Below are 144,179 nucleotides of genomic sequence, written 5' to 3'. Positions count from 1 at the left end.
CCAGGCAGCCTATAAGGCCTGGCGCCAAATAAAGAGGCAGCTAAATATGGGTAAAGTAAACTATTATACACCCACGGATGCAGCGGCACTACTTCCATCTATCTTCTTAGATGGTATTATGAATAAATGGAGAAGAAAAGGTATTACAACTTTGGGCAAGCTGGTAGACAGTAATGGTGTTAAAACTTATGCTACATTGATGACTAACTATGATCTTCCTAAAGCGGATTTTTTTAAATATTTGCAGATCCGGGACTTCCGGTGCAGAAAGAGGGATATCTCATGCTTAGCTGAGAAAAATAATCTTTTAGAAATTGTGATGGCCCGGGGTAAAATTGGGGATATATATCAGGCACTTATCGACACACAAAAGGACGATGTTGAGGCACAGAGTGATAAATGGAAATTGAGAGTGGTCGCAGAAGGGAATATTTTGCAAGAATCTATTTATCTAGCTGAACAACTCCTAATATCCTCAAATCTGAAAACCCAACAGTACAAAACTATGTTTAATCTATATTATACACTAGCTAAAATGGCACGCTGGGGTGGAGTAAATGAGGACAAATGCACTCGATGTGGGGGGGAACAGGCAGACATAGTTCATGTTTTCTACATGTCCAGAGTTGAAATTATTGATAAATAGGATACAGATATTTTTAACTGAAGTCACAGGAGTACATATTGAGATAACTCCATTAGTTATGATGCTGGGGGTTATAGAATATAAAACACCTACACATGGAATGTATATATATAGATATGTTATACATATTGCAGTTGCAGTAGCAAGGTTATGTATAGCTTCATTGTGGCGTCAGAAAGAACCCCCCTCCTTTGAGATGTGGAGAGGCAGATTATTTGCTATCTGCAAATTTGAGACAAGTTTATATGCCATAAAAAGTCCACGTAAACGTAAACTTGGTGAGGAGATTTGTGGGGCTCTAACGGAATATCTTTCACCGACAACATAAGATCGCAGTTAAGCCCAGTTGGGTTGGTAGAGATTCTATCCTCTCTCTCTAATTTAAAAATAGTCACTCTTTATAGTTTTATAGGAGGCCTATTGGATAATCAGTATGTATAGATGTAGATGAAATTCATTTCATAAAGCTTTATTCGGTGCATGAAAAATGACCATAAAAGCACAACCATAAAAATAAAACAAATGCAGTACAATATCAGATACAGCAAAATAACAATTCAAAAGTTACAAATAACAAATGATACAAGCTTAACCCCTTGTGTGCCCCGCCCTTTCCCCGCCGTGTGCCGGGCGTTGAATTAGCGGGCGGGGTTCATGACGAGATAGTCTCGTCATGGGCACAGCGCAACCGCGGCCCATGACGAGACTATCTCGTCATGGGCACTCAAGGGGTTAAAAACACATACTTTTCCTGGCCTTGATTGAATGAATTAAGAACATAGCAGTAAAAAAACAGATATCGGCGTTTTGTAAGTTAAAAACTAAACTCATTGCTTGATTAAATGTACGTATACCATATTTACAAAACATAGGTTTTAAATAGGCAATACGAAAAATCATATACAGTTTGCAGATAAGAAGAAAGTGCACAGTGCTCTGTTTAGAGACGCCATCACACTTACAAGGCCCTTGTGGATATTTCTTTAGTGTTGGCAATGCCACCAAATGATGAGCAATACCAAACCTCAGTCTGGTTAACACAAACTTATGGGATGGCCTCGTTACACATACTAAATAAATGGGTAAACCCTCAACAAAGTTATACTTATTATAAAACAAAACAGTAGATAGAGAACCGTTAGCAATGGCCCGTTTTCTTGCAGTAAATGCCCAAAAAATAGTTTTCAACTCTTTTTTCGTAATTAAAGATGTTGCGTTAGGGTCCACCAAGATGTTTAAATTAAAAATCTCAGAAAAACATCTAACTACATATTTTAACCAGGGTATATTTAAGAATTTATCCAGCGAGACAGTCCTCAATGACCAATCTATTAAAAAAAAAATCTTCTTTTAGCCAGATAGAACGCCAAATCATAAGTGGCCTCAGAGATAGTTGGTCAGTAAGAAAATTAATATCAAGCTCTCGATGGATGAGGTCAGTACAAGCAGTGGGTGGTAAAGATAAGAGTTTTTTGAAAAAAGCATTTTCCTCTAACTGCAAAAAATGGGCAGGAAAATGTCTCCAAACACCCGCCCCATACAGAGCTATACTGACACACCTGGCTTGATAAATCTTAAGCATATCCCCGGTACGTCGGTCCCCAACCTTCGCAGCGAATCTAAAAACGCCATGGGCATTTTTAGCCATTTTGATACGAAGATTTTTAAATTCATTTAACCATTTTCTATCATTAGAGAAGGTAATACCAAGATAACAAAATGTATCCACCTGAAGCACCTTATCCTTATCTATAAAAAAGGAAAAATTAGCAGATTTACTTTTCTTTACGCTTTTGGCCCCAAAGGTCATAATATACGTTTTCTTCTTGTTGATATCCTTAATGAAGGAAGAAAATCTATCAATCAGACGCTGCAATCCTAATGGAGTTCTAGAAAGTAGGACAGCGTCATCAGCGTATAATAACAGAGGCACGGGGGAACCTTTGATCAGGGGGGCATCTGCTGGGGTTGTTTTTAAAATTGCGTCGATTCCGTTGATAAATAAAATAAAAAAGAAGGGGGGCCAATACGCAGCCCTGTCTAATGCCACTTTTTACACTGAATTTGGGAGAACATTCACCTTTGGTCCCAAAGCGCACACATGTTTTTAGATTCCCATACAGCCTGGCCAGAAAATAAATTATTCCCTCTGGCGCCCCTAACCGTAACAAGGTTGAATTGAATGGTCAACCAAATCAAATGCGCTGCTAAGGTCCGCAAAACAAACATAGAGTGAGCCTAGCTTAGCATCTATATATTTCCCGATCAGAAGGTCAAGATTTAAACACTGATCAAGTGTACCCCTGCCCTTTCTAAATCCGTACTGACTATCAGCTAGGATACCCTCTTTCTCGGCCCATTCCTCTAACCTCACGGGCATAATTCTGCTCATGATCTTAACAGACGAGTCTAAAAGAGAGATGGGTCGATAATTTTTGACATCGGACCTACTACCTTTTTCATGTATAGGAATATTAATAGATTCCCCCCATGTTTCGGGGCGCACAGTACATATAGCAGCGTTAAAAACTATAGCCAAGAGAGGGCTCCATATATTGGGGGCCGTTTTATACACATCAATAGGGACCCCGTCTGGGCCCTGGGCTTTACCCCCCTTGCTAGCACAAATACCGGCTTCAACCTCACTAACAGTAATGTTTAGAGGTAAGACAGGCCAACTATTATGGCAAGTGCCAGTACAACTGTTAGAATCAAAGATATTTGAAAATTGGGTAACCCAGCCGTCACTCGAAACATTGGAGGTTTGCATTGGGGTATTCTCATCCCTAATAAAGGGAGAATTGACAGTAGCCCAAAACAAAGTACTGTTAGATAATTCCGCTGCCTGATTGAGTGAGTCCCATGCCAGCTGCTGTAACTCTCTCTTCCTTCGCCTTAGAGCAAGCTTATAATCCAGCCTTAATTTTACAATAGACTGAGTATCCCTAGGTTTTTTAGCAAGCGCAATTTTTAATTCAATTAATGAACGAGTGCACACATGGTCAAACCATCTTGGAACATTGCTACATTGGCCCCCCTTAGATTTTGTAAATCTGGCCTCAATAGTTAAATTAATGTCCATAAAAGCATTTAAAACCTGTAATTCGTCTGTAAAATTTTCAAAAATAATACTAATACTGGGTAAGCAGTCCCTCACAATAAGGCCAGTTAAATCGCTAGCTTTATCCGCAACCCATCTCAAACGAACACCATTTGGTCTGTATGATTCAATATTAGAGACGACAATGCCCGTTTCAACACGGCTATCGGCCCAAAAAGTTGTTTCCAAAATAATACAGTTGTGGTCACCTAGGGTAGTTACTTCAATCCTAGGTGAAGCACAACAGGAAGCGATATTAGAGGAAACAATCACGTGGTCAATAACTGAGCAAGAATGATGACCCTTGAAAGTAGGGATGGTTTGTCCCGAATCCTCTCTCGGGAAACCAAGAATTTCTAGATCATAGTAACCCAAAAAATAATTTAATGAATCACCATAGTTGTTATGACGAAAGTGTAGATGTTCCACTCCCACATCGTTGGTAAATCCACAAACATTTTCAGTTGACAGTTCACATAACGGGATATTGAAGTCACCAACCCAGATGAAATCAAAAGAAACATTAGCTTCTGGGTTTAGATTTTCAATGGCACTAGCCAAATCGCGGACGACTACATCCCTGGAACTATCAAAAATATTATTATAATAATTAATCAGTAGGATATTATGGGCGTGTTCCTCTAACAACCAGAGAATCTGGGCATGTTCACCCACTGTTATATACCTTTTTACTATGATTGGGCGATGGATTGACACTAATATTAACAGACCCCCCTTTGCTCTGCCAGGCCCAGTACCCTTTGCCACCAGATTATATGACGCAAACCCCTCATAATTAATTTCATCCTTACACCATGTCTCCTGGAAGAATGCGATATCAAAGAAATTAATGAAATTCTGCCAGCCCAGAAACTTCCCCATAGATTTTAACCCTGCAACATTCCAACTGGCTATAATTATTCCATTACCCCTTGCATTGACCCTAACTGGTGTAGTAAATACAGTTGGAGGATTTCCTTCCATTAGATTTTCATTGACTGACCCCCTACAGTTATTATCAGTAAAAACTTCCACCATTGGCGGCTCCGGAACCAGTTTAACATTGATAGTTTCAGAGCCCCCCTTATACATAGCCTTATATGGGGAAATCGGACTCTCCGGGTTAAGTCAGTCATTAGAATCCAAACTGTTGAGGGCATAAAATCGATTATGCAAGGGAATGGCTAAACCCCGCTGCTGTATCGGCGGTGGTAGCCAGGAAGAGTTATGATCATTAGGGGGCATATTAATAAGGTGGCTATAGAAAAAGCCGAGGGGGCGTACACAAATACCATGATCGGGCAATGATAGGGAGGCTGATCTAAGCAGAACTGTAGTGACGTGTTGAGGATATTTAAAATTAACAATAACACAATCACCTTTACAGGTCTTTCTAGAATTACCAACCCAATTGACCCTTCTGGTAGTTAAGATATCATTAGAGAGGGCCGTCGGAAATCCACATTGCTTATGCAACCAAGCAACAGTTTTGTTTTTCAGGGAATCATGAGATTCATACTGAGACTAGGGCATAATTGAATCAACCCATGGTACGTTAGTTAAAACCACTACATAAGGGGCACAATCAGGGGGAAGGTTAACAAAACCCTTTCTCCTTACCTCAGTCCAACCCACATTGGTTTCAGTTACCAAGGTAACCTGATTTTCTTGACTCGCAGTGTGCAGTTGGGCAGGAACAACTATTTGGTTAACCTTGGTCCCCTCCACAGATGGTACTTCTAATTGATTAACCTTGGACCCCTCCACAGATGAAATTACTACCTCTTTCCTTACGTTGTGACTTACATCGGTAGTCATTGGAATACCTACCCGGGAGGTGTAGGTATCCAAGAGATTGGCCAATCTAGTTACTTCTACCGAGATATGATCTAGTTTAGCCACCAACGGTAAAATAATCTTATCCAGCTTGGAGTCAATATAGCTACACAGCAAATGAAATTGCTCAGGATTCAACTGGGCATAACACTCTTTTTCTTGAGTCTCGTCCCCCCCAACTATACTTGTAGAAGGTAATTGGACTCTTTTAGCCTTTTTGCTCCCCCCTCGTTTTACAGGTATTTTCCGGCATTCCCTAACTGCTCTACACACCTGGACAGGATCTCCAGGATAGTCAGAGGAGTCATTTACCACCAGCTGACTAGAAGTCATTAACACTAGATCATCACTGTTAATCGGCTGGGGATTGTGATCGGGACTAACATCTAGCACTGGTACGCCTGGGGAAATTGACAAGGTAGGCGGAGAAGCTGGAGGGCTACCCTGGCTGAGGGAGAGTCGACGTTCGTAGTTAATTTTATTAACAACTTTCACTAGATAGTTATCTAGTGTAGTAGGGACTGCAGTGGTTTTAATAGATTTTTGTTTGGACATGCTTACAGCTACAAACGCACCCTATTGCACAAATGGTAAAAAATCACGCACCCAAGCTATCATAAATAGCACAACAAACAAAATACAAAACAATAAATCGCCAATGAGACTAGTTTAGTGCCCCAAACACAATGTGAAATGGCATTGGTGTGATAAAGGGAGACTCATAACCATGCGTCAACCCTGACAACAAACGCCAAAGTCCGTGGCCCTGCCCTGCCACGCCACAGACGGCCCGCCCTTTGCCCGGGCTTCGCCCAGCTCGTCCCGCGAAGCGGGGCTCAGCGCTGCTTAAATGCGCCTCCTGGCGCTGGCGCAGCGTGGATAGAGCGCGCCGCCGCTGAGGCTGCCGGGAATTGAAGTCCCGTGATGGCGGCAGTGCTGCTTGTGGCTGCAAATGACTCCTGGCAGTGGCGGTGCTGCTTACGGCTTCGAATGACTCCTGGCGGCGGCGGCGTTATCAGCGTGGTAAGTCCCCCCACTCCGCCGGGCTCAGCGCTGCTTAAATGCACCTCCTGGCGCTGGCGCAGCGTGGATAGAGCGCGCCGCCGCTGAGGCTGCCGGGAATTGAAGTCCCGTGATGGCGGTGGCGCTGCTTGCGGCTGCAAATGCCTCCTGGCAGTGGCGGCGCTGCTTACGGCTTCGAATGACTCCTGGCGGTGGCGGCGTTATCAGCGTGGTAAGTCCCCCCACTCCTCCGGGCTCAGCGCTGCTTAAATGCACCTCCTGGTGCTGGCGCAGCGTGGATAGAGCGTGCCGCCGCTGAGGCTGCCAGGAATTGAAGTCCCGTGATGGCGTCGGCGCTGCTTGCGGCTGCAAATGACTCCTGGCAGTGGCGGCGCTGCTTACGGCTTCGAATGACTCCTGGCGGTGGCGGCGTTATCAGCGTGGTAAGTCCCCCACTCCACCGGGCTCAGCGCTGCTTAAATGCACCTCCTGGCGCTGGCGCTGGTGCAGCGTGGATAGAGCGCGCCGCCGCTGAGGCTGCCGGGAATTGAAGTCCTGTGATGGCAGCGGCGCTGCTTGCGGCTGCAAATGACTCCTGGCAGTGGCGGTGCTGCTTACGGCTTCGAATGACTCCTGGCGGTGGCGGCGTTATCAGCGTGGTAAGTCCCCCCACTCCGCTGGGCTCACCGCTGCTTAAATGCGCCTCCTGGCGGTGGCGCAGCGTGGATAGAGCGCGCCGCCGCTGAGGCTGCCGGGAATTGAAGTCCCGTGATGGCGGCGGCGCTGCTTGCGGCTGCAAATGACTCCTGGCAGTGGCGGCGCTGCTTACGGCTTCGAATGACTCCTGGCGGTGGCGGCGTTATCAGCGTGGTAAGTAGATGAAATTAGGAAGTAAACAATGTATAGGAGGTTGGGCTCCCGGCGAGGATGTCAAACAGATAGATATATATTTGGGCTTTTGCATTAGCACTGCACTCAGCAGTACTTTCTTTTATGATGTGGTATATGTACATTTCTTTTGCACTATGTGTTCCTTTTTTGTTTTCTGTTGATCCTATATGATTTTACAATGTCTTTATTTTCTGTCATGTTGAACATGCTGTGTGCTTTCTTATGATATGTCTTATTTTCTGTATCGGTTTACTGGCTTAATAAAAAAAAAAAATGATAAAAAAATAGCTAGAAATTAACTGTCCAGAGCAGTTAGGTTATCGTCCCAAACCAACACAGGCCTTAAAAACCTGGGATTCTGGATTGTTTGACAGACTTAATCTGGAAACCCAGGCAGGCAAACTGTCATGAGTTTGCTTTGGCATCCTTAGATCTTTGAAGTCATGTCTTCAATGGCTTCCTCCACCTATGAAGATAGTGGTGGTGAAGAGTCCGGTTTGTTCTAGGCTAAACTATGGTAACACCCTGTACATTGGAAGTCCTAAGTATGTTATTAAAAGATTGCTGGTAGTTCAGAATGCCGCAGCTAGAATGTTATGAAAAATACCCGAATGTCAGTCAGCAGGCTCAGCGCTGGCAGCCCTACATTGGCTGCCCGTACAAAAGAGGAAACAATTCAAAGCCCTGTGTAGCCCACAAGATTTTTAATGGCAATAGCCCTTTGTTTATCTCAAAATTGATCTTGTCTCATGCTCTTACGCGAACACTTCGTTCACTTTCTCACAGACTGCTGAAAGTCCCTGTGATCAGAAGAGCAACATACGGGGAGCGTTCTTTTTCTTGTTGTGGACCTAAAGTGTGGAATGGCCTCCTTATAACCCTGAAATTTGAACAGTCAGAAGTTCAGGAAACTATTGAAAACATATTTGCTCTAGATAGGTCGCTTGTGCTGTCTTGGTCCGAGTAGGGGAGATAGCGCTGGGAAATCTTGATAAGGTAGCAATGTGCTCTATAAAAACCAAATAGAATAGAATGGGTATCTGGTCATGCTAGAGTGTGCCAAACTCAGGCAACGAAGGAGCAGTGGGTCAGATAAAGGGTGCAGATTAGTCCCGATGAAATGTTTACCTTCTGACTTATAAACTTTCATTGAGAAAAAGTGATCATAGACCCGTCCTCAGTGGAGCAAGCTGCAAACTAGATCTGAAGCAGGGTTCGACGATGACTGGTCGGTGAGGAGTGGGATCCCAGTGTGATCACTGACATATGCAGGAAAGCTGCAAGTAGGCGAAGTCCAAAATTGGTGCCCAGAAAGGTCTCAAAATTGATCGAATGCTGCTCAGAGTCAGTCCTAGTGAAGGCGTCTATGTTTGGACATAGAAACTGTTCTCGAAGTCAGATCTCCTTCAGTGAAGCAAACTGGCACATTGAGGCCAACATGCAATTCGACAGCTGCAGCTTTGATGGTAACCCCAGTCTTCTTCGGTTCTCTAGTCAGAAATTTGGGAACACATTTCTCAGCTCTATGGTTTGCAGGTTGGGTGACAGGAGGAGAAGGCCAAGGGTCCAGGGCCTGGGGAGCATCATTTGGGCATTAGGACTCACTCTAACAGAGCCATGCCAGTAGGGTCCAAGGCATGCTGGATAGTTTACAGGGAGAGAGGCATCTGGAAGTCTGTGTCCCTGTTGCTCAAACAGCAGGTAAACCAACTGTCCCTTAGAGTTCCATCTGGGGTCCTGGTTTCAAGGCGAGCAGATGCAGTCTTCCTCCAGGTTTTTCCGGCAGCAGGAGAGTCTTTCTTCTAATTCTCATGGGTCCAGGAATGTTCTGAGGAGAGATCTGTGTGGACTACTTTTATGACTAGTACCAGCCTGCGGGTGGAGGGCAAGCTGTTGTCCACCCCTTAAACCAATTCTGGTTGGTTCTTCCTCTCTCACTGGATTTGTAGTCAGCCTGACCAGAAAAACAGAAGGGAGGCAGGCCTAGGTGTGAGCTTAATCTTCCATAACAATGTAGGAATATTTTGAAACTCAGGAAGTGACTGGGCACAGTCCCCAGGCAATCCTGTCCAGGGAGCAGATCTCCTACCTTCACCCAGAGCCCTTGGACCACTGTGTGGGAGCAATTCATAGCTCACCACCGGGTGTTCCATCAGGGGTGACTGACAACTGGACACTGGCAGGAAAGCCTTTTGGCTTTAGCTAGAAAAATGACAACTTAGGAAAAGTGTAATTACCAAAACAGTAATATAAAATCTAGCATGACCCTTAGATTGGATTATAAATTACTATTAAAATGAGTCCTTGACCCATTTTTCTATCTATTATCAAACTGAGTTTAGCACTTATTAAAGGTGATAGTGTGACCCAGTGTTAAGCTATTGGAGAGCCAGCCTTACCACCTTGAAAAACGACTTTAGAGGTTTTTGATTGCCAGGACATGTAAAACATTAAATATAGATGTCCTACTTTTTAAATATAGTGCACTTTGCCTTATGACCTTTAAAGGCACTCCTTATGGATGACACAGTATTAAAAAGAAAGGTTTAGGTCTGGCAAAAGGTTTATTTTGCTCGGTTGAAAGTATAATGCTGCGCTGCCAGGTTGCATTGGCAGGCCAGGAGATGTGTTTTACAGGGCTACTGCTGTGGGTGGCGCAATAACTGTTGCTGCCCACTGGTAGCTTTAATTTATAGGCCTTGGGTACATGTAATACCATATACTACGGGCTTATAAGTAAATAAATATGCCAACCAGTGGTATACCAATTTTACCATGTCTAAAGAGGGGAGCACAAGCATTTTACCGCTGTTTAGCAGGAGTAAAGTGCACAGAATTCTACAACCAAGTAAAATAGGGTTCAATAAAAAGACAAAAAAAGTCATGGGTGATCCTGCACGATTGGGCCAATTTGCAACAGTGTGGATTACTCTTTTAATATGGTAAGCTTATCCTTGGAATTCTATAATAAGAAAGAATAGGAAAAAGAAGTTGTCCTGTCAACAGTAAGTAAAGCGTACTACAAATGTATGTTAAACCTATTCACAGCCAAACCTTTGTGAATCAGGCCCACAATGTTTAAGCCAGCATCTGGACAAAAAACAAAATCAGCCTCTTTTTTTATATCTTAATTTTATAATGTTTTAGTATTTATGTAAAGAGTAAAATTAATGTAATACAGTACGACAGTCATACCCATTCTTGATATGGAAATAGTACACATATTTAAAAGAATGCATAGAAAGAAATGATCTTCTTTCATTTTCATCCTTTAAAATCCTGCCAATGCATCAATTATGAAGAAGCATGCGATGCAACCCACTTACCTGCCAGCGATGTCTAGGTGTGGAGAAGCAACTACATGCCTCAACAGGGGCCAAGCTTTCTGCCTTCCCCTAATGTTTTTCTCTCCTTTCTACTACTATCGGTGGACAAGGCAAATCCAGTCACCTTAGTGATACTTGATTTGGCTGCCGCATTCAGTACAGTGTCCCATGGCATTGTTTTAGCCAGACTGGCTGAAGCCAGATTCAGTGGGACAGCATGCCTGTGGTGTAAATGAAACTTAGAGGACAGGTGTCAAGCAGTCTACTGACAAATAAGCTCTTGGACTGCCTTGATATTCCTCAGCCTTCACCGCTTTAGATTGGTCTCGTGGCTCCCAGTGACAAAGATGATTGTTTTTAAATTCCTTTGTCATGTGCGTAGAGCCACCCCTCCAATTGTTCCTTCTTACTTTCATGATCTATATCCCTGGTCTTACACTCCGTAGAAATGAAGAACTCCTTCTTACAAACCCTAGATTAAATCTAGATTAAATAGAGTTCGGTAGGCAGCTGCCGCTAAACTCTGGAAAACTCTTCCTATGCTGCTGTGTAAAACACATGAGCATCTGCACTTTAGAAAGGCCTTGAAGACCTGTCTGTACTGACAGTCACAGAAGTGTCCTTGTAACTATTCTGGCCCCAATGGAGAGTGTTTATAAAGAGACCAGAGCAACTTGAAGAAGAATTATGACATAACATGATTGTTGAAGAAGTGGAGCTGCAAGTATTTCCATCAAGGCCCTGGGTATCTGAAAATGTAAAAATCCAACTGAGGTAAAAAGCATGTAGGAGTGCAGTTTAAAATGCTTCATGGGGGTGTTTTTGAGAGGCAAACCAATTCCAAACTACAACACAATCAAGAAATTGAGCATGTAGAACCACTGTCAAAATTCTTCTACTATGGGCTTTTTGGAGGTAAACAGATAATATTCAAGACTCTCTGTAAGAGAATCCTATAATATGGAATTCCAGGCAGTACCTGTGCAGAGGGAGAGAAGGTATGAGGTAGTGATACACTAAACTCCCATCTGTCGTGGGACTTTTGCTACCTCTCTATCTCCCTATCAACCCAGCCACTCCTACAAATATTCAAATAGAAAAACTATGCCTTATATTATGCAACCTTTCCCTACCACCTCCTCCCCAGCCTGTCCAAATATGTAAAACCTGTCCTCCTGCCAGACTGCCCCCACCAGCCTCAGCAGTATTACCACACCTGGTGAAGCTCTGGCCCACATTGTCCAAATATTTGTTATGATCAAATTCCTGGCATCCTGCAACCATCCCTCTCCAAGTTGTGTTGAATCTCCGCATTGGCAACTAAGTGCCCTTGCTCTCATGCTAAATTAGTAAGCCTGGAGCAAGCAAGAAGTTTAGCTCTCATTGAACCCCTTGAGACCAGATTTTAAATTTCAAGTCAGACTTGGTCCTGTGCAGACCCATAGCTGATGTAAAAGCGGGAATGGCTTCCAGAGTGCCAACTCCCCAGTATCTCTTGAGACAGGAGGAAGGGGGATGGTGGTCCATCTTAAAACCTTTGGGAAATTTGCATAATTTTCTTTGAAGAAATTAGGAGCAATACCAAAAAATGTATGTAAAATTATGCGCTGTTATGCAAAATGTTAGTCTGGCACCTGGCTTCCAAATTGGACACGACACAGCATTTTGCCTAAACAAACAGCACAAAATTGCACGTTACCCAAACAGTCACCCACATTCAGGTTCTTTGCACTGTTCACGTTCTCCTACAATAGGAATTTTACTCAAACAAATTCTTGTTTATGTTACATGGCATTGTGGCATAATATCGGACTTTTTTTGCTGTTGTCAATTTCAAATGGCATTCATGCTAATGTATTTCTTATTATGCATACACAAAATAGTGATATTTTTGATTGCCTCCTAATAAGAAGCCTGAGTGGATATTTGAATAATAGTTATTACAGAGAAAGTTTTGTGGTAAGATATTGGTTGGTATTTTCAAGTGATGTTCATCGGGGTTTGAAGTGCAATTGACCAAGTTATGTTAAAGGATTATGGTGGAAGGGGGAAGCTCAACTCGCAAAACACAAACTTATAAAAGTACCTTTCAGTGTAAGAGATGAGCTATCCATAATGAAGGTATGTACATTTATGGTGTTAAAGAGACTAACACGTCTTGTCTGTGGCTTTCCCACATAGTTATTGCTCAGAAACTGAGCCATAAGAATCTGTATTAACTTGCACCGTTCTAATTTAGACTACTTGAATGGACAACCACCTTTTACTATATTTTGATAATTTATATCTACTCTGGGGGATGTGTTTGTTTTTTTCTTTTAAATTGTATTTAAGCTCCTTGTTCCTTCAGATAGAATTGGAACTGGCATCACATCATCTCACAGCTTTTGCTAATCTTGATGGAAACCTCTCAGTTCCGGCATGTGTCATTTGGACTGGCATTGGTAATGTCTGTACTTTCAGTGCATAATGCACAATCAATTTAAAGGAAACAGTCGTCATCATATTTTAAAGGTGGCATCCTGCTCTTTTGTGAAAGGCAGGAATAGGCATGGTGTTACTCTTGTTAAAAACTGTGGTATTACTTTAAGAGGGTGAAATAAATGTTTTGACAATTAGAATGTGAGTATCTTGGTCCTATCTTGGACATATAACTCTAGATGGTGGGTTGGCTAAATCCAAAGTATATGCTTCACACCAGCAGTTGTTTCAATTGTGAAAATAACTTTGAGGAATCTCAAGAGTATTATATACATTTTCAGAATTGTATATTGTAATGATTTGCTCTTGTGCTAAAATTAAGTGTTACAGTACTGATATAATGTTAAAACAAAACTCATATTTGAGATACCTTTTAATGTGTCGGAAACGGACCGCCATTGAATGCTTTTGCTGTTCCTTTGTGTATCTTGCTTCCATTCCCTGGAAAGGTTTAAAGAAATGGATGATTTTAGCAATGCGTTTTTCTAAAATGGCAACTTTAGCTTGATATATGGAAGTTGCAAAAAGGTTATATGTGGACATTGGTGTTTACATGGGGAATACCGAAACAAAATATCATTTGGATTTGATGATCAGATTTCATATTTGTTTATTATTGACAGCCTGATAAAGACATCATTTGGCATGAAGAATGCCTGCTAGCTGGGTCTTGTTATTATTTGGAAACAGTATTAGCACATTATAAGATGATTCATGTCACGTCCACCCCAGCTCTGGAGCACACAAATGTATTCAACTAATACACCAGAGCACACCTTATCGTAACTGTTATCCAAAACATGAAAAACCAGTCTATAGAAAAAATTAAGGTTTAATCCTTCAGTGTATCCCTTCTTTTTTTTCCGGTATAAGGACTCTTGAATCAGATTCTTCTTGATAACTTTATTCCATTTCACAATCAATAGTGAACAGCAGCAGCCGACGTACGTTTCGCCCCCTCTGGGCTTTCTCAAGGATTTATAAGAATAGATGTCGAATGTTCTTTAGGCTTCAGAATATAATTGCTTCACTTCCATGATCAAAGGTTCTGTACATATGTACAGGTTGTTCTGTCACTTCAATTATTCATGAATTTGAACCGCTTTAGAGGTGCGAGTGATTCTTATCCAATGCGTGCTTTACAGAGTCACCTTTTCGGTTTAGACCTTGATAAGTCGTATCTCCGTTATGTCGTGGTAACCGCTTCCTGTGAACGCCACCACAAATGACCACGCCACATACAGAGCCCTCTAATACACATCTTTACTCTACGACATGCAATCATTAACGGAATGCACTACGTCAAAAACCTTATTGTCCACATCCAGACACATCCAAATACCTCCCAACCGATTCAGTAACTTTGTAAGGAGTCAGTCAAGGACCACAAAGGTCCTGCTGCACATGATCACACAATCTTACAATTAATATTTGTAATACAAAAGAAAATTATTTTTAAGAATTAAAGTGAATACTCTGATTCAGGGGCAACCACATACATGTTCAAGTACCTATTTGGATGCTACAGGCTCTCAGTATAGGACACAAAACTAAACAATATACAAATCTACAAATAATAGTTAGAAATCCGAGTCAATACACCATCGGCATGGGCTCACTGTTATGGTCTGGCTTGACAGCACAGCAATCTCCAGACACTGCAATGCTATTAAAGTATCTTAGATGAATAGAAAATGTATAGTATTTTTCTCTGGTAGCAGCGCACTTGGGAGGAAGGCAGTCAATAACCTATGTGGATTTTTAGCTTGACAGTACAACTGTTAACTGACCTTATGCGATCAACAAAAAGGAAACCTAGGGAAAGGAGGGGCTTAGGCTGAGTTGGTTTTACCAGTAAGCCAAAGATGATGGTATTAGGACATATTTATTGAGAAAAGCATGAGTTGATATTTGAGCATGGATTGCTATTACTCTATATCAAAGCCTACAGATATGCATTTTGTTAAATGGAATCTCACAGATTACCAAAGTAGGCCAGGGGTTCGACTTTGGCCACTCTGACAAACCCTGGGATTTCACTGTGATGATTCTTGTAGGCACTTTTGATAGGAGTTATATATTGTTCTGCAATATGTAATTATCTAAATATTTATAATTTCATAACTGTGTGCATGATGGTTCCCACTTTAAGCGCACCTGATTAGGCCAGTGTTGAGTAAAGTGTAAAGCCAATGTTAAAGGGTAAAGGGTTCATCAATCCATCGGGAAAAGCATTCCAGATTTCATGATTGTGATCTCTTTGTTATGAAAAATTATGGCAAAGCCAGTAGGCCTATAGTCTTTTATGGGTGGGTTGTTATTAGCTGTGCTAAATTTTGTAGGCAAGTAAGTTGTCACATGGAATTTTATCGATTACTGTAGTAGGCAAGGGTTTTAGTGTTGGTGATCTACCCGAACAAACTATGATACATACTTCAAAAATTCTTATCATGTTCTCTTAGGAGGGATGGTATTTCACTTTACAAACTGTAATATTGGGTATATGTGTACTTTTATGGCTGTATGCCATATGGTTGCCTTGTGGAAAGCCGATGCTCAGTGCAATAGGCTTAACGGTATTATGGTTACAAACAATAATAAAGGTTATATGCCTGACTGTTTATTATGACAAATTATTCTAAAGGCAGTAGGTCTGACACATTGATTGTGAAAAGCATATGTTAAAGTCAATAGGCATTTAAGGGTGGATAGTTATTACTCTGAATAGTTAGATAGGTCTACTACTACATGGAATCTCATAGAATACTTTAGTAAGCAAGGGTTTTGGTGTTGATTACCCTCTCTGACAAACCATAAGAATAGGCTATTTGCCCTATGAGAATCTTTGGTAAACATTGGTAGGAGAGATACTATTTTGCTTTGGCAAATGTGATTTTGTGCATATTTGCAATGTTATGAGTGTATGCCTGATGATTTCCTTGTGAGAAAGCTTATGCTCAGTACTGTAGGCCTGAATTCATTATGGTGACAAGCCAATAATAAAAGCTATAGGCTTGATCGGTGTGCAGGGAAATATTATGCCTGATGCAATAGGTTCGTTCGTTAATTACGAAAAGGTATTACACATCCAGTAAATATGTCTTATTTATTGTGGAAAGCATTTGATGAAGCAAGTAGTCCTCTAACAGTGGATTGTTATCTCATTATATTACAGGCTGTAGAAAGGTATTTGGTTGCATGTAATCCCACAGATTACCCCAGTAGGCAAGGTTTATGGGGCTGGTCACCCACTCGACAAACTTTGGGAGTAGTATTTCACTGGGCTAATTCTTGTTATGACCTATTGAGAGGGGCTGGATATTGTTTTGCCAACTGTAATTTTGTATACAGCTTTAATTTAATAAATGGATGCCTGATGGTTGCCAGCATCTGAACACTTTCGTATGCCTGGGTTGTATACAGTGACAAGCCATTAGTAAAGGGTATAGGCTTTATCAGTTCACCAGGAAGCATTTTGTCAGATTCCTTAAGTGTGATCTTTTTATAATGAAACTTCATGACAAAGCAAGTAGGCTTTACTTATTTACTGTGAAAATAAGCATTCAAAGCAAACAGCTTTTAAGGGCGGGTTGTTACTATGCTGTGCTAAAGCTGTAGGCAGGAATTTTGTTACGTGAAATCTCACAGATTACTGTAGTAGGCATGGGATTTGGTGCTGGTGGCCCACCTGAACAAATCATGGAGATGGACGATTTGCCTTATGGTAATACTAACTATCCTCTTTAAGTAGGGATTTTGAATTGTTCTGACAACTGTATTTTGTATATATTTATAATCTTATTATGGCATACCTTATGGGAAAGCTTATGAACTAACATAGTGGGCCTGCGTTGCTTTTGGCAATAATCCAATGAGAAAGATTTTAGCCTTGATCGTTGATGATGGAAAGTCATGCTAAAAGGAGGAGGGCTGACATATTGATTGCGAAAAGCATATGTTATTGTTAATAGGCATTGAAGGATAGATTGGTTTTACTCTGTATTAAAGCCTTCAAATAGGTGTTTTGTTACACGTAATCTTACATATTACCATAGTACCACATGTTTTAGTGTTAGCTAACCACTCTCACAAACTGTGGCCACAGAAGATGTGTACTGACTAAATATTTGTTACACTCTCCGCTGCTTTGCCAGATATGATTTTGTATACTATATAGTTTTCTAACTGGATGGCTATTGGTTGCCTTGTGAGAAAGCTTATCCTCAGTGCAGGAGGCATCAATAGGTTATGGTGATAAGGCATTGACAATAGCTTCAGGCCTGATTGGTTCACTAGCAAAAATATTTCTGTTGCCATAGCTCTGATCTGTTAATTATGAAACGTTATCACAAAGACATAAAGCTTGACATATTGGTTGTGAAAAGCACATGTTAAAATCAATAGATATTCAAAGATAAATTGTTATTTTTCTGTATTAAGGTCTACAGATAAGAATTTTGTTACCATAAGTATCGAATTACCTTTCTAGGGAATGATGTAGTATTAGTTATGGCCTCTGACAATCCCTAGGGGCAGATGATTTGCCTTGTAATGATTTTTGCTAGAATCTCTGATTAGATGCCTGCCATTATCTTGTAGTAAAACCCATTCCATAAATCATTATAAAATACATCCATCCTCCAAATTTGTATATATTCACTGGAAATACCAAAGGTTACAGTTACATTATAGTTAGGCTGGCATTTCACTCATACAAAATCAGAAAATCAGCAGTTATAGTTAGCTCAGCTAAATTAAACTCACACCCTCACAATGTACTGCTTAATTACCTCACATATTACATCACTCAGGACATGGACAGTAACATCATGTATGACATCTCAAATGACATCACTGATGACATCATCCAGTGTCTGTGAGTGTTTCTAAAATGTTTATGAGTGTTAAATATATACCAAAATGAACTGATGAATTAGTGGGTTTTTGAGTGCCTCTATGGATGATTCAGTGGGCGCGTGACTGATTGTTTAAGTGAGTGATTAGGTGTCTCAGTGAATGTATGGGTGAGTGACTAGGTCGTGAGAAAGTCTGTATCAGTCTGTCAGTTGGTGTCTAAGTGGCTGTATGTCTTGGTGAGTGGGTACGTTAGTAGCTGTATGGGTTATTACTTGGTTGTATGAGTACCTGTATGGGTGTATGAGTGTCTGTGTGGGTTAGTGAGAGAGTGTGTGACTGCCTGCATGGATCAGTGAGTGGGTAAGTCAGTCGCTGTATGGGTTAGTGAGGGTGTAAGTGAGGGGCTGTATAGGTGATTAGGTGTTTGAATGGCTGTGTCGCTGAGTGAATGGATGTGTCAGTGGTAAATGGGTGAATAACTGCATATGTGAAAAAGGCAGTATAGGTGAGTGTTGGAGTATATGAGTGATTGCATGTGTTAGTGAGGGATTGTGATAGTGGCTGTATGGGTGAGTGTGTGCTTGTGTCAGTGACTGTGTAGATGAGTGAGTATGTGTTAGTATCTATATGAGTCAGTGATTGTGTATGTGTGTGTATATCTGTGTGGGTGAGTAAGTGGATGTGTGATGGATGGTATGGGTGAGTGAGTAGGTATCTGAGTAGCTCTATGAGTGACTAACAGTGTGTGAGTGGCTGTATGGGTGTATGAGTTAATATGTCAGTGGCTGTAATCGTGAGTGACTAGGTGTATGAGTGGCTGTATGGGTGAGTAAGTAGATGTGTGTGTAGGCCTATGAATCATTCAGTGGTACCCGTATGGGTGTGTCAATGGTTTTGACAATGGTAGTGTGAGTTGGAGTGGGTATATTAATGGTTATATTGGGGTGTGAGTGGGTGCGTCAGAGATTCTGTGGATGATGTCATCAGTGATGTCATTTGAGATGTCAACAGTGATATCATTAGTAATGTCCCTGACCATTTCATGAGTGATGTAATATGTGAGGTCATAAACAGTGCATTGTGGGGGTACGAGTTATAGTAAACTCGGCTAACTATAACTGCTGAATTTCTCTGGTTTTGTACGAGTAAAATTTCAGCCTAACTATAATGGCCTTGAAACCTTTGTTTTTTTCTGTGAATTTCTAATGGTTTTTTAATGCCTTTTGCTAACTATAACATCCCTGTAACCTTTGGCTTTCTCATTGAATTTCTATGGTTTTTTAAATGCTAATTCCTAACTATAACATCCCTGTAACCTTTGGTTTTTTTCAGTTAATTTCTAAGGCTTTTTAAATGCTAATTCCTAACTATAAAGTCCCTGTAACCTTTGTTTTTTTAAGTGAATTCCAGCTACCACCCCATTCAAAACGTATAACTGCAACATTTACTATCTAAATGGCTCTGTAAGAACATGTATAACTTCCTTAATATCTCTATAACACAGTGTATAACTCTTTCAGTGGAATCTGTGACTGCATGCATAACTGTATCAGTAAATCTCTCATTCACTGTATAAGTATTTGAGTGGATCTGTGAGACGGTGCATCAGTCTATCAATGGTTATGCAACAAACTGCGAGACTGTCTCAGTGCTTCTATGAGTGGGTACATGAGTGTATCAATGGGTCTGTGAAAGGTTGCGTGAGTCTGTCAGTCGATCCGTGAGTAGATGCATAAGTGCCTTTGTGAATTTATAAAGAAGTATATGACTGTCTGACTGGATTTGTGAGTGGATACATGAGTGTTTAAGTAGGTGTCTGAGGGGGTGGGTTCATGAGTGTCTGAGTGGTTCTGTGAGTGAGTGCATGAGTCTCCCAGTGGGTCTATGACTAGTAGTGTGAGTGTCTGAGTGGGTCTGTAAATGGGTATGTGGGTCTTTGACTGCAACTGTGAGTGGGTGTGTGAGTCTCTGAGTGTATGAGTGACTGGGTGCATAAGTCTCTGGGTGGGTCTGTGAGTGGGTGTGTGAGTGCCTGTATGAGTGTGTGATTGAGTTGGTATGTGAGTGGGTGTATAAGTGTAACTGTGAGTGAGGGTACGACTGTCTCGATAGGTTTGTGAGTGAGAGCATGTCTCTGAGTGGGTGAGTGAATGGATACATGCATGAGTATCTGAGAGGGTCTATGACTGTGAGGGCGAGTGTCTGAGTGGGTCAGTGAGTAGATGCATAAGTCTTTGAGTGGGTGTGTGTATATCTGAGTGAGTCCATGAGTGGACGTGTGAGTCTCTGAGTGTATGAGTGAGCAACTGAGAGGATCTGTGACAGAGTTTCTGAGTGGATCTATGAGTGGGTGTATGAGTGTCTCAGTGGGAATGTCAGTGGGCGTGTGTGTCTCAGTGGGTCTGTGAGTGCATAAGTGCATTTGTTAGATGACCTTTAAGTAGGTGCATGAGTCTCTGAGTGGGTCTGTACATGGGTGTGTGACTCTCCTAGTGAATCTGTAAGTGGGTGCATAAGTATCTGAGTGGGTCTGTGAGTGAGTACATTACTGTGCAGGTGGGTCCGTGAGTGGGTGTAAGAGTCTCTAAGTGGGTATGAGACTGTCCGCATGAGTCTATGCGTCACTCTCTGAGTGAGTCTGTAAGTGGGTACATGAGTACCTGAATGCGTATGTGAGTAGGTGCATGAGTATCTGAGTGGGACGTGACTTGGTGTCTAAGTGTCTGCGTGAGTGCATACATGAGTCTGTGACAGTGACCGGTGAGTGTGTATGAATATATGTATATATTTGTATTATATTTGCGTCAATATTTGCAGCGCGCCACGATATGTGCAATTACCCCGCAATGGTATACAGGGGCCACACTGGTGGTCAGTGCGTCATCGCAAATATCGTGCACGATTAAAAAAATCTATTTTGTACACATAACTTGTGGCACTAAAACACCCATTTCTCTAACATGGGATTAGAGTATCTCCACCCTGACCCCTTATGTAAGCTTTCACACAAATCTTCTGCCTCTAGAACATTACCGAATGATAAATGGCAACCAATCTCTGTTCAGGTTGTGTCCAGCCAATCAGAGAACTCCTGATGGTGCGCACATCCACGATTGATACCGAAACCAAGGTGAAATGTCTGCGGCCAGAGATATATCTATAATTTTTGGCTTAACTTTCTCAAAAACTACTGGAGTGATTTGCACCAAATAAAAAAATCACAATCTGGGTAACAACAACTTTACTGCTCCCCCTAAGCCATTGCAAACTGTGCTCCTCTCTGAGCAAGAGAGAGCATTTTGCTCTTGCTTGCTCAAAGCGGAGAAAGATTGCTTTGACAGCGAGGGAGCTGCATTTTAGTATAACTGCTGAATTCCATACAGGTTTACAACTGAGCCTAACTATAACGTCCCTGTAACCTTTGTTTTTTTTCAGTGATATATATATACATAAATGTATATCTATATAGATACATAGAGGACCTTTGGGTCCACTCTTTTCTGCCATTGGCATGTCTGAGTGTCATTTACTAGCTACTTCCATCCATGGCAGTAAAGTACATGGGGTAATAGTTACATGTGCATCAGTCATTGGCTCTTTTTCCCTGTAAATGATGGAATTTTCTGATTTCATATGGACATCCATCTAAAAATGAGTGCACTTCATTATTGGATGTTCTGCTTTTTTATTTCCTCTTTCATTTTCTTTGCATCTCCTCTTCCTATTCTAATGTTACTTAAGAGGATGCTTCCTCCATCTACAGTTAGACACATTCCACATGAGCATTTCCTCTAAACCAAGAGATCATTATGGAATGCTGCTTTCCAGTGCCTATCATTGTTTTATTATTCCAAGATGGCCAACATGCTGGTTTTAAGTGCAGTGGTCATGCTTGAACTTTTAAACAATTATAGACTATTCACAACACCTTTGCAAGACAGACAATATATGCTGTTTTGCTATTGGAAACATATGCCCAATGTGTTTAGAAGACAGCATGTTTTCTTTTTCTACTTTTATTCTTTTAATTTAACTTGAATATGTTGTTGAGTATGTGCATGTTTTAGTGCGGTTATATTGAAGGATGAATCAGTGGATTGATGAATGGACGCATAAGTGCAAAGATGAGTGATAGGGTGTGTGTATGATGATGTATGTAAGAGAAAACTCATAACTCAGAACTTTAATTCATTAAGACAGACTTTTTGTTTTGCCAGTGTTTTTTTATTGAGATCAACAGATCCAAAGTTGCAATAAAAACATTAAAATATTATATTCATACACTGGCAATATTGCATTTAATCACAAAATAAACCCATAAACAAAATTGCATTGAAACTCCATATTTTATTGATACAAACAACAAATCTAGACAGCTCCCTTTTCAAGTTAAGCATTCTACCTCTTCAACCTACCACGAGGCTTCTTCCATAAACTGCCCCCCTATTTTATCAAATTTCCTTGTGCCCACACAGAGTAGTGTGTACAGCCATTCCTCATTTCTTAAATGCTTAGTTTTTACCACTCATTCTCCCATTATGGGGATTAACTCTGTTCACCTCCTTTGAAGTAAGGAGGATCTGGCCACTGCCATTGCAACATATAGTAATTTTATTAATTCTGGGAGCTAATGGAATAGCAAGGTCATATCCCAAACCTATCCACCAAATACTAGGGACTAATTTAATCTGCCAGGCCCTCTTGAGGTACTGACATTTTTCTATCTAAAATTCTAGAATAGGGACACATAGGCCAATTACATGTGACCAGTTTGCAACAGTCCCTTAATGCATCGAAAGCAATGACCCGACTACCTGGGCGACAAATCGCCCAGCCATAGCTATTAAAAAAAACTGAAAGATTGAAGACCTTACATGTGCGAGGCGACTGGGTCCATCACACATACACTGTGGACCACTATTGTTGCTAGCTTTGAGGGCGATCTGCCCCAGCTCTCTAAAATAACTAAGATGTGCAAGGCAAAGTTTTTTACAGAATGATGTGCATTGGGTAAATGACCAGCTTGAGTCCTTACACAGGAAGCAAGGATAGCATTTAGAAAACCATGTGGTGCATCTTGGGTCTATAGGATAACTTCAGTAACACCAAGAGTCCCTTAAACATAGCTGTCTGAATTAAAACTGCAATAACACATTTCCTTTGAGGACAAAAGATGTGTATTAGTGCTCATTGTTCACTTATTTTTAAATTTTATGTGAAATAACAGACAAATAATTTCCTATACAGTGATGTATAGATGTTCAAACGTTCATCAAATTATCTAATCCGCTTATAGTCTAAGCCTAAAAATCTTCCTGGATAAACTGACTACTTGGATATGCTCTATCCCCTTGAAACTAAGCCCTACAACAACCAAGGGCCAGAATTAATAAAGTTTTGCATGGTGCTTGTGCAGCGTTGATCAATTTCCAAAGGCATTGATTATCTTGCCAAAAGTTGATATGGATGATGCTCCAAACTGCACCTAGCATGAAGTTCCTACTAAAACATACAAAGTGTGCATAGCAGGGAGGTAGAACTGGCAATATTTCTAGAATTCTCCCCCAAGCCAGATCAACTGGTTGCTCTAATCAGCCTGACCTGGCATAGAGTGAAATATCACGCCAAATTAAAACATGCACAAACAATGGGCATGAGGAATTTTCATGAAAGTTCCATATGTAATATGAGGAATTATCATGGAAACTACTCATATTACCCAGTTGATTCTTGCTTGGCCAGTTGTCTGTGCAAATACATTTGAATTGGAAGGTGTGCCTCGGGTGCAAATGCAATAAACAATATGTTGACAGATGGAATGCTTAAATTAATCTCAGCCACTTGTAATCCTCCAGAGCCACATTCCAGTCATCCAACATGCTACTCTACAAAAAAGGCCCCCCTTATGTAAGTACTGATATCCCCTCAAGAAGGGACCCCAGACCTGTTTTAGCTTATGTGAGCTTCATCAGTAGGGTGGAGCTTGATTCGTAAGGCACAGCGAACACAGGACACATGTCTGGGCATACTGATTTCTCTTCTGTATTCCTCAGTGTTATCTGTGTGCTCAGACATGGGCCTTGTGCTCACTGCGCTACTGAACCAAGCTGCACCTACTCACAAGTCCCATATATCCTGACACTGGGCTGGTGTTGCTTGTGTTTCGGTTCAAAGGAGACCTGGCCTGGCAGTTTCGACTGGCAGGCTCCTGTTGGAACAGGACAAAGACTGATTTGCATTTTGCTTGGGCCTGTCTGAGGAGGCATGGTGGACAAAAAAACAAGACATGTATAGTACAATGTTGCCTTAGTTTGGGCATCTTTCAAATCCTGGTTTTAGTTGGAAAGTAAATTGCACCCCAACACTTTGTGCAGGGTTTGCTTTCCTTGTATGACACAAACTAAGTGAAAACCTTAATAGATATGGGTCGGATTTTCCACTTCATTGTCAGTGTGCTGTATGTTACGTTATTGCATTTGAAATATTGACTGACAGATATATGGTGCTCATAATATCAACAGCCAAACTAGAATCAAGGTAAGTGTAGATTTACTATTATTAACAGAGCTGAGATGATATTTTATGAATCGCTATTGCAGAAACCATATGGCTGCAGGTCGATATATCCACTGCTATAATGTGGTACGACTTCCTGTAAATACGCATCTGTTCTTTCTCTGGCTGAAACACTTGCTACTTGTAGGAAAGTTTTTTAATATTAGGTAGAGGTAGTCACCCTCAACTAGTAATAATACGACAATAACTAAGTAGGTCTAATCAAGACTCAGTAAGTTAGTCCTTGCTCAACCTATAGTAGCTTGGCAAACGAGCAGTGAGGCTTAACTTAGAAGATAGGCACGTGTAAAGCATTTAATATAACCAAAATAGTAAATAAGTAAAATACACAACACAATAAACATCAAACAAAACTTTATAAAAATAGAGAATATTGTTATGTTTAAAATGACACCACAATTTGAAAAATCCAAAGTAGGGAACCAGAGATATGCATTTTTAACAATTAAATCAAAACCTCATGCATTCTCCCACCAAGAAGCATAAAGCACCACTCGCGGCAATCTGGTTGCGCTGAACCTGAACAAAGTCAAAGTTTTATGCTTCCCGCGATGGAGCACGGATAGGCTGAGGGCTAGTTCCTAGCAAAAAGTTAAACCTTCGGACTTAGTCTCTTTCTTGGAGCTTTTCTCTCAATGACGAGTCCTCTGCTTCTTTGGATCCAGAGTTCAATTCAATGACGTGTCCTGCTGCAGTGCTATGCCTTGGTGAGCCTCTGGAAGTCCTTGTCTTCAACAACAAGAACTCCAGATCTTTGAACAGGACAAAATAACATGGTCAGGCCCATTTGCGAGTCCACCACGGTGGCTTGACTCTCGACGTTGAGCCGATCTACTACTGGAGCCTTTCTGCAAAACTTTGTAGAAAGTTTTCAAAATTTGTGATCTTGCTTCGTGTTGTTTCCTTCGGGGAAAATGTGGGTCAGTAGCACCAGCTAAGGATTCGGAGACTCTGGATTGTCTCTTAAGGGCTAACACTCAATTTCCCACAATGCTGCCGGAAAATCCAGTTGCAACTGCTCAGCTGGGGTAGTCCTCCAACTTTGGCTGTTTTTCCCTACCAGCACAAATAAAACATATTTTATATTGTCCCTGCTTTTTATAACAATGCATCTTACCCTTAATGCACCTAAGGCAGACCTTAGGGGTGACATATAAGTAATAAAAAGGTAGTTTTAGACTTTAAAAATAGTTTTAATTCCAAAGTCGAATTTAGACACATTTTTCTTTCAAAACCAGTCTGCTAGGCACGCTTGGCTTTAAAATGACAGAAGACAGCACAGCAGTGCACACTTAAGTTCCTGAAGTCCACTGGGGTATCTAAACCTGCATGTCCTACCACATACTAGGGACTTACAGGTAGGATGTCTTTGCCAATTAGAATTACACCAATTAATATTTACTGTTAGAAGACAGAGCACTGGCTCTGGGCCTGGTTATCAGAGCCCAGTGCACTTTCAGGGTCAGTAATCATCAGCATCAGTCGAAAAATGGGGGTGAACAGGGCAAAAAGGAAGGTTTTCCTACACTACTCTTTCGTCAGTATGATATTATTGCATGCTTTTCTCCAAAGCTTCATTTCTTGTTTTTTCGGTTTCTGGAATTAAAATGAAAAGTTTCTATGTAGATTTTTTTCAGAGCAGTTTGAGGAAAATGAGTCATGATATTCGGTAATGTAAACGTAGCGCTATATAGAATGTGCTAGGTGAGAATGGAGGCTATTTTGCCCTGAACTTCTGATTGCAGCTGCCCAGCTTGATTTATTGTGAAACTTTTGCATCTCTAAAGGTTATTTTATTTTATATATTTACTTTTATTTTCTGATCAGTTTAAAGGAGGCATCACACATCTAATGCCCAGCAGCAGGGTGAAGAGTGGGTGGGACCACGAGGAAGAGGTCTTCGTGCCAGGAGTGGGCTTTGGTGGCCCCTGGTGGACAGATTGGGTGTTGCAGTCGTAATACGCTCTCTTTAGTCCTCGGTATTTCTGTTAACAGACTGAGCACCGTCGTCTGAGTGTCAGCTTTGGCTGCAATGCATCTGACGTTCTTTCAAGCAGGACTCCAGCTGCCTTGAAACGTGTGTCATGACTCAAATGGGAAGGTTCTGTTTTCCAATCTGTGTACTCTGACATTTTCAGTCTCAAACCATATCATGTCATGTAATGTATGACCTTTCCGCCAGGCATCTGACATTTATTGTTATTCATTGCTTGAGAGTGGTATTTTAAGCCCTTGTCTTCAATGGATTCTGAACTGAAACAACCAACTAAGAAAGATAATGTAATGGATGCGGTCATTTTACTAATCAGCAATTACTCGGATCAAGTCTTGAACTCCAGCGCCTCATTCCAGGCGCTCACTTCTCTGCTAGACACCATGCAAGAATAAAGAGTCAATATTGAAGATTTTTTTATTTCTGCCAAAATAATGCATGCTACTGTTTAATCCTGAATTCCTTCTCTGTTGAGATGATATAGAATAATAACAAGCAAACCCATTATATATTCTCAAACAAATTGCTCATTCCAGTCCTTACACTTTAAGAAGTATTTAAACGAGGAGGTTTGGGGATTAGAGGATTGAAGATTACCTATAAGTAATTGTGCCATTAGTTTTCTGAGTGGAAGGTCAGAGATTATTTAGAACACTCCTGCAAAGTGGTCATCATTCTGCGAGCAGGCTATGCTCTGAGGATGCAATTAAATGAAATTAAATTCCTTGATCACCTATTACCTTAATAACCGAACGCATAAGCGTGTCACATGGCAAAAGCATCTTATTAAAGAGCACCAGGTCATTATTTCTCACGTCTTTCAACAATGACCTTATTGAAAAAGCATAGATTTGAAAGGACCCTCTTGAAAAAAAAGTAGGGAAGAAAAGTCAGCCATGTGCTCCAATGGGATTCTGATTGCACTTGAAAGAGATTTCTGGATCTTTGGATATTCACAAACGTTCTCAGGAGGATGCACGTATTTGAAGGGCAAATATTTCCTTTTCACAATGTGGCCGAAATGTGAATGTTCACATAAAACGTTTTATGTGCAAATGCACTCAAAATTGTCCTATTCCCTGCACCTTCCTAATACTTAGGTGTTGGTGGAATATTTCAGCCTTGTTTCTGCACTTACAACTTCCTTTTTTGTGAGTACTTAAGTGTGCAAAGGTTGTGCAGATCTCTGTTGGAAATAATGTGAATGTTTTCATCATTTTCAATGGCCATGCCTCTGGCCCTCCCTGGCAGCACTGAGGTTACTGCCCCCAATACTGAACTATTTCAAGTCTTTTTATTTCGGATGCCAGATACATAAAACAAACACAAGATACAATCACGGTATTTGATATAAAAGCTAAGCAGTCATTAATTCACAGAATAACAAATTATAAAACGATTATGAAAACAATGATTTCTTCTGTGCCTTTCTATACAAAGTAGCCCATGCAGCACTAACTTCTCAAAGGCTGATTAAACGTGGTTTCATAACAGATTAAAATAACATGAACATGTTTTTAGAAATGATAAAACGCTTATTAAAGTGCATCATAAAAAAGGAAAACAAGAGAATAAGATGCATTCCTACTTCATGTGTGACTCTCACAACTTGTTTTGACACAAGCTGGCAAAAATATAAGGATGCCAACATTTCCTAATAAAAGGTCTCAATATCCAGCAAATTCTATTAATAGGATTAGATAAAGAACCCTCCAGGACTTTTTGTATATAAGCCAGGTAGCGTGTAAATATTTAGCCACTCTAATGACTACCACTTCACTTATGTCATACTTCAAAATTCTTAAAGCTACCTCATAATTCCTGACTCCTAATAGATGACACACAGGTATAATCCACTTCTTACGAGGGGCCCTATATGTGGTACAAAATAGAAAGAAGTGGTGCAAATTTTCGGGAACAAGTTTATATATGGGGCACACAATGCTCTACTCAATGGTATTTCCCAACTTGCAGTTAGCCCATAAATTGGAAGAGACCTGTATCTACATGTTAGACATAGGTGTCTTGGCAGAGAACCTTGAACTATGTCAAGCGAGGCTGCACAAGCTGGAGTGTTTTTGTGTTCCAGAAAATGCTACTTGGCATACAGTTCTTGACCTCGACACCCACAAGATGTTCCCTGTTCCTATTCTTAATTTGTTGCCTTGGGACTTGGATAGCTTCATCCGGAGCATCCCATTGGGAATGTAGGCCAAGTGTGAAAGACTTTTTCTTTATATAATCCAACCACGAGAAGCTTAAGTGACCCTTTGTGCTTAAAAGTTCCCTAGGAGGAAGTCTATAAGGTTCCAGTTCTTCGGTGGACCAGAGCCTGTGACAAAGCAGCAAAGGTCTTAATTGGATAGTAGAGAAAATAGGCTACAATCCCATATCTTGCAACAAGGGAAGGGGAGGCATACTTTGTGGAAGACTGATTAAATGCCAAAGAAATTTGTTTTCCACCCTTATAAGCTCATTTGCACCTTCATGGCCTCAAAGTAAGGCACCATAAAGGGCGAAGCTTTTTGCTTTCACATTATAAATTTCTATAGCTGGAGTTAGATATTTAGATTTCATATTTTTCCATCTTAAGAATCGCTCCTGTCTCCTGTTGTGATTTTAACACAATCTTATTTATCTGAGCCTTTTATTTAAATTTGTGTGTCGAATTCACCCCTAAATAAACACAATCTTGAACTTGCTCAAGAGGGGAGTTTTGGACTGGAATTTAGGTGTTTACTGCTCGATATGTGTTTAACACCATACATTTTGTTTTAATTATATTAATTTCTAGTCTTTTGTCTGCGCATATCAATAAAAGACGGTTGATATTAACCTGGAGGTCTGCAGGGGCTTTAGTTATGAGAAGGGCGACATCTGCAAGTAGTAGATTGGGGATTTTGAGAGAGCCTACTTTTGGTGCATCATTTTTAGGGAAATCAAGAAACTCAACAAAAATTATTAGTAAGAAGGAGAACAGTGTTGGGGTTCAAAATTTCAGCCCTGACCAACTCCCTTCTCGATTTGAAAGAGTCAGACTGTTTCCTCTTTTGCCCATATCTGACACATGCATCGGTGTCCTCATGAAGTCTAATGAGGACGTCTAGAATGTTCTGTGGACCCCCGGGCTGCCTAAGACTTCCCACAGCTTACTGCAGGGGACCAGGTTAAATGCGGACTTTAAATCTATGAATGCTACGTAGAGATGGCCTTTTCCAAGCACCACTGTTTGTAGTATATTATACTGAATCTAAATCCAATCTGCTGGTTTTGGCCGAAACAATGTCAGAGAAAATATGGTTATTTAGAGCCAATTTTGTTAATTTCCTCAGAAGTTACTGACATAACGTCTTCTGGAGCCCATCTATCAAGCTAGCAGGTCTGTAATTCCTGGGATCGTCCCTCCGGCCCTTCTTGTATACTGGGACTATCTTGGCGCCCCACCACAGTTTTGGTATGAGGCCTCTATTCATGATTGCCCTTAAAAGAACATTGAGGTAGGGGCCCCCAAATATTGGGCTCCAATGCATTGATATCTGCTGGTATACAATCTGGTCCAGGAGCCTTCTTAGGTACAGTGGACTCAAGGGCCTTATATGAGTCTGGGTTAGAAATCACAAGGAGTCCTAATTGCTTGAGATGGTATATTTGGTCCTGGCTAGTAGACACACAAGCTCCAGCACTTGAATACAAATTCTCAAAGTGTTCGACCTACTTGTGCTGTTGAACGTAAAAAGCCACTGGGGAAGCTTTATGCAGACTGCCATGTGCGACAATTCCCCACCTTAGAATCTTCAATTTTCTGCTGCATGCACCAAGTCTGACGATCCTTCGGCAGTGGTCTGGGCAGCATGTCTAGGTGACTGAATGGGAGTAATTCCTTGGAGTATGTGTGACAACAGGTTTGTTCCCCCTGCCATATGCGCATGATCCCCAAATTAGGGAACCCCTGAAATACAGAAGGACCCATATTCAGGTGAGAACCTTATGCATTATTAAGGTGTATTAAGGTGCATGGAATGCACGTGAGAAAAGGAAGGGACACATACGTATAGCATACATATGGCCCTGAAGAATGCCCCAGACCCACATGGGCTTTTTGCGATGGCTGAAACATGTTGGCAAGAATCATGAGACTTGAGAGAATGATGCTCAATTAGAACCCTGTACTTATATTTCACCAAACCCATGGTATCCTATTAATAAAAAGTAACTCTGATTGGGTAGTCTATGAGGTTTTTTTAGCTTTCTCTTTTCAACTGGATCCCTGCTTTATCCAGATAAATATTTTATGTAAGAACTCCCATTCGTGGTTGACTCTGCACTGGTGGTACTACCCTACCAGGGTGTGAAAAGGCGCTGATGATGAAGCATGCCACTATTTAGTCGGTGAGACATCTGCTCCAAAATCTTTGAATTTTCAGGAGGATCTCTGAGTGATTTCCTTATATTTTCTTCTTGAAGAGCCTGCTTGACCATTTCTGTGTAGATACAATTTGGGGAGAGTGCAACTATGTTGGTCTTCTCTTGCTCTCCCTGTGTTAAGCAGCTAAATCTGGCATGGGCTACAGTTTCCTTATATTTTCTTTGTGTTGTAGAAATATCGCCTTGTCTTTAGATTTGATAGACTTCAAAATAATGGATTGTATTAATCTACCCTGTGCATTGTACCATGGGTTCTTGGCAGGTTTTTTTTTTATATTTATTTTTGAATTCTCTTGTGAGCAAATCTCTCAGGCTTGAGACCCTCACGGGTAAGTAGCGCGCTTTACAAATACCATGATTGATTGATTGATTGCAAACAATTCTTCGTGAAACTCCTGGATGGAATTGCATCCAGTGCCTTGAGAGGTAGAGATGGAGTTATTCATTTGTTCCAATGCACAGCTACTTTTAAGTATGCCTTTTTCATAAGGTCAGGGTCACCTACATCATACTCCCACTTCAGAGCTTTTTTATTGTTTGAAAGTGTCAAAGGTGGCCCTTTGTTTCCTCAGAATCGGTGTGATGCTCTCAATAACCCACCTTCTGGCACCACTGACTTGGTATGTTATTACACTATCAAGGAACAGAGTGTCCAGATGGGGGGGAAGGTTGTGGGAAGGAAACAACTGGGAAGGAGACCTGTAAAACAAAAGGTATACACAAAACGAAAATAAAAAACACTTTTGTAGGTTTCTGCACATTTTTACTGATTTTGTGTTAAACCTCTTACAGTAGAACATCAAAAGATTAGACTTCTTAATGTCTCTATGATTTCCTCTGATAATGCTCAAAAAGAAACTTGAGCATACATATAATACTTGTCACCAGTTAAATCACTTTTTTTTACAGAGGTATATAAAGCGCGAACTTGACCAGAATCGGGTACCACAGCGCTTTACATAGCAACAGTTGCGTTACATGATGACACATTAATTGTTGTTAGGCACGGGGAGATTACGTGTTTTTCCCAGAATCACAGGATGTTCAGCGTCATTTCCGAGACTCGAACCCGGTTCCCCAGATTCGAGGTCAACTCCTCTCCGCAAAGCAAGGGACACATTAGGGACACATTATTTGCTTATACAAATGCTCCCTTAGAATATGGCATGTCATCACATCTTACTGCCTTGTAAACAAACTTTCAATGTCAGGTCTATCTTTTTGTGACGTAACCTAGATTAGACCAACGCTATGAAGCATACCCGTATTAAATCTTGAGCCCAAGATTACTTGTGAGCGATACACTAAGAAAATGTGCTCAAATGAGAAAAAAAAAAACATGCAGTTTACTGCCCAAAGCAAAGCCACTCTGAAAATACTGAAATGCCAACAAACTGCCCAAAAAGAAGAAGCCCTTAACAGGGGGTTGGCTGCGCAAGCTGGACTGAAGAAATCTTCCGGAATCCAGCACTCACAGCAGGAGCCGAGTCAGACTACCACAAGCATTTACAATGCAATGGTCTCGGCATTGGTAAAGTTAGAGCTATTGGCATTGCTCATGACATTATTTTTGTTTATGTTTTTTGTTTTTAAAACATTTAAAGAAACGGCATTGTCATGAGCAATGCCAATAGCTCTAACTTTAACAATGCCGAGACCGTTGCATTGTAAATGCTTGTTTTACTCTGCGGAAAGCAGTGGGGCGACGCTCCTCCGCCTTAGCAGAGGAGCCGCCACTGCGCGATGCCACATGTGTGGGGTGTGTGATTGAAAGGGGGTTGACTTTACTTTGAGCCTATGAGGGAAGTTTTTCCATGCCATGGCATGCGTGATGACCACCGAGGGGCAGTTATTGCGTTATCGGACGCTTAGCAGTGTGACAGGTGAAGAAGTGTGAGAGCGAGGCGCGCATTAGCACCATCCGACCCAGCCCCTCGCACATGCCCCTCACAGCCAGTGGGAAGGCTGTTTATGCTAAAAATAAGCATCTGACTGAAAAGCAGCGAGGCCTGCTCCGCGTAGCCGCAAGCAACTGTCCTCCCTCACCTAAAGAGTGACTAATTCCGCCCCCTCGCTCTCCGTTTGTGTGGTTATAAATATTTCATTTCTGGCCTCGGCTCCTTAAAGGCGTTTACCGCGCGGAGAGCCTCGTCTTAATACCGCACAGCAGGCCTGGAGCTGCACGGCGGGAGGGCGCCGCCCACACAGGATATTGAGGCAGCGGGGGGTGCGGGCACCGGATGGACAGGCCGTAGAGATGTGGAACTAGGGACAGTTTTTCAATGCAGCCATGACGAGTGGCGTGCGGACGAGACGTACCTGACGGCACCGCGCCGGTCCGGCTGTACCTGTGCCGTCACTCCTTTGCCTATATAGCTCTTGGGACCAGGTTCTTAATAGGAATAAATAAATAAATATAGGAATGAAGTCGGGGTCTGCTGCTTTAGAGATTGCAAGGATAACTACTAGGACCTGATGCCCATTTTCTTTCTTGGAAATCTGTTCTCGTTGGTAATGCGGAAATCAGTGACAAATGTTATTTTGTATTTCACCCCGCAAGAAGGGGTGGGAGGAGTGGTTCGAAAGTTTACCTGTTGGTAAAGTTACTGGTGATTTAATGTTCTTACGAGCATCCAGGGCTTTAAGTGGGATTAAATAGGTGCGGGAGGGTCTCTAAATGGCGTTTAGACAACAAAAAAAGTGAAAGTAGGAATATTTTGCGACAGCAGTTACCTTTTTAATTATGTAGTCTAAAATGTGTGAGGTAATATCCGGTGTGCCACACAGCGTGCCCACCTGGCCAGTATGTGTGCCTCTGTGAGGTATCCCAGAACAATAAACAAACACACGCCTAAAACATGTCAAACATATTGGCTTTGCCAATGCTTGTTAACAGTATCAGATAAAAACAAGAACAATTTTGTTGTGAATAATTATAATTGAAAATGTTTCAGTTCAACAAATACGAGACACTAATATTACTAAAGGACGTGGAAGCGGCAGTGGTCCTGTTGAAAATGTCCATCTGTCCATTTCTTCCCCCCCCCCTCCTTCCTCTTCGTTGCTGTCATCTCCTGTGTCCTTCTGCGTGTGGACCCCGTGTCACCTCCCCTTCGCCATGCGCCCGCAAAAATACACGTCCATGCTCTTGTTTCTCACCTGTAAACTAAGCATTTTGGTTTCCTTCGGCGCAGTCACTATTCCAACCGCTGTGCATACTTCCTTCAAAGTCGCACACTTGCACTCTAAAAGGTTATTACAATTTGCGTATATGTAACCATCACCGTGGGCGCTCCACAGAGAGGCCAAGGATTGGATGAGCATATAGTCTGGGCACCTGCATGACCCCCTAGCACTCACTGTGAAAAACTCTCACTGTCTTCAGCATCAACTCTGGAGTTCTTAATCGTGCCTTCTCATGAACACCCGATGAACTCACTCAGACACCCAGGCCCTCATTACAAATTAAGGGATCAGCATTTGTACAGGGATTAGAATTACGAGTTGTCATCATTGTCACACCGTCACTGTTGGATCCCCTGAGAGATTCTATGGCATACCTGCTGAAACTCACCAGGGAAAAAGCAAAACATCCGATCTGGAATAATCCTGTTGGGGTGCGCGTGCGCCAGAACCACAAATCCCACGGTGCATTGGGGTGAATGAGCACTTCTGGAGCATGGTGCATCTGTTGGCATGGCGCCCAGCGTCGTCACCTGCCAATTGCTAAATGCATTATTGTGACAGGTTACAGTGTTGCACGTGCCTCGCACTTATCTGGTGGTTCTGATTGCGGAATGCAGTACCAGGAGAAGAGAGTTAATAATTGATGGGAGCGGGTCAAGTTTCACGAGTTTATCTTTACAGCACGGAGTGATATGAAACAATCATGTCACCAGGCACAGGTCGACGTTTGTTTAAGGAAGGCCTTGTTCACCTCGGCAACGCGCACGTGAACGGGCACCCTTCGGTTTCTGGTCGTCTTTGAACCTGTTTTCCCAGCCCTGGCATCTTGCGCCAAGGTTGTGGGAGTAGAGCTGTCTCCTGTCACTTCCGGGTGAGTGTATCGAGAAGGGAAGGCACCGTCCCTGTGTGCAGGTCCAGAGTGCTTCACAGTGACGAGGACGACTCTGGCCTGGGAGTGGCTGTGCATGGCTCCTTATCTGGCCACCTCCGCGTGAAGCCCAAGGGATCCGGAACGCGCTCCGGGCGCCAGTTTCACCCGCGAAAATGATCCACTCCACCAAGCGCGGCCCAGGTAAGCTGCTGGGGTTCGGGAGCTCGGGTGCCAGGGGCAGCTGCCACGGGGCCAGGGCGTGGTCTTTGCCAAGGGCGAGCAGCGACGGGGCGAGGCGTGGTCTGCTGGAGGCGCACCGAAGGGTGCAGCAGCTGCGACGGGCAGAGATGGGGTCTGCTTGTGGGGCTGAGCACCGTGTATACACCTGCAGCGCCGTGTCCGATAATAGCCGGGCTGGGGGCAGCTGCTCGGAACACCTGGCCCACCATGTGCTCCTTTTCCTTACATGGGCAACGAGGCTCCCTGTCTGCCTTTACTGCGAATTTACAAAGCAACGGGGCAAAAGGCTCGAAGAATGAGGCTTGCTAGGTGAACGACAGCCCCTGCAGCAGAAGGGACTGCAGTTTCCATGTTCAGGACTTACTGACGCTGCTTCGAATGCACGTACAGTGCGTGGGGGCCGCCCTGTGCATCTAACCTGTTGGGCTCGTGTGGCCTCTGACGTGAAATGACAGCGTAAGTACTCGCACCGCGTCACCCGGTGTCAATGTCCGTGTCGCTGTTCAGGCTCTGACTGGGACATCAAATAGGCGTGGGCCACAAACAAAAGTGACCCTCCCTGTAAGTGAATTTCAAAGCTAATCTACGACGAGGGCACCGGAAGACACCACCGCCTTTCTCCGAGGCACAGCAGAAATGCCTCGGAGAAAGGGAGCGTCCTTTTCGGATTCGGGGGCGTGTTTTGCTGTTGTCTCCTCCCTGAGACTTTTCTCAAAAAACACGCCCCCCGATCCGAAAAGGACGGGGCAGGATTGGAGTGACGGGACCTCTTCTCCAATGGCTGGCCAGCATTTACTAGGCCAGCCAATGGAGAACAGGGTAGAAGAGGGGCGGGTTCAAGCCCCTCTTCTCCCAAGTCATTATCTCACGCGAGCGAGACTGCGCAAGCGCAGCCATCGCTAGCCGAGACCTAAAAAGGCTGACAGGAACACCAGAAATCACAGTGGGAGCCCGAGCCTCTTCTAAGAACACCTAGGAGTGGCTGGCTCCTCGTCCAAGCAAAATCCCGTGGAGACTGCCAAAAGCAGTCCGAGAACACTGACGAAAGCAGAACTCCTGCTCCACCGAACGGCAAAGAAATAGTGAGCAGTGGCTGAGGGGCGGGCCGCCTATATCGGGAAAGACACCTAAGATGGATGCTGCCCCAGGGCATCTGGGAACTATAGTATTTGCAGCTGAAACACCCTAGTTACAGCAAAAATACCCTGTAAAAATGGAATAAAAGGGCCTATCGGGAAACATAAGATAGCCTCAGCATCAGGACACTTGAGGATGCACTGAAAACACTGGAAAACGCAACCACCAATGGGCGGAGCCTGAATAATGCTGCTCACCACAGAAGGAATGTATAACCCTTCGACCGGCCCTAGAACATGCGTCGCCAATCGCCATCATGCTGACAGAAAGCAGGGCTGACTTTAGCAGTGGTGGCGCCCTGTGCGACAATGTTTGTTGGCGCCCCCCACGGACTTCCTCACTACCATCCTTTAAAAGTGCCCCCTCAAGTCTCTATAACCACTCTCTCGCTATCAGATGTGTTTGATTAGTTATATAGCGCCACCTATACCAGTTTAGTGTGTCGGAGCACTTTACATCACACACACACAATCAATCATATGTGTGTAAATCAGTGTATGGGAAATGTTACATAAGCCAGAAGACTACAAGGTGAGTCACGTCATCCATACTGACAGGTAGTATAGTTTAAGAGTGCTTGGTCTGGAGAAGCACAGACTCAGAATTTAAAACATAACCCCATGGTTGGGGGTGACATTTAATAATAAGGATTTTTTTTAACCCTTTTTGAAACATTAGAATAATGAAAGATGTAGGGAAAAAATCACAATGCTCTAATCTATACCTTGCAGTTTGCATGCAGCTCTTTGATGACAGTTATTAGTTCACTGTTCCATGTTAGAATGTTAACATCTATACTGCTAGTAGCAAAAGGATCTCTCTGACAAAAGCACAGATCTATTTAATCTATATGCACTTTGTGATCTGCATGTTACACATTCTGTGCAGCCGGGATATTAACCCCCTGTGCGACCATAAAACGAGTTTAAACTTCCACTAGACAAAACTCCTTCTCGCTCCAGGAAGAACATTAATCAACTGAGTCATCTTTACGTTTTTATTGTTGTATCAAAATTACCGGAGGCCAGAAATGCATCAGCACGGACTTAAAACCTAAAATACTTTCAAATACCGCGCCCCTCGAACAGTCAGCACCGGGTGCGGTGGCACCAGTCGCACATCCCTAGAGCTGGCCCTGGCAGAAAGGGTGGCGTTGCCCAAGAGGCTAGGTTTTATTGCCTTGTGTCCAATGGCCATTTGCCCTACCAGATCTAGTTTGAGGGCATTATGGTCGCTAGCACCCATTTTTAGTACTACCATGTCCCTCATGTGCGACCATATCTGCAAGGATAAAAGAATGTAGTCTATTCTACTTGATTAATTTAAGCACTTAAAGGTATGAGCTCCATCCTGGTCAGACGGGGATCTACCATTACAGGCTCTTAGGCCAGACCTCAATGTGAAACCCAAAAGTTGTTTAGCTAGAACCAAGCATTTCTTCATTTGGAGAAGACCAAGTTTAGGTACCTGCATATATGACATCTTCCTCCTTGGTTAAGTCCAGTTCATATTATCAATTGAAGTCGCCTGCTTTTATCAGGAGTGCACCTGCATGTAAGACGACTAGCAATTTTTGTAGGGACACAAGGGCAGATGATTCCTTGTTTACACCTATACACCTACAGTAAACATTATACAGGTAGATACAGTGGTTACTTTAGTTAAAGAAAGACCAAGTAAATCCGGTGAAATTTCAGGGAGCCTGTAGTTTTTTTTTACCCAAACCACTAAGCCCCCGGCTGGATGATATCCCCCTGGACTATAGCAGGACAGAAATAATTTGAGTAACCACACCTATAGGATGGTTTGACACACCAAGACTCCGGAAACACACAGACTTCATGTGCATCTATAAATGAGCCGCAATCTGAACCAGCACGCTTGGATTACAACCCTGCAATATTCCACAAAAGTACACTTCATGAGTCTTATCAGGGATCCTCGAAGACAGAGCATGGAGGACCTGGGGACTTGCAGATCTCTACTCAGGTGCTTGCACCTTCAGCTGCATAAGGGGGCTAACGTTGTCAAGGCTAAAAGTATCCGAGGAATTCAAAACTATACAGGACAGTCGATCATTTTCCTTAAGCGTTGATGACAGATTGCAGATCTTGCAGTGTCTATGCCATGGAAGTTTGAGATTGTTGTAGGCCAGAGTAATTGGTTGTGCCACCATTGTAGATGACCGGGAAGTTATAAATTGAATATTGGAGCGTTGAAGAAGGCTATGATCAAGATTCCAAGGCCAAAGGCCATTCACAATGTCCTAGTCTCTTAAAGACACACTAATGTTATCAGCTGTACAAAAGTTACGTCTGAGTGGCATAAAGATAGACACTTGCGCTGTGGTGATCCAATATGTCACCTTATTAAATAATGCTTTAGTTGAATCCATTGCCCAGATGCTAATCTGGTTACCTTTGTCAAGTAAATGGTCTGACCCATTCCTTCCTGGATCGGTATTGATGTAAGATGACTACATTTTTGCACCGGCAATACAGGCAGAAAGGTCAGGTCTTGGCAAATTATGCTGGGCCCAATTTTCTGCTTGCCGACTCCTATAGGTGGCGTAAGCTGTTACTTGATGGCTTTGTGGGGTTTGGGATTTTTGGTTGCCTGATTGACGTTCCCATGTTAGTACTGTCTCCCCCAACATATTACTGCTCATTACATTAGTGCCGATTAAGTTGACCAACTTCCTCTTGAGCTGCCTTTAGGTCCACAATTTTCCTCTCCCAAGTAGGCAAGTGGGGAATAGGGGTTGAAACATTTGATACTGGGCAATGGCTCTAATAGTTCAGGGACTGTAGGTTGAATTATGTGAGAGGAGGTTGGTATGATTAGGGTAGATATGGGATGAAATTCCTTTGAGGAGGTGGAAGGATCAAACTCCACCGTGGTTTTCCTTGCTAGCAATGTCTTTTTTGCTATTCCTTCTAGGAAAGTGTGTGCTTTTAGGATTGGGGCACGTAGTCTCAGACTATTGTTCCTTTTCCGCCCTTTATTCAGAATATCCTTCACCTCTTTTATTAAACCATCAATGGCATCTAAAGTGCAATTATCAGCAGCATGCCTCTTAGCTGTTTTCTACAGTGGCCCTTGACCATCTATATTATCTAAGGCCTTTAATTTGCCCATTATTACTACTTAAGATCAAGTTCTCATGATTAGCTGCTTCTGTAGGGAATAGGGCCAAGGGAGGGGTGGCGCTATCCTCCCTCTTCCTGTCACTGATTGGCGCAAGACGGGCCCCCCCATGACCCGAGGTTCGCCCAGGAGTAGCCCACACGTGTCCTGTGCTGTGGGATGGATGAATGCACTTTATAGCTCTTGTCCTGCTCAGGTGGAAGCAATACCAGGGGCCTCTTCCTTGAGCCCACAGTGGTCCTGGGACTCGTAGTCCTCAAGCGATGATGCTGGCCCTGACTGTGATCTCTGTTCTAAAGATACAGAGAAAAAAATGTCAGCATAATTTACTATGACCATTCTCAAATCCCATTTCTCCTAATGATATCAATCAGTATGTATGTATGTATGTGGTATTTCTATAAAGCAAACCTAGCCAAAAGGCAACAAAGCACTGTATAGGGTCAAAGAGAAGCCTGAAGTCAATGAGTGATAGGTGAGGTAGCTAGTTAAAGGATGGTTAATCCATTGTGTTGTATTGTTCTTTAGAGACATGTTTTGTGGCTATGAGACTCCACAGAATCTTATTGATGTATATGTAAACACTACATGAATACCATCAAGAAGAGGGCAGGTTATATATATTTTCTCTAAAACTGGGGCATTGTATATAATTGCACGACCCGACTACTACAAAATATTTGCACTTGATGGCCTTAATGACAATATTTTCCACTGTGAGAATGGTTCAATGACTTTCTTGCTCCTAGCCGACATATACATTTCTCACACATGTCGATACAGACAGACATCCAAATCTAATATTTAATTTACAAACCATTGGTGCATATTCTGAGCTTTCTGCAATGGTCTTACAGAACAGTTAAATATACCAATTGAGCGGAATCAATTTTACTAATATTGTTTTAGAGCTGGAACACATGCACAGTGACAATGAGCACCAGGAAAATGCCATGAAAATGTTAAAATGCATTAATTTTTGGTGCATTAAACCTAAGCATCTAGAATTTCCTGCACAGAAAACATCTCCAGACTCAAACAGAATGCAAACTACATGTAAGTATTTACTATCATAAAACTTAGTTTTTATGGTGAATTGCCATTCCCATACATCTCTCTAAGGGTGGGGATATTCTGTCCACATTCCCATCCTTGGAGTGCAAGTACACGTGCCTGAGACATAAGCAACTGTGTGTGGGGGTTTCCATGGTGGGAAAGTACTAGGTAGAGGTACATGAAAATACACAAACCTATGAGCTTGTGAATATTACCTTTTTGCAGGGTGGTCTACCCAGAACCTAACCACTCAGCCAACCCTGGATTTGAACGCATTTGCATATTTGGTATTACACATTCTGGGAGTACTGTTCCATAAATGCTGAATTAGAATATGGAACTTACGTTTGAGAGATTCTGATTTTGTCCATCTAAGTTCAATTTGGTGAAATTTTCCTCAAATGTTTTTAGATTACATTACAAAAGTGATTATCATTACTCATGGGGCCATCTTCTGTGCTAGTGTTCCTCCCCGATGAGCATTTGCTAGGCTGCTTTTCCTTTAAATTAAATTAAATTTCACCTCTCTATAGTACATATGATGGGCATGATGATCTTAAGCCCTCTTATAATCCCAAACTCTTCCAAAGTGTTCAAAATCCTATTAGATTGAGTGAGAGGCAGGGATCCTAAGCAATTGGATGAGATAAGTGGCTCCATGAGTAATTAATATTACCAGTAGGTAATCTGCTCATTACCCCTAGTAGGCCGCTTGCTCGTCCTCATCCATATCTATAAGGAAGTACCAAAGGCAAAAACAGATTGGCCATTGACCAAGGCAAACTTAGACACCTAAGACAAACTTTCAGCAGGAAAAAAGTTTATATTAATAATTCAAATATAACAGTTCAAAGAAACTCAAACACAGAAAGAAGAAGCCACATTTTTTGCACCAAAATCCAACTCACTACTGGAGCGTAAGTGCCATATGTAATGCAAACGTAAAACAAACATTGTAGGAATGGAGAAAGGGGGTGCCTTGCGGATTTCCAACATAGGAGCCCCCTGACTCTTCCTAAGAAGAAGCCATCCCTGTCATGGATCTCCCCTGCGATGTAGGATAAGAACTCTCTGAAGAGTATGCTGTGGTGGTAGCTTATCTAATGCAAGTAACAAGGGAAGGAACTGTGGGTTTCAATATTTTCCTTGCAGATCCAAAATTCACAAACAAATAATTAGGGTGCTAAAGATCTGCTGTTCTTTAGACATAAACATAAATATCACCTGAAACAACCAGATTGTGAAGAGTCGGTTGGGTGATACTTTCCGCTCTGCCCACTGCACTTTACGCGTGTACCGTGGAGTTCCAGCAAAGCTCAGACAAGTGCTGTGTGGTGGAGTTTTTCTCGTATGCAGCTCGCCAATGGTAGGTTGGCGAGTCCGAGCGAGAATTGGCATTCCCTAACACGCTTTTGGGTGATTGGACAGCACCCGTGGAGATTTTCTGAATGCGGGCGGTCGCGACCATTAGCAGTGATTAAGTTGCTGCTTCAGTAGAATATCTACTCGAGCAGCAGCAAAGAAGCAGTGCCCTCTGGCATGCCGTGTGGCGTCATTCGTGCTGATCTTGCAGTGTGAAACAAGTTCCCGACCCTAAAAATCAACTCGAGGAGCATGACACACTGATTCTGACCCAGGTTTTCATGTAACCTCCCTCTCTCCCAGCTCAGGAACACCATTCAGTATGCAGATGAATGCAGATGCAACCCTTTTACACCCAACCCTCCTGTATGATGGCCATCTGAAAAGTATGCACAAAGCCCAGCTGTCACTCTACGCTAGACATGGATTGGAGTTAGGCTGCAAAGCACAAGAGTCATAAGCACAGTGAAATGCCTGCTTTATAAAAGTGCCATTTCTACCATAGAAATGGAAACTCCACCTACACCAATAAGCAGGATTGATTACTACAATTACAAACATGGCAACGCTACTACTTTCAGATCAGAAATTACCACTGCAAACCATATCATGGAATTCCCAATGCAAACCTATGAAAAGAGCAGCACTCACAGTAGTGAGAAAACATATAGTCTGTTTGTCACTACTAGAACATGTCACACAATAAAATCATATGTCCTACCTTTAACCAATACAGCACCCTGCCCTTAGAGCTACTTAGGGACTACCTTAGGAGTGACCTATATGTAGTAAAAGGGGAATTTCAGGCTTGGCAACTAACTTCAAATGCCAAGTCAATGTGGCAGTAAACTGTGTACGCAGGCCCTGCAGTGGCAGGCCTGAGACAGGTTTGAAAAGCTACTTCTGTGGGTGGTGCAAGCCCCCGAGTAGCATTAAATTTACAGGCCTTGGGTATATGGGATACCACTGTACAAGGGACTTACAGGTAAATTATATATGCCAAACAAGTGTAGACCAATCATAAAATGCTTAAAGGAGCGAGCACATGCATTTAGCACTGATTAGCAGTTGTAAAGTGGCCGGAGTCCTAAAGCAATCAAAACAGGTCCAAAAAAATATAGGCGGAAGGCAAAGAGTTTGGGGATATCTCTACAAAATGGCCAAGTCCAACAACCTCCCTCAGTGATAAGTGAGGGAGTGCTCTTATGCAGATCATCAGTGCGGATCTACCTATCTCAGCGTAGTACACATACCATCTAGCACACTCCAGCAGTGCTCTAATTCCTATCTCAGCTTGTTTGACTCTGCGTCTTCACCAATAATACTAGAAGTAACTTTTTTTTGTTTGCATGGGACCAAGCTTCCCTGTAGTTGAGGGAACACCCACTTGAGATCACACATGCAACGTACACCGACGAACTGAGTTTTATACAAGAGGCCACATGTGCATCTGTGACCTCTTCTATAATACAAAATCACCGAGTGGAAAAACTGACATAAATGCACATTGCACCCCACAAAGAGAAGGAGCACCTGTGTAATATGGCCCCTGGATGCTGCACAGGACAAGCCCATTTTGTATACTTGCTACAAATCATATCATAGGTCATTAGAGATGGGTTAAATAAATCTTGTAAATTCACTTAGAGGGTCACCAAATAGGAGACAATTTTTCACGATACCACTCCATATAGTATAGAATTTAACTTTTAAATTCCTTAATTTGGACTAATAATAGCAGTGTGACGTGATATGGTCCTGATGAATGCCATGAACCTTTGAGGTCATCATGGCAGAGACATGTTGACCTTATAATAGGAAATATCGATACCCCTATTCTCACACTGTTTTTTAGGTCTATCCTGTGATGACACTGATTAAAGTTTTTGTCCTCACATGAGATAGTTTTAATCCACACGTTTAAATAGTTTATTTTGCACTCTGCCCCTCACTCTGACCACCATTGAATGATTAAAACACCTCTCCTACGGGAGAGTTGTAGCCCACACTGTGTACCTTGCGGTCACAGTGTGTATGAGGGAGCGCAATGATGAAGCATGTCACCTCTGGGTGAGTGAGGCTTCTCGTCTTTAAGACAATAATTGTCCCCACATTCATAATCCTAAAAATTACTTTATTTTCCCGGTAATTGTGAGTTTATATTAAATAAATCTTGGCCATCAACTACAGAAGGGCAAATGCTCCCCTCCTGTATGTTTCTTTTTCCTCTAAAAAATCCCTCTTAGTATTAATAGGGCAGGCGACTCCCTCTTAGTATTAATAGGGCAGGCGACTCTCTGATTTGCGTGGGCTATTTTGTTGTGGATCAGATGGTCAGATTTTGCATTTCAAGTACATTTTAATAAGCAATAGGTAATTGGATCTGAGCGACTTTAATGGGAAGTGCCCAGTCAGAGCACCTACGAGTGGTTACATTGTTTAGGGACATGTGCTCTGATACAGAATCATTCCTGATTATAAAGCTACTGGACAAAATGTTCTACTTGTAAGTCCTGACGAAAATTGCAAAGCACCTCATGTCCCTAGCAGCACACCAGTGGAAACATTTAAACCTTGGTGCTTACTTGGGGATTTTTGCACTTATGTGAAGCTTTTTCAATTTCTCTTGCTTTTATTATAGTGGACGGCATCCAAAGAGGTTCAGTTTGGCAGCAAATAAAACATCTTTCGTGTGTGTTTTTTAACAAAATGTTTCTTGCGAAAATGCTCGTACTAGATCCTTTGATTTACATATTTAAAGCAGAGATTTAAACAGTAGTCATGCCTTTGGCAATTAGAGCTGTATAGAATGCGTTTGGGAGAATCAGTTTATGTCAGACAGTTGTATTAAAAAACAGCTACAACCTAATTTATAGACTGCTAGGATTTTGTGGTGGCACTCAGTTTCTGGTAATCGTGAAATCAAATGCGGTAATTATGTTATCAAAGTTAATTTCGAATGACACGGGGAAGCGTATATCGATATTGTTTCTGTATATTTCCCTGTATTTACGGTTAGAAACAGCTGTTTGTTCGGCTGGAGTGTTATTTCATCGGATACGGAGTTATTTCAATGTAGTGGAAGATCGCTGCTTAATGTAAGACACCACAGTGAGGCCCTCGCTTAAAGAAGGTAAAAAAATCCTATTAACACCACGAATCAGTATTTGCATTAACCAGGGGCGTAGCTAGAGCTTGTGGCGCCCGGGGCTATCCCTCAGATTGCCGCCCCTGGGGGGGGGGGGGGGGGGGGCTGGGAAAAAGGACGGCGAGCACTTGAGAGGTCAGAGAGACACGTAGTATCGCTGCTAATAGTTACCTCGATCATGCAAGTTACATGCACATACATGATACGGTCCTAGGCTACACAGTTGAATACACCGGTGACCGGCAGTACAAAGGAGAAAACACAGACTGCATGATCTATCTGGTGACTCAGAAAAACCGCACGGCAATGGTGCCAAGTCTAACATGTGTCCCCTCCAGCTGAAATGTGGGGAGAACTACCCGCCCTCTTGGGAGTTCTCTTCACTAAGGCGGAAAAATCTGGACAGACCATCAGCATTGGCATGTTCTGTACCAGGGCGGTGTTCCACGATGAAGTCCATCCCCTGTAGGGAAATGGACCACCTCAACAGCTTTGGATTTTCACCCCTCATCTGTATCAACCATCTGAGGGGCCTGTGGTCTGTCTGAACCCAGAAGTGAGTCTCAAACAAGCATTGTCTCAACTTCCTCAGTGCCCTGACCACAGCAAATGCCTCACGCTCAATCGCACTCCACCTCTGTTCCCGTGGAAGCAACCTCCGACTAATGAAGGCTACAGGTTGGTCTAGGCCCTCCTCATTCATCTGTGAAAGCACAGCCCCCACACCATGCTCTGAAGCATCTGTCTGCACAATGAATTCTCTTGAGAAGTTGGGAGCCTGAAGCACGGGCGTCGTGCACATGGCAGATGTCAGGGCATCAAAAGCTTTCTGGCAGGCATCAGTACAGTTCACTTTCTTGGGCTGCTTGCTGGAAGTCAGCTCTGTCAAGGGTGCAACAATGCTGCCATACCCCTTGACAAACCTCCTGTAATACCCTGTGAGTCCTAAAAAGGCTCTCACCTCTGTCTCTGTCTTGGGGGGGTTCCCAAGCCAGTATGGTATCAATTTTGGGCTGAAGGGGCGCCACCTGGCCGCTCCCCACCTGGTGTCCCAAAAGCAGATCATACAATATATAGATGACATTCAACTTTCTAGCGAAAATATGCAGTCACATGCAGAACGTCTGCACCAAGTTCTACAGGCTATTCAGAAGGGATGTTTGAAGGTGAACCCCAAAAAGGCACAGATTGTGCAGACACAGGTAACATTCTTAGGGTTAGAAATATTCCCTGAGTGAAAGCACATAGGTCAAAGCAGACTAGGGATGATACAATCTAAGTCCCTTCCACATACCATGCACTCATTACAGAGCCTTTTAGGAGTTATGGGATTCTCGAGATCCTGCACCTCAATTTTTGCTGAGGTTGCAGCCCCCTTGTACGATTTGCTAAGATACAGAGACTGGAACTGGACAGTGAGAACATTGCCGGAAGCACTTGTTGAAGCCCCTTCATAGGAAAGCATAGACATCACATTGCCATTCTATATTTGGCCGATGGTCACAGAAAATTCAATTGCATGCATTCTGTCCAGATGTATTGAAACAAACACATCCCTGTAGCTTTTGCCTCTCAGTTGATGGAAATGGTTGAAGTGAAATACTCTTTGTGAAAAAACAGTCTTGCATATGTACTGGGCGATTTAGACATTCCAGTGCATGATTACAGGATCAGACATCATCAAAACACACCATACACTAACTGCTGAAGGTGTTGCTTAATGGTGCGAGCAGCTAAATGGATTGCAGGCCTTAGCAATAACTCCATACATACAGAACATGTTCTACCCAGTGACCCCAATTGATAATAATACCCATTGTGGGCCAGACACATGAGTGTGTCATTGAAGCAAAAGGAGACACTATACCCAGTGTTTAGAAACCTCCCTCAAGATAAAGTTCATATTGTCAAGGAGGTGCTGGGGTGTTTGTTCAATATCCTAGTGCACCAAATGGGACTGCACACACAATTCAGAGACAAACTGGTAACAGATCAGGGCAAATTGCAGAAGTGGTAGCAATGCTACTACCCCTAGAACATGAAACCCAGCATTACCAGTGTGTGCTATGATTGATGTCATTGTTGCTTCTGACTTTGTTTTCCGAGGGTGTGTGTTATACCTGAATCGGTGGAAACAAAACAACTTTAGAGGAACAGATGGTTCTACTGTGAAATTTTCAGATATATGGCAGACAAGTGATTCCTTAACTTGTTTGCTTATACAAGAAAACATTGTAAAAATCAGTGCACACAAGAAAACAGGCCCCTTTACAATAGGCAATGATTGTGCTGACTGATCAGCTAGCAAAGGGAGCATACCTCTAAAATGCCCCTATATTCATAGAACAACAACGTACACGTGACACCTGTGACACGTGCCCAGGCAGCATCAGACCAGACGATACATGAAAGCTTTCAACATCTCCGGACTGCACAAAACAAAACGATTCCCAGCAGTGTGCAAGAGCTAAAACAAATACCTGGGTTTGGGTTCTTGCTTTTTGCCACATGGAATAATATGGTGAAAAAAGGATTCCTCTGTTCTGTATATAAGGAAGACGCTGCTATGACAATGTCAAATGCGGAGTGAAAGATGTGCAAAATGTCGTACCCAGCATAGAATACAAAACATTTTATTAAATGTGTTTTAATTACTTGCCTTTTTGAAGACCTCAATAGATTCCAGGGGTGCCTGCAGCAGCGTTGTGAACGCCAGCGCCATCATTCAATTTGCGGCAAAACGGCCAGCACGGAGGCGCGCACCTTCCTCAAAACTCCCGGCCCTCTCCAGCAGCAGCAAGATGTGACGTCCGCAGCAGTTCCTCCCGTGCGCTTCTTGCACTTCAAAAACCGGGGCCGCGCGTGCGCCGCGCTAGTGGCCCGTTGCGGCGGCCTTTATTATTTATTTGGGGACACTGACTTAGTGAGTGACCCCAAATAAATTATAAAGGCAGTTGCAACGGGCCACCAGTGCCATGCGGCCGCCGCCCACTAAATAGTGCCGCCTGGGGCGGTCCGCCCCCACCGCCCCCCCCCTAGCTACGCCACTGGCATTAACACACCTGGTTAATCCTGGTGTTACTGCAAATCTAGTTTAAACAGTCGGAAAACATGCAGAAACAATATTTCAGTGTTTTTTTCTCTATCTAAAACAGTGAAATTGGCACAGTGATTTGAAAATGCAGAAAGCCATGATGATGCAATATTTCCTTATTAATGCGCTAATAAGTGAAGCGAACATGTTGTATGATTGCTAATCCGCGAGAAACATGATGTTTTGAATGTTTGCCTTCTGTAAATGCAGGCCTTCCATCTAGTATCCACGGTCCTGGTTCTGAGTTCAGCATAGAAAACATTGCCACCTTGGAGCTCAAAAGCACTTTAGTACTGAAGGGTGCCATTAATAGGAAATGATATTTCTGAATACAGAAGAACAAAATCATAATAACCAGATTGGAACCGCAGCAGATAAAGCGCATGATCTCGTGCTATGCAGCACAAATTAAATCCATGGAGTCACGCAGTTCTGGTATTTCAGGATTGTAAATGGGATGAACCTCTCTCAAGGGGTGCTGTGTCCCTCTCGTCGGAACCTTTTGCAGCAGTCTGCCTCGGTAACCCACCAGTGTCGTTACATTGCTAAAAACCTCATTGGGAGCCATACCTGTAGCATATACCCTGTCTTGTATGTCATAGATGATCTGCGGTGCAACACCCTGAAAACACTGTTCCCACAGTCCTATTAGATTGGTCGACATGTGCTTAAGAACATGCTGCTGTATGAATGGCTCATAATGTTTCATTACACTCCACACATCTTCCACACTATAGATCGGGTTCCGAGCTCACTGAGCTGCCTGATTCGCCACCATTTGCTTTTAGTCATCACCCACTGCAGAACGCGCCAACACTTTCTCCAGGCAGTCTCGCACTGCCACCCAATTCGCGTCATGCATTCCACTCACAGGCGTCTCGACATTTGACGACGTTTGAGGTGTCACACCCAAGCGGCAAAGGGCAGATGCAGAGGCAGGTACCATCATGTATGGAGACAATGTTGTAGGGGCGAAAGGGGGCGTAGCAGTTGAAACGTAACTAATAGACAGGACAGGAGAGCTACCGGCTCCCGCCCCCGTGACTGGTGCAGGTAATGGAGAAGCAAGTGGGGCCGGGGTGTGAGAAAGTGCCATCTTTCTTGCATGGTATACCCCCACTTTTTGCTGAATTGCTGAATGTACTTTGACTGAGTGTGCCCTGGGCTCCTGCCAATCAGGTGCCCAGGGTCTATGTTCCTTCCCTAAAACCCAAATTGGCAAACCCTGGCCACATGTCAGCCCCTGGTAAATGGTACCCTAGGTACCCAGGGCCTTGTGACCAGGGAAGGCCTCTAAGGGCTGCAGCACTTATTGTGCCACTTTTAGAGGCCCTGTACCCTAACACAAGCACACTGTCCTTCCAGTCTGAGTGTCTGGGTACAGGACAAAACAGAGAGTCGACATGGCACACATCCCTGTGTGCCATGCCCACAACATACACTGCCCTGGCATACATCAGCCACCCCTCTAGCTGGGTGCCCTATGCCAGTGGTGTGGGTACAGAATCATGAGCCCTGTGCCCCTACAGTACCCAGGTCCATTCCTGGGCACTGTAAGTGCAGTGCTGCCATTTAAGAGTATATGGTGCTGTGAGATCGTCAATACGAACTCCACAGCACCATGATGGCTTCACTGAAGACTGAGGTGTTTGTTATCAAACTCCTCAGCACATTAAACCAGCACTGATGCCAGTGCAGGATTTAATTTACAATGCACGACAGAGGGCATCTTAGAGATGCCCCCTGAACCTAACCTACAATCCACGTCTGGTCTGAGGGGCTGCCTAGGCTGCCACACAGCAGACATGTTGCTGGACCCCTGGATGGAGAGCCATCCACTCTCCTGGGCCTGCAACAATGCACATCCTGGGCGAGGTGCTAGGTCTCCTCCCCCAGGATGGGCAAGGGGAAGCTTCAAAGGCATGCCGCCTTTGTGAGCTTCTCCAGGCCACTTGCTGTACCCAGTAACTGTCCCCTACCGGTTCTCAAACCCCACTCTGGTGGGAAGACTGGCCGGAAACCCCAAGGAAGGACAGGGGGTGTGCCAGCCTCTGCCAACCCCACCCCTCAGGTGGGGAGGCGAGGTGAAGCACGACCCCGGGCTCTCGCCATCTTGAAGATGGGGAGCCCTGCCCAATCAGGACTAGGCCACTGCCCCCCTCCCACAGGAGAGTGGCGGGATAGGGGGTGCACCCACCCCAGGGCAGGGACCCAGTGGTACCTGCCCTTTACCTACCTGTAACGCCCCTAAATTTAGTATTTGGAGGCACCCTGAACCTTCCTTCCTTAGATTCCAGATTCCAAAACAGCAAAGAAGAGCAAGAAGAAAGAAGACCTGCTGTGCAGCTGCTAAGAAGAGGAAGACACCAACTGCTTTGGTCCCAGTCCTACCGGCCTGTCGACCCTCGAACCTGCTCCTGCTCAATCCCGGCTCCTCTTGTGGCCAGCAACCTAACTAACCCCGGAGGACCTGGCTACCTTATGACTCTGAGCACTTGGGACTCCCACGAGCATTGGCTCGGCTCAAAGCAAGTATCTAACCCCTGGCATCAGCCCGGAACCGCGAACCCTGCACACTCTGCACCCACCAAGCCTGGCCTCTGCTGGAGTGGACAAAGACCCCAAGGACGTCTCCCCGGCGACGGTGACCCCAAATCCGGCACCCAAGGACCCACCTCGACGCTCCTGACGACTCCTGCAGTCTCAGAACGAGGGACCCCCCCAACCACGATCAACAGAGGGTAAGATTTCCCGACACCAAAAGGCACCCCTGCACCCGGCGCCCTGCGGCCCCCTGTGCCCGAATCCAGGGTACCTACCTATCCTCCAACTACCCAACTTACCTCTCGAAGTGGTGGTCACACCTGAAGAATCTTCATACCCGAGCTTGCAGCCTTTGTTCGTCCTTGACCTTTTCCATTGCACTCCATTGAGCGCCCGAAGGCTCCAAAGCACCCTGCACCCAGCCGCCCGAGTGGCCCAGGCAGTGCAACTTCTACTCCTACCTACTTCCCCATTTGCCCTGAGCAAGTGACTAGGAGCCCAACTCCCACAGCCGCGTGGCCTGCTAGTCAGCAGCCACCAACCAAGGGCCCCCTACCTCCCATAGGATAACATTGGGCCTAACTCACTCTGCACCCGGCTGCCCCTGTGCTGCTGAGGGTGTAACAACTGTACTTACCTGACCCTGGGAGACCCCTGAGTCTATGCCCAGAACCTTAACTCTGCCAGTACTTACCCAAAAGCCGATAACTCACTTTTCTTCAAAAGGGTAACGTTGACTGGTTTCTCTTGAAATTTCTTCTAAGTGTGGAGTTTCTAAACTTTAAAATATTCACCTAAAATCAACCGAGTAACGAAAACAGAAATACTCACCTGCTATTAGGAGAGATCCCAGTGCTGGATCTTGGTGCCCAGCACTGACCCTTAAAAGTACTTACGATCGTACTTACCACTAACTCAATTTTCTCCCATAGGAAACCATTGACTGGTTTCGGTGAAATTTCTTCTGTGTCCATTTTTGCAAACTACAAATATTCTTTAAAAATCGTACCAACTGTGAAAACGTAATTACTTACCTGTTTCAGATAGATGTCCCAGTACTGAGCCTAGGAGCCCAGCACTGGATTACAAAAGTAACGAGAATATACTTTACCGTAACTCGAATTTTCTTCCATAGGAAACCATTGACTGTTTTTCTGTGAAATGTCTTCTGTGTCGATTTTGCAAACTTATAAATATTCCTTAAAAATCGCCTGTATAACTTAAACGCAGTTTCTCAACTGCTTACAGGTGGTACACTAATGCTGGATCCAGGATCCAACACTGACCTAGAAAAAGTAACCTTAACCCCACTTACCTGCTAAGTGAATTTCCTTCCATAGGATAACATTGGTAATTTGATCAGAAAAAGTTTCTAAGTGTCAACTTTTAAAATTGCAAAATATTGCTTAAAAATCACAACAGTAACTAAAACGTATTTACTCACTTGTTTCCAAGAATTGTCCCAGGACTGAATCTAGGATCCAGTCCTGCAGTTAGAAAAGTAATCCTCAAAGTAATCAATTGCATATAACTTAAAATTCCCATTGAGCTCAATGTATTATTGTGTTTGAAAAATTGTGTTGCCTATTGCAACAAACTGTAACTATTGCACTTCAAGTCAATTGCCTCTTGCAAAGTATTTAACTAAAGCATCTCATTCTGAGAAAGTATATTTTTATGCCTATTGTTGGTTCTAAAAAAAAACCCATATATTTTTATATACAAACCATTGGCCTAGAGTTCAGTTCTTGAGTGTGTGAGACCATTTGCTGACTGAGTGTGTACAACAAATGCTTTACACTGTCCTCTTATACTGCCTTACTGCCCGACCAACCTACCACTTTAGAGAGTAAGGTTATATCTAACTTTAACCTCTGCCAAACTCTGGGGACTGTGGACTCTGTACACACTGTACCTATTTGGGAACAGTATATACAGAGCCACTTTCCTACACGGGGCAGAAGCAGTAGTACCAGAAATGGAAAAACTAGAGAGAGCGGCGCTAGGGGCCGGAGACTGGGATATCAGAACTGTTGGGTATATCCATTCAGGGGCAAAAGGCGGTGGGGGGCGTGAATCTAATAGTTCTTCAACAAAATCGTCTCCTTCTTCTCTAGTAAGATAAGATTTAGCAGTCTGTAATCGAAACTTCCTATCTGCACATTCTATGCCTTTCTCTATCTTGTCCCTCTCATAGGCCACTGCCTTCTGTGTTATAGTTTGTGTCTGCCTCTTCCGTGTCTCTTTCTCTGCTCTCATGTGTCGCTGCTTTGCTTCTTTCTGCCATACTCTTAGAGAATCAAACATCGACTGCCTGCTCTTTTTAGCAAATAATTTATCCCGCAAGAAATTAAATTTTTGTTCATCGAACAAACCTGTAAGTGGCCATTGCAGCTCAGCATTGCCCCTCGTATATTTGTCACAACATATGCTAAACATAATAGGGTCAATACCTTGCTTGACGTAATGTCAAAATATGGTGAACCCTCAGGAGGTGCAGGCTTACTCTCTTCCAATCGAGCATCAGTAGAACAACATCAACATCCAAAACATCCGAACTTACTTAAATAAGGCATCTAAATATAAGACACATACACTGTCCCCAACAAACCAATACAACATCAACGAAAATAATAAAAGGAGAATAAACAAGAGAACAATTGTTCAAAACCCAAAACGAAATGGTCAGACAGGCTCTAACCCAGACTTTTTGTGAGAAAAAAACAACTTCCAGTTGACCTGGCAGATTGTTCAAAAACACTCTATATCTTTTAAAAGGGTCCGCAAACCCACCGAGTTCAAACCAAAACAGCCCCAAAGACTGTACCAAGACACAGCACATTGGCTTGTGCTGTGCAAGAAAGCACAGAGGCAGTCAAGAGACTGTATCAGGACACAGTCCGCAGGCTTGTGCCGTTCAAGAATGACGCAATTTTTCAAGACTCAAATCACTTACTTGGTGGACTCAGGTCGAGTTAAATTATTCTCTACTGCCGACTCTTCGGACCAAACGGTCAACTCTAAGGTATCGCCTTCTCAGGACTCCAGCCGGTGACCACTAGATGAGGAGGCGCCCCATCAGCCGGGGGGGCAGCTGCAAGAACCAAGCTCGGTCTTGTGTGGGGTACACCGATCCGCCCCACCAACCAAAGCACCCCGACCCTACAAACCAATTACGGGCGAGTCGGATCACCTTGCGGGTTCTCTGTTTGGGCGCCAACTGAAGGAAGTGGCCCTTAAGGGCCAGTCAGGTTACTTACAACCACCTGCTATGCCTTCTCAAGAATGAAGAGTCGGTCAGACAGTAGAGAATACAAACTTACATGTTTATTAGCAATACTTTGCAGAGGAGTCCATCCTAACCTGCACCCTAAGATGTCTGCCGAGTGACTGACCCCCCCACCATCTACAGTGAATAATAATTCCTCCCGAGAAGCCTCCAACCACGCCCACAATGGAAAACTACCAGCCTGGGCCGTACATGAACAAAGAGGCACAGTAGGATGAGCTAATACCTGCAAGATGGGTACATCTTATCAGGAATCCAAGGCCACGGTGCTGGGTCTCAGCTTCTCCTAACGTGGGAGCAGAAACTACACATTCAGATAGGTATGCGAGGGCAGAATGGCCCATTCATTAGTAAGTCGAGAAACAGTCTTGAACAGAAGAGAAAATAATAATGAAATACAGTGTTCTGCTGAGGCAAGCAATACGAGTAATTAGGTCTAATTCAGGCACAGTCTAAGCAGCCTAATAGGGATTACAAAATGCAAAATGGAGTCACACTCGCTAACTGAAGCCTGCACATTACGGGGATAACTCAGTGGGTTGCATAACGTGAATACAAATGGCATCTATTTAGCCACACATTGCTAACCTAATATAGCATGAAACGAGTGCTTTGCAGGGGTGGTAATTTGAAAACTAACACCACGCCGCCTTCCATGAAAGGGCTGAGAAACCCTCCCTTGATGAGCAGGAGCAAAAGCACTACCTGACCCAAACAATCAGGAATGCGCCTCTCTCTCCGAGGCCAAAGGTTTACGATCTTCCACAGACTTCTTGACCATATCCTCCAAGGGAGCACCAAAGAGCTTAACACCAGAAAAAGGAATCGTCATGAGCAAGCCCTTTTGAGCCGCATCTGCCTTCCAGGAACGCAACCACAATTGGCGATGAGCTGCAACAGAAGACCCAGCCATAGAGGCCCAGGTTCCCAAGGAATCAAAGGAAATGTCAGAAAGGAGCCGGACCTGCTGTTCCATGAGGGCGAGATTGGGAGAAACGTCCTCACCCTGGTTCAACAACTCAGCCAATGACTAGAAGTCCTTCAACAACGACTGAAGTAGCGGCTCGAATAGAAAAATTGGCAGCAGCAAAAGTACACTTCTCAGCCGCATCAACCTTCGGATCTACTGGGTCAGCATGTGAAGCATCCTCCGAAACATTAGCGTACTAAGAAGACATGCCAGCCATCAAAGAGTCCACTTTTACTCAGGCCGGATATTTAACAGCAAAGTACTGCAAGGGGTATCACTTGGCCAGAAACCGGGTAAAATTATTCCTATCAACATCTTTCCACTCTGTCTCCGACACCTTCAATATAGAGGAGAGAAGAGGCAACAACTCTGAATCCTTCTTCTGATATTGCAAAAAGAAATCCGTATTCTCCACATCAATACCAGAATCAGGAAACAAAAGGTTGGAGCGAATATGCTGAAGGGCGTCTTTAAGATCCGACCCCTGCACAAACCGACCCTTAAGTTCCAGATTCTCCTCCCCATCAGAGTCCTGGGAGGGACCAGGGTCACACCTAGCCTTTTTAAAAGGAGGAACAGCCTCCATATCACGAAAATCCGCAGCCACAGCAGACTGGATCATTTGTTGAATCACAACCAGTGAAGGCACCGCATTAGCCGGGCTAGAAGCCTCCCCAGCATGGAAAGAAGCCAATGCTGCACCATCCTCCATACCATCCATCGTACAAAATCCAAGAGATCCACCACAGCAAGCAAGAACGCTCAAATACCGTCTTGTTGCCCATAACAACCCCCAAAATGCATCACAACGACTTCCGGCACGTCCTAAGTGTGTACGTCATTGCCCAGAATCAAAACGGAGCCGGACATTGCGCGCTGCAATTAAAAACATGCTTGCACATAGCCACCCCGCCAAGCCAACACCCAAGACAAAGACCGCACCCGGGCCACAGCCGAGTCACTGTGGTGAGTAGAGCGCAATACACCCGTAGTAAAGGTTAGGACACCCCTGCCCAGATATGAACCCGGTACAGAGGGAGCCTGTACGAGTGACTGGGCAGCGCTCTGGGCTTTAAGAGAGGCACAAAAAAAAGGCGGCAACTGGGGGGCAACTGACTGGGAAACCGCCGATCAAAAAATGCACCAAAACCCGCCAAGTCAGCTAAAGCAGGACTCGGCAGGAACCAGCAATTAAATAATTAAAGAAATAAATACTGCACACCTCTATAAGTCCGCTAGAGCAGGACCCGAGAAGCACGGTATAAGAGGCTGTCATCAAATGCCTCGCAAACCAAAACCCCCTGGAGCATAATAGTCCACTAAAGCAGGAACGCAGCCCCCACTCACCTGAATACAAGAAACAGCACTCGGAGTAGTGCAAAAACAAAAAAACAGGTCAAGGTTATGGGGATGTGTCCTTTTATGTGATTTTTGATGGACAATGGGGGCCATATTGGAGTGATAGGGAAACTAGTAGGCAGTGGTGGCTCCTCGAGGGAGTGCTGCGGGTGCGGTGAGGCGGGCCAGGGTGGGGGTAGTACTTCGGAATTGGGCCGAATGGAGTTGAGTAAATAAATAAATAAATAAAACGAATTACATTGAGGAGCAGCCACTGCTAGTAGGTAAATTTTGCTTTGAGTTTCTGTGGGAGCAGAATGCTCATATGTAATTACTGTGGTGAGAAAGACGGAAGAGGAGGTAATGAGCTAGTTTCTAAGCAGCATTGTGATTGGTGTTCTGTCTGACGATCTGTGTCTTTAATTTCCCTGCTACCCCACGAGGTCTACTACTAGTACTATCATTTCTTGCTGGTGTCTCTTTCGTTCAGGACTCAATAGCCCATAATCCTGCTGTTTTTGGAGGCGTGGACTTTCAGTAGCGTTATAAAATTGTGCTTGGAGCCCACAGTTCACTCTTTTGCTGCTCTTTGTGCCACGACTCCACAGCCCACAATCCTGCTGTGGTTTGAGGCAGGGGACTTTCAGTAACACAATAAAATAATGCTTGGAGCTCACCGGGCCGGATGCTCCCTTGCTTCTGTATGGGCCAGGACTTAATAGCCAGGTTCGGAGAGGCCTATCGGACAATCAGGCATGGCTGATGGACTGGCCTGATAAATCAATGTATGGGCATTTTATTGTGCAGTTATGGCCATTTGGGATAGTTTGTAATGTGTATTTCAGTGATATGATGACTTTATTAGCTGTCTGCTTCGCTAATGGGGGCCACTTTTATTTTGGTGCCCGGGCCTTTTTTTGGTCTCAGTTTGACCCTGTCAATAGCCCAATAACCCGCTGTGATTCAATGCAAGGGACTTTCAGTAACTCTATAAATAGTGCATGGAGCCCGTGGTGTGAAATGCTCACTTGCTGCTGTTTAGGTCAGGACTCAATAGCCCATAATCCCGATGTGGCTGGAGTCAGGGGACTTTCAGTAGTGTTATAAAGTCACGCTTGGAGCCACCAGCACCGGACACACCAGGCACGTGCTCGGGTGAAGACTGGGTCAAGAGCGGCCTGACTGTGTCTGTAGTCACCCGAACTAGGCCAGGCTTGGCCACCTCTGAAACATCCATTTGCCTGCTGGGATGAGGTTATAGCCTGTAAGGAATGGGGAAATGGAAAGCTGCAAGTAACACCAGTTCCAGTATCACCTTGTTGTTGGACTTGGCCCTTCTGGCAGGTTCACCCCTAAACTTTTTGCCTTTTAATGTGACCTGATGTTAGTTGTTTAAGGCCTCTAGGCCCTTTTACACTGTGTCCCAGTGTAAAGTGCGTGCACTCTGTGTTACATTTAGTGAGACTGGCCTGCCCTCCCATAGGAATGCATGGGGGATATGTGTGTCCCTGGTAATTCCTGATGTGAGAGGAATGCAGGTTCAAGTTTAGTATGTGTGAACTCGTAAGAATAAATGCTGCGCAATGATGTGCGCGGATTTATTATAACTATAGGAGAAGTGCCACTTCTAGAAGTTGGCATTTCTGTGTGCTGTGTGTCTGCCTGCCTGATGTGGAGTTCATGTCTGGCTTGTGATTGACAGGTGCTGGATGGTGTGGGGGATTCCAGGAGCCAGGGTGAGTCAGCCCAGTGGTGAATAGGGAGATCAGCAGCTAGATGGGAGGGAGGAGTTGCACCTGGGACCTGAATAGGGCTGTGCCTTCCCTCCACAATGCTGGCTCCGCCCCCTGTGGTGCGTCTGATGTCCCTAGCCTGTCCTGTGAATAGGGAGAGGGGCTGAGCAAAACAAAGTGCTCCAGAACCAGTTGCATCTGGTTTTTCCCTTGCCCTGTACCTTGGTGACAAAGGAAACCTGTGTATAAAAAGGGGCTGTGACCCCATGTAAAATGATCTCTCTCTGTGTTCCTAACTTGGGGGGTCCTGCTGCTGCTGGGCTCCAGGAGATACCGCCACTGGGGACTGCCTCCCTGCTGGATGGCCCTGTGAGCTGGCCCCTGGGCCCAGCCTTTGCCCTCCTTCATCCCAATACTTTCCCTGGACCTTGCCTTATGGGGAGGAGCGCCTTGTCTTCCCTTACCAAGGAGTGCTTTATTTTGATTGTCTGAAGAGCGCTTGACCGTCCCGAGGAGCACCTTCGTTTTTGGAAACAGTGCTGGACTACGATAATTTCCGAGGGAATCCCGACGTAGGGATTCCCCCGCTTTTTGCTACTTTCCTAGCGGGAGCACACCCCGCAATTGTGCCTCTCGAGCGGTTGCCCACCCCGCACTTATGCAAAATTTGCAGTGGGTGCCCACCCCACTGCTCGTGTGTTTCCTAGCGGGTGCCCACCCTGCATTTGTACCTCTCGAGCGGGAGCCCACCCCGCTCTGTCCTTTAAATTTTCAGAGGGAGCCCACCCCTCATTGCCCGCTTCACTTTATTTTTACCTGCGGGTGCCCACCCCACGTATCTACCTGTTTTAAACCAAAGCGGGAGCCCACCCCGCCGGTTCTGGCCTTCGTGGGAGGCCGCCACCACAAGAAACGCCGAGAAACTGGTCCTAGGAAGCTTGTTTCCGGTCCAGGGAAGGCATGGCTTGGCAGTTTGGGCTGGACTGTTCCCATGAGGCACAGGGTCAGACTGATTTGCATATGGCCATGTCTGAACTGGGGTGGCAGAGTGGGCTAAAGAACGGTGATGGATCAAACCCAGATCTGTTGACTGGGTGTGAGTGTTTGATTGGTTCTGATGCTCCGTCCATCACCACCCCCTTTTGTACCGCTTTGTTCGCCATAAGTTGGCAGGGTATGCTCAGACGTGAGCCCCTTGCTCACTTTGCCACTGGATTCAAGCAAGCCTGGCTGAAGACGGCTGAAATGCCAGAAACCGGTCCTAGGAAGCTTGTTTCCGGTCCAGGGAAGGCATGGCTTGGCAGTTCGGGCTGGACTGTTCCCATGAGGCACAGGGTCAGACTGATTTGCATATGGCCATGTCTGAACTGGGGTGGCAGAGTGGGCTAAAGAACGGTGATGGATCAAACCCAGATCTGTTGACTGGGTGTGAGTGTTTGATTGGTTCTGATGCTCTGTCCATCACCACCCCCTTTTGTACCGCTTTGTTCGCCATAAGTTCGCAGGGTATGCTCAGACGTGAGTCCCTTGCTCACTTTGCCACTGGATTCAAGCAAGCCTGGCTGAAGACGGCTGAAATGCCAGAAACCAGTCCTAGGAAGCTTCTTTCCGGTCCAGGGAAGGCATGGCTTGGCAGTTCGGGCTGGACTGTTCCCATGAGGCACAGGGTCAGACTGATTTGCATATGGCCATGTCTGAACTGGGGTGGCAGAGTGGGCTAAAGAACGGTGATGGATCAAACCCAGATCTGTTGACTGGGTGTGAGTGTTTGATTGGTTCTGATGCTCTGTCCATCACCACCCCCTTTTGTACCGCTTTGTTCGCCATAAGTTCGCAGGGTATGCTCAGACGTGAGTCCCTTGCTCACTTTGCCACTGGATTCAAGCAAGCCTGGCTGAAGACGGCTGAAATGCCAGAAACCAGTCCTAGGAAGCTTCTTTCCGGTCCAGGGAAGGCATGGCTTGGCAGTTCGGGCTGGACTGTTCCCATGAGGCACAGGGTCAGACTGATTTGCATATGGCCATGTCTGAACAGGGGTGGCAGAGTGGGCTAAAGAACGGTGATGGATCAAACCCAGATCTGTTGACTGGGTGTGAGTGTTTGATTGGTTCTGATGCTCCGTCCAACATCAACCCCTTTTGGACCGCTTTATTTTTATATATAACCTTGTTTGGACTTTCCTTTGTGGTGGGCCTAGGGTGTTGTTGCTGTGTGCGCGCGCAAACGCTTTACACATTGCCTCCGGGATAAGCCTGACTGCTCGTGCCAAGCTACCAAGGGGGTGAGCAGGGGTTATCTTTGGCGTGTAACTTCCTTGCCCTGACTAGAGTGGCGGTTTCTGCCTGACTTTGGCGCACACCATAGCCAACCAGGAATCCCATTTCTAACACTTGTCCTGATAATTTGCTTGTGGGGTCAGAAGGTATGTCGTGAGGGTATGGGCTCACCTGTGGACATTACTAAGTTAGCATAAGCTAGTATACGCTTGGCCTCCATTTTGCTGCTTTTTGCTCATGTTACTACATGGCACGTTTCCCGTAATCACTTTTCTTGCTCGCTTTCACATGAGAACTGTCTGCCTTTCACATATCTAGCTGTACACTGTGCTCCTAGTCTGCACAGCGTGTTCAAGGTCGAAAAACAATGAGCTCTGTAGAATTGTTTTGGTCAGCCTCACGTCCATAGCCATAACATAGAACACAGCTGCAAAACTGAAAATCTGGTGCTTTTATTAGTGCATTGCATGCATGTTAGGGCACTTGGAGAAACACTTTCCAGGATAGAAGAGCTGTGCTTGTCTGGAGATGTAAATTCCTGCATCTGAACTCGGAGGTATGGGGTCCCCTTACAAAGACTGGAGGACTTCTATGATTATAATAAACTAGCATCTAGCACGGGGAGGGTGGCAAGCCTCTATAGTCCTGTTTCCTCTATCATTAAAATATGATTTCCCCTTTTGTTCTATATGGAATTGTAACAATGCTGATTTGTTTGATCTTATGCATTTTGCTGCTAGTATTGGCTCGTGTACTGCATTATAGAGCACGTTACTTAAAATAAACATTTTAAACTATACTTTGGCTCTTTTTACTCATGTTGTGGATAAGTACGAGACTTTGAACAAAAGAGTGTTCTTGTTCCCACGTATCCTGAGAGGGACGGAGTAACATGTTCTAGGATGTCTAATCATTGGTAGCTTCGCTGTAGTACAGAGAAAGAATGAGACACGATAGCTAGTTGGATTGGGGTTCTGAGCACCGAGGTGGGTATTTTGGTACACCATAACACATTGAGGTACTGGTTTCCTGCGCATAGTTCTGTGTATGTGCAGAATCCCTGCAACAGGTATTTTCAATAAAAAAAGGATTTAGCCAAAGGGAGAGCTGAATGGCATTCATGGGCAAACGCGTTGTTGCCCTGCCACCCTCTGGGAAGAAGCAAGAAGGAGGAAAATAAACACAGAGCAGCTAAAAAGAAATTACTGCACTGAGGCGGTGTGCTGAATTTCATGGACAAACTCTACTGAACTTTGCAGATGTCCTACGGCGCATGCACCAGCCCGGAGAGGTTTTCTTCGACTTGCAGGCACAAGCTACAGCAGTGAGGTAGTGAGGAATTAGAAAGAGATGGATCCAGTTGCTTTTGGGGCACATGAACAGTGGCCCTGGGAGGAGTTACAAAATCCATGCACTTCAATGACTGGGGTTGGGGCAGGCAGTAGAGGACACAGAGGGAGTAGGTGGCAGTAGGGGTGCAGGGGTCTGCTTTCCTGGCAGAAACATGTTTTGTACTGCATTTGGATTCTCTTTTAAAAAACACATCATGAAGCTGAGCACACAGAGTGCTCCTTATCTCGGCCGCAGAGGCTCAAGAGACGAAGGAACCAGCTGTAGACAACAATTGCAATAATGGAATAAGAGGTAGTTGTGCAATTAAGCCTCTGCATTAGGGGCATCATCACATCCACACACTCCCTCCCTGCTTTAGCAGCTACAGAGGGAGGGGGACTCTTGATGGGCCCCTTCTGTCTGCAGCTTGGCAGATGGATGGATGGATGGAATGGTGGATGGATAGATGCATGGATGAATGAGTGAAAGGATACATGTCAGAATGAAAGAGGGAATGAGTGCGAGGGTGTATGAGTGTAGGGGGTTGGATGGAAGGATGGATGGATAGGTGAAAGTGTGAATGGATGGAGTGAAAGGATGGATGAATGATGAGAGAACGGATGGATGGATGGAAAAATTAGTGAAAGGATGGATAGATGAGTGGAAATGTAAAAGGATGGATGAGTGTGTTAATGGATGGAGTGAAAATATGAATGGAGAAGTGAAAGGATGGCTGAGTGAAAGGATGTATGCAAAGATGGATGAGTAAAACAATGGGTGGATGGGTGAAAGGCAGGGTAGATGGATGTCTGAATGAAAGCATGGATGAATCGATGAGTGAAAGGGTGTTTTGATGGTTGAATGAATAGATGGATAGATGATGAATGAGTAAATGAATGGATGGCTGAGTGAAAGGGTAAATGGATGGATGGGTGGAATGAAGGATGGATGAATGGAATGGTGGATGGATAGATGCATGGATGAATGAGTGAGTGAAGGGATGAATGGAAGAATGGAAGAGTGAACAGATGGACAGATGGATGGGTGGATGGATGGATAATTGGATGGATGGGATGAAGGGTGGATTGATGGGTGTAAGAATGGATGGCTGCGTGAAAGGATTGATAGATGGAAAAGATAATGGGAGGATTATGGATGGATGGAGTGAAAGGATGGATAGATGAGGTGAAAGAGTGCATGGATGAGCAAAAATATGGATGGGTGATTGAAAAGATGAATGAATGGATGGATTAAAGGGGGTGGATAAGTGAAAGGAAGTATGATTGAGTGGATGGATTGGTTTGATGGAGGGGTGTCCATGGACCAGTGTGTTAGAATGGAAAATTATGCTTTTGCGTTGTTTTACGTAAGTTAGCATTCGCAGCGCCATTGTGTGTAAGGGTGCCATTTTGTATCATAATTGAAACAAATCCTTGCAATTTCTGAGAAACGGCCTTGTCTAGGTTATGTTTCTTCGCAGCTGAGTTTTGCTACATTAATGAATGCACTGTTCTTATTAGCGCATACCTTTCCTGTTAGATATAGGCCTTCTCCCACTTGTCGAGTGATGGGTACAGGCAGAGTGGCCTTAAATAGTAGATAATGTGTGCCCGACCTTAGAATCGAAAATTACTCTTTTGTAATTTACTGTCCAGCTGCATCTCCCTGGAAAATTCCATGGTGGGTGTGCTTTCATTGGTTTCGAAGTGTACATAATGTATCGTTATGCTTATTGATGACAGTCCCACTGCAGCACTCCTAGGGCTCCGCTCTGAATGTACTTTGAATAAACTGTTATTGGTTTGTATTCTCCACTGTCTGACCGACTCTTCATTTGGTGTACTTTGCTATAGTACCAACGGAGTTAGTTTCGGACAGGATAGATCGAAAGTATCCCCTTGGAGGTACATTATGTTATGTTATGTTAAGCTATTTATAAAGCACACAGCTGCCCCGGCGAAGGGGCGTCCCGGCGCTGACAGCAGTTTTCAAGTGAAGTCCGGTTAGGCCATGGGAAAGAGAAAAGTTTTGATAGCCTTTCGGAAGGATATCAGAGAATCTAAGCTGCGGATCTTCAAGGGGAGGGAGTTCCATAGCTTAGCAGCAAGAAGACGGAAAGACCTACCCCCAGCTCTGGTTCGCTTAACTCGAGGGACAGAAGCCAAGATCAATTCTGATGATCGCAGTATGCGGGCAGATACGTAAGGAGTAATCAGGCCCGACAGGATCTCAGGTGTAGAAAACTTTAGAATTTTAAAGGTGAGGCATAGGGTATTGAATTCGACCCTTTTTGAGATAGGGAGCCAATGGAGGCGGCGAACAGCATCCGTTCCAGAGCACGTTCTTGAGAGTCCAAGTAAGACTCGTGCAGCTGTATTCTGGACGCGCTGCAGACGGTTCAATTCCGCTTTATTGACGCCTAGCAGCAAAGAATTCGCATAATCGAGTCTAGATAGAATGGTAGCCTGGACTATAAGTTGACGTATAGTCGAGTTAAAGAACCCTAGAATAGGCCTTAGACCACGTAAAAGACCAAAACAGGTGCCTGCGATTTTTTGGGTGTGATCTTGGAAACCCAGGGTAGAATCGAGCCAAATCCAAAGGTTCTTTACCACCTGCTTAGGGGTAGGGTCAGGGCCCAAAGAAGGAGGCCACCACTGAGTGTTCCAAAGCCCCTTATCCTTCCCCACCAGTAGCACCTCGGATTTACTGGTGTTGAGCTGAAGACAGTTCTGCGTCAGCCAGCCTGCAACCACCTCGAGGCCCTTCCGAAACTGGGTGGCACCGTTGGCATGATCATCCGAAAGAGCCACCACCATCTGGGTGTCATCCGCGTACGAGACCAAGGTGAGGCTATGGTTGCGTGCAACTACTGCCAGGGGATGAACATAAAGGTTAAACAGAGCCGGACTTAAGGCCGAGCCCTGCGGGACCCCCTGCTCAATGGGCTGAATGGAAGAATCGAAAGGGGGGGCATAAACCTGAAATGATCTGTCTGACAGGAAAGAGCGGAACCATTCCAGAGCAAGATCTTTTACTCCAGCTTCCTCTAGTCGGCGCAGTAGGATCTGATGGGAGACCGTGTCAAACGCGGCGCTCAAATTAAGCAATATGAGTGCAGCTGTTTGACCTTCATCTAGGATGGAACGCAGATGCTCACTTACCGCTAAGAGTGCTGTTTCGGTACTGTGGCCGGCGCGGAAACCATTCTGCGACCGGTCTAAGATCTTATTATTATTTAAAAAGTCAGAGAGAACTTTATTGACATAGGCCTCCGCCACTTTAGCAACCCAGGGCAAGAGAGAGATCGGTCGAACGTTTTCAGGCTTAGTGGGGTCCAATAGCTGTTTCTTTAGCAATGGAAGCACCTTGACTTGCTTCCAGGACATGGGGACCAATGCCTTGCTGAAGGAGGAGTTAATGGTCAGTAGTAGAGGTGTGAAAGGTACGGATAAGCAGTCCCTGAATTGAGCCGGTCTCATGGGGTCAAGAGGAGAGCCTGATTTAACTTTGGTACTCAAAGCAAGGAACCCCTCCTGAAAATGGAAGGAATAGCCTCTAGTATAGCGTTAGATATAGGTATTAAAGGGCTCTCTAAAACCCTAGGGCAGATAGGGAAGGTTTTATAGATGGTTTCTACTTTTTGAACAAAATGGGTGGCCAGATCCTCACAGTGTTTTTCAGAAGTGATGGAAGAGGTAGGCAGATCCTTCCTCTTTTTAAGATAACTGAGAATCTTAAAAATGCATTTCGTAGGATTGTTGCTAGATGCTATCTTGTTGGTGATAAAGGCGGCTCGCGTTGACTGTATGGCTTTGTGGTAACATTTGATAGCATCCAGGTACTGTTTTTCATCTGTGGTGCAGTAATTCTTCCTCCAGGCTCGTTCGCGCTGTTTACAGACAGTCCGCATGGCAGCAAGGGAATCCGTGTACCAAGGGTTGGAGCCGGAATCACGACCCTTAGACCATTTAGCGGGACTAAGAGAGTCTAATGCCGCATATATCCACTCACAAATAGTATTATAAGCTTGATCTGGGTTGGTATCAAGGATAGGGGGACGGGAAGCCAGAAGGGCCAACAGATCATCCAGCTTAAGTTTGTGCCAACAGCGTTTGAGAGTAGCCCTGGAGGAAGCTCTAGGCGTGGCCCCCACCTGGGGGAGGGAGATGGCTATGAGGTAGTGGTCAGACCAGAAAACCGGGCTGGGAGGTTGAACCTGGAGGGAGGGGATGTTGGAAAAAATTGGATCCAGTAAGTGTCCAGCCATGTGAGTGGGTCCCAGTACTAGTTGTCTTAGTTGACAGGCTTCAAGATCTGCAATCAAGGAACTGACTTCCGAGTCTAACGAATGATCAAAATGAATATTTAAGTCGCCAATTAAGCTAAAATTAGCTGTTCTCATAGCCAATGCGTGGACAGCTTCCATAATTGCTGCTTTGAATTCTTCTGAGGGACCAGGAGGGCGATAGACCAAGAGGCCCGAGAAGGAAAAATTTGCGTTGAGTGAGAAGGTAAAGCGGGCGCACTCGCACCCTACCACGTCCTCCCTAACGAAGGTACAGTGCAGGGGGGATTTAAAGATCACCGCCAAACCCCCACCTCTGGTTTCTCTATTAATGGTTTGAATGGTAAATCCCAAGGGAAGTGCGAGGCCAGGTTCGATTACTGTGTCCTCATTGAGCCAAGTTACAGTGACAAAGAACACATCCGGGGACTCGTGCTCAATGAGATCATAGATCTCGTTATAGTGCTTAACGAGAGAGCGCACATTCAGATATAGAATTTTAAAGGGGGTCTTGATCGCGTTGGAGGGTGAAGGGGGCGGTATGGAGTAAGAATTATACCTACACCTATAGCAACAGAAGGGCCCCTCCGTCGCTAATCTAGGTTGTGGATATCCTGGTCGACGTGGGAACCTGAGCTTTGGAGAGAGCAAGCTCCACTGCCGGTGCACAAGAGCACCAAATTTTGGTGAACAATAGGAGCCTGTACCAGTGAGGCTCTGACGAACACTGGGAATTTATATATTCTTCTGGCATTTTGCCCCCTCGCTTTATCATCTTCTACGCATTCCTTTTGCAGAATGGTTGCTGATGAAGAGCAGCCAGTGATTCCCCTTGTTCATACACGCATTTTGTGGTCTAATAAGAAAAAGATATTATGTGCTATTCTTGTGATTCTAATGCTGTTTATTTTGGGTGGGGTGTCCTGGGTTTTGGAATGTGATCAGGATGAACCGTCATGTGCTGAGAATAAGGTTGTTTCCAAAAATCCGCACAAAAAGGACAGCCCCAAGTAATGTATTTTTAGACAAACATAAAAGATTTTTAGGAGAAGGTAAAGCTTGCTATCCCACCAAATCTGTTACTAGCTTATGGACTGCATATCTATTGTCAATTGTTAATTAAACTTTTACTCAGCCCCCTGGTTTCGTAGAAATATGAGGAGTATTTGGGTGTGGTTATCCAGACCTATGTCTATATTACCAAAAGCCATGAGGCATAGGTTATCTAGGAGTTAACAACAATACTTATTGTGATAATTTCTATGTGGAGAAACAGAATGTAACATGGTGGGTTGGCATTACAAAGGCTGGTTATAACGCTTCATGTTGTCCAACTGTCAATTTTACTGACCTCATTCTGTATGTCAACTGCTCAAGGAGAGTTCTGCATAAGGGCACGTACTCTAGGGTAGACCCAAAGGATCCAAGGACAGTTGGGTGGAATTCCAGGTATGCTGCTATAGATCATGATAGGCCTATCTATGCACACCAAGGGCTTTTCTTTCCTTCTAATGGGACCTATTCTAATATGCATAATGGTACAAATGATGTGGCCCTTGGGATGGTGTTGCCTCTAGGTGTGCCTTGTAAACATGCAAAGCCCAAGGTCAGATGTCTTAAAAGAACACTCACAAAGGAATTTTGTGAAGGCGTAATAGACCTTTAAGTCAACAATTACAGTAATGGTATCACTTGTGGGTATATTTTTTACTCCATCATTACTTTTGGTGGCACTGCTATGGCCAGGGTTGAGAAAGCTTGAGAATATTTTGGATGTTACCTGCAAATATTATCTAACTCCACAGTAGCAACTTTATGTGACATCACCACCCAATTGGAAAGTATGTGAATATATTCTGAGCAGACTAGATATGCTGTTGATTTTATTTTAGCTAAGAGTGGTGGTGTGTGCGTGGTAGCAGGAGATCAGTGTGTAGTCGGGATCACTAATATGGAAAATAACATTACCCAACACATGTTAGATAGCCTAGAGAACGTTAAAGGAATGGAGAGTGGGAATTGAAGTTGGTCACTTTTTGGTAGTTGGAGTTGGATCCTTGAAAAGGTGATTTACTTCATTTGTGATTTTGATCTCTTGCTGTGTCCTGTTCCAGTGTTTTCCTTTAAGTTGCTCTTGTTGTACCACCTTTCTCGCTCCTAAGAGAATATTGATTCATGATACTAATGCAACAATTATGATTCAAAAGGAAGTAGAAGACCTCATGCAAATAGATGAAGCAATCTTTGAGACTTCTCCCTCCTTACTGCCTCCCTTTCTGATGCTGAGGACATGGAGGGCTCTTAATACAGTCTACTAATGATGTATTACTTTTGCCATTATACAAAATGTTTAGCTCATGCTAAAAGGAGGGTCTGTTATAATGAAAAATTATGCTTTCGCACTGTTTTACGTAAGAGAGCACTTGCAGCGCCATTTTGTGTAAGGGCGCCATTTTGTATCATAATTGAAACAAATCCTTTGCCATTTCTGAGAAACGGCCTTCTCTAGGTTATGTTTCTTCGGACCTGAGTTTTGCTACCCTAATGAATGCACTGTTATTATTAGCGCATACCTTTCCTGTTGGGTAGAGGCCTTCTCCCACTTGTCTAATGGTGGGTACAAGCAGAGTACCTTGATTAGTAGATAATCTATGCTCAGCCTCAGAATCAAAACTTACTTCTTTGTAATTTACTGTCCAGCTGCATTTCCCTGGAAAATTACATGGTGGGCCTGCTTTCATTGGTTTCGAAGTGTACATAATGTAACGTTATGCTTATTAATGCCAGTCCCCCTGCAGCACTCATAGCGACTGGGCAGACAGGGCTATGCTCTGAGTGTACTTTGAATAAACTGTTATTGGTTTGTATTCTCTACTGTCTAACCAACTCTACATTTGGTACGGCAGGCTGAGAAGTGGTCAACGGGCCACTTCCTTCAAGTGGCAGCTCTCCTTTATGGGCTCCCCAGCTACACTACAGTCTCCTTGTATTGTTGTCCATTTTTATTGTATCAAGAGCGAATCATTATTCATTCTTGGTACAATAAAAACAAAATGATGACCCGCTTTGGGTCCAACAACAAACTGAGGCAGCGAGTGACATTGTTTGCTTGCTGACACTGGTGCATAAGGGTGCCTGCACCATTCTAGCACTATGAGCATGTCTGTGTGACTATGTGTGTGAGTTACAGTAAGAGAGAGTCAGTGTAGGCAGAAGTCAGAGTGAGTGAGAATGACTGATATTCAGGACAAGTATGTGTGAGAATAAATGTGAGTAAGTGAGGTAGAATGGCAGTGTGTGCAACTGAGCGTTACTGTGTGTGAGGCACAGTAAGACTGAGTAATTTAGAATGAGTGAGAATGATTAGGATTGATTGACACTGAGGGGGTCAGAGTAGAATGAGTGAGCCTGCATGAATTTGCTAGACTAAGTGAGTCAAAGTGAGACCATAAACATAGGGGTGTTATTTACAAGAGGCTCCGCCACCCGAGCATCCCTTTCTTAAACACTCCGGGGGTACAGGCCTCTCAATCATATCTATGAGGTGACACAAAGCCACCCGGTGTGGCTTTGCATGGCCACATAGATATGAAGTAAGACAAAGCAGCGCTGCATGCCTTACTCTGTGTCAAGGAGGCACTCCATGAGCGTTGCGAGGTGTTCCCATGTAACACCCATGAATTTTGACACTGTCTCAGATTTACAAAGTCACGTAAGCCTGGGGCAGTGCAAGAACCTTACACCTCCCCAGAGTAGGCGTAACTAGGAGAAATGTTTACATTTCCCGTTGTTTTTTCCTCTTTCTATGTGTGCTGCATTCTGCAGCACACATAGAATGAGGACAATGTCTCTATGGGTTGTTTTTGTGCATGAAGGTGTCCCTTCCTGCACAAAAACAATCCTGCCAACAGTGCAGAACAAGGGTGGCGGTGATGGTGCTAGACACCAAATTGTGCACCAGCGGCACTGGTTGAAAAGACAGGAATGACTGTATCTCGTCGATATGGTGCATTCCTGCCCTTTCGATTTGGCATAGGGCAATGCAGCAAAAAGACTTGTTGTGCTGTCAAATCTGCCATACATCAAATATTTGTAAATTAGGCCCATAGTGCAAGAAAGTGGGAGAGATCCATTCAAGAAGAAGCTCATTGGAATTCGAACCAAGGATTACTCCCCACCACTTTTAAAGGTCACCAGTTGCCACTGGACATAACATGCAGTCTTAGGTCATTCAAGTCCCTCACGCCCACTACCCTCGTTAACACTGTTACTCTTCCAACTGAGCCAATTGCTAAGCATAAGAAGCGAATGATGAGAGTGCCAGGGGCATGTGATAAGGACACTAATACCTGTGAGGCGATGTTGCCTGCTTAATCATCTGATCTTATTGATAATGTTATGGAGCAGGTTTGCAGTTGTATGGCTGCTTTAATTAAAGGAGCATTTGAGCCCAATTCTCCCAAGGGTGGACTCAATTGAGTCAAACCTGAATGAAAGACAGGGCTTAATGCCTGTTGAACCATCTGATAACAACCTTGCCCCTGAAGATGGACTCTCTGTATCGACCAATGAGCCACAGATAGTGGCAGGTACTATTGCAGGTACGCCATCCCCTCAGCAGTCTTGTCATGCACCACACTCTAACCAAAGGAATGATAAAGAGGGAGCTCCTGGGGATTGACTCCCCAATATCAACAATAATGCATTCCACAAATTGCCTACCATTAATTTTCCTCCCCAGACAGGCCCTAATACCCTTATTTGGGGAATGCCCCAACACTAGAAGAAAGGATACTGAAGATGCTCTGCAACTCAAGAGTAAAACTATACACAGCTTTACTAGACAACTTGGCTTGAACCATTTAAATTCCGATCAAGTTATGTTTGCTAGAAAGGTATCTCGATTGGATTGGCTGATGGGGATACCATTATGATTCATTTTTAAAGGCCTATATGTGCTAGTAATTTACTCTCATATTCCGGTAAATCCCATGTTGGGCCAGTAGCGTTTTGGCTCTTCCACTTTTTTTTAACCAGCCTACTGTTCCATACCACCATTTCACTGCCCCAATTTTATCCTGATTGTACCTTTAGCATCCAGCGCACAGATTACTTTGCCCTATCCTTGATTGTACCTTTAGTATCCAGCGCACAGAATACTTTGCACAATCCATTTTTGCTATTTTTGTCTTGTCAAGAGGTGGATTGACATAGGTGCAGTCTTGTCTATAATACCTTTTCTGTTTGAGGTGATCCATCTGTGAACAAAGAAAGCAACGTTTGTTGGAGTCACTGTGGCCTCTCTTACTGGGAATGTTATCATTATCATCTGGAACATCGAAGGTCTTGTCTCTTAAGTAAGATCCGGGGGTTGATTGTCATTTATTAATGTTTGACATCATTTTACTGCAGGAGACATGGGAAGAGTCAGATATTTTTCACGATGGCTATAGTTGTCATTATATCCTTGCACAATGGTTTAACACTACGTGAGAAAAGGGGTGAGGGCTTTCTATCTGCCTTAGATTATCCTTAAAGTTTAAGGTAATCCCCCTTGAAGTATGTAACAAAGTGATCCAGGTGTTAGTCATTATTATGGCAATAATTTTACATTTTTTATAATAAATGTTTATAACAATGAATTTTCAAGTGCCAATGGTAATTTTGTTATGGCTAATGGTCCTAATATAATTATTTGCAGTGATTTTAATGCTGTTATACATATGAACACACATGAGCCAGGTTGTATGAATGTAAGCACTTTAACCAAGATCAATGTGTGCTCAACCTAAGAGGAATGGGGGGGGGGGGATTCTTTATTGTTAATTAATAAAAATCATTACAAACAGAAGTAAAGAAAGAAAACAAAATCCTTTGGATTACGACAAAAACATAATTATACTAATTTGATCTAGCTAAAATCATATCTTTACATATTGTAGCTTATGTAACAAATTAAATTGCAAATAACAAGGTATGTTATATTCTGGTTCCTATTTCATGCTGATTACATGGGACATCACTTTATATTGTGGATAATAAAAAAAAAAGGTGATCTCGATAGAACGACCTATACTTCCACAAATTTTAAAATTCATATCATAATTAAAGTACAATAGTTAAAGTGCACTAATACAATGACTTACATTTAGCAGCAATGGTTTCAATCAACTGTTATACCAATCCAATCCGTCTAATGGCGCATCTTTTAGAGAACAGCTACCCACCTACACTACCCCCTATTTTAAAATCAACATTTAAAAATACCATAATTAAAATGAAAATCATTTCAATGAACATGTGCCATGTTTGACATCTAGCAGCAATTACTAAAGTGCACTTGCGCGATTGATTACAGCTGCAGTAATAATTAAAGTGCACTTGTGCACTTTCTTAGGCAAACATCTGATATCAGAAGTCACACTCTGAGAAAAGTTTTTCCTGCGATAAAGATAAAAAACCAAAAAAAAACATATTTAAAGTACATGAATTAAAGCGTACCTGTGCAATGTTTTACATCTAGCAAAGACTGTAAAAGTGCTCTTAAGCGATGAGTAAAGCATTTCTATACAATCTTTTGCAACTAGCAGCAATTATTAAAGTGCTCTTGTCCGATGACTTTTCAACATCTTTTAAAACTTCTGTTTCAAAATCATGCACAAAACTTCCAGTACAATATATGTGGTTGCATTTTCCGTTACGCGTTTTTGATATCCAATAAAATCATTGATTACAATTATTTTTAGTTTCGAATTTTTTTAAGACTTCCAATATAATCCTGTAAGACCAGTCATTAATTTTCTAGGCAAGTATCTAATATCAGATGTCACACTCTGAAAGAAGCTTTTTTTCTGCAACAAGGATGTACTTTACAAACTGTGTAGTCAGGCGAGACGAGTTCCCAGTGGGACAAGTTATAATGGCTGGAGGACATATTCTCACCCCTAATTCATTTAAATGGACTTCTTCTAGCATTAGCGGACAAGTGGATACAATATGCATAAGAGATTCATTATAAAAACCACATAACCAACAACTGATTGTGGGCCAATTTAATTCCCATTTTGGAATTTCATCCTTTGTGGGGTATCTCCCAAATCGTAACTGTATAAAACTGTTTCTTAAAGATTGTGGTTCCATTTTAATAAAGGAGTTAATAACAGACCAAGCGTGTCGCTTTTTAGCGAACTCATCCCTATCCAGAGGAATCTATAAGAAATTAGCTGAGCAATTTATTGTCTGTTTAAACACCACTTTATTCCTGGTTTCATCTTCAAAGGGCGGAGACTTAAAACATTTTAAAGTCTCAGTTAAAAAAGCTCTCCAACCCTTAGCATACTTGTACCTCATTATCTTCTGCCAACATTGGTTCGCCAGAGAGCCCTTGTCTGAACAGAAAAAAGAATACAATGACCTTAAAAAGGCTGATTGTCTTGTCAGAGTTTGTCTTTTAAGACCAAATTCCAATCTGACATTAGCATGTATAATATACTTTGGGACACTTAAAACAGATTTAAAAACTTTTGTTTGTAGGTTATCAAGCGATTTCAAGTCTTTACCTCGAAAAATCACTGAGCCATAAGTCAGGGAGGGAATTATCTTTGCTTTCATAATCTTAAGTAAATTCTCATGATTTGGACATGACAAAGTATCTCTCAGCTTTCTAAAATCATAGGCACTAGCTTTTGCTTTTTGATTGATAAAATGTTGTTTAAAAGACAATATGTCATCAAATCTAAGAGGAATGAATTGGGTAACTTGATAAAGGAGCGGGATGTTGTTAATATTCACAGAAAGAATGTTGCAGAGACAACGTTGGTACCGCCCTTCTTTGGGAGAGGCCGTTTGTCCCTCATTGATTACCTATTTATGATTCCATCAATGTCTAATTTTGTGACAGAATGGAATTCATGATTGTTAGAATTGGCTTTTTCAGGGGGTTTATCCCCAGACGTTTTGATTTTTGGCCTCCTGTTTTGGACCCTGTTTTTGTTGGATTTTTGACTCTGGGCACTTTACAAATGGTGAGCATATGCTCTCCCTGTAAATAGTTTTTATGGGATGGTAATTCCATGATTGGCATATTTGATTTACTGGCAAGTCCCTAGTACAGTGCACGGTGTGTGCCCAGGGCCTGTAAATCAAATGCTGGTAGTGGGCCTGCAGCACTGATTATGCCACTCACATGCCCAGCCTGTAAATGTAACTCAGACCTGCCTCTGCAGTGTCTGTGCGCAATTTAGTACTGCCATGTCGACCTGGCAAGTGCAACCACTTGCCAGGCCCTAACCTTCCCTTTTCTTACATATAAGACACCCTTAAGGTAGGCCCACGGTAGCCCCATGGGCAGGGTGCAGTGTATGTGAAAGATAGGACATGTACTGATGTGTGTGAAATGTCCTGATGGTGAAATAGAGTATATTTCTTTTTTCACTATTGACAGGCTATCAGTCCCATTGGATAGCATGGATAGTTTACATTTTATAAGTATAACTTTTTATATTGTGTTTGGAAATACCACTTTTAGAAAGTGGGTATTTTCTTGTCCGCCTATCCTGTGTGCCTCTCTGGCTTTTGAGTGTCAGGGGTTGGGGAGGTCTTGGACAGGGAAAGGACTGGACTGTGCTATCATCATCCTGCTGTGAGAGGTTTCTCCAAGGGCTTGACATAGAGCTTGTGTCCTGTTGAAAGTCTCAGGGATAGAAAAGACTTCAGAGATCACTTCTGCGAATCAAGAGGAACCTTTGTTAAGAAGAGCTGGAGAAACTGAAGAGGAAACCTGCCCCTGTGCTGTTTGCTGTCTGGGGTTGGCCTGCAGTGGCTTCTTTCTGCCAAGTAAAGGGAAAAGAAATTTGCTGTGTGCTGTGTCCCCTGCTTCAGGAAGATCTCTTAGGGCTTGAAGAAGAGCTTACCTCCTGTTCTGAAGTCTCAGAGACACAAAGACTTTACCCCCAGCTCCATTGAACTTCCTTTCTGGTAATTCTGACCTGCTAAGAGGTGCCTGTAACTGTTCTGTGCCTCTGGAGGTTGTTCTGGCTGTGGGAGCTGGAAATGCATTGCAACGACAAGCAGTGCGACGCATCTGTACCGATTTCCGATGCATCGCCAATAAAACCAGTGCAGTGCCTGCTCGCTGCTCGTGAAATCGCTGCAAGCCGCTTTGGGTACTGCGATCTCTGAAGTCCGAGATCACCACACCGATTCTGACGCAAGCCCTGCTGTGTGGCTGCAAGAACCCACACATCGTCCTGGATCGTCAGGCATCACATCGAGGAGCCAGGTCTGTCGCATTGTTGGGGGACGCAGTAAGAAACCAACGCATCACCTCCCCATGCAGTAAGAAACCGATGCATCACCTCGTCTCTGGCAAGGAACCGATGCATCACCTCCCCTGCTCAGCAGTAAGGAACCAATGAATCACCTCCCCAGAAGCAAGGAACCAATGCATCACCTTCCCTGCGTGTAAGGAACTGACGCATCACCTTCCCTGCGACCCTTTTTGTTTGTGTGTGCTACACATCCAAGGTACTTTGTGTGAAAAGTGTTGCATCTGCAATTAGCTTTGAACAGAACTATGGCTATCATTTGAAAGTCATATTTGTATTACTGTATTGTGGATTTTTATTGTTTTGGCCTTGTTTGGTTTGGATAAAGTTGCTTATTTTTCTAAACTGGTGTGATGCCCATTTGTAGTGTTTTCTCTGTATTACTGTATGTGTTCACAAATGCTTTACATACTGCCTCTGAGATAAGCCTGTTTGCTCATGCTAAGCTACCGAGGGGGTGAGCAAGAGTTATTTTAGAAGTATATCCCTCTTACCCTGACTAGGAAGAAGGGTCCCTAATTGGACAAAGGTGCAAACTATTGCCATCTAGAGACACCCATTTCTAACTTTGGTGGTCAGCGATGAGGATATGGACTTGCATTTGTGCCTTACATACTGTGATTAATGTACACTACTAGTATAGTGCAGACCATTATGTATTCACATACCGTTTTTCTGTTTTCTGGTCTCCTCCTCGAAATATTTTTTACACTGAGACTCGGGTTAGTTGTTGTACCTGTGAAGTCTTGAGAAGATGGAACGTAACTTCTGGCACATGTTCATCCATATGATGAGGTATCTACGTGTGTTCTGCAGGGAAAGTGGGCTGCCTGTGAAGAGAAGGTCCAGGATCGATCTAGAGGCAGCCCTATTTCAGATTGAGCTACCCAGCTGGGGGCCAACACTACCAGTTGAGTCTGAGGAGGAGACCTCTGAAAGTGAGGAAGAAGCAGAAAAAGATGGCTGGCTTCAAGCTTGTGAGCAGAGGCTGAGAGAGCTTGATGAGAAGCTCAACAGGGCTGAGGCCAAGAGGGCCTTAACCCAAGAAAAGGAAATGTGTCTAGCTCATGAAGTGAGCTTGGCTGGGATGGAGGTGGAGTCCAGCTCAGATGGTGGCAGCAGAGATGTTTTATTTAGTGCTGAGGGAACAGTACACACACCCAGATATGTGGCGCCTGACTTGACAGAGGGGTTGACACATGCCAGGGAGTTTTATGAGGTCACTCCAGTGGTGTGCAGTGTTCCAGAAGTGGATTGGGGAACTAGCACAGGGGTCATATTCCTAGTGATGGGAGGGACACTCAACTGACTCTAGATGAGAGGTGCAGGAAGAGGGGTTCCCCATGGTAGAAATCCTGGCCTCTGAGTGTGGCGACTAACCAGAAGAGTGTGGGTTGAATAACAGAGAAAGTCAGACACTGTCTTGCCAAATCTCAGGAGAATAATGTGGGGTACTTGTGCGAGGCATTGGCTGATGAGGCAAAGGGTAGCATGGGTAACACCTGTGAGGGGCTGTGTGATTCAATTGTTGTAGAGCATAGTTTAAGTCCCTGTTTTCCAGAGCCATGCTAACACCTGGTTGAGGGTGAGTTCTCTGACAACAGGGAGCTCACACTGGAGGCAGACCTTTTGGTGGATTCCAGAGGGTCTAAAGAAGCATCTGGGGTGATGCTGAAGGACTTGGCTCAGGTTTTCCCCAACCAAGTGAGGTAGAGGAAGGTTGTGGTGGCCCAGATAGGTCCCAGAGTAATGGGAGGGGTGTAAGGTCCAATGACCTGTCTCAGAGGAGAAGGAGTGGGAGGGGGCTGTGTCCTGAGGTGCCTGAATCCCAGTCTCAGGTCCTGGTTGGTTTCATGAGGAAACACCAGGAGGGGGCCCAGTCTATACTGGGAGGCCATTCCCTAAGGGGGATCCCAAGGAGTCAGGTAAGCTGGAGGAGACTGCTGTAACTAGCATTCAACCAGTTCTGGTGTCTGGCAGCACTCCTCCAGCACTCCTCCAGTTGGGAGGGTGCATGAGTCCAGAGAAAGGGATGAGAGGGGTAGTCAATCCCCAGTGGAAAGACCGGTGGGTCAGGGGCTACCAGCTCTGAGGTCAGAGCACCCCAGGACTGACCCTGGTGAGGCCACTTCTGGCCTGTGCAGTCTTTATGCTCTGTCAGGTGGACAGGAGGCTGAAGACCTGTGCCAGGCAAACTCTTGCACAAATTATGAGGAGTGGTTTTCCCTTGTGGGGCGTTGGTGTACTCCCCCGGAAGTCCTGGGTTGCCAGGCACATGTCCAGTCCAAGGGTACAGACCCTGAGTTGGAGGACCAGGTTCAGGGTGTCCCCTCCCTGATCTGGAGGAAGGGCTGACTGCTAGCAGCACCACTAGTGGTTTGGTTTCTGGGGGTATCACTCCAGGTGGGAGGGTGCAGTGCCCCAAGAGATGGCAGCCTCACCCCGTCCCCTGCCCAGTCTAAGGGTACAGACCGTAGGCTGGGATCCCAGTTGCAGGATAGAACCCCATAACTGGTGAGTGAATTGTGCAGGTCACCTCCCACATGTGCCCTAACAATTCTGGAAGGGAGTACCGCTCCAGGTGGGAGTCGGCAGAGCTTCAACGAGGAGGACCGGGTGTGGGAGAGCCCACCCCAGTCCCCTGTCCAGTCTCAGGGTACATACCCTGGGCTGGTGGGTCAGTGTCAGGATGTCATCCCTGAACTGACAGGAGAGAGAGTAGACACAGGGTGCCACTGCCCCCACTCTCTGATGCCACAGAGGTCTGAGAGACCTGAGAGGCATAAGGCCTGGGTCTCATCACTTACTGTCAGTGGCCCCTGGGGGGGGGACAGGAGTCACACCACAGGGGTGGACTGGGCCACACCAATGTGTTGGCCATGTGGGTACTGTCTGCCTGTTGGGACACATCTGAGAGCAAAGTAAGTTTAGGTGCTACATAGATTGGGCCCACAGGTGAGAAGGAGGGTTCCCTCAGGGTTAGCTTAATGGGCCCTGAGAGTATGGACAGAGAGATCCAACTGAGGTTAGCAAGGCGTAGGACCAGAACGTGCCCCCACTGTTGTGGGCCTGGTCTAGGTTCTATCACCTCAACCAGGGAAGTCCATCAAGGGATTAATTAGTCTACCCTAGTTTTACGCTGGAAGGGGGTTGGTTTAGACCTCGCTTTTTCAGCGGGTTTATACTCAGACTTTTTGCTTTTTGTCCTCCTGTTTGGGATCCTGTTTTTGTTGGTTTTATGACTCTGGGCACTTTAACTACTGCTGATCAGTGCTAACGTGCATATGCTTTCCCTGTTTATTGTGCTTATGGATTGGTGATTCCATGATTGCCATATTTGATTTACTTGTAAGTCCCTAGTACAGTGTACTGTGTGAGCCCAGGGCCTGTAAATCAAATGTTGCTAGTGGACCTGCAACACTGATTGTGCCACCCACATGAGCAGCCTGTAAATGTAACATAGACCTGCCACTACAGTATCTGTGCGCAGTTTAGTACTGCCATGTCGACCTGGCAAGTGCAACCACTTGTCAGGCCTTAATCTTCCCTTTTCTTACATGGGCAAGGTGCAGTTTATGTGAAAGGTAGGGCATGTACTGAGGTGTGTCACATGTCCTGATAGTGAAATAGAGTGTATTTCATTTTTCACTATTGACAGGGCATCTGTCCCATTGAATATAATGGGGAGTTTACTTAAAACATGTTATAAGTATAACTGCCCATGAGAACAAGATGGGAAACTAGAGTTAAGTATGCCTGAACACAGAATATAAAAATGCATCTTTAAATAAAGGTGATTTTTATATTGTGTGTTCGAAAATACCACTTTTAAAAGTGGGTATTTTCTTGCTTAGCCATCCTGTGTGCCTCTGCTGGTTTGTGGATTGACTGTCTGGCTTTTGAGTAACAGGGGCTGGGGAAGTGCATTCTCTCAGACAGCCACCGGGGCGGGTGATGTGTGCCCTGCATTTCCTGAATGAGTGAGGCTAGGCTGGGCTGAATAGACCTAGGCTGCATTCAGAGGAGGGGAGGAGTTCTCACTAGCACCTGAATAGGCCCGGTCTGCATTTAGAGTGGTGGGAGGTGATTTCCCTTGCACCTGAATAGGTCCTGTCTGACTTATCCACTGCTGTTTCCACCTCCTCCCAGGAAGCTGCACCAGAGAGGACAGGACTGGTTTTGACTGGGCAAAGAGCTTCCCTGCCACAGAGAACAAAGGATTTTGCTGTATAAATAGTAGGGCCCATACCCTAGTATTTTAGATCACTACTGAACTAAGGAAACTGCCATGAAGAAGGACTGGGAAAGCTGGAGGAGGACTACTGCCCCTGTGCTGTGTGCTGTTGGGGTTGATCTGCAGTGGTTGCTTCTGTCTTAGGCAGGGGAAGGACTGGACTGTGCTTTCACCATCTTGCTCTTCGACTTTTCTCCAAGGGCTTGAAATAGAGCTTGCCTCCTGTTGGAAGTCTCAGGGATAGAAAAGACTTCAGAGATCACTTCCTGGAAATCGAGGGGAACCTTTGCCAAGGAGAAGAGCTTGAGAAACTGAGGAGGAAAACTGCCCCTGTACTTTTTGCTGTCTGGGGTTTGCCTGCAGTGGCTGGTTTCTGCCAAGGAAATAAACAAGGACTTTGTTGTGTACTGTGTCCCCTGTTTGAGGAAGAACTCCAATGGCTGGAAGAAGAGCTTGCTTCCTGTTCTGAAGTCTCAAGGACACAAAAACCTCACCCCTAGCTCCTCTGAACTTCCTTGCTAGGACTTCTGACCTGCCAAGAGGTGCCTGTAACCGTTCTGGGCCTCTGGAGCTTGTTCTGGCTGTGGGAGCTGGAAAAGCAATGCAACGACAAGAAGCGTGATGCATCCGTACCGGTTTTCAATGCATTGGCAATGAAGTTGACGCAGCACCTGCCCGCGGTTCAAGAAATTGCTGCACGCCGCATCGGGTGCACCGATCTCCGACGTCCGAGATCACCGCACTGATTCCGACGCAAGCTCTGCAGTATGCACATTGCAAGAACTGCACATTGTCTTTCACAGTTATCTTGAACTATCTATCAAAGAATGTGAGAGAATCAGATGAAAGTCTACAAGTGTAACAATTGACCATACCTGAATCAAAAATTCGACACCTATACCTGTCCAACTTGATACTGGTCATCAATATCAAACAAGATGAACTTGCAGATGTTAACTCGCCAAAACACTGCTGATTCTTCAGTGAACACTGAATTCCAATTATTGCAAGTGGAATGGTTGTCAATGAGGAGTTGGTACCTGCAGAGATATATATTCAAAAGGTACATATATATTGTTCTTAAGTACTTAACAGTGAATTGGAGGAAGCTGACTTTCATTGTGTGCCTCATGTTGGATGGGCTGTTCAAAAGGATTCCAATCGAATCATTGTACTGTCAAATGACACCAGAATTAAATATTATGCTACTAAGGGTTGTTGCAATGTTCATAAATCAAGGATTGTCAGAGTTATGGATACGTTATGAAACAGGAGAGAAAAGACACTTAATCTTGCTTCATATTCTGTAAAAGAAACTTGACCCAGAGATGCTCAGTGTTCTTATCAAGGCACATATTCTTACGGGTGATGGCACTATGAGCAAAATTGGAACAAAGCCTGGAGCTTTAACTGGTGAACCTGTGAAGTTTCTAAAAGGATTTGCTGAGACAGAAGAAGAATGTGACTTTAAAGATGTAGAAAAATACCTTGTGCGTGTGTGGAAAACAGGTTCTGGCAGCCACACATTTGACTATCTTGAGTAAAGTGAGTTCAAGAGATCAGACCTGCTAAGTGATCTTTTAGTGTGTGGACACAATAAAAGAGCGCTCTACTTAATCATAAGATGTGTAAATGTTATGGATCTTTCGTAGGTAGAGAAAGATCTATGTGAATTTGGCTGGGAAGATATTGATTGGGTGCTAAAACCTACAAAAGTTCTAAAGCCTCAACCCACAGACATTACACGTACATACACTTGCAAAACCTATGCTACAAAAAGATTTCCATGCAGATTTGCTCTTCTCAATGTTCAACAGTTTGCAAATGTACCTTGATCGATTGCTGAAACAAATAACGAAAGTGAACTATGACAATTTGTCTAAAACAGGGATGATAAACATTATTTTTTTTATAGTAAGATCATAAGCAGTGTTTGGTGTATACATAAAAGGATTAAAGCCATTATTATTAGTGTCATTTCTATATATGTCTCTTCTTCCTCTAAGATAGCCGCCATTTTGCAAAATGGAGGAAGGGCTGCTTGGAGAAGTTATTTTCTATCTTTATAAGACTACTTGACCACCAAAACCTATGTTTTGCCAGTAAATTTAAGTATATAGGTCTCATGGTCCCTGAAATATTACATTATCACTGCAACACATGCTCTATTTTTAAAAATGTCGTCCAGAGTAATTCGGCCTGGATCAGCAATGTCGACCCAAGCTAATTTACTTCTCTAATGATCCAGAAACACAAATCAAAAATGAAAATCTCTGTTCAACTATTTTTTTACAGACGTGTGCCAGGGGGCCGGTATTATTAAGAGAAAACTCAGAGAGAAAGAGAGGTAGCGGACAAAGGAAGGAATAGCGTATTAGTAAGAAACTGGACTTTCCCATTTTGGGAAACGTAGAAAGAATAGATGAAATATTAGTGAGGGGTTTCACATAGAAAACCTAGGGACAAAGTAATATTATATATCACGTCTTGCTTGTTATTGAAATGCTGTGAAATAACCTTGGACGTCTGCAGTGAGTAGTGAGTGACACACCTAATTTGCATATGGTATCACATGCTCAGCACTCATATTAAGATGTATCTTGAAGTTCGATCCTTGACAAGATAATATGATTATAAAACTGAATTTTATATTTGTTGGTTTATACATTTGTATACCGGACTGCAATATCATAATATACTTATACAAAGTACGAGTGACTATATGAGGAGTAGAAGAATGGACTCTGGGTAATGCAATTTGTTAGCATAGTGAAGGTCAGTCATGAGTAGAGACCTTACTGCCCTTATAATATTTTTAGTTTTTTTTAATGTTTTTTGATTGCCTGACATTAGAGACATTATTTCTGACTCAATAGTGTTCTGGTCATGTCAATATAATTCCTGTTTACCTCATGACCGTTCATCATTAATGGTCATAATAGGTTTACAATCTCCACGCCATGATTGTGCACCAAAGGCAGATTCACTGGGACATAGTGGGCACTCTTAAATGCTTGTGCTGAAGGGCAGTACTGTGTATTCTGGGTGTCCCACACTTGCTGGTAGAGCACAAGGCAGGTAACCTCGGAGCTGGTGGTCTGTGGTGGCAGCATGCTGAAAGTAGCATACAGAAGGTGCAGCTTTCATGGTCTGAAAAAAGATTGTGTTGTTAGTGGATTGAGTCACACGGTTGAATGAAGTGTTGTGAATGCACATTATATTACAACAAGGTATGATGAAAAAAGATTTGTCGATTAAGCAGGTGTTTGCTTGCCAATGATTTGATAAACAATGTAAAGGAATGTTCTTATTAGCTGGGTGACATTTATATTCGGTGAAAGAATCACCACCGGCAACAGATACTAAGCCTTTCCAGCATTGCGGAAGCTAATAAGGAGCACTATTATCTCTGTACTCACTTGTTGCAATATTATTTTCTGAAGGAAGGGTGACTCAACGTGCATGTCTTTGAGAGATCCCCTATTTTTTGGCTGGAATCTGATGCCAGTTTTGACTAGAATCACTGTGACACTGCTATCCTCCATCCTTCCAGTACATGAGCTGTGACCACTAAACATGATACAAGATTGGCGGATTTAATGTCTTAGTAAGACAATAGTACTATGGAGCAGAAAAGATGCATGTTGCACAAAAGTTAAATGTCGCACGTGGGCTGCATTAGGTTAACAACACTCATATGACTGACTTTAAAACTACAGCCACTGCCCTGTTAGACCTTACAGAACACCCAGGTAGCCAGGTGCTGGAATCCGAAAACCCTCCTTAAAACCCTTAAAAAGAATTTGGGCTGTGGTTTGACTAATGTATCTATTAAGCCATGGTATCAGTGCCATTAAATTCACAGTAGAGGAAGCTCTTGTTTCTTCCCCCTTTTATCCTTTGTTTTCTTAAAACAGCGGTTGTGACCGTCTGTGGGCAAAGATGCAGAAAGTCACATGGCATGGGTAACCGTTTTGAATTTATAAAAACATCCTGTTGAAGTTCAGTACATCAGCTATTGTAATTGTATTGTAATTGTATTTATATAGCGCTTACTACCCCTGACGAGGCGTCAAAGCGCTTTTTCGTCGAGTAACACGCTACTCCGGGACCCATAAAGGATTAGTGTTGAATTAGTATAGTGAAATATGAAAGTAATTAAAGTGGTGGATAGGTTAGTCAGTTATTTGGATTCAGAAGGATAGAAGAGGAAAAAAGGTTTGTATTTATATAGCGCTTGTTACCCCTGATGGGGTGTTGAAGCGTCTTTATTTTTTTTTGGCCAGCAGCACGCTACTTCGGAAACCCATAGAGGATTAGTGGTGAATTAGTATAGTGAAATATGAAAGTAATTTGAGTGGTGGGTATTAGTCAGTTATTTGGAGTGAGAATGATAGCGGAGGGATAGAAGGGGAAGAAAGGTTCGCATTTACATTGCGCTTGTTACCTCTGAAGGGATGTTGAAGCGCTTTTCTGGCGAGTAGCACGCTACTCCGGAACCCATAAAAGGATTAGTGTTGAAAATTAGTATAGTGAAATATGAAAGTAGTTTGAGTGGTGGATGTGGAGTACAAAAAAATCCACAAATCTCTAAAATGCATCACAATGCTCTTGGACTTCTTTTCCTAGGACAAGTGGTCTTAAAGAGCGGCATACAAAACTGAATAATTTTCTTTAAGAAGTTTCATAAAATTTAATGAACAAGTCATGAAATTATGACTTCAGTGTTTCAAGTTTATTTATTTTGTTTGATTAATTAAAATCTTACAAAAATTACTAAAAACATCATCAAATATAACATTTTTAAATGAAATAAAAAGACTTCAGTGTAAAATGTGACTTGATGCTATGTGGCTTTCCCCCTTTTCCATACCTCATGTGAGAAAATCATGTGTGATAGAAGCAGGAAACTAGTGTAATATCTCTCAGCAAGTATAATACAAAATTCAGGACTTTTTTCAAATTTTACAGGTGTAAACTGAATTTCGCCCAGGTCTGGTCTAAACCAAGTTCTTCTTCTGATAACCCCCTTTTGGACAGTCTCAGCGCGGCCTGATTCTACCTCAATACGACATTACAAAAGGGGCTCCTCGATCTGTGCGCAGTACACTAATCTAAGTGCTAAGAAGAACACGCACAGCGCTTCACAAGTAGTGTGCTGAGTACGGCTGTTAATGGGCACCACAAACTGACAATAGGGCGGCAGGGTGCATCCCACGCATGACCTAACACAAAGGTGTTCCCTCTCCAACACCCCAGTGATAGCTCACAGGATTAGTTTAACAAAAAGCACAGGTGCACCACAAATGTACTCAGACACGGAAGAAACATCTAAAATATGTGTCCACTTGTATTCTTCAGGTGTCTTCTTTATTTTGATAATGTCTAAAATACGTTCAGGGTGATCAAAACACAGCCGACTTGTTTCGTCCTTTACAGAAGGACTTCTTCAGGGCACAATAGATCCATATAATTGTTGGAATGACTCCAAATAGCAAAAATATAAGTAACAGCCAAGTTTAATATACTTCAGTTAATAGAGTTATTTAGCTCGCGTGTGAGCCTCACCTTGTCTACCAAATAAGATGTTTAAGGGAATTAAGATAATCTCTCCCGGGTGTTGTAATCTCCAATTCCGGATTGAGTAGAGATGAAGGAGAATGAATTTACGCAGTATACCACAACCGGCCCAGATCCGTCGGTGTGCGCGTGTGACATTGATCTATTCAGAACGAAGCTCACAGGATTACTACAGAAGTAGGATAGATATGTGTGTTGAAGCATTTACATGCACCAGAGAGGGCCAAAACAGGAGTGCTCCCATGAACATGTGCACACTACTAATCTCAACTGCCATCTCACTCGAGGCCCTAAAAGTAAAACACACTGTATTGTACTTGCTTTCATATAACGCTTCCTACCCCAGAATAGGAGCTGAAACACTTTAACACATTAGTGGTAAATTCAGTGGTATGTGCATTTTAAATAATACAGATGGCTTTGGGCTTAGATAGATAGATAGATAGATAGATAGATAGATAGATAGATAGATAGATAGATAGATAGATAGATAGATAGATAGATAGATAATCTTTCCTCACTCTCCTAATTTACTTTCTTGTTACCTCCTTTCCACTCTCCACGTCCCTCCATGCCTCCCACCAAGCACCACGAGGCAGAATATGATGAGAAAAGCACCATGTAAGGCACAACGATAACAAAGCAATGTGCGCCAGTCATAGTGCTGCAAAAATACGACTGCGCCAGCCCGTGCTACATAAAAGCACGTTTAGGGATGAGTACTATTCCAGCTGCCAACCCCTGCAGGTGCTGAACCGGCGCCCGAGAGCCCCCTCGCCGGGACAATGGCCGCCCTAATGATCGCTATTAATAAAGCCGGGCGGCTCTTGGCCTTTACTGGAGCACAGCGTTGGAGGCAGAGCCGGGAACGAGACAGGACGTTCCCCTGGGGGCAGGCGTTGTGTCACCGTCTAAGGCAGAGGTCTTCAAACTTTTGGATGCGAGACCCCCCTGTCAACATTTTCAGGTGTGAGGACCCCCTTCTGAAAAAAATTTCTAAACCTGTAGGCAGGGCTACTAGAATTACGAGGTAGATGAGGACCAAATTACACGACAGGTTTGACTAAATTGTGTGGAAAGAAAATGTAAATAATATTATGTGATGCAGCGTATTTTGGGATAGCATTGCTTCATTATTTTGACATTTTTTACACACAGTAACACTGAGGAAAGATTTCACCACATCAGTACCAGTTTATAACCAAAATACAGCAATTAACATCAGAAAGATGTCTAGTCAACATTTGTGAAGGGCCTTCCACTCCGCAGAAATACGTGCTGCCACATTAGAAGGTCACCTGGCCCTGGCCATGAGCAGCAGGGTACCTTAAAACCCTGGTGGTCTTGTGCAGAGTTAAGCAGTTTACCCATGCTGCTTTCCTCTCACCCCCTCCCTTCCATCCCTCTCTTCTCTCTCGTCTCCCAACCCAGGATCCCTCTCTCACTTTGCAGGCCATTTTCTTTCACCCCTTTTAACAACTTCTGAACTCTCCCCATGCAACCTCTCACTTCACCTTAAATCACCCCTTGCCTTTCTGTATTTTTACTGTCCTCATCTCTAACAGACTCCCGCATTTATCTCATCGCCTCTTTGGCCCCATCACCTCTCGTGCCCCTCAGCACTTCTCATTCACCTCAAGTCTCTCCATTCAAATTTGTGTCTATTTGTATCTTACACCTCTCCAGTCCCCCCATTAATCTTTCACATCTACCCTTTGTTCTTCCACAGCTTCTTGAACCAACGTCCCTCTCCCCTGTTACCTCAGCGCCAGTGCCTAATTTGAGCAGGTGGTTTCTGGTGCTCTGCACTGGCACCTAACTGTGCGCACTGGCACTATGACCGTCTGCCACATGGTGGCTCTGTCTGTGTAATTTAGAGATGAGCATAACAGCTGTTTATTAATTCAATACACATTAAAAACGATAAACTCCTGACACCCATGCCATTCTTATAGCTTTGGGGGCTTGAAATAGTCTGAGTAGTCACACTTGTACAAGTGTTATGGTTGGTAGTTGCACAGCTATTGTCATTGGCCGCGCAGGCCAGGCAATGGGTGGGTGGTTAAAGTTGCAGTGACCTACTGGTGAGGGCCCTGGAACATGTTTTATTACAAATGAATCACTGCTCAGCACCCACCCCAGTACTCCCTCTCTTCCCCTATCGCTGCTGTCCCTCACCCATGTCGCATCAAATTATCTTTCTAGGTCACAGATCATCTCTCAGCTTACTTCTCTCAAAGTTTAACAGTAGCCCTCACCTTTTTCTCACACTCACTTCTTGCGTGTCCGCACTTCCCTTCGGCACTTCACATTTCTCCTCATCCCTGACGTCTTCAATCGAATTCTCTCGCTCCTTTGCCGTCCTCTCTCATCCTCTCATCTCTCCTCACGGAGCATACGGGTCGGACCGGTATGCTCCTCTCGGCCTGTACCACAATGCTTATTGTTCCCTAATTCAAGAAGGCATGAATTGTCTGTCTCACTTTTTTGGTGCAGGCCGCGCAGTTATGGAACTTGCACCCTCCTTTGCTTTGCTCCACTTGCTCCTTGCCTGACTTTTGCGCTGCAGTTGAGTCACTTTTTTGACGCAACAGTGACGCAAACAATGCGGCCTATTTACAACGTGACGCATCTAGGGAGATGCGTCACGTTGTAAAGCCCTGCGTTACATTATACCTGCGCCAGGTATAATGTATGCAGGGTGGGCGTTCCCACGCAGGAAGGCCTCGTAAAAGTGGCTCAGAGAAATCTACAAGATTTCACTGTACCACTTTTAGGACGCCACTGCATCAAAACCTTACGCCTGCTTCAAGCAGGCGTAAGTAGTGACGCAGTGTAGTGAGAATAGGCCTCAGCACGCATTGCTGGAGGTGCATCATGCTTGCGACACGACTCCATGAATGTGTGACTTTTCCGCCAACAGATGCGTCAGAATTTCTGACGCATCTGTCAATCCTTGCGCCATAGTGCGCCGTATTGTAAATACGGCGCATCTATGGTGGCGCAAGGGTTTCTAAGGGTGGCGCAGGGAAAGTGACGCATCTGTACAGATGCATCACTTTCTTGTAAATCCTCTTTAACATTTTTACAACTCCAGCACATCCACAGGACCAAATTCTCACGAGTTGGAGTGCTGAGATGCAATGGGACTTGTACATAATGTTTTTATAAGATAAATTATTCTTATAATAGAAATTGGCAAAAGTGGAAAACACTTTGTGTCCAGAAAAAAACCTTTTAAGATATATGAAGCCCTGGGAATTAGATGAAAGGTGGAATATTGGTGCTTTACAAATGCACAGATAAATTGTTTCATTAAGGGACAACTTGCTTATGTGCTGTTTTCAGACAAGCAGTATCAATAAACACCATGTAAAATAAGTGTTACTGCACATGATCCCTGCTAAAACGGCACTCTCTTTAATGACCTCAGATAAAGGAAAGTCTGTGCAATCCCTCCGTGATTTGCTCACGAGACTTGAAGTCTGTATGAACATTTATTCACTTATTTCTACAGCGCTATCCCACCCTTCTGTCACTTCTGAGCGCTAGAGCGTTAAACGATTTTTTGTTCTTGGTTAATTTCATTTGTTGTTGAACTGTGACATTCTTAACTTCCTGGAGTTTTATTCACAGCTGAGATCCGTAGAACTGTTTAAATGTAAGGAATAGGCAGAGTGGGGGCCCAGGGGGTACTGGAACAAAAAAAAAAACTAAGCCTCAGTAAGCTGTTTGCAAAGGCATGTAAATATACAAATGGTCTTTAACGACCTGTCAAAAACTCGGGCGTTTCGGAGATAAGACTCCAGACACTGCCCAGCCGAGCCCAAAGCTGCAGCAGCCCCGGCTGAGACACAAGACGGGAGGAGGGGGGCTGAAGCCCTGTAGTTCCATGGGCCTGGGCAGAACTGTGACTGGGAATGCGCGACCCCCTTTGTAGCACTTCACGCCCCCCCTGGGGGTCGCGCCCCACAGTTTGAAGACCCCTGGTCTAAGGGAACATCTCCTGCCCCCCGCTGAGGTGCCTGCTGCCAAGGTAGGTGGGGTGAGCTCCCGCCACCCCCTGACTGCTGCAGCTTCGGAGAACTTGCAAGCCGTGAGTGTGCACGCTTATGCAGTGGTAAACCCACGTAAAGGGTGGGAAGAAGACGTTCGGGGTGACTTTACTCCTGTGCTTTAAGTATGGTATTGAGGCACAATGCCCAAAAATAGAACAGGCTTAGTGATAAGGCTGGTATGATCCTAAAGCGAAAATATATTTTTGACTGCACATCTGTGGTAGCATTGTCTTATATTAAAAGCCTTCATATGAGTAAAAGTCATACTTTCATTTGCCCGGTTAGAAAGTTGTTGTAGGGATTATCCATTCATCATTGTAATATGTATCAAAAATCCAATTCAGCGGTGAACACAGATTGTGTCTGAATATGTTGCCTTTAAAAAAATGCTTTGCCTGAATTCAGGTATAAATGGGCTCTATCTAATACAAGGACAGTAATTCACTGTTGATGATAAGTGACATACTTTTCTTGGGAGGGTGCAATAGGCTTGACTTGTTGGTAACACAGCATATAGTAGTAAACTGCAAGCTGTCCACTGGTGTTTACCTTGTAGTGTTGGAAAGGAGAGCAGAAGAGAAAGACAGATGATCCATACCAGAAATACAGCTGGACATGGTGTAGATAAGAAGGTGAGATTCTTCCTGTCAGGCTGCCAAAGGAGAGGAATGAAGCTTTTGACTTCCACCCACTTCTACAGAAGGTGATTCTCAATGTACAGATAAGACGTCTTCTTTTAATCTCAGGACAATATAGGAAAATAGGTCCGTCTTTGAAAAAGAAAGAACTGACTAATTGCAAGTTGACTAGGTGGGTTGAGTGGTTCATTTTGTCTTCCACTGCCATCTGTGACCTTTTCTCCTGAGAACCTTGCCTAGCAATCTGGAATCTTTATGAGAGATGAGAGGAAATATTTATTCCACCTGGAAAAGGTTGTGGCTTAGGTAATGTTTGACCTCTGGAGTTAAACAAGGTAAGACGGCTACCTGAATAAGGCAAGATTTACTGGAATATTTTTGGTTGCAAAGGAACATCATCAGTTGATTTTTGCAAAGACGGTATTGAGCTTTGTCGAGAATTGACCAGCTACAGTCTTCAACCATGCACTACTGGATGATTTCAAGCTTTCTAAAAGGGACAGAGTCTGAAGGAAAACTTGATATAGGGAAAACACTGTGAAGCGATCCAAACAACTAAAGAAGTTCAGCAGCAATATTTTTCAAGTTTGGCCCGTTCTTAGCCTTTGCCACCAATGGTTTCAGCCCATCCTCAAAAACTGAATATCTGACTGTGTAAAGCAGCCACAGCATCCTGCTTTGATCAGCTGGATAGTTAGGACTGATAATTTCTTTAGGAGGCACAACCTGTATTACCCCCTAGACTTTCTCAACCTCTGCTCCATTCCAATTGGTCTGAAATTGAGCATAGGTACCCATCAATTGCAACCATAAACACATTCACTCCAGTTTATTGGCATTACTTTTTATTTCAACACCTTTAAAACTCATGCCTCCATTTCCCCAGTCCTGTTGTTACCAATTTGGTGTTATTTTTCTTAATATTTGTTTCTCTTTTATGCTACATTGTTTTGTGGATTTCTGACTTTAATATTGGTTTGGTCCTGCTGAAGATGCAAGGCAGATTTCTCCAGGGGAGAGCTAATGATTAGTATTATTGTTTCCGTGTGTACGCCTAGATTGTCTAAAGGAAGCTGTGCCACAATACTAGATTGCTAATTTGATGGGCCAATTCTCTCCAAATAGTAAATCTGAATCTTACACAGGAGAACTCATAATGAGGCTCAAATAAGAGATTGTGCTATTAGTCAGATTTCTACTCAATTGTAATAAAGTATTTGAAACTAGATGTTGGAAAGTGGTGTATTAGTAGGTGTAGGTAGATACCTACCACTAGTAATAAGGCCACAATCCCAATATAAGGTCCAGTCAAGGTCTCAAGAAAGGTAGACTTAACTTAGGAGACAGTTGTGAAAAGCATTAAAAAAAACAATACCTTAGATAGTAAGACACCACATACAATAAAAAACTAACACAAATTTATAAACATAAAAAATATTTTTGCGACTAAAAAGACAACAGAACTAAACAGGAGTCACGAGTGCAGGCAGCCTGCGATGAGCACTTTTACACTTACTTCCAGAAGTGTTTCTTGATGCAGGAAAGTGGGCAACAGCTCCAGAAAAGGGTTCAGAAGCTCTGGTTGTCCTCGTCAGGTCTGGGACTTCAACTTCCATAATGCACCTGGTCAATCCAAGTAAAATACAGGTGATGGTTGCCAGCTGGGGTTTTCCTCATTGTTGATGTAGGAGGTAGCCCTTACAGCACTTTATTACCTTTTGCTGGTCATGGATTCCCCTCCTTATCTTTTAAGACAGGCAAAGTCCTTTTGTTGTGAAGCCTTGTGAGTACAGCAGGTGTAATCCATATAAGTGCAGTCCTTTCTTGTGCAGTCCAAGGGTCTGGAAGGGCAGTCCTTCTTCTCCAGAATTTTCTTTTGGGTCTTTGATGATTTCCAACACCAATCCAAGGTTCCAGAATCCCTGAGTTGCTCCATGTAAGTTGGGACTACAAGACCCACATTGCACTTGTCCAAATCCTTAAAAGTCCACTGAATGGTGTCCAGCTGAGTTCTTCTTGGTGGAGAAGATGCAGGTGGAGTTCTTTTAACCTGCTGCTTTTAGGGAGCCTACTTCTCCAACTTTTAAGAGCAAGGCTAAGTCATTTTGGCCTAAAGACCAACGTGTGCAGCATGTGCTGTCCTTATGAGTGCAGTCCGCTCTTGTGCAGTCCAGCAGTTCAGCAGGGCAGTCCTTCTAGCATGTGCTGTCCTTATGAGTGCAGTCCACTGTTGTGCAGTCCAGCAGTTCATCAGGGCAGTCCTTCTACTTCTTGTAGTTTCAAGGCAGGGATCAGAGTTGCCCGGCAGCGCTCCCATATTTATCCAGTGTTCTTGGTTGACAAGCAGGGGGGCACCCCTGACCAAAGGGGGAAAGGGTGCAACTCAGAAGTATGACAGCTTTCTCCAAAGTGTGGCATATTCTTTTCCCAGAAAGAAAGGTTTTTTAAATTCCAAAATGGAGAAACTCTCTCCTGGAGCTTAAGATCTGGCTAAGCCAACCCACTAGCATGGCTAAGTTTCACTAACACTCCTCTTCCAGATCCCCTGCTATTTCAATTACTGGGGCTACTCTCTGGCCGGACGTGCAGGAAGTGGGGGTGAGCCTGGTTCTGTCCTCTTATTCCCTCTTTGAAGATCAGTTTGGCTACTCCACCCCCATATTGCCTTTTGCTCCGCAGCTGCAGATCTCCTCCCAGCAGAGGTCCTTTGTCTCTGTTTAGACAACTTCACATATCAGAGCAGTTTGGCTCAGCCTGTCAAAGGCTGGCCAATCAGGAGAGGCTGCTGGAAGGCTACATTTTGGCATATCGGAAAAGCAAGTTCTATCACTTCTTTTCTGTGATAGTTATAATAAATCTAACCTTCGCAAGTTGTTCGATTTATTCTAACTGTCATTCTAATACTTTGAAGTATATTTCTAGCTTACTCCTGTCAATAGTTATACTTTATTAAAGTATTCCCATGTTAGCCTATGGAACCAATGTGCTGCAATGTGGAAAACAAAATTGGTAGTTTTCCCCTCACCAGGGCATATAAAAACATCTTTTTTAATGCCCCTGTTTATTTTAGCATTTCAACCTACCTTTAGGGCACCTAGGGCAGACCTTAAGGATGCCTTATATGTATGTAAAACTAATGTAGTTTATGGCTTGGGAAGTACCTTAATCCCAAAGTCGAATTAGCATATAATATTATTTTAAAGGCAGCATGCAAAGCAATGCCGCCTTTAAAATTACAGCCGGCAATTCAGCAGTGCACACTTAAGTGAATTACATCTACTGGGCCTCTAAACCTACATGCCCTACCATCTACAAGAGACTTACACGTAGGTTGTTAGTACCAATTGTAATTATACCTAATTACCATGTACTATCAAAGCACAGACCCTGGGTCTGGTTTGCAGAGCCCAGGGCACATTTAGAGTCAGTCAGAAAACCAGCATATAGTAGTCAAAAGGAGGCCAAGAAGTGGGGAAGGGGACAATGCAAAAAGCCCTGATGTCTCACACAAGGGAATATATGAAATGTGAGATCTGCCTCGTATTAGCCTCGCCGTTACTCTGAATGAAAATGTCTGATTTGTAACGTGCCCATCATGTCATTCATAGAAAATGGAAGAAAAATATAATGAAATATATACATAATAGGACGCACTCTCTTTTGAGAGAGTTCATTTCCATAGTAACAATATAGATGGCCTTTTTGATTCCCAATCCATCTATTGATTATATGCATCCTCATATCTATATATTTTTTTACTATGGTTTATTTTAACAATATTACATTTATCTTTCCAGATTTTATCCCAAAATATGTAACAATGACACTTTGCTGATATTTTATATTTCTTACCACCGACTCTCCTTGTTCTAAAATAGCTTAATGTCATTTCTTTAGAAGCTGTAAACTCAGAGGGGGCGATTCCGATCCTGTAAAAAGGCCCTACGAAAGGTCGTACGGAGCGTTTTCTCTGTACGACTTGTACCCGGTAAACCGTCCGTACAACCTAGGAAGTACGATTCGTACAGAAAGCCTATTTCTGTACGAATCGTACAAAAGACCGTACGGGTAAAAAAACCCTACGAATCTGATCCGGAACAGCCTGTACGCGACGTCCGTACCTATGTAAGCAGCATTTTATGGCCCAGCAAGTACGATTCGTCCCTACGGCACTCCGTACGGGTCTTTTTTTACGGGAGCCAATAACAGCCGTAAAAGCTGAGTCCCCAAGGTTACGAGTCGTACAGGCCCCCCACCCGCGAATGTATGCACCGTACCCCCCCCACCCGCGTATGTACGCACCGTACCCCTCCCACCCGCGTATGTATGCACGTACCCCACCCGCGTATGTACGCACCGTACCCCCCCACCCGCCTATGTACGCACCGTACCCCACCCGCGTATGTACGCACATACCACCAGCACGTATGCGCTGGGGGTACGGTGTGTACATACGCAGGTAGGGTACGGTGCGTAATGCGAAGTGGGTCGCACACCGCTCGTCATACTAGCAAATAGCCCCATAGGATTCTGGAGGATGTAGTGACAGCGGCGGGTACACCTATGCCACGAGTAAAAAGTTTAAAATGCCATCCCTGGACACGTGTTTCGAGGTAATTGCCTCTCGTCAGCAGGGAGCAGGTACGTATGCGGGGTGCTGTAGACTGCCAAAAATGATCAGGTCTAGTACCTCTCACGGCGCGCGGGTGCGGGATCCGGGCTCGTCAACCCATAGCTCAGGGAGCTTTAAATACAAAATGCGAAGTGGGTCGCACACCGCTCGTCATACTAGCAAATAGCCCCATAGGATTCTGGAGGATGTAGTGACAGCGGCGGGTACACCTATGCCACGAGTAAAAAGTTTAAAATGCCATCCCTGGACACGTGTTTCGAGGTAATTGCCTCTCGTCAGCAGGGAGCAGGTACGTATGCGGGGTGCTGTAGACTGCCAAAAATGATCAGGTCTAGTACCTCTCACGGCGCGCGGGTGCGGGATCCGGGCTCGTCAACCCATAGCTCAGGGAGCTTTAAATACAAAATGCGAAGTGGGTCGCACACCGCTCGTCATACTAGCAAATAGCCCCATAGGATTCTGGAGGATGTAGTGACAGCGGCGGGTACACCTATGCCACGAGTAAAAAGTTTAAAATGCCATCCCTGGACACGTGTTTCGAGGTAATTGCCTCTCGTCAGCAGGGAGCAGGTACGTATGCGGGGTGCTGTAGACTGCCAAAAATGATCAGGTCTAGTACCTCTCACGGCGCGCGGGTGCGGGATCCGGGCTCGTCAACCCATAGCTCAGGGAGCTTTAAATACAAAATGCGAAGTGGGTCGCACACCGCTCGTCATACTAGCAAATAGCCCCATAGGATTCTGGAGGATGTAGTGACAGCGGCGGGTACACCTATGCCACGAGTAAAAAGTTTAAAATGCTTCCCTGGACACGTGTTTCGAGGTAATTGCCTCTCGTCAGCAGGGAGCAGGTACGTATGCGGGGTGCTGTAGACTGCCAAAAATGATCAGGTCTAGTACCTCTCACGGCGCGCGGGTGCGGGATCCGGGCTCGTCAACCCATAGCTCAGGGAGCTTTAAATACAAAATGCGAAGTGGGTCGCACACCGCTCGTCATACTAGCAAATAGCCCCATAGGATTCTGGAGGATGTAGTGACAGCGGCGGGTACACCTATGCCACGAGTAAAAAGTTTAAAATGCCATCCCTGGACACGTGTTTCGAGGTAATTGCCTCTCGTCAGCAGGGAGCAGGTACGTATGCGGGGTGCTGTAGACTGCCAAAAATGATCAGGTCTAGTACCTCTCACGGCGCGCGGGTGCGGGATCCGGGCTCGTCAACCCATAGCTCAGGGAGCTTTAAATACAAAATGCGAAGTGGGTCGCACACCGCTCGTCATACTAGCAAATAGCCCCATAGGATTCTGGAGGATGTAGTGACAGCGGCGGGTACACCTATGCCACGAGTAAAAAGTTTAAAATGCCATCCCTGGACACGTGTTTCGAGGTAATTGCCTCTCGTCAGCAGGGAGCAGGTACGTATGCGGGGTGCTGTAGACTGCCAAAAATGATCAGGTCTAGTACCTCTCACGGCGCGCGGGTGCGGGATCCGGGCTCGTCAACCCATAGCTCAGGGAGCTTTAAATACAAAATGCGAAGTGGGTCGCACACCGCTCGTCATACTAGCAAATAGCCCCATAGGATTCTGGAGGATGTAGTGACAGCGGCGGGTACACCTATGCCACGAGTAAAAAGTTTAAAATGCCATCCCTGGACACGTGTTTCGAGGTAATTGCCTCTCGTCAGCAGGGAGCAGGTACGTATGCGGGGTGCTGTAGACTGCCAAAAATGATCAGGTCTAGTACCTCTCACGGCGCGTACATACGCGGGGGTACGGTGCGTACATATGCAGGGGGGTATGGTGCATACATATGCGGGTGGGGTACGGTGCGTACATACGTGGGTGGGGGGGTACGGTGCATACATATGCGGGGGGGCCTGTACGACTCGTACCCCGGGAACAACTTTTCCCGGGCTACGAGTCGTACAAACTTCGCTTTGTAGTGGGTAGAGTCATTCCCCGTGTATGGGACATTTTCCGTACGATTCGTAAATCGGATAGCTGGTCCGGATCGTACTTGTACGCTCGGACTGTATTTTTACGAATCGTACGGAAAAGTGTCCGGGTACGTCTCGTACAACTTTTCCCACTACGATTCGTACGGATCGGGCCGATCCGTATGTACTTTTTCCTGTATGAATCGTACTTCACGGGTCGGACGTGACTTGTATGATTCGTACGGAAAAAAATACGGATACGATTCTTACGGAATTTTTTTTTACCGGATCGGAATCGCCACCAGAATGTGTTGTAAGGTGCTTTCTATCTCCTAGTAGAATATTTCAGCGTTGCATATAGGTTTCACATACTCCTTTTCTGCTATTTCTCCCACGAAATAATCAAATTATATTATTGAAAAAACTACTTATTATGTTGGTATATTATATATTCCTTTAAATTAATAAATTTGAATGAATGTGGGCCTTTACCCAAGCAAAATTAGTTCACTTGACACTCTTCCGCATTTGCTGCTGTGCTGCAATCAATTCCTTGGGGTTGCTGCTTCTGTCACTGTTCATTTTCCTTGCTTGTACCAGGGCCCTTGGTAACCTTGCTATGCCACCGGCAGAATCTGTTACTCACCATTCACTGAAAAGGAGGTGTCTTTGGTGTTGGATCCATTGTCATCTCTTCCCCACATCTTACAGGTCATAAAACAAGGATAAGGAGTTAGTGAGCACATTATCTTGCAATGTTGAGCTCACTCAGACACAGGCTCCAATCATAATGTATCTACTTGTTTAGTTGTCGGTACTATGGTCCTCCGTGAACAATAGCCTTCGCCATAACGCAAGGTAGCACAGAGCTGCCATACTTATGCATAAGTGGCTTCTCAAATAGTTTTTGAAAAGACTAAATATACAGTACGATTTTGTGAGATACTTTTTTGTGCATTTAATAGAAGTCATTATTTTTTGGATACACATTTATAAAGCTTGTCAGTTTACTATGGCCGTGACTGTGCCCCAGCCCAACAACCCTTTCAATGCCAGCCCGCTGAGAAAAATCATGAACTCCCTTAGGCTAGCATGTTGACACCACCTCTGGTGAGCACAAAAGACTAATGGAGCACACGCCATGTAGGATCGGAAGTCATTGGCATGTTTATAATAGGTATGTATTGAAATATACTTTAGTTGTGAGAGAATGTAACCATCGGTCGACTGACAGTCGTGAAATGAGTTAGTTTCTCTAAAAGGCCAGGAGTCACAGCTTGCACAGACTGAATCAACCTGGTTAGACAACATCTAATATATGATTGAGCCTTCCCCAGACCTACCTGGCTTTTCTGAAGCACCAGCCTGTTTGCTAATTTTTCTATTTGCCCTAATCATCATTCAAGTTCTGCCTGTTCTTACCCTCCATCACCTAAGCACACTTACTTGATTCTAGAGATTCTTCAGATCTGGAAGATGCCGTTAGAAACTTGTCAGCCCTATGCGCTGACCGGCATGGCTACCTTGCATGACAAAGAGGTGGGTCACCCTCTCAGTAGCTGGTACTCCTCAGGGATACACAGCTGTAAGTACCTCTGGTTCTCTTTTCGCATCCTCCTCATACTTTGAGCCATTTGTGAGAACTTGCTTCTTTTTGCGTGGTCACCTCCATTTTTTGCTGACTTGTATTGCTAATATATGAACTCTGCAGTCTGGGACACTGATGTTCAGGTCCCAGTGTATGTTCTCTGAGCCTTTAAACATGGTATAATTTGCTAACGCCCAATTGTCCTACATAACATTCTAGTAAGGCCTTAGTATATGGTGTGAGAAAAGACACCAATGTCATAAGAAAAATTAAATGCTACGTGTGGACTTCAGCACATGGTGTGCCATCCATTTGGCTGACACAAAACATGGCTTCTGGCTTACCTAGGTAACCTTTCTGCTGCAGCTTTAAACCTGCCAGTGAACGTTTAAAGAAAAACGTATTTTACAGGAAAAAAACATACATCTAAATATTAAATCTGTCCCCACGGATTAGACCTTATAGCCAACAAGATAGGGTGCCTACTATACAAAAGTGGTACATACAAGAATTTAGAGTTGGCCTCCCACAATGACTAGCCCCCAAAAACCTATTTTTATTATGACGGACTATTGCAATCCTATGAAAAAAACTAAGGTTGTGAAAAAAATATCATAACTACTATTTCAGGTTTGGGACAAGTAGCAGGAATAATTTCAACACACTTTTTAATGTTTATTACAAATACAATTCTGTGCTTACTCACACAAGCATGTGGGATCTCCCTTGTGCCTAAATACAAGTATATTATGATACAATGGAAGTAACTTGCCGGTCAAACTCTAAATCAGGATCTAAGTCAGAAGGTAAAACCATTGACTGGGATGAAACTACTTGGTGTATCTGATCCATGCTCCATCGCGATGGGCCTGAAAATCGCCTGGGTCCTGATCCCGCATGAACAGTGACTACTAATACATGGTTCACATGAGTAGAGCATGAGTAGAGGATAGGCGTTCCCATGCACCCACCTATGTATTCTGTCGTAAACCCATAATTACTAAAGTCAGTAAACAGCACAAATAAAAAGAGGAATATGCCTCTAAGAATTTGCTACCCTGAGGTGTCTTGGCACTAGCAAAAGGCTTGAGCACAAAAGGATGGTACCCTAAATTAAAATTAGTTATTAAAAAGCAGCATTTTCAGCTCCTTTCTGAAGGCAAGCAGGGAGGGAGCACCCGAATGCACTCATGGAACTTAACACCGATGATGTTTAAATTATTGAATGCTGACAACACAATTTGTGTGTTGTCAGCATTGGAGGTAAGGGAGAATCCAAAGAATTGAATCAGCGATGTTAGCTCTGTTACGTAAAAGTTGAACAGTGTAGGGCTAAGTGAGGACCCTTCTGGGACCCCGCATGGAAGAGAAAAATGTTTAGAGGTGTATGAGTCCAGGGCGACAGATTGCTCTCTGCCTTCCAAGAATGAGCTCAGAAGGGCAATAACTTTCTTTTTAATCCCTTATGCCTCAAGATGATCGATCAAAGCAATATGATCGACCGTACCAGAGGCCGCCGACAGGTCTAGCAGAGTAAGGGCCGGGGTTCCTCCTGATAGAGCAGAGGATTCACCTCTCATTAATTTACAACATTTTACAAAATGATTTTTTGACACTACATTACAGGAAAAATGACAAAACGTGTGTTATGAGTACCCTATACTTACATGAATTGATTACGAATTGATTGCAATGTTTATAAATGCATCTATTTGAGATCTTCATACAATACTATGCAACACAATATTCAAATTTCAGCTTAATTTCATCATGAATAAGTTGTATTTCATGCAGGTCTCAAATCGTGCTTCTTTTTCCAAACGTGAACTGATGAATTGAATAGTGTGAAGCCTATGGGAACTTTTCATAAAGTTGGCACTAGTGTCCTTTGACATTTGTAGCACAGTCTGATGGAACAAATAACAAAAACTATTACATGATAGAACAGATGCTTGAGAAACTAGCAGACAAAGGATGACGCAATTGTTTGTATGACTAAGCCTACAATGATTCTAAGTAATTTGCAAGTTATGCTTTACTTAATTCTTCCGGATTTGTATACTTTTACTTTCTACATCATCTCATCCTATCGCAGACGACCAATGGGACTGAGTGGTCTGAAAAATGTGGTGATGTCAAGGGGTGTTACCCAGTACCTAATGGAGTATAAGTGCCCAAAATATGGAACCGATGGGAAGAGTAGAGGGTGAGAGACTTGCTTACCCACCTTGCAACACAGAGACTGACAATTTGGAATTCCAGGACCAACGCAAACTGTGATGTAATGCTGAGATCTGCTGCCGGTTGGTATGCTAGCATAGTGGTGCCTTTTCGGCTGAAATGGTTCGATTCATACTGCCGTGACATTACTATTACATAAATGGACAGAAACAAATTACCAGTCCTTAGTGAACTGGTACTGGTCACTTGGAACGACTGAACTTTTCTAAGGGTTTGTATGAGGCTCATCTGATTATCTATAGATCTGAATCCATTTGTCAAACAATCGCCCTCAGCTTAGGAAGATCAATCCCTACATCTTTGGATCTTGTGGAGTATTGTTAATGCTTTATTAAACTCTAATCGCTTTATTTAGGATTGTATGTTATTCATTTAAAGTCATACTAAAACTCTCAGATTTAAACTACTCTCTGCTGATTCTGACTCATTATTTTATTGTGCGAAAACCTACTTGTCTAGTGATCACTGCTTGTGGGTTTCTTGGGTGAGATGAATATAAAATTATATGTAGCAATTATCTCATTCCTGGTCCTCATTTGATAATTGCCTATCCTCTGAGTATTTCAGTCCCTTTCAGCACAGAACAAGAACCATCAGAGGACCAACCGAATAAGTGGTAGTCAGAAGATAAAATGGATAAAATTTAAATCTAGACAATAAAGGAAAATGTTTATGGCCCAGCACGCAATGCTATAACAGGTTTTCTAGTAGCTTTTCAGATGGTTTAGCTGTCTGACAAAACAGGGATATAAGGGGGATACATACTAGGATCACTATAGATTTACTCAAACCCCAAGTTTGGTGACAATTGACCGAATGCCAGTTCTGAAGAAAAATGACAAGACATGTGGTGTGTTTATTAATAGGGTTGCACAATATTGTTGCTTAAATATGTAATTTGTGATAATTAGAAGAGGATTGTTTTTTCATGTTTACGGTTTGAATAAGTTTTGTTGAATTGAAGTTGTTGTCAGGTCCGAAGTTGCCTAAGATCCTGGGATATACACCTAAGGGTGGTCTCAGTGTGGCATATGCTGAGTAAGTTTGTCTGCTGTTTCAAAGGTGGTATATGTGAGATGTTATTGGCAGTGCACACTGATTTATCGGAAGGATTATTTGGTGAGGCTGCACTGGTTGACATTTTGCTCAGAATGTGTGAATACATTTCTGATTGAATGGAGATCTCTAATTTCTTTTAGTGGAGCAGACAAGAGTTTATCATATTTTAAGAAGCAGTGCCAAGATCAGGTTTGAAAACAGGTTGTGAAGGGGGGCAGTGACTGCAAGGAGGTGATTGATGTTGTAGAGTGTCACGCCGCGATAGGATGGCTGGTGTGAAACTCTGCTGGGATTGGTTGATTTGCCACAAAGAGACGCTCAGTGATTGGTTGCTGAAACGACAACAAGAAAGTGTTTATTAGAAAATCGAGCGGCATCATTTGTAAAGGACATTAGAAATATTTATTCAGAATCATGAACATTTTAAAGAGTATAAAAACATTAATACATGGAAATGTGCCTATACCAACTAGAAATGGGGTACTGAAATTAATTGGATGGATATACTGTCTGTGATTATATGAAGTCACAAAACTGATGGATGATTAATACACCATCTCCATCTGATGGAGGAGATATGTGTTACTTTTCTTGAGCCATGTGGTACCCTACGGCCAACTCGGCTATTGAAACACTTTAGTAGGCAGAGTCCCTGCATGCTGGGGGTCCTGGCGCCAAGACCCCAGCATGCAACACATACACAATGCAGAGTGACTTGAATTGTTTACTGGTCCTGAAGAATGCCTAAGAACTACGGTTGGGGTCTATTGGAGGCAGAAACATGTTGACCACTAAGGGGGTATATTTGCTCTGAACCCCCAGGTCTCTTCGCTTTTAACCCTATCCAAGGGTACCATTGAATAAATATATTGGGTCCCCTGAGATAAATTTAACCTTTCACTTGTTCTGTTTTGCACTCTGCCCCTCACTCACACTTCTCAGTGGCATCCCCCATTTATAACACCTCAGGTCCTCTCCACCTACTTTGCTCGGTAGAGAGTTGTAGCCCACATCAGGGACCTTGCGGCCCTGGTGTGAGGAGGGAGCACCATGATGAAGCATGTCACCCTCAAGTGAGTGAGGTTTCTCGTCCTTATAAAGGAATACCTTTCCTTACCAAATAAAATCCCCGGTTTTGGAGATCGTATCTTTTGTTTGTCTTATGTATTGGTAGGGATGTGATACGCTCTCATTTGGGATTTCTCCCTTGGATCCTTAGTGTGATTTTAAAGTAAATTAAACACCTATTTAATTTCTTGTCGATACTGGTGCTACCTGTTCCTTTGTGAGAACAGCGGAAGTTCCCAGCCTACCCCTCTCGGGAGAAAGAAACCAAGTTGTAGGAGTTTCTAATCGTTTAATGTCAACCCCTGTAACTGAGCTTGTTGAAGTGAAAATTGGGTCATATGAGGATTTGCACAAATTTCTGATATGTGATTCTATTCCAGTAAACCTTTGGGACAAGATCTGATGTGCAAACTAACCTGTTCCATTTATTGTACTCCAAAAGGAATAGAGTTTCATACCAATGACGATGATATTGTATTCAAAATGTAACAACAAAAGACTGAAGCTGACAGGTTATTTCCTCTATTAACAAACAATGATTTACCCTTGGATTTGAGCGATACTGTGTTACCTGAGGGTTGGGATTTCACAGACAAAGATATCTAATTGATCAAAGGAGGAATATGAATTAATTTGAAGCCAAATGCAGAATTTCCTTGAATCTCACCATATAACCTGAGCCCAGAGACAATTGCAGGTATAACACCTTTAATTGAGTCATTGATTGAACAAGGAATCTTAAGAGAGATTAGAGGAAGTCCATGTAATTCACCTATTATGGGAATTCAGAAACTACATGGGAAATATTGAATCATGCAGGATTTGTGCAAAGTTCATCAGATTTTGATTCCATGTTGTCCAATTGTGCCAAATCCAGTCGTAATACTATATCACATTCCATGTGAAGCTGAATAGTTTTCTGTTATTGATTTGTTTCATGACTTTTTCTCCATTCCCTTGCAACCGCATAGCCAATTTTTATTTGCTTTCCTGTTTAGAAACCATGTTTTGGCATGGTGCAGACTTCCATAAGGGTATATGGAGAGTCCTACCATCTTCAATCAGATATTGAAGAAGAGCCTGAAGTCATTGGTCAAGCCAAATCACTTAGTACTGTTTCAGTACATTGACGACTTGTTGGTAGCGTCAGGTACTCAGGATGCTTGAATGTGTGACACACCATTACGTTATGGATAAATTGGGCAGTTAGGTGCCACGGGCGAAGTTATAATTCTGCAGGAGAGAATTACTTTATTTAGGACACCATATTGAGAAGGGAGCTAGAAAGGTATTGTAGGATCGGATTACTGCCATTCTACAGATGAATCCACCAAGCACACAAAAGGAAGTTTGCATGTTCTTGGGAATGCTTGGCTATTGTTGAAAATGGATTCCAAATTTCTCTTGACTGCCAAACCACTTCAAAGACTTACATATAAAGATGTGTCAGATCCAGTTCCATGGGATGATTAATGCATGCTCTCTTTAAATAAACAGTGAGAGAGTTTTGTTATGTTTCATATAGGAACCCCAATATAGACTCAGGTAGCAACCAAACCTTTCACCTATATTTCCCCTGTCATTACACTACATAGTGGTTCTTGGGACTGAAGTTTTACCTAGTTACGGTACTGCCTACAGGACGTGGGCTTTTTCCTGGAAACTAGCCTCATTTATTATGCATGAGGATTCTTGGAAACTCAGCAGGACTTCCATCTACTGCATAATAACTATGTATAAGGGTAATTCCTTTCGTCATCTGAAGTCCGACATGACACAGCAAGGTAGATCCCCTGAGGGTACCACTTTGGGTATGTAAACACCATATCTTTGCTGAGGCAGGGAGAGAAGAAAAAGGTCTTCCATGCTGACACACTGACGCGAGATGCTGAGGTTCCTGCACACAGACACTCCAGCTCGCAGTGGTCTGACATCCCTCGCAGGGTGTCCATCTGGAGACCAAGACGGGGTCCCACAGTCTCTCACTTCAGGTAATAGGGTTGCCTTTATCCTAGAGGGATTCTTGGCTTTACACCTACATATGTGCTAGGTACACTTAGGAACATCTAGTTAGGGTTGCATCGTAGGAGTATGCATTTTATTGTCATGTATTTTTATACCTGCCTGTATTCATTGTTTTAACACTATGGTAGAAATCTACCACCCTTTTACTCTGTTGGTACTTATAATCATTTATATCTGTTTCTGTCTAATTGTTGTTTCAGCACGCCTATTTTACACTAGAATGACGCTGGTTCAATAAATGCTTATTGATAACGTCCCCACCTTTTATTCTGTGTATCTCTCTGAGACAAAGTGAGCAGGAAAGACTGAGCAAAAATACTCTACTGTTTCCATGATCCCTGATGGGTCAGAGTTGTCATGTTCAATAGTTGCAAAGAACTATTCTCTCCTTGGTAAGAGGGGTTTATAGTGGCACTGTGAGCTAGCTGGTATACAGGCAAACATACCCGGTGGGGGTGTCTAGAATCAGTCTGAACACAGATCCTACAGTCTATGTTGTCTAACCATGCAGATCCTATATAGGTTTAAAGGAACTACATGACAGTTTGTGTCAAGCTCCAGCAATGGGAATGCCCAACTTCATCAAAAGTTTCTCTCTGTTCTGCAGTCAGCGTGAAGTCTGCGCATTGTTAGTTCTGATGCCGATGCATGAAACTGCGCACAGACCTGTTGCATATTTTTCAGCTACCTTAGACCCAGGAGCTGCAGCATTGCCTGGATGTCTAAAAGCTGTTGCTGCTACATGCATGAGTTTGGACCAGTGTGAAAGCATTGTTATGGGTCATCTGTTGAAAGTGCATGTGCCACATTCTGTTGAGATTTTGCTTACTCATACTCAAAACGCAACATCTCACAAGTAGTCGATTGACCAAACATGAGCAAGTGATTTTGGGTGCTGAGATTGTGTCACTGATGAGATGTGTGAGTTTGAATCCAGCTACACTCATGCCCTTACCAGGAAATTAAGTTGTGATTTATGAGGCAGATCATGACTGTTTGGATGTGACTGAATTGTGTACAAAGCCTTGACCAGACATTCTGGATGTTACCCTACCTGAGTCTGATTATGTTTTGTTTGTGGTTGGATCATGCTTGAGAAGTGCAGCAGGACATTTGAGAGCTGCGTATGCCATCTGTGCTGTTGTGAGGGTGGTGGAAGCTTCATGGTGGCAAGGAATGTATTCAGCTCAGGTTGCTGAGATGGTTGCGTGAACCAGGGTTTGCAGCATTACTGAAAAGTTAAGAGTTACCATTTCACCGACAGTCGATATGGCTTCGGGGTGGTGCATGATTTTGGGCAGTTGTGGTCTCAACGTGGATCCATGACCTATTCATTTTCACCCATCTCAAACAGAGAGAGCGTGAAAAATCTACTACTGCCATTACAGCTGCCTACCCAAATTACAGTGGTAAAATGCCCAGTTCATCGACAAGGGAACGATTATGTGACAGTCGGTAACCGATATGCGGAAGAGACCAAGTGTCATTGCGCCCTAAATTCTTATATCTTCAAAGTGGATCCACTGAAAGAACAAATAGATGTCACAGAATGTAGGCTGACGTTGTCAACTGTGGAAACATGGTGAGAAATTAAAGCTTTGCAGGATTAAGTGCCAGAAACTGAAAGACAAGGGTGGATCATAGCGGGCTGCACTCAAAGACAGGAAGATATTGTGTGGGTATACACAGATGGAAGACCTGTTTTACCTGATAGTTTGTTGTCACATATGGCAAGAAACTACCTTGGTTCTGCACATGTTGGGAGAGATGCTATGATGCATCTTTTTTCGACAAACTTGGTTTAATCCTCGATTCAGAGCTGTCTAAGAGGTACTGTGCCAAAGGTGTGTACTCTGTCAGCAGCAAAATGTGGGAAGGAAAACACTAGTCACAATGAGTCATGTAGGGAGATCTGTAGGACCTTTTAATAGGATGCAACTCGACTTTATCTAGATGCCCCCTTGCAATGGTTTGAAATGTGTTCTAGTGATTGTGTGTCTGTTCTCCCGTTGGGTGGAAGCCACCCCAACCAGGCGTAATGATAGCTTGACTGTAGCTAGACTACCCCTTAGAGAGCTCATGTCATGTTTTAGATGTCCGACCTCTTTGTAATCAGATATAGATACTCATTATAATGAGGTCTTAAGAATGAATTGTGCAGCATTGCAAATTGAGCAGAAGTTACATTGCGCATATTCACTAGAGGCATCTGGAGGGGTTGTACATGTTAATGGAACCTTGAAATCCAGATTGGCAAGGGTATGTGCGTCCACGTCTCTGAAATGGACTGATGCTTTGCCCTTGGTGTTGATGAGTTTGAAAAGTACCCCAGACAGAATAACTAGACTGTCCCCACACAAAATCCTTAGGTGGAGGGCTATAAGACAGCATGCAGTCCAGCAAATCAGAAAGTGACTATTACTGATGATTTGGTACTCAATTACTGTAAAGGATTGCCTGTTGTTGGCCGTTCTATGTCTCAGCAGGTTGGGGAACTGCCATTTCACCTCAAAAGGATCAGTGCCATGGCCTTAGTACTGATGACTGGGTACTGGTGAAGAAACCTGTGCACAATTCGTGGGCCATACCAAGTGATGCTTGTTACCACAACTGCTGTCAAATTTTGTGGTCGCCTTAGTGGGTACATGCTACCACATTCACTGAGTTCCATGTCCCCTTAAAAATGCGGCATCTGTAGTAGATGTACCTGTTGTCACAGTGAGACATCCAACACAGTTCAGTCACACAATAGAGGGGGTATCAGGCACTGGTTTAAATGAGGGTCTGTGAGAGTAAGTCCCTGTTGGTACCAAGGGTCATAACAAGAGGGACCTGACTAGGCAAGTTACTGACCCGGTTGGTGTGAACAGTGTAATCAAAATGCGAGTGAGAAATGGAGAATGTTGGCCTAAGAGAACTGACAGATGGAGGCAAATTCTGACAGAAGGTAGTGTACCCCCAACTGTTATTGAAGTCTGGAGCCAATCTGAACAAAGCAATACTGATAAAGATGGACCAACAGTAGGAAAGAAAACTCACCTAAGAGCTCAATAATAAACATTTTGCTGCAAAATCTAGGTTATGTTAAGCCTTCTCTACAAAATTAACAAAAGTCATGTCTTCCAATTATAGAAAAGTGGGAAATCCAAACACAGTATCACTAAAGCGTAAACGCATATTTGCTTTTCTATTGGCTGCTTTTTCCATAGTTATTGTTCTGCTAATTATTACCTTAAATATTCCTCATCATGTCTATTTAAAGCATGAAATCAACCCTATTTCAGTTACTAAACTATTGAAGGAGAAGAATTATGGAATCGTATCCAGTGACTTAACTGAAAAAACTCTGCATCAAGATAAATCTATTGATGATTTCTCCCTAAATGTTTTTACTAAACTTCTGTATTAATATGTGAACACTAAGGATGCTCGACATTGTTAAGGGTGCATGCAATTACCTACCTCAGTCTCAGAGGGAGTGACCGAACATCATTTGCCTCTTGCCTATGGAATTTCATGTAGTGTATTAACCAGTCTATTTTATTGCAAAGGGCAATTTCAACATTAGTAGTCAATCATGATTTGGTAGTTTCAGAAGTAACAGTTAAGAAAACTATGAATATTGTGCCAGAATCACAAACTGCTGAAGTTATGGGTTAATTCTTCCAACCAACACAAAGTATGGATGCGTTTTATGCACACAGACATAATTTAACATGCTCTTTACATAATGTGGAGAAAGATTTCATAAATTCATTTGAAGGCAGACGTGAGAAGATAAAGAAAAAGGCTGAAACTCAATCAAATTTTCCTCCTTGGGGATACCGGGAGGGTGAAATTAAAAAGGGTGATGCACCATCTCCAATGGCTCAGGATTGGCAATCTAAAGGGAAGCTATGCATATTAAGACGCAGAACTGAAATTAACAGTAAATGTGTTGGTTCCAGTGAATGTGATCACACCTTCAAAATTGTGAGATATGGTATGGATGCTGTTATATGGTAATAGTATTTCCCAAAATTTATCATATCGGATATGCAGAGGGAACCAACAAATTTAAAGCACCCACACTTAAGAAGGGGAGTAAGTGCTGCTGATTTTATTGGGGATATTTTTGGTGCAATAATACCATAATTTGGAGTGATTCTAAATCCTCACAAAATTCAAAAACTCTCTACTGTAGTTGATCATTTATCAACTGAGACTGCAGAAGGAGTTCTTGTTATAGACACCAAAATGGTTGCTATCAAATCTATGATGTTACAAAACAGATGTGTTAGACGTCCTATTTGCAAAAGAGGGTTGAGTCTGTCGAATGCTGAAAGTTGAAAAATGTTATACATATGTCCCTGACAAAAGTAATGATTTGCGGGGATGTATCAGCAACATAACCCATTTAGGAAAATACTTGGATGGACTGAAAGCTGATGGAGCTTGGGAATCAATTGGGAAAGGATGTACTTCTATGGGAAAATGGCTTGCAACTTTGGGAGGTAGTTTACTTGGGAAAATACTACCACCCATACTAACTGTTACTATCTGTATACTAATAATAATAATGTTTATCATATTTTATAAACACATGAAAACAGAGAAAGAAACTAGAGGGTTAAAGGGAAAGGAATCAGAAATTGAACTAGAAGAGTGACAATGCGGCTACTATTGAATTGAAAGCTCTAGAATAATCTAGGCTAAAACGTATAAGGACATCAGCACTATAATTGTGACATCAGATAAGATAAAGATAAGAGTGTGATGGCTCGATTCACCATCAAAGGGGTAAATGCTAGAGCATAAGGGGGTATATTTGCTCTGAACCCCCAGGTCTCTTCGCTTTTAACCCTATCCAAGGGTACCATTGACTAAATATATTGGGTCCCCTGAGATAAATTTAACCTTTCACTTGTTCTGTTTTGCACTCTGCCCCTCACTCACACTTCTCAGTGGCATCCCCCATTTATAACACCTCAGGTCCTCTCCACCTACTTTGCTCGGTAGAGAGTTGTAGCCCACATCAGGGACCTTGCGGCCCTGGTGTGAGGAGGGAGCACCATGATGAAGCATGTCACCCTCAAGTGAGTGAGGTTTCTCGTCCTTATAAAGGAATACCTTTCCTTACCAAATAAAATCCCCGGTTTTGGAGATCGTATCTTTTGTTTGTCTTATGTATTGGTAGGGATGTGATACGCTCTCATTTGGGATTTCTCCCTTGGATCCTTAGTGTGATTTTAAAGTAAATTAAACACCTATTTAATTTCTTGTCGATACTGGTGCTACCTGTTCCTTTGTGAGAACAGCAGAAGTTCCCAGCCTACCCCTCTCGGGAGAAAGAAACCAAGTTGTAGGAGTTTCTAATCGTTTAATGTCAACCCCTGTAACTGAGCTTGTTGAAGTGAAAATTGGGTCATATGAGGATTTGCACAAATTTCTGATATGTGATTCTATTCCAGTAAACCTTTGGGACAAGATCTGATGTGCAAACTAACCTGTTCCATTTATTGTACTCCAAAAGGAATAGAGTTTCATACCAATGACGATGATATTGTATTCAAAATGTAACAACAAAAGACTGAAGCTGACAGGTTATTTCCTCTATTAACAAACAATGATTTACCCTTGGATTTGAGCGATACTGTGTTACCTGAGGGTTGGGATTTCACAGACAAAGATATCTAATTGATCAAAGGAGGAATATGAATTAATTTGAAGCCAAATGCAGAATTTCCTTGAATCTCACCATATAACCTGAGCCCAGAGACAATTGCAGGTATAACACCTTTAATTGAGTCATTGATTGAACACGGAATCTTAAGAGAGATTATAGGAAGTCCATGTAATTCACCTATTATGGGAATTCAGAAACTACATGGGAAATATTGAATCATGCAGGATTTGTGCAAAGTTCATCAGATTTTGATTCCATGTTGTCCAATTGTGCCAAATCCAGTCGTAATACTATATCACATTCCATGTGAAGCTGAATAGTTTTCTGTTATTGATTTGTTTCATGACTTTTTCTCCATTCCCTTGCAACCGCATAGCCAATTTTTATTTGCTTTCCTGTTTAGAAACCATGTTTTGGCATGGTGCAGACTTCCATAAGGGTATATGGAGAGTCCTTCCATCTTCAATCAGATATTGAAGAAGAGCCTGAAGTCATTGGTCAAGCCAAATCACTTAGTACTGTTTCAGTACATTGACGACTTGTTGGTAGCGTCAGGTACTCAGGATGCTTGAATGTGTGACACACCATTACGTTATGGATAAATTGGGCAGTTAGGTGCCACGGGCGAAGTTATAATTCTGCAGGAGAGAATTACTTTATTTAGGACACCATATTGAGAAGGGAGCTAGAAAGGTATTGTAGGATCGGATTACTGCCATTCTACAGATGAATCCACCAAGCACACAAAAGGAAGTTTGCATGTTCTTGGGAATGCTTGGCTATTGTTGAAAATGGATTCCAAATTTCTCTTGACTGCCAAACCACTTCAAAGACTTACATATAAAGATGTGTCAGATCCAGTTCCATGGGATGATTAATGCATGCTCTCTTTAAATAAACTGTGAGAGAGTTTTGTTATGTTTCATATAGGAACCCCAATATAGACTCAGGTAGCAACCAAACCTTTCACCTATATTTCCCCTGTCATTACACTACATAGTGGTTCTTGGGACTGAAGTTTTACCTAGTTACGGTACTGCCTACAGGACGTGGGCTTTTTCCTGGAAACTAGCCTCATTTATTATGCATGAGGATTCTTAGAAACTCAGCAGGACTTCCATCTACTGCATAATAACTATGTATAAGGGTAATTCCTTTCGTCATCTGAAGTCCGACATGACACAGCAAGGTAGATCCCCTGAGGGGACCACTTTGGGTATGTAAACACCATATCTTTGCTGAGGCAGGGAGAGAAGAAAAAGGTCTTCCATGCTGACACACTGACGCGAGATGCTGATGTTCCTGCACACAGACACTCCAGCTCGCAGTGGTCTGACATCCCTCGCAGGGTGTCCATCTGGAGACCAAGACGGGGTCCCACAGTCTCTCACTTCAGGTAATAGGGTTGCCTTTATCCTAGAGGGATTCTTGGCTTTACACCTACATATGTGCTAGGTACACTTAGGAACATCTAGTTAGGGTTGCATCGTAGGAGTATGCATTTTATTGTCATGTATTTTTATACCTGCCTGTATTCATTGTTTTAACACTATGGTAGAAATCTACCACCCTTTTACTCTGTTGGTACTTATAATCATTTATATCTGTTTCTGTCTAATTGTTGTTTCAGCACGCCTATTTTACACTAGAATGACGCTGGTTCAATAAATGCTTATTGATAACGTCCCCACCTTTTATTCTGTGTATCTCTCTGAGACAAAGTGAGCAGGAAAGACTGAGCAAAAATACTCTACTGTTTCCATGATCCCTGATGGGTCAGAGTTGTCATGTTCAATAGTTGCAAAGAACTATTCTCTCCTTGGTAAGAGGGGTTTATAGTGGCACTGTGAGCTAGCTGGTATACAGGCAAACATACCCGGTGGGGGTGTCTAGAATCAGTCTGAACACAGATCCTACAGTCTATGTTGTCTAACCATGCAGATCCTATATAGGTTTAAAGGAACTACATGACAGTTTGTGTCAAGCTCCAGCAATGGGAATGCCCAACTTCATCAAAAGTTTCTCTCTGTTCTGCAGTCAGCGTGAAGTCTGCGCATTGTTAGTTCTGATGCCGATGCATGAAACTGCGCACAGACCTGTTGCATATTTTTCAGCTACCTTAGACCCAGGAGCTGCAGCATTGCCTGGATGTCTAAAAGCTGTTGCTGCTACATGCATGAGTTTGGACCAGTGTGAAAGCATTGTTATGGGTCATCTGTTGAAAGTGCATGTGCCACATTCTGTTGAGATTTTGCTTACTCATACTCAAAACGCAACATCTCACAAGTAGTCGATTGACCAAACATGAGCAAGTGATTTTGGGTGCTGAGATTGTGTCACTGATGAGATGTGTGAGTTTGAATCCAGCTACACTCATGCCCTTACCAGGAAATTAAGTTGTGATTTATGAGGCAGATCATGACTGTTTGGATGTGACTGAATTGTGTACAAAGCCTTGACCAGACATTCTGGATGTTACCCTACCTGAGTCTGATTATGTTTTGTTTGTGGTTGGATCATGCTTGAGAAGTGCAGCAGGACATTTGAGAGCTGCGTATGCCATCTGTGCTGTTGTGAGGGTGGTGGAAGCTTCATGGTGGCAAGGAATGTATTCAGCTCAGGTTGCTGAGATGGTTGCGTGAACCAGGGTTTGTAGCATTACTGAAAAGTTAAGAGTTACCATTTCACCGACAGTCGATATGGCTTCGGGGTGGTGCATGATTTTGGGCAGTTGTGGTCTCAACGTGGATCCATGACCTATTCATTTTCACCCATCTGAAACAGAGAGAGCGTGAAAAATCTACTACTGCCATTACAGCTGCCTACCCAAATTACAGTGGTAAAATGCCCAGTTCATCGACAAGGGAACGATTATGTGACAGTCGGTAACCGATATGCGGAAGAGACCAAGTGTCATTGCGCCCTAAATTCTTATATCTTCAAAGTGGATCCACTGAAAGAACAAATAGATGTCACAGAATGTAGGCTGACGTTGTCAACTGTGGAAACATGGTGAGAAATTAAAGCTTTGCAGGATTAAGTGCCAGAAACTGAAAGACAAGGGTGGATCATAGCGGGCTGCACTCAAAGACAGGAAGATATTGTGTGGGTATACACAGATGGAAGACCTGTTTTACCTGATAGTTTGTTGTCACATATGGCAAGAAACTACCTTGGTTCTGCACATGTTGGGAGAGATGCTATGATGCATCTTTTTTCGACAAACTTGGTTTAATCCTCGATTCAGAGCTGTCTAAGAGGTACTGTGCCAAAGGTGTGTACTCTGTCAGCAGCAAAATGTGGGAAGGAAAACACTAGTCACAATGAGTCATGTAGGGAGATCTGTAGGACCTTTTAATAGGATGCAACTCGACTTTATCTAGATGCCCCCTTGCAATGGTTTGAAATGTGTTCTAGTGATTGTGTGTCTGTTCTCCCGTTGGGTGGAAGCCACCCCAACCAGGCGTAATGATAGCTTGACTGTAGCTAGACTACCCCTTAGAGAGCTCATGTCATGTTTTAGATGTCCGACCTCTTTGTAATCAGATATAGATACTCATTATAATGAGGTCTTAAGAATGAATTGTGCAGCATTGCAAATTGAGCAGAAGTTACATTGCGCATATTCACTAGAGGCATCTGGAGGGGTTGTACATGTTAATGGAACCTTGAAATCCAGATTGGCAAGGGTATGTGCGTCCACGTCTCTGAAATGGACTGATGCTTTGCCCTTGGTGTTGATGAGTTTGAAAAGTACCCCAGACAGAATAACTAGACTGTCCCCACACAAAATCCTTAGGTGGAGGGCTATAAGACAGCATGCAGTCCAGCAAATCAGAAAGTGACTATTACTGATGATTTGGTACTCAATTACTGTAAAGGATTGCCTGTTGTTGGCCGTTCTATGTCTCAGCAGGTTGGGGAACTGCCATTTCACCTCAAAAGGATCAGTGCCATGGCCTTAGTACTGATGACTGGGTACTGGTGAAGAAACCTGTGCACAATTCGTGGGCCATACCAAGTGATGCTTGTTACCACAACTGCTGTCAAATTTTGTGGTCGCCTTAGTGGGTACATGCTACCACATTCACTGAGTTCCATGTCCCCTTAAAAATGCGGCATCTGTAGTAGATGTACCTGTTGTCACAGTGAGACATCCAACACAGTTCAGTCACACAATAGAGGGGGTATCAGGCACTGGTTTAAATGAGGGTCTGTGAGAGTAAGTCCCTGTTGGTACCAAGGGTCATAACAAGAGGGACCTGACTAGGCAAGTTACTGACCCGGTTGGTGTGAACAGTGTAATCAAAATGCGAGTGAGAAATGGAGAATGTTGGCCTAAGAGAACTGACAGATGGAGGCAAATTCTGACAGAAGGTAGTGTACCCCCAACTGTTATTGAAGTCTGGAGCCAATCTGAACAAAGCAATACTGATAAAGATGGACCAACAGTAGGAAAGAAAACTCACCTAAGAGCTCAATAATAAACATTTTGCTGCAAAATCTAGGTTATGTTAAGCCTTCTCTACAAAATTAACAAAAGTCATGTCTTCCAATTATAGAAAAGTGGGAAATCCAAACACAGTATCACTAAAGCGTAAACGCATATTTGCTTTTCTATTGGCTGCTTTTTCCATAGTTATTGTTCTGCTAATTATTACCTTAAATATTCCTCATCATGTCTATTTAAAGCATGAAATCAACCCTATTTCAGTTACTAAACTATTGAAGGAGAAGAATTATGGAATCGTATCCAGTGACTTAACTGAAAAAACTCTGCATCAAGATAAATCTATTGATGATTTCTCCCTAAATGTTTTTACTAAACTTCTGTATTAATATGTGAACACTAAGGATGCTCGACATTGTTAAGGGTGCATGCAATTACCTACCTCAGTCTCAGAGGGAGTGACCGAACATCATTTGCCTCTTGCCTATGGAATTTCATGTAGTGTATTAACCAGTCTATTTTATTGCAAAGGGCAATTTCAACATTAGTAGTCAATCATGATTTGGTAGTTTCAGAAGTAACAGTTAAGAAAACTATGAATATTGTGCCAGAATCACAAACTGCTGAAGTTATGGGTGAATTCTTCCAACCAACACAAAGTATGGATGCGTTTTATGCACACAGACATAATTTAACATGCTCTTTACATAATGTGGAGAAAGATTTCATAAATTCATTTGAAGGCAGACGTGAGAAGATAAAGAAAAAGGCTGAAACTCAATCAAATTTTCCTCCTTGGGGATACCGGGAGGGTGAAATTAAAAAGGGTGATGCACCATCTCCAATGGCTCAGGATTGGCAATCTAAAGGGAAGCTATGCATATTAAGACGCAGAACTGAAATTAACAGTAAATGTGTTGGTTCCAGTGAATGTGATCACACCTTCAAAATTGTGAGATATGGTATGGATGCTGTTATATGGTAATAGTATTTCCCAAAATTTATCATATCGGATATGCAGAGGGAACCAACAAATTTAAAGCACCCACACTTAAGAAGGGGAGTAAGTGCTGCTGATTTTATTGGGGATATTTTTGGTGCAATAATACCATAATTTGGAGTGATTCTAAATCCTCACAAAATTCAAAAACTCTCTACTGTAGTTGATCATTTATCAACTGAGACTGCAGAAGGAGTTCTTGTTATAGACACCAAAATGGTTGCTATCAAATCTATGATGTTACAAAACAGATGTGTTAGACGTCCTATTTGCAAAAGAGGGTTGAGTCTGTCGAATGCTGAAAGTTGAAAAATGTTATACATATGTCCCTGACAAAAGTAATGATTTGCGGGGATGTATCAGCAACATAACCCATTTAGGAAAATACTTGGATGGACTGAAAGCTGATGGAGCTTGGGAATCAATTGGGAAAGGATGTACTTCTATGGGAAAATGGCTTGCAACTTTGGGAGGTAGTTTACTTGGGAAAATACTACCACCCATACTAACTGTTACTATCTGTATACTAATAATAATAATGTTTATCATATTTTATAAACACATGAAAACAGAGAAAGAAACTAGAGGGTTAAAGGGAAAGGAATCAGAAATTGAACTAGAAGAGTGACAATGCGGCTACTATTGAATTGAAAGCTCTAGAATAATCTAGGCTAAAACGTATAAGGACATCAGCACTATAATTGTGACATCAGATAAGATAAAGATAAGAGTGTGATGGCTCGATTCACCATCAAAGGGGTAAATGCTAGAGCATAAGGGGGTATATTTGCTCTGAACCCCCAGGTCTCTTCGCTTTTAACCCTATCCAAGGGTACCATTGACTAAATATATTGGGTCCCCTGAGATAAATTTAACCTTTCACTTGTTCTGTTTTGCACTCTGCCCCTCACTCACACTTCTCAGTGGCATCCCCCATTTATAACACCTCAGGTCCTCTCCACCTACTTTGCTCGGTAGAGAGTTGTAGCCCACATCAGGGACCTTGCGGCCCTGGTGTGAGGAGGGAGCACCATGATGAAGCATGTCACCCTCAAGTGAGTGAGGTTTCTCGTCCTTATAAAGGAATACCTTTCCTTACCAAATAAAATCCCCGGTTTTGGAGATCGTATCTTTTGTTTGTCTTATGTATTGGTAGGGATGTGATACGCTCTCATTTGGGATTTCTCCCTTGGATCCTTAGTGTGATTTTAAAGTAAATTAAACACCTATTTAATTTCTTGTCGATACTGGTGCTACCTGTTCCTTTGTGTGAACAGCGGAAGTTCCCAGCCTACCCCTCTCGGGAGAAAGAAACCAAGTTGTAGGAGTTTCTAATCGTTTAATGTCAACCCCTGTAACTGAGCTTGTTGAAGTGAAAATTGGGTCATATGAGGATTTGCACAAATTTCTGATATGTGATTCTATTCCAGTAAACCTTTGGGACAAGATCTGATGTGCAAACTAACCTGTTCCATTTATTGTACTCCAAAAGGAATAGAGTTTCATACCAATGACGATGATATTGTATTCAAAATGTAACAACAAAAGACTGAAGCTGACAGGTTATTTCCTCTATTAACAAACAATGATTTACCCTTGGATTTGAGCGATACTGTGTTACCTGAGGGTTGGGATTTCACAGACAAAGATATCTAATTGATCAAAGGAGGAATATGAATTAATTTGAAGCCAAATGCAGAATTTCCTTGAATCTCACCATATAACCTGAGCCCAGAGACAATTGCAGGTATAACACCTTTAATTGAGTCATTGATTGAACAAGGAATCTTAAGAGAGATTATAGGAAGTCCATGTAATTCACCTATTATGGGAATTCAGAAACTACATGGGAAATATTGAATCATGCAGGATTTGTGCAAAGTTCATCAGATTTTGATTCCATGTTGTCCAATTGTGCCAAATCCAGTCGTAATACTATATCACATTCCATGTGAAGCTGAATAGTTTTCTGTTATTGATTTGTTTCATGACTTTTTCTCCATTCCCTTGCAACCGCATAGCCAATTTTTATTTGCTTTCCTGTTTAGAAACCATGTTTTGGCATGGTGCAGACTTCCATAAGGGTATATGGAGAGTCCTTCCATCTTCAATCAGATATTGAAGAAGAGCCTGAAGTCATTGGTCAAGCCAAATCACTTAGTACTGTTTCAGTACATTGACGACTTGTTGGTAGCGTCAGGTACTCAGGATGCTTGAATGTGTGACACACCATTACGTTATGGATAAATTGGGCAGTTAGGTGCCACGGGCGAAGTTATAATTCTGCAGGAGAGAATTACTTTATTTAGGACACCATCTTGAGAAGGGAGCTAGAAAGGTATTGTAGGATCGGATTACTGCCATTCTACAGATGAATCCACCAAGCACACAAAAGGAAGTTTGCATGTTCTTGGGAATGCTTGGCTATTGTTGAAAATGGATTCCAAATTTCTCTTGACTGCCAAACCACTTCAAAGACTTACATATAAAGATGTGTCAGATCCAGTTCCATGGGATGATTAATGCATGCTCTCTTTAAATAAACTGTGAGAGAGTTTTGTTATGTTTCATATAGGAACCCCAATATAGACTCAGGTAGCAACCAAACCTTTCACCTATATTTCCCCTGTCATTACACTACATAGTGGTTCTTGGGACTGAAGTTTTACCTAGTTACGGTACTGCCTACAGGACGTGGGCTTTTTCCTGGAAACTAGCCTCATTTATTATGCATGAGGATTCTTAGAAACTCAGCAGGACTTCCATCTACTGCATAATAACTATGTATAAGGGTAATTCCTTTCGTCATCTGAAGTCCGACATGACACAGCAAGGTAGATCCCCTGAGGGTACCACTTTGGGTATGTAAACACCATATCTTTGCTGAGGCAGGGAGAGAAGAAAAAGGTCTTCCATGCTGACACACTGACGCGAGATGCTGATGTTCCTGCACACAGACACTCCAGCTCGCAGTGGTCTGACATCCCTCGCAGGGTGTCCATCTGGAGACCAAGACGGGGTCCCACAGTCTCTCACTTCAGGTAATAGGGTTGCCTTTATCCTAGAGGGATTCTTGGCTTTACACCTACATATGTGCTAGGTACACTTAGGAACATCTAGTTAGGGTTGCATCGTAGGAGTATGCATTTTATTGTCATGTATTTTTATACCTGCCTGTATTCATTGTTTTAACACTATGGTAGAAATCTACCACCCTTTTACTCTGTTGGTACTTATAATCATTTATATCTGTTTCTGTCTAATTGTTGTTTCAGCACGCCTATTTTACACTAGAATGACGCTGGTTCAATAAATGCTTATTGATAACGTCCCCACCTTTTATTCTGTGTATCTCTCTGAGACAAAGTGAGCAGGAAAGACTGAGCAAAAATACTCTACTGTTTCCATGATCCCTGATGGGTCAGAGTTGTCATGTTCAATAGTTGCAAAGAACTATTCTCTCCTTGGTAAGAGGGGTTTATAGTGGCACTGTGAGCTAGCTGGTATACAGGCAAACATACCCGGTGGGGGTGTCTAGAATCAGTCTGAACACAGATCCTACAGTCTATGTTGTCTAACCATGCAGATCCTATATAGGTTTAAAGGAACTACATGACAGTTTGTGTCAAGCTCCAGCAATGGGAATGCCCAACTTCATCAAAAGTTTCTCTCTGTTCTGCAGTCAGCGTGAAGTCTGCGCATTGTTAGTTCTGATGCCGATGCATGAAACTGCGCACAGACCTGTTGCATATTTTTCAGCTACCTTAGACCCAGGAGCTGCAGCATTGCCTGGATGTCTAAAAGCTGTTGCTGCTACATGCATGAGTTTGGACCAGTGTGAAAGCATTGTTATGGGTCATCTGTTGAAAGTGCATGTGCCACATTCTGTTGAGATTTTGCTTACTCATACTCAAAACGCAACATCTCACAAGTAGTCGATTGACCAAACATGAGCAAGTGATTTTGGGTGCTGAGATTGTGTCACTGATGAGATGTGTGAGTTTGAATCCAGCTACACTCATGCCCTTACCAGGAAATTAAGTTGTGATTTATGAGGCAGATCATGACTGTTTGGATGTGACTGAATTGTGTACAAAGCCTTGACCAGACATTCTGGATGTTACCCTACCTGAGTCTGATTATGTTTTGTTTGTGGTTGGATCATGCTTGAGAAGTGCAGCAGGACATTTGAGAGCTGCGTATGCCATCTGTGCTGTTGTGAGGGTGGTGGAAGCTTCATGGTGGCAAGGAATGTATTCAGCTCAGGTTGCTGAGATGGTTGCGTGAACCAGGGTTTGCAGCATTACTGAAAAGTTAAGAGTTACCATTTCACCGACAGTCGATATGGCTTCGGGGTGGTGCATGATTTTGGGCAGTTGTGGTCTCAACGTGGATCCATGACCTATTCATTTTCACCCATCTGAAACAGAGAGAGCGTGAAAAATCTACTACTGCCATTACAGCTGCCTACCCAAATTACAGTGGTAAAATGCCCAGTTCATCGACAAGGGAACGATTATGTGACAGTCGGTAACCGATATGCGGAAGAGACCAAGTGTCATTGCGCCCTAAATTCTTATATCTTCAAAGTGGATCCACTGAAAGAACAAATAGATGTCACAGAATGTAGGCTGACGTTGTCAACTGTGGAAACATGGTGAGAAATTAAAGCTTTGCAGGATTAAGTGCCAGAAACTGAAAGACAAGGGTGGATCATAGCGGGCTGCACTCAAAGACAGGAAGATATTGTGTGGGTATACACAGATGGAAGACCTGTTTTACCTGATAGTTTGTTGTCACATATGGCAAGAAACTACCTTGGTTCTGCACATGTTGGGAGAGATGCTATGATGCATCTTTTTTCGACAAACTTGGTTTAATCCTCGATTCAGAGCTGTCTAAGAGGTACTGTGCCAAAGGTGTGTACTCTGTCAGCAGCAAAATGTGGGAAGGAAAACACTAGTCACAATGAGTCATGTAGGGAGATCTGTAGGACCTTTTAATAGGATGCAACTCGACTTTATCTAGATGCCCCCTTGCAATGGTTTGAAATGTGTTCTAGTGATTGTGTGTCTGTTCTCCCGTTGGGTGGAAGCCACCCCAACCAGGCGTAATGATAGCTTGACTGTAGCTAGACTACCCCTTAGAGAGCTCATGTCATGTTTTAGATGTCCGACCTCTTTGTAATCAGATATAGATACTCATTATAATGAGGTCTTAAGAATGAATTGTGCAGCATTGCAAATTGAGCAGAAGTTACATTGCGCATATTCACTAGAGGCATCTGGAGGGGTTGTACATGTTAATGGAACCTTGAAATCCAGATTGGCAAGGGTATGTGCGTCCACGTCTCTGAAATGGACTGATGCTTTGCCCTTGGTGTTGATGAGTTTGAAAAGTACCCCAGACAGAATAACTAGACTGTCCCCACACAAAATCCTTAGGTGGAGGGCTATAAGACAGCATGCAGTCCAGCAAATCAGAAAGTGACTATTACTGATGATTTGGTACTCAATTACTGTAAAGGATTGCCTGTTGTTGGCCGTTCTATGTCTCAGCAGGTTGGGGAACTGCCATTTCACCTCAAAAGGATCAGTGCCATGGCCTTAGTACTGATGACTGGGTACTGGTGAAGAAACCTGTGCACAATTCGTGGGCCATACCAAGTGATGCTTGTTACCACAACTGCTGTCAAATTTTGTGGTCGCCTTAGTGGGTACATGCTACCACATTCACTGAGTTCCATGTCCCCTTAAAAATGCGGCATCTGTAGTAGATGTACCTGTTGTCACAGTGAGACATCCAACACAGTTCAGTCACACAATAGAGGGGGTATCAGGCACTGGTTTAAATGAGGGTCTGTGAGAGTAAGTCCCTGTTGGTACCAAGGGTCATAACAAGAGGGACCTGACTAGGCAAGTTACTGACCCGGTTGGTGTGAACAGTGTAATCAAAATGCGAGTGAGAAATGGAGAATGTTGGCCTAAGAGAACTGACAGATGGAGGCAAATTCTGACAGAAGGTAGTGTACCCCCAACTGTTATTGAAGTCTGGAGCCAATCTGAACAAAGCAATACTGATAAAGATGGACCAACAGTAGGAAAGAAAACTCACCTAAGAGCTCAATAATAAACATTTTGCTGCAAAATCTAGGTTATGTTAAGCCTTCTCTACAAAATTAACAAAAGTCATGTCTTCCAATTATAGAAAAGTGGGAAATCCAAACACAGTATCACTAAAGCGTAAACGCATATTTGCTTTTCTATTGGCTGCTTTTTCCATAGTTATTGTTCTGCTAATTATTACCTTAAATATTCCTCATCATGTCTATTTAAAGCATGAAATCAACCCTATTTCAGTTACTAAACTATTGAAGGAGAAGAATTATGGAATCGTATCCAGTGACTTAACTGAAAAAACTCTGCATCAAGATAAATCTATTGATGATTTCTCCCTAAATGTTTTTACTAAACTTCTGTATTAATATGTGAACACTAAGGATGCTCGACATTGTTAAGGGTGCATGCAATTACCTACCTCAGTCTCAGAGGGAGTGACCGAACATCATTTGCCTCTTGCCTATGGAATTTCATGTAGTGTATTAACCAGTCTATTTTATTGCAAAGGGCAATTTCAACATTAGTAGTCAATCATGATTTGGTAGTTTCAGAAGTAACAGTTAAGAAAACTATGAATATTGTGCTAGAATCACAAACTGCTGAAGTTATGGGTGAATTCTTCCAACCAACACAAAGTATGGATGCGTTTTATGCACACAGACATAATTTAACATGCTCTTTACATAATGTGGAGAAAGATTTCATAAATTCATTTGAAGGCAGACGTGAGAAGATAAAGAAAAAGGCTGAAACTCAATCAAATTTTCCTCCTTGGGGATACCGGGAGGGTGAAATTAAAAAGGGTGATGCACCATCTGCAATGGCTCAGGATTGGCAATCTAAAGGGAAGCTATGCATATTAAGACGCAGAACTGAAATTAACAGTAAATGTGTTGGTTCCAGTGAATGTGATCACACCTTCAAAATTGTGAGATATGGTATGGATGCTGTTATATGGTAATAGTATTTCCCAAAATTTATCATATCGGATATGCAGAGGGAACCAACAAATTTAAAGCACCCACACTTAAGAAGGGGAGTAAGTGCTGCTGATTTTATTGGGGATATTTTTGGTGCAATAATACCATAATTTGGAGTGATTCTAAATCCTCACAAAATTCAAAAACCCTCTACTGTAGTTGATCATTTATCAACTGAGACTGCAGAAGGATTTCTTGTTATAGACACCAAAATGGTTGCTATCAAATCTATGATGTTACAAAACAGATGTGTTAGACGTCCTATTTGCAAAAGAGGGTTGAGTCTGTCGAATGCTGAAAGTTGAAAAATGTTATACATATGTCCCTGACAAAAGTAATGATTTGCGGGGATGTATCAGCAACATAACCCATTTAGGAAAATACTTGGATGGACTGAAAGCTGATGGAGCTTGGGAATCAATTGGGAAAGGATGTACTTCTGTGGGAAAATGGCTTGCAACTTTGGGAGGTAGTTTACTTTGGAAAATACTACCACCCATACTAACTGTTACTATCTGTATACTAATAATAATAATGTTTATCATATTTTATAAACACATGAAAACAGAGAAAGAAACTAGAGGGTTAAAGGGAAAGAAATCAGAAATTGAACTAGAAGAGTGACAATGCGGCTACTATTGAATTGAAAGCTCTAGAATAATCTAGGCTAAAACGTATAAGGACATCAGCACTATAATTGTGACATCAGATAAGATAAAGATAAGAGTGTGATGGCTCGATTCACCATCAAAGGGGTAAATGCTAGAGCAGAGGTTTTACCTCTCATTAATTTATGACATTTTAAAAAGAAAAATGATCTTGTGACACTACATCACATGAAAAATGGCAAAACGTGTGTTAAGCTCCACATTTCTAGAAATGACAAAACGTACTTTTAATTTAGATACTGCATCAAAGCATGCAGAATGTAAATATACGTTTATTACATTTATAATTTCTGAATAGATGTGCATTTTAATACCTTAATGAAATGTCATATTGTGATTAAATGATGTGATAACAACGGTAACAAAGAATTCATATGTGAGCATTGAACATTTTATGTATTAGAGGTAAATAGTGCATTAAAATGTGTAACATGTGCACAGAAAATGACAAAAGAAAAGTAAGTGCTACACAAGTTTAGTTAAAATTGAATTTTGTGAATCTTCCTTGTTGTGCTTTCAAAATGTGTGCTTAAATAACATATGATGTGCAATGAAACTTATACAAATATATTTGAGTGACAGTGATATTATAAAACATTTTTTGAGTACCCTATTCTTACATGAATTGATTATGAATTTATTGCAATGTTTATTAATGCATCTATTTGAGAGAATAATACCATGCTACGCAATTTGAGATTCATATTTCGGCTTAATTTCATCATGAATAAGTTGTATTTCATGCAGGCCTCAAATCTTGCTTCTTTTTCAAAACCTAAATTTAGGAACTGAATAGTCTGAAGCCTATGGTAACTTTTTATAAAGTTGTCACTTGTGTTCTAAATTTCAATTGCTTCCTTTGACATTTGTAGCATGGTTTGATGGAACACGCAACAAAAACTGTTACATAATAGCACAGATGCTTGAGAAATTAGCAGACAAAGGATGAGAGCATTAGCATGTCTATTAACTGAGTACCACTTTGTTTGTATGACTAAACTTATACTGATTCTAAGAAAATTACACATTATACCGTACTTAATTCTTCCGGATTTGTATACTTTTACTTACTACATCATCTCATCCTATTGCAGATGACCAATGGGACAGAGTGGTCTGAAAAATTTGGTGATGTCAAGGGGTGTTACGAAACCTAATGGAGTGTAACTGCCCAGATTGTGGAACTGATGAGAAGAGGAAAGGGTGTGACACCTGCTTACCCAGCCTGCGACATAGAGACAGACAATTTGAACTTCCAGGAACAACTTGAAATGTGACGTAATACTGCGATCTGCTTCCAGCTGGTATGCTAGCGTAGTGGAACCTTTTCCGCTGAAAGAGTACGCGTCATACTGCTGTGACACTATTGTTACAGCAAACTCAACTCAACTGATTACTTATTGATCTGAATCCATTTGTTAAACAATCTCTCTCAGCTGAGGAAGATCAATCCCTACATCTTGGATCTTGCAGAGTATTGTTAATGCTTTATTAAACTCAAATAGCTTCATTTAGGATTGTATGTTATTCATTTGAAGTCATACTAGAATTCTCAGATTTAAACTAAACTCAACTGATTCTGACTCATTATTTTATTGTGGGAATACTGACTTGTCTAGTGATCATTATTTGTGGGCTTCTTGGGTGGGATGAATAAAAAATTATATGTAGCAATTATCTCATTCTTGATCCTCATTTGATAATTGCCTATGCTCTGAGTTTTCCAGTCCATTTCAGCACAAAACAAGATCCATCGTAGGACGAACCGAATAAGTGGTAGGCAGAAAATAAATTGAATAAAATGTAATTATAGACAATAAAAGAAAATGTTTATGGCCCAGCATGTAACGCTACAACACTCCCTCATGCAGTACCACCCTTATTTCCTTGGTAGCCTGCATCAGAGCAGTCTCTGTGCTGTGTCCAAGTCTGAACCCAAACTGAGTTGGGTGCAGAAGATGGTTTTTCTGGATGAATTGCACCAGTTGTTGATTCATTACTTTATCTGCAATGTTTGCAGAAAGTGGTAAGGGGGAAATGGGAAATTGGATGATAGTTAGTAGAATCTTCAGGGTTTAAGCTTGTTTTTTTCGGAAGAGGAAGAATTGAGGCCTTTCCCCAAAGTGATGGGAAATATCCAGCCACAAACACAGCGTTAAAGATGCTGGTTAAAGTTAGCAGCTATTGGTCCTGAGATCAGTTTTATCACGGAAGTCGGATATGGGTCTGATGGTGAACCGTGATTTAGTAGAGTGAATCAGTCTGATCACCAGGTCAGGTGTGATGGGGGAGAATTCAGGAAGAGTTTTTTGTTCAATGTCATCCTGGGTATATATTTTGTCATCAGTGGCGGGATATTTGTAGTTATCTTCCCTAGAGGCTCAATTTTTGTGCAGGGAGGTATTCCTTCCAGCACAAAAACTTTCCTGACCGCAATGCAGGCACGCTGAATAGTGCTGCCTAGTGTTACCTTGTGTTACCTTGAATTAACATGTGTTGGAGATGTGTTACATGGGTAGAGCATGGGCGTGCATGTACATCCACTTACATATCTTGATGCAAACCTATATTTACTTCAGTCAATAAAATGGATTTGCACCAAAATGGTGCTCCTCTAAAATGGCCCTTTATTTCTTCTTGCGTTTTGCAGCACACATACAAAGAGGAATAAGCCTCTAAGAATAGTTTTTGTGCAGGAATGTATTCCTTCCTGCACAAAAACTATTGTGACCACAACGCAAGCACCCTTGTGTCATAGCACAAGGGAGCCTGCATTGGGGCTAGGTAGCCAGAGGTGTGGCAGCACTACAAGAGAGCAGAACTGTGCCGTATTTTAGTAGATACACTTGCTCCCTTTGAAGCATCACAGTGCAGCAACTTCCCTTTATGTGTTGCTTCAAAGTTTAGTAAATCTGGCTCTAAGTACGAAGACTAAATCTTGACAGTCTGAAGGCGAAAAACATATCCGCACAATGCAAGCACTTCGATGGCTGCAAAATTGTAATTTCTGATGCATGGAGTTTTTCCTACCAAAACAAATGGCTTCAATGGTTCCTTATCCTGGGGCTATCCAGCTTCTAGAGGACATTGACTGATACAGCCTGCAATCTTTTCCCACTGGAGGATTCAAACTTCCGTATCTGAGACTTAGAGCCTGATTTACATTTCAGTGGATGGGTTACTCACTCAATCGTGAGGGATATCCCTTGTGCCTAAATACAAGTGCATTATGTTATAATGGAAGCAACTCAGCCGCCAATCTTTAAATCTGGCCCTAAGTCAGAAGATAAAATCTTTGACTGGGATGAACCCGCTTGATGTATCTGAACCGTGCTCCATTGCAATTGACCTGAAATTGTGCCTTAGTCCTGGTCCCTCATGAACAGTGACTACTGCTTGGCATTTTACATTTTTTTGTCCTTTGTGCCTTACATCTTTAAAATTCGTATTTCTGTTTCCCCTTATTGTTTTTTAACTTTTTGGTGTCATTTTGCTAATTAATTATGTCTCTATATAAATTGGCTGCGGGATTTTCGTTGTGTCGTTTTTTGGCTTTTAACAGTTTTGTTTCTGCTAAATACTTTCCTTTTTCAATATTATGCCTCTCTGTGAAGCAGGATCTTGAACTAGAAAGTTGTCCGTTAAAGAATAAGTCATGGTCACATTATAAACACAAGGAAATAGCGGTAATTCGGTTGAATTGTCATTATATAGAGGGAAAAGTCCAATCTTTAAGATAGCATCATCCCAGCGTCCCCTCACCGTGTGATCTTGTGGAGAAGAGTACATGAAGGGCCATTAAAGAAGTCAATAACCTCTTCCCTATAGAGGAGCTTGATTTTGGTTAATTGATGGGATACCATAAAATGAAAATTAGTCATTTGCACGATTGACAACATCTAGTGTGGGAATGGCAATTCAAGACATCTACCTATCTTCTTCAGTTTCTGAATGAGAACTGTAGGGGAGTATGGCTCTTCTGGTCCATCGAACGCTAGGTTGCAACTGAGTTGTCACTTGTTAGTATGAGAGGATTTCGTGGTACATTGTCTCAAAAGCACCTACCTTTTTAAATTATCTGAAGATTTCTGGCTAATTGGAGTTCAAAGTCTGAAGGAGTTTCTGAGGGTGGTATGTCTGTCTGTTTTAAAAACTCTTCGACTGTCATAGAGGGTTTGATGAATTTGAATAAAGCTTTCCAGTTGCCTGGTGACTTCCCCGTTCTTCATTATGCCGAGGAAGAGGAGATAGGGTATAGGGTGTAGAGTATAGGGTGATAGTTGGTGGGCATTTTTCGGATCCAGATTCAGACTTGGCGAATAGCCGCTCCTGAAGGAGTATTTGAATCATTTTTTATTGTCATGGTGAGTTTTTACTGGTTCTCAGGAGAGGTAGCAAGGCTGTACCTGTGTTTCGCAAGTTATTTTCATTCTCAAGTGCATGTAGAATTTTCAGACAGGGTCATGAGGGTGAAGTTGCGTAGTAAAGCCTGACATCACCCTGTAGAGACCACACCTGGTCTTCTTCAGGATGTTATTAATGTTTAAGCTATATGAGATGAAGAAGGCAAGCAAATATTCTAATGGTTGGGATTAAGTAAATTGCAGTCTTGACACTCTTGGGGATTTTTGTTCAATTGAAGCGACAATAGCCAAAGTAGGTTTTTAGCTTCATGTATTGCCTTATAGCAAGTCCTCTTGCAAATTTCCCATTGTGCTTTAACGACTTCTGCCCAAATAGCTCCTGATTATGCTGAGGTCATACTTGACGTAGGAAAGATTTGCAAATGGATCTTAAATAAGCATAGGCTCACCAAAGCTAGCCAACCGGCCCTTCTCTCTGCAGCTTCAAATGCTGAAGGAAAGTTTGTATAAAATGCATTTAGCTTCTGAAAATTGAAGCAAACATATCGTCAATACTTCTTTTTAAATGTATGAGATATCGATCAAAGAAATGTATTTAATGGTAACAGGTTTACAGCTATTATTTCTAGAAATGAATTCAACAGAAGTGATTTCCATATTTATTACGTGACTCTGTGTTCTTCTGTCATGTGGTTTAATTTTAATAATACCAAGATGTCAATAGCTACAAATGAAAGTGAGAAATATAGGAAAATGAATGCCTGTGGGCCAAATCAAAGGAAAGAATGTATTGCAATACTGAATAAAGCTTTCTAAACTGAGTTATTCAATTTACTGAATAGAACTCAAAAGATGTTTGGAGAAGTTGCTTTTTAATGCTTGTGTGAGGCCAATTGTAATTTGTTCTTTATTCTTTTATTATTGTTTAATTTTGTAGAAAAATGAAAACATCAAAGTTAAAACACAGAGAATGTAAAATACTGTAAAAAACATAACGTAATGGACGTAGAAGCCCCAATATTTTTTCTGGGAGCGCTCTCTCACAATAAGTGCAGAACTGCTACGTTCTGTAGTGAAATGCTCAATAGAAGCCAACCACCACTGTCCCTTGAAGAGGTGGGGCAAACACGCAATGTCAAAGATTACATTGCGGTTTGCTCCCCAGTCAAAAGGACAGTAGACATTTGGGGGCATATTTACAACCCCCTTGCGCCACTTTTGCGTCACTTTTCTGATGTTAAAAGTGATGTTAAAGTGGCGCAAGGGGCTTGTAAATCTGCCCCTATGTCTTTGATTAAAAATTGGCCACCGAAGTTAGGGCGCCATGGATTAGTAATTAAGTCTAGGAATTCAGAAAGAGGTGCAGGTAGAGTAAGTACAGTACAACATAATTAGGACAGATGCAAGGAAGATGTCTCTTTCCAGGGCAGTGTATGTTAGTATACAAACCAAATGAAAAATAAAAAGGTAATGTCCCAGGTTAAAAGCTATGTACCATTTGCATTCACTAGAAGAATGTGAATACCAGAATACTCCTGAAAAGAAATCACATTTAGAATAGAGTAGTTATTGTAAAGACATTAAGATAGTTCATACAATGTTCACAAACGTGTTATTCGTGATTGCTACCTCATCACAAACGTTGATGGAGAATTTTATTTACCAAATGTTTTTTCTTTCATCTTTGCAACCCCTTACCTTCTACAGTTATTGTGAACAGCAAACACTTGCTGAAACAAATAAATACAGTGGAGTAAAGACTAAAGCAGAGATACTGTAAGCTTGCAAAGTAACAAAGTTCCACAGAGTTGGAAAATGGTATCAGGAACGTTGGTGCAGCTTTCTCTTTAGGAATACTGTTGGTAACTGTCTAGAAATGTGGCCATCTCATTTCATTGGAGTCGTAGACACACAGTGTCAGTTAGTCCACACTCAATTCAAGGAGGGGGAAGACCACATTCTGAAATGACACACAAACTACACACAAACTACACATTTTGGAACCACTCAGGTTTCTAGAGGTAGCTCTTTTTTGGGATCAACTGAGGGAGGAGAGGTATTTTATTCTTTCTGCTTATGACTCTGGATTCTTAGGGTTGGCTGGCTTTTTCATTCCCATAATTAAGTCAATAGGTAGAAGCCTGGCAGGGCAACAGGTCTCATCAAGACTTCAAGCAGGCTGGTCAGTCCAGGACTTCAGGTTTGTGGCCAGCCAAAAAGAAGAAGGGAGCACTCAGCTCCATGTTTTGGAAGCACCACAAGAGGGTGCATGCAGATCTATTCAGTATCAGAGTGAATATCCTGTGTCCTGGAGTAGGTCTCTAGTTTATATATCCAGGCTTTACTATTTTGGTAGCAGCCACTTCTTCTAGCTTGGAGAATAAACCAACCATGTTGAGGCAGAAGACCCCCTTTTCTTCTGAGAAAAAGCACTCCTTGCCTTCTTCTTTTTTTCTTTTCATAATGTGCATTGTTCTTGCCAAATTCAACCTTCAGTGGCCCCATTATTTGAGGGTCACAGGATTTTAATTAGAAATCACTATAGTTTCAAGAGATTATGGACCTCACAAACTGTGCCAAGACAAAACTCAGGAGTATTAAATATAATATGGTAAGAATGGTACAGCTACACAGATAGGGAACTCTTCCATGCAGGAACTGTCCGAATATAGGTGGCATACAGTAGATCCAATTGGTAGAAATAATAAAATGTGCTGTAACCATGCCTACAATAATGAAAAACCTGATATACCAAGCATTCAAGAATAATGATTCCTCCAGTTATAGTTTTAGCTGCTCACTTGACAGGATTGTTAACGATCCTGTCTATCCCATAAAAATCCAATTAACATTCAGTAGCTGGACATTCACCAAACATGAATATTATGTATAGATGATTGAGATATTCTATGAATTTTACCGCTCTGATCACTGAAGTGTTGTGCGAGCTATAGGTTTACACAGTATTTTGGTCATTTGGCCTTTCTTTTTATCCATAGCCTTTCTATCACTTTTATCAAGAGCCAAGCACATTTTGTAAATTTTTATTAAGTGTGTTTTAATCCTTCATTGAAATTGAGTCCGGTTCCTTTGAAAAAGCTTATTCCTGAATCCTTTTCAGTGAAATATATGAATTCAACTCATCACACAACTAACTATATGTAACATCCTTGCTAATAATACTTTATACTATAGCTCCCTTCCCTATTATCTCTTTCACTCCTTCTCTTTCTTCTTTTTTTCTCTTCCAGTTGTTAAATCCCCAACAATCATATTGATAACCCACACGTTTATGACTTTGCATAATGATTTACCACAAATAATGTAACACAATCCACACATGTGATGCATTGTTTTCCTTCTTATGTCACTGTGTTTGATTCTTATAAAATTCAATAAAAAAATAAGTACCCTATCTTAGGACCACAGATCTTTTTTGGATGTCATCAAAAGACTTTAGTGGAAACTCAATAAGATGATGGGTGAAGCGATTAAACTTTTCAGACACTGACCCCAAGTCACTATTAGAATTGGGTTAAATCCATCATCATTATTTAGCTCACTTTTCCACCCCAGTTCAGACCCAAGACATATGCAAATCAATCTTGACCCTGTTCCTCATAGAAACAGTCCACCCCGAACTGACAAGCCAGGTCTTCCCTGGACCGGAAACAAGCATCCTGGGACCGGTTTCAAGGTAGCACCCTCATCATCCAGGCTAACTTGAATCCAGTGGCAAAGTGAGGAAAAGACTTTAGTGACCCAAGATGGACCAGTGCTAAAAATTGCAGTGGCTTGTGTAAGAAATCAGAGTTTTTGTTTGAGGGGGGCAAAAGCCCTACTCAGGCAACAAACTACAGTTCTTATTAGGGTGAACCACAAAAGTCACTAAATTAACCTGTGCTTATCCTTCTGGTAGCTTGGCACAAAGCAGTCAGGCATAACTTAGAGGCAAAGTTTAAAGTATTTATGCAGCGCGCAAACAGCAATAAAGTGAAAACATAACACAAGAAAAATCTCAAACCAATTTAGGCAGGGTAAATATTAATTAATACAATGACGCCAAATTGAAGGAAATCCAATCAGAATAACCAGAGATATTAATTTTTAAAGTTCTTAGTGTGAAATAGTGCCAAAATGATCATAGCACCAACTGTTGGTATCTGATCAGCGAGACCAGTGCAAAGTCAAATGTTAAGGCTGACTGTGATGGAGTGAGGATCAGATACACGAGGTGGATTGGGCCTGGTCTTTGCTTATCTTCCAATTTAGAAGATATTTTAAAGAAAGTTCCTCAGGAAGTAGAGTTTAACAGGGAAAGGCAGCATACAGTATCTGAGGGTGAGGCATCATTGTCCGGAAGCTGCTGGATGGAGTTGTGTTGAAGATTTTTACCTTTAGACTTTGTCACTTTTTTGAAAGTCGAAAATCTCCAGTGAGAAGAAGCTGCAGGCTCTAGCTGATGAGGGCTCCATGGGGTCAGATACCTTCGCTGAGAGGTCTTGCTGAACGGGATTAGCGGCTGATGATACACCTTCAGGGTATCGGCTGGAAGGAAAGTCAGTCTTTTGTCAGTTCCTAAGGCACTTTTTGGTGAAATTTCTTTTAAGTACCAAGTTATATGGTTAGGCAAGAACAGCACCTCTAACACCATTTCCAGTGCTCCAGGACCTGGGGGCAACACTTGGGGCGGGGGGGTTAGGACTGGTATGTCCCTGTAGATCATACAGTAGATGAGCCACCTAGTCCTTCTAGTCACTTCCGGTGGTCTTGGGTTTAAGGAGATGGTGCGGGCCACCTTCATGCAGCAATGAAGGACTTTGAGCAGAAGGGAAGTCCTCTGGTAGCAGCAAGGCAGTCCTCAGGGGTCCAAGCAGTCCCTCTGAAAGCTTAATCAAGTCCACAAGTGTACTGAGGTGGTGTTTTGAAGGTCCAATATTTCTATCTGGTGCCAGCCCTTGAAGTGAAAGGGACATCCTAGGCTACCCCCACATCTAGTTGTGGAAAGCAATTTCCTTCCCTTGCCAGGGTTCCAAGAAGTCTGGGGGTGACAAAAGACTGGTGTCATGTTTCTTTTTGTGTACTGGAGGCAAGCCCTTTAAAGTATATGTGAGGCAGGGAACAACACTACCACCAGCCATCCAGGCAGGATGGCCAATCATGCATACATTCAGCCCCCTTTGTCTCACTGTCTGGTAGGACTACACAAACCCCAATAGCAGAGCCATTCACAGCCATGTGACCCAGGATACTGGCAGAGGTACATAAATGGTTAGAGCAGTAAAATGACAACTTTCTAAAAGTGGCATTATCAGAATTGTGACTTAAAATCTGAGTTTGCAATGCAAGAGGATTTTAAATTATAATGCATTTGAGTCTAAACATGACATGTCTACCTACTCCAAATCAAAAGTTAGCACTTATAAGATGTAAAACAGTTGTTATCCAATGGGAGAGGTAGGCCTACAGTAGTGAAAAATGAATGTAGGAGTTCACTACCAGGAAATGTAAAACTTAAGCCCACTTGTCCTGCTGTTTAAATACAATGGACCCTTCCCTATGGAACTTTAAGGAATACCTTAGGGGTGACATATATTAAAAAGGAAGATTTAAACCTGGGAAAACTGTATTTTTTCAGGTCAAAATGGCAGTTTAAAAATACACTACAGAGTCCAGCAGCACGCCTGAGACATGTTTTAAAGTTCTATTTCAGTGGGTGGGCAAAGAGGCCCACTGGTAGAATTCAATTACAGGCCCTGGGTATGTGCAGAACTACTTTACTAGGAGCTTGTAAGTAAAATAAATTAAATGTGCCTATCAAGAGTAGACCAATTTTTCCCTGTTTTAGGAAGAGGTCAGAGGCATTTTAGCACTGGTTAGCAGAAGTAGATTGCTCAGAGTCCTAATGCCAACAAAATGACTTCAGAAAACAGGAGGATGATGGCAAGGATGTAAGGACTAACAGTTTGCTCCGTCAATATTAACTTCTTCAGTCCCTATTTATTTCTGTCAAAGTGAAGTAATGTCCAAGGAAATATGTTTAAAAATTATCCATATATGCAGAATATCTTGCCAAATGGTATAGAACATCCAATAGGTTTTAGACTTAATCAATTTTATTAATGTATCTCTCATTACTAAGCGTAAGAATTAATTGAAAACATTTCTGAGCTACAGTTCAAAATTTGAGAAGCTAAAGATTTTACTAAACTTTAGTTTCTTTATTCTCTAAAACATCGCTCTCCTATAAATAACCACGTTTATAATACAATTAAATAGAACCCCAACATACATAAATAGTCAAATAAGTAAGCAAAGTCACCAACACTTCAATTAGCATAAACAGACAGTATAGAAGGAGGAGGTACTAACCCCGGGAAGACCAATTATCTCAGCTAAAAATGGTCTTTTTGAGAATATAACCCAGTATCTAGATTACTTCCTCCAAGAGCATGTCCAAAAATTGCCGTCTCATATTAAAGACACTGGAGACTTCCTGATCAAGCTCAGCAAAGTTGAATGAACAGAGGGCCTTTTACTCATTACATTAGACATAACATCGCTGTACACGAGAATTGAACATCATGTGGGGTTGGAAGCTGTAAATACTTTTTAAGCACTAGACCCATTAATATGTACAGTCATAATGTAATGCTTTTAGATCTTATAAATTGGTGCTTATGTAATCATTTATTTTTGTTTGGTAAAGAAATTGTCAGACAAATGAGGTGAGTAGCGATGGGAGCCTGTTTCTCCCCAGCTACGCATGTTTACATGTGGGCTGGTGGGAGGAACAGGTTCTGAGAACAACCCATTTGGAGATGTATAAAACACACATCATACATTGGATGAGATTTATTGATGACATTTTTATTGTTTGGAAAGGCACAGTAGAGGAAGCACATACTTTCATTGGGCAAATCAACAAGAATTAAGTGAATCTAGAATTTAACTCTCGTATTAGTAATCATGCAATTGACTTCCGGGATGTCAAAGTGTATGTCTCTAATAACAAACTTGAGACCACATTACATCATAAGCACACTGCAGGGAACTCTACGATACACGCTAAGAGCTTCCATCCCAAACACCTTGTAAATAGCATCCCATATGGGGAATTTCTTAGACTTCTTAGAATAAGCAGTACAAGTGAAGATCTTAATACGTGCCAACAAGAAGCTAAGGAAAGATTCCTACCACGAGGCTATGCAGATAAGATATTGAAATCAGCACTTGCCAAAGCTAACATAAAACCCAAGGAGACCCTTCTAAGACAGAGGAGAAACATGATCATTGATCATCAGGACCCCAACCATGAGACAGAAACAGGGAATACCAAAGATGTACTCATTACTTCCTACAATCGTCAAGAGAGGCAGTTGAGAACTTTAATTAATAACAACTGGCTGATAATATTGACAGATGGAGTTCTGGGACACAAACTATCAGCCAAACCAACACTCACATTTAGGCGAGCGCCCTCAATGAGATCCAGCCTTGTTAAAAGCAGCCCTGAAGTTGGCACTGTAACTGTATGGCTAACACTCAAAAATGGGTTCTTCAAATGTTCATCTTGGAGGGCTTGCAAATTTGGCATCAATACTACTCACTACATTACACCTTTTAACCCTAGCCCTGTGGCAATTGTAGGCAATTACAACTGCAGGAGTGAATAAGCAGTCTATGTTTTGGAGTGCACCTGCAGCTTACGCTATGTAGGTAGTACTAACCTGCAGGTGCATTGCAGAATCCTGCAGCATCTACGTGCCATAGTCAACTCAGATGTAACATACCCAGTGGCGAGGCATTTCAAGTCTGAACATCAGAATGATTTAAAATACCCCAAACATTATGTGATAGATGCTATACCACTGCTAAGATGAGGAGGCAACAGGGAAAAACTGCTGCGACAACTTGAATCATGCATGATAGTAGAACAAGACTGTACAACACCATTATGTCTGAATAACAGCGAGGACCTACACAATTTCCTGTAAACTCACCATTAAGTAGAACAATTATATCCATCATGGGTTTTTTATATATAGACTTTTATTCACTGTATTCATGCAAATTTCTATTTATGTATTTATTTGTATATTTATTCATATTTATGTTTATATACATGTATGCTAAACTCGTAGATAAAGATAGAGTATTGAACCTAAAAAGTAATTCATAATACAGGTTGATACATAGATTGAAGTGCACACAAATTACTTTTACTTTGTAATAATGGTGCATTAAATGTATAATGTCTATATAAGATCATAATTATCTGGATGCAAGAGGATGTTTTCCCTCAGCCGACCAGAAAACTCACATGTAAGGAATTTTTAAACATTTATGTATATATATATGTTTATTTATTATATTATGCGCCAAGCACATTAGTAGTACAAGCACTTTGATAAAATTGCACAGCACACAATGCACTTTTTAGAAGGACGCTTATACTAGTAAAATTATATTAAAAAATCAAAATATATATAAGGGAGGCAAACCTGTTTGCTTTTTTAGTTGGAAGGCAACAATGGTATAAGACACAAATGAAGGTCTAGTACAATGTTATAAATAGGGAAAAGCCAGACTAAATGGATTATGCAGGTATAAATGTTATTTAACAGTTTCATTACATGATATTAACAACCTGATTTTATTAACAATGCGAACCATGACATACATTGTTGGTACATAATTATGTATTCGTACAGTGTTTGCTTTATGATTTACATATCTACTATGAATGTTATATTGTGTTATTATAACAATATAAGGATGATTGTATACCAATACATAAGGTCAAGGATGTGCAGTCTTTTATCTCTGTCCATTTTATAAAACATCACATGACACGGCTTGGGTGATTTAAACCGTAATTGCAGAGTGATCTCTATGTGACCGAAACGCGTCATGGCATGGAGTGAGTTTAAATTAAATACGCACAAAAGCTAAAAGAGGAGTTCGTGCCTGAGTTTTTTTTTCAAAGAAGAAATGTAAAGGATTGAGCATTTGAATATATATATATATATATATATATATATATATATTATCTACTGGCGGTCGCCAGTAGATAGTTATAGTTAGGACCGTGTTTCCATAGGAAATCCGCAACATTCTATTTGGAATAACTTTGGCGCCGATTGACGAATCCTCGCGAAATTCTCAAAATAGGTGGGGCGCTCCGCTCCGCTCCTTCCCTGGAAGTCTCGGGGGGATTCGTCAAGCGGGGGCTGAGAAAAAGGGGGGGTCCCAAAACGCGTTTTCCCCATGCATTTTTCCATAGGACCTTTAGTCCGAGCTACAGCCCGAACGGCTGAACAGAATTACTTGAAATTTGGCAGAGAGGTAGCCCTCAGGTCAGGGATGTGCCTTTTGAAGGTCTCGTGTAAATCTGTTCAGTATTTCCTGAGAAAATAGCATTTAAATCAATATATATATCTATAGGCGCGCTCCGAGCGCGTACCGTAAGCGTACCGTACGCGCACGCTGCCGTGCACGAGCGCGATTCTAATTGGTTGTTAGATCTTAGTAAACATTCGAATCGGTCGAAACCAGGAAGTGTCGGCCGCCATTTTGTCTCTCGCAGTCTGAGGGGGTGAAAAACAAAGGTGGAGAACGTGAAAAGGGGGCAGGGTGGACAGTTCCTGACCCCCTAGCCTTTGTCAGGGGGTCCCAGAAGGACCCCCAAGGGCAAAAATTAATTTTAATTTTTTTTCGAAAAATCACGGAATGCACGTAGCATATGCGCACGGCGTAAACGGAAAAATTCCGCAAGAAAAATTCCGCGAACTTCGCTTAACTACTCCGCGATTACGCGTACCGTACGCGCACGGCAAAAAAAAAAATTCAAAAAGGAAAGCTTAAAAAAAAAGAAAAAAAACTGTGAGGTAAGGTTGGCTCTTAAAAGATAGGGGATAGAAAGAATGGGAATATTATGAACCTCTACAAACGTGCTGGTCTATCTTATTGTTAATAAGAGAAACACTGGTCTCCCCAAAAACAATAAGACCACAACACATTGTACACCGCATTGAAACCCTCCGAAATCGAGGGTTAATGTCCAGAGGAGCTGAAGAAGGTGATGCTCCCACCTCAGAGGAAGGGCTCAGCTGAGCTGCCGATGATGTACTCGGCTGAGCTTCTGAGGTTGGGCTCCGGTGACTTACTGAAGAGTTTTCTTCAGTATGTCGAGCAAAGGTCCTGGGATGTTTATCCCTAAGGTGTCTCATCATAGAGTGATTTCCAAAGGAATACTTCTTCCTTGGATCTCCTCTAGATAAAACACGCTCACAAAGTCTGCAAGTGACCAATGGAGCATTGACCTTTTTCTGCCCCTCTGGAAAAGTAAAATACTTCCACACAAAAGAATCCTTTTGTTTCCTCCTTCTCTGTCTGATGATGGTGCTGCTAGGCTCACTCTCAGAAGAGGACTGCTGCTCTGCCATTGTATCTCAATGTCAATTCAGCTCCTTCTCCTAGGGGATCTCAAGCAGTAATGAGGGGAATGGGTGTGGTGTGGGAAGTTTCTGGAACTGAAAGTAGTTTCAACCAATGAAAAGTGTTCTTTGTGGATCACATGACCTACCGTGCGCGCTCCGTAAGCTTACGGTACGCGCTCGTAAACAAGTACGCATGCGCAAACGTGACGTAAATATGCGCTTATGGAGCGCGTATGTAGGACGCACTTGCGCACGTGCATTACACGCACCCGCGTAACCGCGACGTTGGTTCCGCGCAACGCGCATGCGTGTACGCGTACGTCACATACGTATCACGTAAGCGCACCGTACTTATGACGTACGGAGCGCGTAGCGTCAGCTTACCGTACGCGCATCGTATCACGTAAGCGCACCGTAGTTATGACGTACGGAGCGCGTAGGGTCAGCTTACCGTACGCGCACGGCAAAAAATGCATAAAAAAAAAAGTACAAGTTTCAAGAGTTGTAGAAGATAATAACTGTGATGTACAACTGTATGTAAACATTAATTTTTTTTAAAAATTAACCATTCCATAATGCAGGATATAGTACATATATTATTTTATACATAGGTTGGATATTATTTTTTTACCAAAAATCTCAAAAAAAAATTTGCATTTAAAAAACCGTACAAATTCACTGAAAAAAACATAGGTTTCACACACGTTATAGTTAGGAATTAGCATTTAAAAAACCTTGCAAATTCACTGAAAAAACCATAGGTTTCACACATGTTATAGTTAGCAGGACATTTCACTCGTGAAAAACCAATGAAATTCCCCCGTTATAGTTAGTGTAGGCAACTATAACTCACGCGACCGCAATCCTCTGCTGATCATGTCAGATATTACATCACTGATGACATATGTGTCTTTATGAAAAATAAATATTTGTAATATATGTATAGCTAAAGATTAATGGAAGAAGACATGGGTAAATAAGTGTCTAAATACAGTGATGTAATATCTGACGTCATCAGCAGAGGATTGCGGTCGCCTGAGTAATAGTTGCCTACACTAACTATAACGGGGGAATTTCATTGGTTTTTCACGAGTGAAATGTCCTGCTAACTATAACATGTGTGAAACCTATGGTTTTTTCAGTGAATATATATATATATATATATATATATATATATATATATATATATATATATTCACTGAAAAAACCATAGGTTTCATGCACGTTATAGTTAGGAATTGGTATTTAAAAAACCTTTGAAATTCACTGAAAAAACCAAAGGTTTCAGGGGCGTTATAGTTAGGAATTGGCATTTAAAAAACCATAGAAATTCACTGGAAAAACCATAGGTTTCAGGGGTGTTATAGTTAGCTGGACATTTCCCTCGTACAAAACCCTAGAAATTCCCCTGTTATAGTTAGTTCAGCTAACTATAACTCGCGCCCCCGCAATGCACTGCTGATGACGTCACATATTACATCACTCATGACATGGTCAGTGACATCACTGATGACATCTCAAATGACATCACTGATGACATCAGTGATGACGTCATCCATGTGATAAATTAGTGCATCTTCTCACACCCTAATATAACCTTTGATACATCGACTCAAAATTTCAAACGGTCATTTTGACAACCATAGATACTCCAATACCAATAACTACACACCAACTCATTGACTTTTAGGTCTACATACATGTCCACTCACTCACCTATACAGTCACTCATACTTACAGTCACTCTGTGCATTTATACACCTATATAGACACTCACACACCGCCAATCATCCATTAAGGTACTGACACATCTAGTCAGTCATGCAAATAATTAATCACAGTCCAATTTACTCACCTATACAGTTAAACACACTCAAGTTCACTTACTCATAAAAATACTACCAAATTATGTGTCTTCCTGCAGAAAAATAAACAGCATATGACACAGATATCCTTGCACTATGGCGCATACAGCCACTCCCAAAATTCCACACTCTCACATATGGATAGTTATATACTCTTACACACATATACACTGCGTTTCACATATGTAGTTACTGACACATGTACAACTGAGATATACATTCAATCACTAACACACCCATACATACACTCACCCAACTATACAGTCCATCACAGATGCACTCTTACAACCATGCACCCACTGAATCACCCACTCACACATCTAGTCACAGAGTCACACACACCCTACCCACACAAACACTCAGGCACCCATACAGATACTCAGACAACCAATCAATAACCCATATAGACACTCATATAGCTATTCACAAAACCATGCAGCCACTTATACACCAACACACAGACACATACAGACATTCACACAGTTTAGTCACTAGTCTGCAGTAAGATACATTTAATGACTCACTGATAGGGTCAGTTACGCACCTAGAAAATCATCCATTCACACACTTGTACACCCACCTATTTTTCAACAGGCCTTTCCCTAGATATATATTAAACATATTAAAACTGTTCAGAAACACATACTCAATGGATGATGTCATCAGTGATTTCATCAGTGATGTCATTTGAGATATCATCAGTGATGTCATCAGTGATGTCACTGACCATGTCATGAGTGATGTAATATGTGACGTCATCAGCAGTGCATTGCGGGGGCACGAGTTATAGTTAGCTGAACTAACTATAACAGGGGAATTTCTAGGGTTTTGTACGAGGAAAATGTCCAGCTAACTATAACACCCCTGAAACCTATGTTTTTTTCAGTGAATATATATATATACATATATACATTACCTACTGGCGGTCGCCAGTAGGTAGTTATAGTTAGGACCCCTTTTCCATAGGAAATCCGCACCATTCTATTTTGAATAACTTTGGCGCCGGTCGATGAATCCTCGCGAATTTCTCAAAATAGGTGGGGCGCTATGCTCCGCTCCTACCCTGAAAGTCTCGGGGGGATTCGTCAAGCGGGGGCTGAGATAAAAGGGGGGTCCCAAAACGCGTTTTTCCCATGCATTTTTCCATAGGACCTTTAGAACGAGCTACAGCCCGAACGGCTGAACAGAATTACTAGAAATTTGGCAGAGAGGTAGTCCCTATGTCAAGGAAGTGCCTTTTGTAGGTTTGGTGTAAATCTGTTCAGTAGATTCTGAGAAAATAGCCTTTAAATCAATATATATATCTGAGCCCGCTTACGGTACGCTTACCGTACGCTTACCGTACGCGTACGGTGGCGTGCGCGAGCGCGATTCTGATTGGCTCTTAGATCTTACTAAACATTCGAATCGGCCGAAACCAGGAAGCGGCGTCCGCCATTTTGTCTCTCGCACTGAGTGTTATTTATCAAACATGATGCCCAAAAACATGTTACGGGGCTGTTTTGACAACTCCCTCCCACATAGTCATGTTGAGGGAGTCCCCAAACATCCCCCAAGAGCAAAAACGGTTTTATTTTTTTTTCGGCAATTTCGCCGAGTACGCTTACCGTACGCTTACCGTAAGCGTACGGTAAAAAATAGAAATAAAAAAAACACTATCCACACTTACCCCACCCCCTGTGCTTTTGGCGGCCGTAGGCCACCAAATGTACAGGGCTTATGACATCAGTAAAAAAACTATATTTTGGCAACATGAAATTATAAAATCGAAATAAAAAAAACACTATCCACATTGACCCCACCCCCTGTGCTTTTGGTGGCCGAAGGCCACCAAATGTACAGGGCTTATTAAAGTTGATAAAAACCGTGCACGGAACGCACTGCGTTAAGTGGGCGCGTACACCTCGAATGGCGTAAAGTAACTTAGCATTTAAAAAACCGTGCAAATTCACTGAAAAAACCATAGGTTTCACACACGTTATAGTTAGGAATTAGCATTTAAAAAACCTTGCAAATTCACTGAAAAAACCATAGGTTTCACACATGTTATAGTTAGCGGAAATTTTACTGATAAAAAACCAATGAAATTGCCCCGTTATAGTTAGTGCTGGCAACTATAACTCACGCGACCGCAATCTTCTGCTGATGACATATGTGTCTTTATAAAAAAAAATATTTGTAATATATGTATAGCTAAAAATGTATGGAAGAAGACATGGGCAAATAAGTGTCTAAATACAGTATTAGCATCAGCAGAGGATTGCGGTCGCGTGAGTTATAGTTGCCAGCACTAACTATAACGGGGCAATTTCATTGGTTTTTTATCAGTAAAATTTCCGCTAACTATAACATGTGTGAAACCTATGGTTTTTTCAGTGAATATATATATATATATATATATATATATATATATATATATATATATATATTGAGATGTCATCAGTGATGTCATCAGTGATGTCACTGACCATGTCATGAGTGATGTAATATGTGACGTCATCAGCAGTGCATTGCGGGGGCACGAGTTATAGTTAGCTGAACTAACTATAACAGGGGAATTTCTAGGGTTTTGTACGAGGAAAATGTCCAGCTAACTATAACACCCCTGAAACCTATGGTTTTTTCAGTGAATATATATATATATATATAGTTATAGCTGAACTAACTATAACGGGGGAATTTCAATGGTTTTGTACAAGTGAAAAGTCCAGCTAACTATAACACCCCTGAAACCTATGGTTTTTTCAGTGAATCCATTCACACACTTGTACACCCACTTATTTTTCAACAGGCCTTTCCCTATATATATATTAAACATATTAAAACTGTTCAGAAACACATACTCAATGGATGATGTCATCAGTGATTTCATCAGTGATGTCATTTGAGATGTCATCAGTGATGTCATCAGTGATGTCACTGACCATGTCATGAGTGATGTAATATGTGACGTCATCAGCAGTGCATTGTGGGGGCACGAGTTATAGTTAGCTGAACTAACTATAACAGGGGAATTTCTAGGGTTTTGTACGAGGAAAATGTCCAGCTAACTATAACACCCCTGAAACCTATGGTTTTTTCAGTGAATATATATATATACATATATATATATATATATATATATATATATATATATACATATATATATATATATATATGTATATATGGGAGTTGTGATCCCGCATTTTAAAGTGCACAATGCTAATTGGTAAGATGACACCATTGGCTAATTCAAACATTGCATCAATAGACATAGAAAGGTTATATACACACATTGGAGCATGGAGCATGGATAAGGAGGGGGAGCTGGCATCAAAGGCAACTGCGTTAAATAATTTAAAAAGTGCTAAAGTGCAAATTTCATTAAATAACACAATGTATAAAAATATGCTAAAAATCATTTCCACAGGACTGGCAAGTAATTACAATTAAAAACCACGTTGTTTTAAACAAACATATTTTTGTAAAAACATGAATTTTGTTTTCAATTACATGCACGAACAACTGAAAGCAATGAAGTTGTATGTAACAAACTCTAATACCTATGCTTTCCTGCAATGACCAGCATGCATCTGTTGTAGACTGTTGGGAAAAGGACCCAAGTGGGTATACTCCAACTATTTAAAATTTTGGTGCCCCTGGCAATTCAAAACATTGGTCCATCGACCAGGGTAAATTGCACTGTTACTTCTGCCTGTCTCGAAAACGCAGTGCCCTTTCCGAATCATAATCCAATGTAAAGAAGCCTTAGTTCCCTTCATAATCCATGCTTTAACCCAAATTTTCGGCAAGTGCCAAAATATGTCTAGATGCCGAAAAAAAAAAAATTGTTTTATGTAATACTCCGTATATGTCTAAAAATGTGTCATCTATACTGAGTTTAAAACCTACAATGGGTAGAGGAGGTGTGACCAACACGCAAAGCAGCAAAACACATAGGGGATGGAAATTAATGTAACCGAGTTCACAGACAAGTGAAGAAATCTTCACTGGCATTAAGACCCTGCGGTGACTTTGTGTCTAACTCGAGGATGTATCTTGTTTCTAGGGCACGGAGTAATGCTTCTCTGTTTCCACCACGTCTTAAAGGGAGCACT

At 42.6% G+C, this 144,179-nt stretch overlaps 1 long non-coding RNA gene across 1 annotated transcript; it reads left to right on the top strand.

Annotated features, from left to right (window-relative positions):
• The first annotated feature begins 35,003 nt into the window (after nucleotides 1–35,003).
• On the top strand, nucleotides 35,004–128,626 carry LOC146816717 (uncharacterized). The gene is made up of 2 exons (XR_014962935.1): nucleotides 35,004–35,391; nucleotides 124,506–128,626. It is a non-coding gene; the product is annotated as an uncharacterized LOC146816717 (long non-coding RNA).
• The last annotated feature ends 15,553 nt before the right edge of the window (nucleotides 128,627–144,179 follow it).

Source organism: Triturus cristatus, chromosome 6 (genome assembly GCF_964204655.1).
Source record: "Triturus cristatus chromosome 6, aTriCri1.1, whole genome shotgun sequence".
Classification (NCBI taxonomy): domain Eukaryota; kingdom Metazoa; phylum Chordata; class Amphibia; order Caudata; family Salamandridae; genus Triturus; species Triturus cristatus.
The sequence above is the reverse complement of the archived record's forward strand: the minus strand, read 5'-3'. Positions and strand labels throughout refer to the sequence as shown.